This window comes from Onychomys torridus, chromosome 14, assembly GCF_903995425.1.
Source record: "Onychomys torridus chromosome 14, mOncTor1.1, whole genome shotgun sequence".
Taxonomy (NCBI): Eukaryota; Metazoa; Chordata; class Mammalia; order Rodentia; family Cricetidae; genus Onychomys; species Onychomys torridus.
In genome coordinates this window covers 39,710,384-39,854,562 of record NC_050456.1, presented here as the reverse complement: position 1 = coordinate 39,854,562, position 144,179 = coordinate 39,710,384, and the positions used below count along the sequence as shown (strand labels likewise).

General features: G+C 43.4%; 1 protein-coding gene across 1 annotated transcript; it reads right to left on the bottom strand.

Annotated features, from left to right (window-relative positions):
* Positions 1 to 53,250: 53,250 nt before the first annotated feature.
* Positions 53,251 to 140,498, bottom strand: Kiaa0586 (KIAA0586 ortholog). Its single transcript, XM_036205629.1, has 26 exons — positions 140,481 to 140,498; positions 139,478 to 139,628; positions 137,137 to 137,304; positions 135,889 to 136,012; positions 130,266 to 130,319; positions 129,374 to 129,506; positions 127,917 to 128,134; positions 127,255 to 127,327; positions 125,137 to 125,364; positions 123,568 to 123,742; positions 120,482 to 120,676; positions 116,970 to 117,157; positions 114,933 to 115,043; positions 113,370 to 113,450; positions 110,954 to 111,147; positions 109,545 to 109,663; positions 106,160 to 106,359; positions 102,348 to 102,501; positions 101,250 to 101,469; positions 100,292 to 100,524; positions 99,085 to 99,158; positions 96,358 to 96,480; positions 93,298 to 93,469; positions 76,235 to 76,389; positions 73,743 to 73,851; positions 53,251 to 53,566 (listed from the first exon to the last, which is right to left on the bottom strand). Exons 1-26 carry the CDS (start codon positions 140,496 to 140,498, stop codon positions 53,418 to 53,420), a joined length of 3,819 nt encoding a protein of 1,272 aa, XP_036061522.1. The 3' UTR covers positions 53,251 to 53,417.
* Positions 140,499 to 144,179: the final 3,681 nt, after the last annotated feature.

Here is a 144,179-nt window from a genome sequence, read left to right as displayed (position 1 = left end):
TGGTGGAGCACATTTTTAATCCCAATACTTGGGAAGCAGAGACAGTAGGATCTCTGTGAGTTTAAGGCCAGCCTGTTCCACATAGAGAGCTCCAGGACAGCCAGGGAATACACAGAGAGACCCTTGTTAAAAGGAGGAGGAGGAGGAAGAGGAGGAAGAGGAGGAGGAGGAGAGGAAGAGGAAGAGGAAGAAGAAGATGATGATGAAGAAGAAGAAGAAGAAGAAGAAGAATCACACCAGTCCCAGTGTTGCTCTCTCTGCCTCTAATTTGTGGACCAGGATGTAAGCACTGAATTACCACTTCAGTGACACACCTCTCTGTCTGCTGCCATGCCCCCAACCATAATGGTCTTGAACTCACCCTCTGAAGCTGTAAGCAATCCCCCAAATTAAATGCTTTCTTTTAGACATTGCCTTGGTCATGGTGTCTCTTCAGAGCAATAGAACAGTAACTAAGCCAACTGACTTTAAATTAATCTAAGAGAGATTATATTGGTTGTCTCGACCTAATCAGACCCTGTTGTAGAACATGATTTTAAGGTGTGTTACTTTTATGTTGCAATTGCTTAACTCTGTGAAGCTGTGTTACTGTGCCTGTCTGAAACACCTGATGGTTTAATAAAGAGCTGAACGGCCAATGGTAAGTCAGAAGAAAGGATAGGCAGGGCTGGCAGACAGAGAGAATATATAGGAGAAGCCTGTGAGAAAAAGAAGGAAGTAGCCAGAGAAAGAGGAGGACATCAGGGGTCAGCCACCTAGCTACACAGCAAGCCATGGAGTAAGAGTAAGATTTACAGAAGTAAGAGAATGGGAAAAACCCAGAGGCAAAAGGTAGATGGGATAATATAAGTTGGGATAATATAAGTTAAAAAAAAAAAAAAAAGATGGTTAGAAACAAGCCAAGCTAAGGCTGGGCATTTATAAATAAGAATAAGCCTCTGTGTGTAATTTATTTGGGAGCCAGGTGGCAGGCTCCCCAAAAGAGAAAAAACAAACATCAACAAGACCCTTTCAAAGGGGTCACTGAAGATCAGAAAAAATGGTTTGGAAACAGCAGACTACCATAAATTCTACAGCTACAAGACAATGAGTCTAGCCGACAGCTATATGACTATAAAGGAGGACTCTAAGCCTCCAAGGGGACCCTGTCTGCCAACAGGGATTTCAGCCTGAGTAGTGCCACTACCTTCTGGAACTGATTTTCAGGTCATTTGCTGTGCAGTTGCACACGGAAAACTTAATAGAGTCAAGCCAGATATGGTGGCACCTGCTTGCAATCCAGAACTCAGGAGGCTGGAGGAGATTGCCCATTGGTTTTGAAACCAGCATAAGCAACTGGAAAAGACCCTGGCTCAAAAACCAAACCAAAAAAAAAAAAAAAAAAAAAAAGACCAAAATTAAGAATACGGACTAAATAGGAAAACCCATCAATCTCTCAGTGATGCTACAGGCTAGATGGCCTTTTAGTTACAGCTGACTGGAAATGCGCAGGCGCTGGGGGCCACAGGTTGAGCTCGTCTCCCCACAGGAAAGTAGCAAGCAAGGCAATAAAGGATGCCTTTTCACGTGGGAAATAAAACCTACTCACATGTGATCATCACCTAATGCACACTCCGAGGCCTGGCTGCTTTACTACCTAAGTCAGACTTCTCATTGCAGAACAAAGAGAAAAGCAAACACAAATTTGGAAGCTATTATCTTCCAACACATCTGTGTACAAGGGTCAGCAGTTCTGGCTCTCCCGGAGCATCTTTGAAGGATAATCCTATGTACTGCACCTGTCCTGTCCAACACGCCAGCCAGTCAACACATATGAAGGTCTTTCAGAGAATTACAGACTGAAGCATGTGAATCCTGAGCTCACTGTAGAGCACTGCAGTTTGTATTCCATTTAGAGGAAATAATTAAGCTCCACTGAGGTCCAGAAGCTTTGAAAACTCCTCAGTCATTTTCAGTATCGAATCTCCTATGTTATAAGAGAGAGAGGCACGTAATCGAAAGAATTGCCTTAAAGCAAACTGCAGTGAATGCTTTAGTTCTTGAGAGGCGGAGTCAACTTCGTCATCAGATGAACCTCATTCTCCATGCACGGGGAGCTTAGCATCTGAAGGAATTCTGCGGGACAACAAATTAGTTTTGGGTGGGATGCTTAGTTAGCCAACTCAGGGTTTCTGTTTTCCTGATACAGATTTTTGTACACTCAGTTCATTTTCATGAAGTGACCCCAGAAACCTTGGCTGTCGGGAGGCAGGGGTCCCAGATGGGAAATGCTGGGAGGGAGCGATATGAACCCAGATGGACGCTGAAGAAGAAAAGACTGAAGGGGGCCATAGGGAAGGTGTGTCCACCAGGAAGCCTGTGCACCCCAAGGGCTTCTGGGTAGGATACGGACAGAGCTTTAAGCCAGTGTATGAAAGAAAGAAAGCTCAAAGATTCAGAAGTAGTATCTTACCTGTGATGGGGACTATGGCTGGGAATGAGATCCAGAACTCCACACATGCTAGATACACTATCACAGAGATATACCCCCAGGCCATGTGTCCTACCAGACTCCAACTGATATAAAGCCGTTGGTATATTAACTGTGCCACTCTGTGCCTATCTCCTACCTATAAACTGAGGAAAATCAGTGCTGAGAACATCAGTTCCCGTGAAGAGTAAACACAGAAACACAACACAATACCCAGTTCTTAGTCCTCATCCGCTGATGCTGCATAGCACGAAAACGCCGGAGAGGCTCCAGTAATTAAAAACCGAGCTGCACCTGGGAGAAACAAGTTATGACCGAAGACGACGAGCATGCATCTAGGAAGCCGTGTTTCTCCAGCAGCAGCAGGTTTCTGTCACTTCCAGTCCAATGGCCTCATACCACGTTTCATCTGTATGTCATTTGGGATGGCAGATAAGTCCCCCGACTTACAGCGCTTGGGCTGTCTCATGGTGCAAAAGCCATGAGCATCCAAGAGCAGCCATGCTGCCCATTTGGAGTTCTGCATCCTGCCCCGCCCACCCCAAGCTACCATGATTCGGTATGGTCCTTGCTTAGCAGCCATAGCGCTAGTGCACAGATGGAAACACAACTGTGAGAGATGACAGTATAATCGATGATCACTTAGGATTTTCTGCAGGTTACGAGTGGGTACTGTGTTTCAATTCAAGCAGTTTATCAGAGTAAAGCCCCACCACAAACCAGGGCACATCTGGAGAATGAAGAATGTTGGGAATAATTAACCCCTCTCTACAGCCCCCCCAGCCCATCACTACAGGTGGAGAGGTTGGATACCAGCTCCCTATGGAGCAAATACACAAAGCTTGGGTAAGTGCTGGGCACCCAGCACATTCTTCCCAGAGACAAGGTATCAGCCAGACTGTTTTCCCTGGAGCTTTAGCAAACTCCCCACCCAATACATACGGGATACCCTGCATTCATCTCTTGTCTTGATAACACATCAACTGCCACAGAATAGTGCCAGCTCCCAGAAACACCCAGCCCTTTGAAAAGCCCAGAGACTACAATAGCAAGGAAGGTGCGTCCCTTCAGAGTTTGACGTGGTAAATCCTCTCTTGCTGAGCTGCCAGCCTAAAAGCTGGCTCGCTCTTTTGTTAGGAATTCTGGTCACAAAAACCTGCAATAAAATGCTGCAGGCGCATCAATAAAGGATATAATGAATCAAATGAGTCTCGTTCCCTACATTTACATGCAAAGTATATCAAAGGAACATCCCGTGTGTTCCTGAGACCACACAATGGATTCTTTTGTGTGAGGGGGAAGAAGATATATAAAGCCAAATTAGGAAGCAATTCCAATTAAAAAGGGTTGTGTTTAAGGCTCCCAAGACAAAGCAGCCTTTGCTAGACAGTTAGCTATTAGTAGTGAGTGGCTGCTACTGTTCTACAGTGATTGAACTGGAGCCCAGTGGAAAGGAACACATCAATCCTACCCCTTGGTCCCAGGCTCTGGGTCACTCCCAACTTCCCCAGCAGGGTCTCAGGGATAATGATAACACCTACCTGAGAGGGTGGTTGTGGGAATGACAAGAAATAAGGCACATGGATGACTCTGGACAGGGCCAGGCACTCCCTAAGCGGTCAACTCAACTACAATTGTGACTTCCTCCCATTAACTCTCCCCCACCCCCCCCCCATCCCCCACCCCACCCCCCAATTGCTGGTACCTTGTCTGTGTGCATGGGCCAGAATCACCCAGATGACAAGTGAGTGGGCTCCAGAGTCTGTCTGGGTATGGATGCCACCTGGTATGTAGTGAAGGGAAAGCTGTCTTTTGTCACAGAGGCCTTTCAAACAAAGTCAAGTCCAGGGGGTAGGATGGTTCAGTGGGTGAAGGCGCTTGCTGCCAAGCCAGGTGATCTGAGTTTGTTTGCTCCTCAGGATCCACATGGTGGAAGGAGAGAACACAAACACACACACATACACACACACCACACACCCCACACACACACACACACACACTAAAATAAATAAATGTAATACTTTTCTTTTTTTTTTAAATTAGAAGTTAGGTGCATCTTTCTGACCTAGAGAAATGGACTCCTTTTTTCAAAGATCGGAAACCTAGGAGATGTGTCATTTCAATTAACTCCCTCCTCCAACCCTTTCATATTTTGTAGCTTTAGGATGAGAATTAATAGATTCCACCTCAAAGATAAGTCATTTCCTGCCATATATCATCTGTAGTTTTATTCCAGATTCTCCACTTAACTTCCTTCCTTCCTTCCTTTCTCTCTTTCTTCCTTTTTATTTTTTGAGGCAGGGTCTCACCATGTAGCCTTGGCTGTCCTGGAATCATGATATAGATCAAGCTGGCTTTGAACTCAAAGAGGCCCTCCTGCCTCTGCCTCCCCAGTGCTGGGATTAAAGGTCACCATGCCCGGCCATTTCCACTTACCTTAAATAGATTCTACCAAGGCTCTTACACAGTTTCACAAAGCTGGCAAGGAGGCAACTCTGCATCAGCTCAGCTCTACAGTTGGGGCACCACAGTGCCTTGGTATGTGTGGGGACTCATGCATCTAAAAACACAGGAAGACACACATTTGCCCTTTCCCCCATCACCTGGATCACCAAAGTGTGTAGCTGAAGGTTTTCCTGTGCTCACTCAGCACCAAGGACCCCACAGCCACTTATAAAATAATCACTCAGAAACTTATAATAATTAAAACGGCTTGACCATTACCTCAGACTTATTATTGACGAGCTCTTAAACTTAAACCCACAATTCTTATTTATGTTTAGCCACGTGGCTTGGTACCTTTTCTCATTTCTGCCTTCACATCTTGCTTCCTCTGTGTCTGGCTGGTGACTCCTAACTCAGTCTTCCTGTTCCCAGAATTCTCCTCTCTGCTTATCCCACCTATATTATACTTCCTGCCTGGCTACTGACCAATCAGAATTTTATTTATCAACCAAATCGGAGCAACACACATTCACAGCATACAGAGCGATATCCATACCAAAAGTGTGGCAGGAAGGTGGGTGTGTGAGGGAGTGGGGGGCATCAAGATTAACAGAAGAAAACAGCCCCTAGAAAGACTGGGAACTCCCGTCAACAAGGGCTACCAATTAAAGGACAGAGCATGCTCACAAACAGTGGGCACCATAGAACTATGAGGTGAGAGCAATGAAAGCAACTGTTCTCTGTGGTCCAGAAAATTATCTATGACGACCATAATTTTGGTTTATAATGAAGAAGTATATTAAGTATGCTGTAAACAAAAACAAAAGAAAAAATGGTAAGTAGCAGATAGAGAGAAGCAGTGATAGATCACTGGGGATGTCTTTCTGAATGCTGTGAGTGTTGCTCTGATTGATTGATAAATAAAATGCAGCCAGGCGGTGGTGGCGCACGCCTTTAATCCCAGCACTCGGGAGGCAGAGGCAGGCGGATCTCTGTGAGTTTGAGGCCAGCCTGGACTACCGAGTGAGTTCCAGGGAAGGCGCAAAGCTACACAGAGAAACCCTGTCTTGAAAAACCAAAAAAAAAAAAAAAAAAAAAAAAAAAAAAGAAGGCTGAGTCAGGAAGGAGACACTGCCAGCTACTGCCGCCATGAGATGCAAGATATAATGTACCGGTAAGCCACAAGCCATGTGGCAACTTATAGATTAATAGAAATGAGTTAATTTAAGATATAAGAATTAGGGGCTGGAGAGATGGCTCAGAGGTTAAGAGCACCATTTTCTCTTTAAGAGGTCCTGAGTTCAATTCCCAGCACCCACATGGTGGCTCACAACTATCTGTACTAAGATCTGGCAACCTCTTCTGTGTACATAATAAATAAATAAATCTTTAAAAAAAGAAAAAAGAAAAAAGACTAGATAGCAAGGAGCCTTCCACGGCCATACAGTTTGTAAGTCATATAAGTCTCTGTGTGTTTACTTGGGTCAGAGTGGCCGCAGGAGCCGGGTGGACACAGGAAATCTCCAGCTACAACAGATGGCAGAAATCATCAAATCAGGAGCGCGCAACATCCAGTGGAGAAAACTGGAGTAGCCTGACTGAGGGAGCGCACAAAGGCAGCATCAGATCCTGAGCTAACTCGGCCAAGCAGAATGCAGTGGGGAAAACAACCCTGCTGGAATCAGCCTCAGGCAGAGCAGAGCAATCCAGTCTCTCCATGGGATGAACACTAGTGTGGTGGTCTGAATAGGAATGTCCCCCATAGACTGATGAGTTTGAACGCTTGGCCCATAGGGAGTGGCACTATTAGGAGGTGTGACTTTGTTGGAATAAGTGTGGCCTTTTGGGAGGAAGTGTGTTACTATGGAGGCCAGCTTTGAGGTTTCAAATGTGCTCAAGTCAGGCCTAGTGTAGCACACAGTCTCCTCCGGCTGCCTGCAGATCAAGATGTAGAACTCTCAGCTCCTTATCCAGCGCCATGTCTGCCTGCACACTGCCATGCTTCCCATCATGATGACTGTTGTGGGAGATCTGTGCACTGTGTGAAGATGTATTTACTGTGATTGATGTAATAAAAAGCTGAATGGCCAATAGCTAGGCAGGAGGTATAGGTGGGATTTCCAGGGAGAGAAAGGAAGAGGAGGAGAATCTAGGTGCACAGGAGATGCCAGGAGACATGGAGGGGAAATGGGAGGTACAAGATGGAAGAGAGGTAATGCCACATGGTAGAATGCAGACTAATATAAATGGGTTAATTTAAGTTATAAGACCTAGGTAGGAGCAAGCCTAAGCTATAGGCTGAGCTTTCCTAATTACTAAGAAGTCTCTGTGTTATTGTTTGGGAGCTGGCTGGTGGGACAGATGATGATGGACTAAACCTCTGAAACTATAAGCCAGTCCCCATTCAATGTTTGCTTTTATAAGAGTTGCCGTGATCATGGAGTCTCTTCACAGCAATAGAAACCCTGACCAAGACAACCAGTAAGGTCTGTTGAAGATGGTTCACCTTCTAGATGTTCTCAAGGACTTGATAACTTAATTCTTGGCTTTTTCCTTGTTTCAGGGCTAGAGAGACATGCTGTAGATATCTTTCTGTATGCTGTGAATATGTGTTCTGATTGGTCAATAAATAAAGCTGTTTAGCCTATGGCAAAGCAGCTTAGAGGCAGGCAGGAAATCCAAACAGATAGACAGGAAGAGAAAGGAGAGGCAAGGTAGATGCTGCAAGCCACCGCCAGGAAAAGCAAGAGGTAAAGATACCAGTGTAAGCCACGAGCCAAGTGACAAAGTATAGATTTATAGAAATGGATTAATTTAAGATTTAAGATCTAGCTAGCAAGAAGCCTGAGCCAAGAGGCCATACAATTTGTAATTAATATAAGCCTCTGTGTGTTTACTTGAGTCTGAGAGGCTGCGGACCTGGTGGGACACAGGAAAACTTTCAGCTACAGGGACAGCCTGTCCCAGGTTTTTGATGACACTTGCAATAAATAAGCTTGGGTCTGAAGTTAGAGGCAGGGGGCAAACCCCACCTCTCTTCTCAGCATGTGGTAATTAAACAATACAATGTATACTATAATGACCTATAAAGGCCTGACACTGAGAGTCGGGGACCTTTGAGCCTCAGACCTGTCCTAGCTCTCTATCACACTTTCATTTTGGGGGAGTGCCTCTATGAATAAACTGTGTGTGTTTCCAGAACCATCTACTTGTTCCTAGTCTAATTCTTTGTTCTAAAACACAAGAACCAGAAATCTGGGGGGGAGGAGGGCACAACTCAGATCTGCACCTATAACAGAAGGGCCCCATTCTCCTTAGGAAGGAATACTGAAAGTTCCTGGGTTTAACATCCCTCTTAATTTCTCTTATCCAAAGTGTAGTTGAGGACATGGTCTGACGCAGTTTAGACTATAAACTGAGTGAAATGACGGAACAGGTGAGACTCTCAGAGCCAAAGGGACTCTTAAAGCACACTGGGAAAAGAAGAGAGGGGCACAGACCCACTGCCCACCACCATTGGTGGGGCCCCGGGGAGTGGGTGGGCTGCAGGTATCAGCCTGGGAGCACAGACTCTGCACCCAGATGTTCATTTAAAACGTAGCCTTCACTACTGTGACCATGTAAATGGGACTAGTTGGCACCTCTGGTGTGAGAGAACCTTTAGGAACAAAGCTATTACTCTTGCAGAAGCATTTTAAAGCTAGTTAAAGGAATGGGGAACAGGGAAAAGGAACCCACAAAGGGGGCTTGGTTTTTTTGTATGCCGTCTGAGGTTTCTTTAAGAAGTAAAGAACAAAAGAGAAAGATTTATTAAATCTGGGTGGTTGAGTCACTCAGCCCTATTGCTAGAAAGTATTTTACAGTATTTTAAAATAATCGTGCAGGTTTTGAAGAAAAAAATGAGAGATGTTGTAGCAATTACCAAACTTCCGTTAAGAGCAGGACTCTGGAAACAAACACGATGAAGAACATGCCGAGCTCTCTTTGAGGTGAGTTTCGGGCTGTCCTGGAAGGTGCATGCACTGTAAAAGAGAAACTCTTCCCACCCAGGAAGCAAAGCTGTTTTGTTTTTATTTGTTTCTTTAGCGATAGAGTCTCACTATGTATCCCTGGCTAGTCTGAAACTCACTAATAGCCCAGGCTGACCTTGAACTCACTGAGCTCCAACTTGCCTCTGCTTCCCAAGCAGGGATGGATTAAAGGTGTGTGCCACCACACCTGGCTAAAGCTGTTTTAATTTTTAAAAACAGAATGGTAGTATTAAACTGGCTCCTAATGACTTGTCACTATACCCATAGACTGATGTTTAAACCCTCATCAGAGAAGCTTATTTTTGCAGGAGATGGTGATTAACACAGAGACCCCACCTTCAGGTGGGTTCTAAGGACCAAACTTAGGCGACCGAGCTGTGTGTAGCAAGAGCCTTTATGTGCTGAGCCATCCAGCCCCTAGTTCACATTCTTTCTTTCTTTTTTTTAAAATGTGTGTGGAAGTTTTGCCTGTATGTATGTTTGTGCACCACGAGCATACCTGGTGCCCATGGAGGCCAGAAGAGGGCATTGGGTCTCCTGGCACTGGAGTTAGAGACAATTGTAAGCCACTATGCGGGTGCTAAGAATCGAACTTGGGTCTTCTGGGTGCTCTTAGCTGCTGAGCCATCTCTCCAGCACCTAGTTCATACTCTTTTTTTTTTTTTTTCTTAATTAATTGGATTTTTTTTAACGTGCATTTGTGTGTGCCTGTGTGAGTTTATGTGTACCACATTGTGCAGGAGCCTGCAGAAGCCAGAAGAGGGCATTAGATCCCCTAGAACTGGAGTCAAGGGAAGTTGTGAGCTGTCAAGTGGGTGCTGGGAACCTAACCCGGATTCTCTGCAAGAGCGGTAACCACTCTTGACTACTGAGCCAACTCTCTAGTCCTCTGGTTCACATTCCTAAAGTGCCAGCCACTCTCATTGCCGGCTTACACTCTCATATGCTGCCCCCTCAGAAACAGTAACTTGCTGGATTATTTTCATGCTGAGATGATGTCAGCCTATGTTACCCAGCTTGGTCTGGAAATCTGGGAGTCAGGAGATCCCCCTGCCTCAGCATCCTCAGTACACACACCGTTATTTTCTTGAGTTCTTTCCTTTGATTCCAAGTGACTAGTGGAGGGAAGGTCACTACTGTTCTGTGCCAGCAGAGCGGAGGCATCCGGCTGCTGGGGGTGAAGCAAGCCGTATCCAGGCAACAGGAAGTGGCAGACAGCGCGGGGTTCACTCCTCCTTCATTATGGAGAAGTACAGCTACCTTTGCTCACTGAACACTTCTGTGCCTGGCTTTCATCTGGGCTCTGAGAAAACAATGGGCTCAAAGCTTCTCCTGGGAAGTTTACACCCACCACGGGAACAAAACACTAAGCATCTGCGTACATGTGACGTCTCCGATATCTGAAGTACAGGGGCCGGGGTAGTGGTGTGTCAGTAGGTGTTTAACAACCAGTTTTCTGTGAGGCAGTTGACAATTTCCTTTGTGCAATTATTTCTCCCACGAACAGTTGAAAGCTACTGCCGTTGTGGACAGCAGACTGTGGGGAGCTGTGCATTCTGTACTGTTACAGTTTCAAAGCAGTGGGAAGGAGTCCCGCCACACAGCAGGGCTCACGTGGGGGGTTCATTGGAAGAGGAGAAAGGAGGCGCAGAGAAGGGGCAGAGACGGGTTCCTAGGAACAAGAGCAGCAGAGAAAGAGATGGGAGGTGGGCAAGGCCTGTCTTTTACAAGGGAACACAGTGGATGTGCACAGGGGGTGCTCTTAGTGACTGCAGCTGAGGACATACCCTGTCAGGATCCCAAGAGCAGGCCAGTACAGATGCCTGAATGCTTACATGCCTCCCTTTGGCTTCTTATAAAAAGGTGAGGAGTTAGAAAGGGCTGGCAGGTGAGGCAGGAATGAGGATGCCGTGTTCTGGAGACCTGGGTAGGGGGCGTTGGTCATCACTGAGGGACCTGATAAAGCTGGGGTGCTGGCCACGTCCTGGGGTAGCTGGCTTTTCACTTCACCGTCCAGGCTCTGTGGAACCATCAGGCGCCACTCAGACCTGGCAAAATGCTGTTTGAGGTGGACCCAAGTCGACTCCCTGGAGCTCACGAGAACTTTGAGTTTACAAAAAGAGATAAGTTTTAGACACATTAGAAAGGTTGGGGATTTAGCTCCGTAGTAGAGCGCTCAGCAAGCGCAAGGCCCTGGGTTCGATCCTCAGCTCAAAAAAAAAAAAAAAAAAAAGCTACCAAAGGGAACTTAAAATCCTGAGCTTGTGGCCACGATACTACAGTGGTAGAGTATACTGCCTAGTACTCTGCCAGAGCTAGATGAATAGCTTAGCAGAATTCCAACAATTCATGTCAAGGTTGTGGACAGTAACATATCGAGAGAGAAACCTGGAACATGTTCATTCTTTTATACATCTCAAATCACTTTCTCCTTACCAGCACTTAAGCTTTCCTATCTGCACATAAACAAACCTTGAGGCACCTGGTCCTTTCCCATCACCGCAGAACCACCCTGACACCCTCTTTCTATCCGATTCACCAGGAGACACGGGGTGGTTGATTACTGAGGGCAGTCCATAGTAAAAAGGTACACTGAAATCTGTTCTGTGAGGTTCTGTTTTCTGATCTGGTTAACAAGGTAAATTGCGTCTAGACCTAGTAGCTCCAGGAGAGGGAGACCCGTGGTTGAGGAGGCCGTGGAGGCCTTGGTTGCTGCTGTGAAACTGACAAAGCAGTCCTCAGCCTAGTCACACAACAGCATCAGAGCTCTGAGAAGGAAAGTTGACCTGCGTTAGCAATTACAAGTGACAGAAACTTACTTGCTGTCTCCTAGACAGCTACCTCAGGGTCCTCCGTGGTTGTTGGGGGCAGAAGTCGTAGGGCGGCATCAATCTTTGGCTGCCAGGTCCAGAAGCTCTGACTAACTTTCCTGTAGGGTAGGAACTTGTGGGAGGACCAGCCTACCTTGTCTAGGCAAAATGAGGCCATCAATTTCCCAGTGTCCTGTTGTCCACAGTCTGAACAGGGTCTGGGCAGCAGGCGAGGTGGAAGGCAGTTTCTTCACTCAGTGGCTGGTGTTGCCTCATTTAAAGCAAGCTTCCAAGTGGAGGGTCTTCTGTGCCCATCCGTCGTCTTTGGAGGAGATAGGGGTGCTGCCAGGAGCTGACGTTGTCTAACATTAGAAGCTTTTTTAATTAAACATTTAAATGCCGTATTCTGCAGATCTTTGAAACATTTGAGGACTGTCTATCTATTAGGAGTATCTTAATAGATAAACTTTGCTGGTTTGTAAGCAGGGACTGAGGGAGCACAGAGACCAGCATTGCCCTTGGAAAGTCATGGGGACTCTGTCTACATGCCAAACTCTGGGAAAGGACCCTCTCGGGAAACCAGAAACTCCATTATAGTATATATATCTTGTTTATCAAATACCTTATTTATCAAAGATACATCACCACTTATTTAAATTCTCTAGAAGCTTGGTGTTGAACACTTGGCAAAGATATAAGTACTTAGGTGTAAATCTTTAAGTCAGCTTTTGTTAATCTGAATAGACCTTTACAACCTTAAATTTTATCACCATATAGAATATATTCTTTTTTTAATATATTTTTTAAAGATTTACTTATTTGTTATATTTACAGTGCTCTGTTTGCATGTATTCCTTCAAGCCAGAAGAGGGCACCAGATCTCATTACAGATGGTTGTGAGCCACCATGTGGTTGCTGGGAATTGAACTCAGGACCTGTGGAAGAGCAGTCAGTGCTCTTAACTGCTGAGCCATCTCTCCAGCCCCTGTAGAATATATTCTAAACCAGAGTTGAAACACATATAACTTTACATTTCTATCATCATACAAAAGTTCATACCAAGTCAAAATATTTAAGGCATGTTGCTTTTTTAGGCTCAAAGGAGATACAACGAATAGAGAGCTCATTAGGGCTCAGAGGTATACTCCTTAACCTTAGTAAAAGATGGCTGCCAGCCACATAGCTGCTTACATCATGGTGAAGTCACCAGCCAAGATGGAGGAGAGCCATGTGGTTGCTGTTTAAAACATGTGTTTCTAAACAATAGTTACATGCACATATACACAGAGTTGAATCCAAGTTACACACACAAACATAGAGCTTTAAATCCAGCTTACATTTGCACATATAGGGTTAAATCCAAGTTACATGCATACACACACACACACACACACACACACACACACACACGTATATTAAACAGGAGTTGAGTAAATAAGAAAGAGAGAACCAGGGTGTGTAAGCAAGACGAAGCTGGTTTCTCCATCTCTGACTTGCACGTTGCAGCAAACACACAAACAGGATATTTAGGAAATATAGAGGAGAGCAAACAGAAACAAGAAGGTCTTGGAGCAAAGAAAAAGAGAGTGGAGAATTATTTTCCGGTTCTCTAACCGCCTGGTCTGGGGTATACTGAGACCAGATTTAATTTAGGCTGGATTTGATTTGAAAGGACTAGTCCTGGGGTCTCCAGAAGACATCCCAATGGGAGCAAAGGGATGTATGACACAGTTTCCAAAGATGAGGCAGAAAGAAGTCCAGAACCTGAGACCTCAGGCGTCCCTGGGACTCAGAGGAGGACCAAACAGCACAGGCATGGACTGTTCAGTGCACCGTCCACAAAGAGCAGGGGCCAAAGGCTAGGAGTCCGAGTGAGACACAGTCGCCTGGTATCAGGACCTCGAGAAAAGCCAGAAGGCGAGGACTGTCCTCGAGAAACAAAGCCTCGCATCCAAGGCAATGGGCAGAGGTAGCCCAGCCAGAGACCCAGCTGTTGGAAATGAATGGAAGGCAAAGCTGTCCGTGAACGAGAAAGCAGATTTGTTGTAGGTGGGAGAGAGCAGATCTGTTTTGGGTGGAGCAGGCAGGTAAAGTCCTAGTATGAAGTGGGTACCTTTGGCGGGCCCTGCCAAGGTATGCCACCAAGCAAACATGCCACACACAGCAGAGTCAGTGCAAGAGGTTTGTTGAGCGGGGAGAGCCAGGGAGTGAAAGGCCACGTCAGAGTGAGGACTTGAGAGAGGCTGGCGACAAAAGGAGGAGGAGAAGAAAGAGAGGAAGAAGGAAACAAGAGAGGAAATTAGAAACAGAGAGAGGAGTAAGAGGCAAGAGAAGAGACCAAGGGAGCGAGCTCTGCCGGGGGCACTTTTAAAGGGTGCACATGCCACATAGCTGGCAGTGAGAAGGGACCTGGCAACAGGTGACGTAGCTGCTTTGGCCACAGAGGCAGGCTGCTGCTGTGGCTGCAGAAACCATCATTGGAACTCTTGCATGAAAGAAGCAGAGGTAGACGTATATTACCCCAGTTTTGTTGTTGTTTTGCATTTGAGAGAGTTTACTTAATGAACAGTGGGAAGCATAGCTTAACAGGCTTCATCGCTAGCAGGAGATGAGTGGGGGACAGGAAGAAAGAACAGAGAGAGGGGCTTGGAACGAAGAAAAAAGGAAGCTTGAATGTAGGGAGAGGGGAGTCTCTTTCCATTTCCCTGATCGCTCATAGTAGTCATAAAGGTCCCGAAAAATATTGGGATCTAGGGTGCCCTTACGCAGCCATTTGGATTGGTGGCCTAAGGGTTATTGAGGCCAAATTTGATTGCAAAGGTGAGTAAGTTTAGGGCCCTTCAGGTCGGGTGCCAGGTTTAGAGGCTGGAGGTTTTCTAAGAGGCATTCCAAGGGGGAATGAGAGGGTATGGACGACATGTTCCCATGGATGAGAGAGGGGAAGGCAAGGGTCACAGCAACCTGTAGTTGTGGGTGTCCCCAGGACTCGGAAAGAACCAAAGAAGGATCAAGTTGTTCAGAGGGTTGTCACCACACTCAGTAGCGGTCAGGCTTACCTAACTAAGCCAGAGGAGACTTGGCACCTGGTACCAGGGTTTCATAGAGGCCAGGTGTAGATCAAAACCGAGCTCTAAGAGGGATCTCATCCACAGGAAAGGGTCAGGAATGGGGACACAAAAACCACAGAGCCTAGAGGAGCTGTGGGGTTATGGGCAGCTTGGGGGGGGGGACAGGAAAAAGGGGTCAGGAGAGAGCACAATAACCCAGTGGGACCTAATGAAGCTGCAGGATTGAGGTCCCAAGGGTGGTGGGATGGGGTCAGATGAAGAGAGCCAGCCATAGCCTTAAGGACTGTAGCTGGGGGTACCTCCGCCTCTTAGAGTACCAGATGGGTGCCAGACAACCAACGATCACTTCCTCAGACTCAGGGAAATGTTTGCACTGACTGAAGGGTGCTGAGCTATTGGTGAGCCAGCCGGAAGGTGAGTCTGCTGCAGGTGGACTGGAGATGAGGGACAGGGTCCCAGTGCCGCTCAGACCACAATGGGGAGCACAGGGACCAGGAGAGCCTATCCGAGTCTCGGCACCTAATGTTATAGTTTAAACAGCGGGAAGGAGTCCCGCCACACAGCAGGGCTCATGTCGGGGGTTTATTGGAAGAGGAGAAAGGAGGCGCAGAGAAGGGGCAGAGACAGGTCCCTAGGGAAAAGAGCAGCAGGAGAGAAAGAGATAGGAGGTGGGCAAGGCCTGCCTTTTGTTTTGTTTTTGCAGACAGGATTTCTCTGTGTAACAGCCCTGACTGTCCTGGACTAGCTCTATAGACCAGGCTGGCCTCGAACTCACAGAGATCCACTGGCCTCTGCCTCCCGAGTGCTGGGATTACAGGTGCGCACCACCACCGCCCGGCAAAACAAAAACAAAACAAAAGCCCTGCCTGTTAGTTATTTGGCGCTCTTACCCTTCGAGAAAACATCCCGAACACGACAAAACCACAGAAGAGATTTTATTGAGAGAGGACAGAAAAAGACATAACAGGCCTGTGGGAAACACACATAATTAAGAGAACAAGAGAGACTCATGCAAGATGGAGCCATTGTTATAAAGGTTGGGCCGCGCATGCGTACAGGAACTCGTGTGGCTACTCCATGCATGTGTGTAGATTACATGGCCGCGCACGCTTTAAGCAACCATGCAAAGCCACAGAGTCCTAGTCACGCGAGATGTTTTGACCTGGAAATGGCTATTTTGAACCAGAAATAACTAGGTGGTCCGCCGGGCAAGCCCAACCGCGTGGACATGTTGTGACTTCATATCATTCCTGACTTGTTTTTCTCTAAAAAAAGAAAAAAATGTGGATGAGTGGGTATGGGGCGCCGTTTCTCTCAAAGACTGCTTCAGGCTGAATGGTGGACGTTGATTGGTTCTTGGGGAAAATGGGGAAGCTGACTCCTGAAGATGAAGTCCTGCAGCTGTGTCCATCCTTCATGGTGTGGCTGGTCCTGGGATGAAGTTCTGTCATGCCTTGTCCTGCAGCTGTCTGTCCTTCATGGTGTGGCTGGGACCCTTCTGTCTGACAGGACACTGGTGACATAAAAAGCTTAGAGAAAAGACTCATTATTATTTTATTTTTGGAGTTGACACTTATCTGAGGTAGATCTGGCCTGTCCGGATGGAGACATGTTAAAAAGGTGGCTGTGATAAAATTAATGATTATTATGGTGTTTTAGTACTCTGTTTAATTTTTACCTGAGACAAGCCTTATTCGAGGTAGTTTAAGACACCTGTTTGTTTTATTAGTTTAGCATTTAGGAAACACAGGTGATCAGTTGCTGAGTATTGAACAGTGATAGAGTGTTAAATCCTTACCGCCTGGATATTTTGATGGTCCTTTTGCCTCGGGCCCTGTGTGGCCCTAGTTGGGAAAGGAAGGGGTGATACCTTATTCCTCTGGAATTGGTGACAAAGCAGTGGATCCTGATGTCCTCTGAACTTGAGAATGCATGAGAACTTATTTTTTTGAATTAGGTACAAGGCAAAGATCATGGCCCTGTCTATATGCACATGAGAAACACAGGCGGTAACTTTAAAGTGGGACAATGAGCTCTTATCTTAGTTGGAAATCTTTCTCATTAAGTAACTCTGAAAGTACAATTAAATCTGCTGAGGTAAGTAAGACTGTCCTCTGTTCCCGACAATAGAAAGGAGTGACATCCTAAAACTCCCAGGACTGAGTCAATGGCTCTGGTGTCCAGAAGGAAAGAAACGGATCGCTTCCCCTGCTGAGTTCTGGGTTCCCTGCTGTGTCTGTAGCCAAGTCTAGGTTTGCTGGAGGTCTTAGCTTGGTGTACCCATGTATCTTGGCGCCTGGGGGCAATCAGCTGACTGTCTTTCTAGGCGGCACCTTTAACAAGGCTGTTGATGGCCTGGCAGGGCATTCGCTAGCCCATGGCCTTTTTCACTTAAAACAGGGTCCCAACAGCTTTCAGGAGTCACTGAGTGCCAGCACTTGGCAATTTTGTTTTTGGGCTTTTATCTCTTCCCTGGCACACCTTAAACGCCATAGATGACTCTTTTGCCCATGGGGTCAGGAGCCTTGCTCTCCAGATACTTAACTTTTAGCCGGGAACAAGAGATGGATTTTACTCTGTGTCCTGAAATTTTTTTTCCTGATGATTGGTGGCTTAAGGACAGCTTTTGGAAGATCTGCCAGTAGGCAGACTATAAACCGATCCTTCTGGAAGACTTGCCTGAGGCTATAAGCTGATTTTTTTTTTTTTTTTTTTTTGGCTTAGGAGCCATCCTGATTATTGTAAACTTAATTATTTAGATCTCAGGTGCTTTTAGACCCGTCTATGCTTCTCAAGGCAGTTTGAGAATGAGTGGGTGGAGTTAAGGTGAGTTAGGGCGAGTCTTAGAAACTGCCCAAGCCGCTCATTTGAGTCAGACAGAAAAGGTTGCACATGGGCGACGAAGAAGTGGGGAAGGAAAGAAAGGGTTTAGAGCTTTAGCAGAAAGCTTGGAGATGAAGCAACTCTTATTTTCCCGTTTGCTGGCTGAAGCACCCGCCACACTGTTATGTGGTCAGGTTTACTGGTACAGGTTTTACTTTGACCCATGGCCGTAGCTGAGTGGAAAATAAAAAAATGAAAAAAAAAAAACAAAAAAACCGGGATCAGACTTCAACTCAGGCGTCCCGAGAATGAAGTAAGATCTAAGATCAGCTCAAGCCCCCCCCCCCCTTTGTCAAGGGATGGGAGGAGCTGCGACTGCGCTGCCGTTGGTCCACCAGGTAGACCCCAGACGCCATTTTTGCTCCTTCTTGTTGGGCGCAAAAATGTGCCTGCCGTTACCAGCACAGCCCGAGGACAACCCCCAGAGTGTCCATCACAAAAATATCAGACTACAGCCGTGAGAACAGCAGACTCACTGTGAAAAATCGTGGCGGTATCAGTAGTGGAAAGCTGCGCTTCTCGTGGCTGGCCACTGTCCCTTTCTAGAGCTTTATTGAGAGAGAGAGGGAGAGACAGAGAGACCACATGGAGGGAAGAGAGAAGGGGGAATGAAAGTTGGAGCCAGAGCAGGGCCTTTGGAAACGGCCGCTGCCAAGGAAGAATCTGGAAGAGGAGCTGAAGGAACAGACGCCCTAGGAGTAGGGGTGGGAGCTGGAGGTCGGATAGGTGGAGGTTCATTAGCAGCATCTAGAGTCAGAGAATCTTCTGGTTTAGGCATAGCTAGGAGCACATGAGCAGGAGAGAAGGAATCCAGAAGAGACAGTTTAGCACCGAGAAAGAAGAAAGCAATGATATAGAGCAACTCTTTCCATTTGCCTGTTCACTGGCCAAAATTAGATAACTCCCATAAAATATCAGGATTTTTTGTTATTTTCTAAAGCATACTTGGGCCATCTCTCAGTATAGAGACAGATAAGCTAAGGAATCTTTAAGTAAAGCTTCAAGAAGACAGCCTAAGGGAGAGGAAGCCTCATTTCCCATGTCTGCAGCGGAGAGTCAGAAAAATAAAAAAAACAAACGTGATCCAGAGCCTAGACCCACAGCATCCCCAAGGCCAAGGACGGATCCCAGGCACAAGCCGCTTTGTTGCTCGTCAGCTGAGAAGTAGAGGCCCCACTGTGTGAAGCAAGGATTCCCCGGGAATCCTTAACATCCAACCACCCTGTCCAGCTCAAAAAACGTGCCGGCTTCACACAGCCCCAGGACGCACCCGACGGTGGTGGTCCTATTACGAGAAATATCTCAAGCTGCAGACGTGGGAGATGGCTGGAAAGTTAGGCCTGTGATGGGGGCCAACCGTAGCCAGTAAAGACCGTGGCCGGGGGTTCCCCCAGTTTCTAGAATAACCAGTGAGGCACCGGATGCTCAACCGTCATTCTCACGGATTCAGGAAACCGTTCACGCTAGCCAAAACGGGGAAAACTCACCAATCAGAGGAGTGGTGTTGGGTGCAAGGTTGTGCAGCCTGGCGAATGGACAGTGGTCTGTTGTGTACGGAGCAGAGTCCCCAGTCTGTGCAGAGCAGAGTCCCCGGTTCCCGGGATTCCAGGCACAAGGTGCCCGGAAGTGCCTGTTCCCTCACAGCACCAGAATGTTAGTTATTTTGATGCTCTTACCCTGTGAGGAAACGTCCCAAACATGACAAAACCACAGAAGAGATTTTATTGAGAGAGGACAGAAAGAGACCTGACAGGCCTGTGGGAAACACACATGATTAAGAGAACAAGAGAGACTCATGCAAGATGGCGCCGGCTTTATAAAGGTTGGGACGCGCATGCGTGCAGGAACTCGTGTGGCTACTCCACGCATGCACGTAGATTACACGGCCGCACACTTTACGCAGCCATGCAAAGCCACGGAGTCCTAGTCACATGAGATGTTTTGACCTGGGAATGGCTATTTTGAATCGGAAATAACTAGGCGGTCCGCTGGGCAAGCCCACCCGAGTGGGCATGTTGTGACTTCATATCACTGCTTTTTATAAGAGAACGGAGAGAATGTGCACAGGGGGTGCTCTTAGTATCTGCAGCTGAGGACATATCCTGTCAGGACCCCAAGAGCAGGCCAGTACAGATGCCTGAATGCTCACATGTGCTATTGTAGAATCATCAGACGGGAGACATACCCCCAGGAACACAGAACAGCAAAGCAAAACAGAGTAAAGGAACAAACAAACAAAAAAACCTGGATAGTGTTAGGAACATAAGTGAATCCATTTTGTGTAACTTGAAAATGATTTTATGTGACTTGGAGTAAGGTAGTGCTTGTAAGAGAGAAGCCTGCCCCCAAGCAACATCAAGATGTTAATGAACCAGCCACAGGGCAGCTCTAGTACAAGCCAAACCCATGCCAGGCTTTGATATGCCAATGAACTAACTCCCAGGTGGCACTGATATGGTAGTGAACTACTCCCAAGCTGTGAGCTCCAGTCAGCACATACTAAAACTCTTGAAAAAGTACAAAAGGGGCTGGAGAGATGGCTCAGAGGTTAAGAGCATTGACTGCTCTTCCAGAGGTCCTGAGTTCAATTCCCAGCAACCACATGGTGGCTCACAACCATCTGTAATGAGATCTGGTGCCCTCTTCTGGCCTGTAGTCATACATGCTGTATACAAAATAAACAAATAAATCTTTAAGGAAAGAAGATTTAGGATTGCACTGCTGGACTCCTGATTCAGGCCATCAGGATAGGGCATCAAGTCTATTGAACAGGGTGCATGCAGTGTGTCAAGCGTCTACAACCACACCCATTATCGAGGGGACTTTGCAAATGGCCACTGTGTGACTCTGGCTTCAGTGACCATCAGATTTCCAGCACTATCGCTGAGTTCACACTTGCCTGCCTGTCAGTGCTAGCTGCTGGCCAGTGATCTCGAGAACCTTCTAGAACCTTCATCAGAGCCATTCTCCTGGCCTGCCACAGCTGAAGGACTTCACAGCCAAGCCTGCTCCTGCTAAATAGCGAGGCTTCCCCTGTGGGACCCTACTGCACCAGTTTCTGCTCACCCAAGATGTCTGTTCAACCTTTATATTAAGATGGTAAGGTGAGGAATGCTGTGTGAATAATCCGAGCATATTCCAAGGGCAAACTTTGATTTGGGGGGTTGGTTTGTTTGTTTGGTTAGTTGGTTTTGGTTTTTTTGAGACAGGGTTTCTCTGTGTAGCTTTGGAGCCTGTTCTGGAACTTGCTCTGTAGACCAGGCTGGCCTCGAACTCACAGAGATCCACCTGCCTCTGCCTCCCTAGTGCTGGGATTAAAGGCGTGCACCACCACTGCCCAACTCGAAAGGCAAATTTCATACAAACATCCCAACTGCCGAACACCTCACAGCCCACTGGCAGTGTTCTCCACAATTAGGAAGGATGTATTTGAGAACCTATGATCTTTATTTTTACATAATTAAATTATATGACATAATTTAAGTTTAATAATGGTTTTGTTTAATGACTCACGAAATTCCTGGAAATGTCCCACTCAATGCTCATGAGCCAGCGTGAGTCAAATCCAGACCCTCTCTGGTGGAAAGGAAAATGCAACAGGCTGAGGGTCTCGGTAGCTATGACTGTGTAACAACATATCACCCTACCTCAAGAAGCACCTGCTCAGAGCAACCACTGTACCTCCTGCGTGGACCAAACGCAGCTTGGTAGGACTCCTATCAGAACCTGTGGCCATTTTAATCCACTCCTGATAGAGAATGGCAGTGGGGCCCTGTTACTTTAAACACTGAGGTCGGAGACTGCCTTCCCACTACTTTCTTTAGACAATGTAGTAAAATCGGTGAGCAATGAGAGTGTAAGCAGAGCAAATGTGTGCACACGGTTTTGGGCTGAGCTTTGGCAGCCGGTTCAGAATAAGCCCTCTGTCTCCACTCTGTGTGGCTACAGGATATCATGATGGGAAAGTTTCCGAATCACCAGTTAAACCAACTTATTCCCTGGGAGTAAACTAAAGTCCAAAGGATTCAAGAGCTTGTGCCTAGGCTCCCAGGCACTCGAGAAGGCTGTGCTAAGTGGCAGTGGAATACAGCTTGAGCTCTGAAAATGAAACAAAACAACACACACACACACACACACACACACACACACACACACACACACGAAACAATAAAAACCACTCTTTTATGTTTTTTTGTGTTTGGGTGTTATCCCCATGTGTGTCTGTGCACCATATACATGCAGTGCTCACAGAGGCCAGAAGAGGGAGTGAGATCCCCTGGAACTGGAGTTACACATGGCTGTGAGCCAGCCTGTGGGTGTCAGAACTCAAACCCTGAGTCCTCTGCAAGAGCAGCCAGTGATTTAACTGAGCCATCCAGTGCCCCACCCTCCAGCCCACCCCCAGCTCCACTGATCTCCTACCGAAAAGTCCAGCCGTCTGTTCACGGCTCTGTGCTTTTTCTGATTTTTTAAGTCCCACTAATATTAGTGTTATCACATCAGCTTTGGATGTTTTTCTCTCTGGAACTTCACACATCATATCATCAGGATGAATGTAAACTTTGAGAGGACACAGACTTTGCTCTCACTGTGTGCAACTGATTTGTATTGGATGTGATACAAGCCAGGCTGGACATAGATTTGAGGGGAAGTCACTCTTGAAGGCTTCACAGCCAGGCTGTGCCGTGCTGTGATTGGGGCAGCCCATCCCCAAGAACAGGCAGCGTTTTCCAGTTCTGGGGGATGGAGGGTAACCTTATTCTCCTTATCAATATAATGTCATATAAGACAGTGCTGGGCACATAGAAAGGGCCCTGTGTTGTGGGTTCAGGGACAGGAGAAATGACATTCTGATTAAGAAATCCCGTCCATACTTCTCTAGAAGTCACTCTTACAAGCATGCTTGACTTGTTCACAGGCATGACAGACAAGCGCCACTCCATTGTGTTCACAGGTTCTGTGGTCAAACATTTGGACAATTCATGAGAGGGATTCTCTGTCTATGCTGCTGCTGTTGTTGTTTTAATGTTTTAAATTTATTCTTTGACAATTTCATGTTTGAAACATATCTTGATCATATCCACCCCCTCCCTTACACATCCCTACACCCTCCATGGCTCCTCCTCCTCCTCCTTCACACTGCACGTACACACACGCACACACCACTACACGACTTCCACTGACTCCAATTAATGATGCTTGTATGCAATGCATTGGAACGCAGGCAACCTACCAAGTGCCACATCTCTGCTGAAAAATGATTCCCTCCATCCTGCAGTCATATCGGCTCTGAATAGCTCCTCAGCTAGGGGACCGCTGTGAGTAGCTCAATGTTTGAGACTCAGCCGAAAACGTACTTGTTAGGGATCTTGAATCATCTGGAGATTTGCTTGTTTTTTGTTTTTTGTGTTTTTGTTTTTTTGTTTGTTTTTTGTTTGTTTGTTTTCTCCCCTCAAGTGCCTAGTATGAATGCTGAAATGGCCCAAAGGCCAAATTCCATGAGGTCTGTGGATAGGGACATGTATGTGTCTATGGCCTTCCCACATGCGTTAGGCTTCTCAGCTCAGGTTTCATGCTGGTTGTGGGAGATAGCTCTTCAGGAGAGAAAAATGTGTGGAAGAAAGCCTTCCAGGGAAGGCAGCTAGCCTAACCTTGGAGGTTACCCTACAGCAGTGGTTCCCAACCTTCCTAATGCTGCAACCCTTCAATGCAGTCCCTTAAGTTGTGGTGACCCCAACAATGAAATTATTTTCATTGCTAGTCTACATGTTATAAAGTTGTAATGAATTGTAATATACGTATTTTTGAATTGTATGTATTATAAATCATAATGAATTTTAATATAAATATTTTTGGAGCTAGAAGTCTGGTAAGGGGTAGAGACCCATAGGTTGAGAACCACTGCCCTACACATCTCATTAGCTGCAACTGAGTCACTGTGGCTAGCCTGGACTCAAGAGGATAGAAATGAGACTGGATGCGGAGGGTGGGGCCACAGTGCAGATGAACAGCTAAGATGAGAGATGTCCTTGTGGCCACAACGTTGGAGCATGAGACGGCCACAAGGCATGACTCTTTCATGGTGTCACTAAAGAAATGAAGAAGGAGTTTAGAGTCAGAGCCCTGTCGTCTTGAGATGCTCTGATGAGGAGTCACCTGTGGCAGAGCTCCGATGCACGGCGTTTCTGTACCAGCACCCGTGTCTCCAAAGCCTGTCTCTGAAGTCTGCAGTCAGGGAAGGACGTCTTCACCACAAGATGGTAGCTACTAAACTCCTGGTGCTCCCCACTCTTCCCTGGGGCCCTGGTGGTTATACCACCAGGAAACTCCACGGATGAGCATGACAACATGAGGCTCTGCCTCATTTTCAGTTTGTGGGCCACCAGCTAACTCCCAACGTTACCAGGGCTCAGACCAGAGCCAGATGTTCTCAACAGATGTGCAAAGCACGGCAGTTCCCTTATTACATCTTTTCATGCTGTCTGATGGTGTAAGATGCCTTTTTTTTTTTAGTCTAATGGGGAGGTTGAACACCCCTGGCAAGGCAATTGTAACCATTTCCTCTATTTTAGAACACACGAAATAACCAGCCCATGATGACACATGCCTTTTCTTCTTAACTAATTGGGTGGCCTTCCACAGCTGGGCAAGTTGCTTAGAAGACTAAATGTAATATATATATAATTTTTTCTTTTAAGTTCTAAAATTCATTTGCCATCCTACTGCTTCCTGAGCCTTACTGGCATAAGTTAGAAAGCACACTTCACAAAAGAAATCAGCATACATAGTATTATATGACTCTCTTTCTGCTCCCATCCATCAGCTTGACTTGAACTTCATGCCGAGTCCACTCGGCCCCCTCCTTTTTTCTGACCTAGTATTTCTCCCATTGTTACCAGGAAATGACCCATTGCAGACCCAGCAGAAGTGAGTGGGAGCTCCTGGTACAAATACAAGCCCTTCCCCCTACGGAGAGAGCTTCTCGGGTGCATATGAGCAAGCTATTTACACCAATCAACTTAGAGACATAATTCCCCAGTCTTAAGGATGCACTCAGCTTCAGTGCTAATATGAAAAAGAGACACATTCCTGTTTCTCCTTCTACCGCTACCCTCTAAGCAATAGCACATGTTTCAATTTTGTATGTGTTGGGTGCCTAGGCACTGGGTGCGTGTGTGGTTGTCAGAGGACACCGGTGGGAGTTGACTCTCTTTCCATCCCGCTCACTGGCCCAACAATGCACACTTAAGGCTTCAGAGAGCATAGACTGAACCAGACATTTTCAGAAGAAAAATTTAGGGAAGGTTGCAAGAGCTGTCACATGTTTCCAAAGAACTGGATCATCTCCACACAGCATTTTTTTAAGCTCCTGGCTTGTACTGTGTTGAAGGAATTCACCAAATCCACAGCCAGCTCTCTGTAGTAGGCCTGAACAAGTCTGGGGTACTCAAACCATGCATAGACCGGTCGTAAGAGTCAGAGTCTCCTTCCCTGGACCTTTGTCTTTAGCTTTGTTTCTCAGTCAACAGAACCCATCCTTAGGGGAGATGTCACACGTACTTTTCAGGTCCTCTCCGGGTCAGAGACTACACCAGATCTTGGGCCCTTAAGTTATAGACTCCATCTTCATGGTAGAGGTCACATGTACTTTGCAAAAGGGTTTCAACGTAGTCATGCCTTAAGCTTTATTATGTCCACGGGATTGGGATAATTGTCGCCAGGACACTTTTTCCCAAAATTGTACTAGACTTAAACACACCTGAAATAAGGTGGCCTGGTGTCAGACTCTAGAGGCGCTGAACCGGGTTTTCCTTTCCGTGCGGATTGTTTCCATGCCAACCAGGACACTTGCAGGGACACCCCCACAGATGCTGAGGCTCATGTAGGGGTCTTCACTGTGTCTCTTTGCTTAAGCCACACCAGTGGTAGAGCACTTGCCTAGCGTGTGTGAGGCCATGAGTTCAATCCCCTAACTGCACTCAAAGAAAAATGATTACACAAAGCGTAGACACCAGGAGGCAGAAGTCAGTATTCTCTTAGACTTGTCTGCTATGTGTACAAATCATAACTACCATAAACAGTGGCATTCCATCACCCCAAGGTGTGTTGAAAACTGTTACCTTACAACTGAACTGATCCTCCGCAACACACAATGCATCCTTAGACAATTCTTAGACATCTACTAATCTTTCCTTTCTTTCTTTCTTTCTTTCTTTCTTTCTTTCTTTCTTTCTTTCTTCCTTCCTTCCTTCCTTCCTTCCTTCCTTCCTTCCTTTCTTTCTTTCTTTTTTTTTTTTTTTTTGTTTTTTGGTTTTTCGAGACAGGATTTCTCTATGTATCCCTGGATGTCCTGGAACTTGCTCTATAGACCAGGCTGGCCTCGAACTCACAGAGATTACTAATGCACTTTTTAATCACTGTAAATCAGTTTGCATTCTCCAGAATCTTACATGCTTAAAGTCCTGTTCTCCAGTCTGGCTTCTGCCATTGAGCATGATTGTCCTGAGATTCAGATGTGTGGTTGCGTGTATCAATAGTTCATTCCTTCCCACCGCTGGGCGGCTTGCCACTGTGTGATCCATCACAGCTGTTTTGGCCCTTGTCTGGTGATGCTGCTGCTGACTTGTTTCCATGGTGATGGACGGTTGACTTGTTGCCAGTTTCTGAAGATGACAAATAAAGCTGTTGTGAACACTGATGTGCGAGTTTTCATATGGACACATGTTTTCACTTCTCTTGAGTAAATGCCAAGGAGTGGAATGGCTGGTATGCATTTCTAATTTTTTTTTTTTTAGAAACAAATGGCCGAAGTCGCTGCATTGTTTTTATTTCACGCATGTGTCATGGGACATGGGATCTGGTCTCTGCCAGCACTGGTACACTCAGCATTTGCCACTTGAACTAAGCAAACGGGTGTGAAGCAACATGCCCGTGTCTTCATTCACACTTCTGTTGTGACTAACGAAGTCGATGAGCTTGTTTTTGTCTCTCTGTTGACCCTTCATCCTGTCTTCTTTTATGAACTATCTGGTCCATTTTTTCTGGTGTTTAAAATGGACTTTATCTCAGTGAATTATAAGAATCCTTTACATGGATATTGGGTAATACCTGTGTTATGTTTTAGCTGCCAAAGCTGAGCCATACATGACGTTTTGTTTTGCATGTGTGTGTGTGTGTGTGTGATGTGTGTGTGTGTGATGTGGTATGTGTGTGTGTGTGTGTGATGTGTGTATGTGATGTGTGTGTGGTATGTGTATGTGTGATGTGTGTATGTGATGTGTGTGTGGTGTGTGTATGTGTGATGTGTGTATGTGATGTGTGTGTGGTGTGTGTGTGATATGTGTTTGTGATGTTTGTGATGAGTGGTGTGTGTGTGTGTGTGTGTGTGTATGTGTGATGTATGTATGTGATGTGGTATATGTAACTTGTATGTGTATGTGTGTGATACCTCAGCACATGTGTGAAGGTCACAGGGTAACTTTGTGGAACTGATCCTCTCCTTCCATCTTTACATGGGTTTGAGGATAAAAGTTGGATTTTCAGGCCTGCATGGCAAGGGCTTTTACCTACTGAGCCATTTTGCCTGCCCTGGCTTCTCTGTTTTTTGAGATACACAGTCCAGGCTGGCCTTGGTCTTGCTACATAACTGAGGATGGCCTTGAACTCCTGATCTTCTTGCCTCTTTCTCCTGAAAACTGAGATTACAGGCATCTGATACCATACCCAGCTCTAAGATGGCTTCTTCATTCACAAGTCTAATATCCAACCCAGAAAGGCTGGAGGAGCTGGGACTCAGCAGGCCTCTCTTTCTTCATGGCCTCTCCGTGTGGCTAATTAGCCTCCTCAGAGCATGGTAATTCCAGAATACCTGTTTTATACCTTTATCACAGGTTGGTTGAAATAATCACGTTCTGTTTGGTGAATTCAGCAAGCTTTCCAAGAGAGTATGGCAGATATTTTAAGGCTTCTTATGGCCTGGTTTTGGCAGAGAAAGAATATCATTTTTGTTGTATTCAATTTGACATTGTCTCTCAATGAGACAGAATTTGCCAAGAATTTGCAGCAAGTCAACCTCCCATACCTGGTGGGACTGAAGGTCTCAGCACTCGTGCAAGCAGCAAGGATCTTCCCACGGCACAAACTCCTCATTGACCTCATTGATGTCACTTTGGAACACTTTGTTTTCAACGTGTAGGCAAATATTTTGTATAATTCAGATAAGAACTTTTGATATTGACAGGAAAATATCAAAATCTTTGAAAAGTTGCTCACAAGGTCACTAGGTCCTTCCTTGAGGCTATAAATAGTCTGTTAGAGGTTGCTGGGGAAGGGAGAGAGATTTTCTTTAGTAGTGGAGCCACTTAGCCACTGACAAGTTGTCTATGCCTCCATAAAACAAACAAACAAACCAACAAACAAACAAACAAACTCTTCGCTCACATTTTTGTAAGTAACTAATTAAATTCACTGGGACACACACACTGAGATTATTGAATGGGCTGGGTTACATTCAACTGATACAGCACCTGCCTAGTATATCTGAGACTTGGAGTTCCATAATCAGCATGAAAAAAAAATTGTCAGTCTGAACATGGTGATGCACACTTTAATCCCAGCACTCTCAAGGCAGAGGCAGGCAGATCTCTGTGAGTTCAAGTTCCAGGACAGTTAAGAGCTACATAGTGAGACCCTCTCTCTCTCTAAAAAAAAGTTATTGAAAGGTTGAGGATTTAGCTCAGTGGTTGAGCGCTTGCCTAGCAAGCGCAAGGCCCTGGGTTTGATCCTCAGCTCCACATAATAAACAAACAAACAAACAAATAAATAAATAAATAAATAAATGAATGAATGAATGAATAAATAAATAAAATTTTTAAAAAAGTTATTGAAGCCTAGCCACATCAATGATGTGTCCAACAAACAGCATCTGGAAGTGGTGTAGAGCTTTCTTCATTCTGTGGTGCTGTTTTTACCTCATTGTATAAATTCCCCTAATTAAATGAGCCCAGCCTTTCCTAGAAATAATAGATACGCGGTGGCCTGTAACTGCTAATGAATTATTGATCAATGAATTTTCAGGCAGGAAGAGCTGTCCGTTTAAAGAATTAGACACTAGTCAGCAAAATCTTAGAAGAACCAGGCATTCTGTGGTTAGACAGAATGAAAATGAATGAGCTCACTTAAAAGTGTACTGATGTTTTATGCCATTAGAATGCAATTGGTCAATTATTTTTCCTACGGCTGTAGAAATGGCAACCTGATCTCAGTGAGAAAAGTCATGTGTGAACATGACTCACATACACTTTTAGGTTTGTAAGTATGTACCCACAAGGTCACCTGAGCATGTACAGAACTAATAATAGTGCTATGTGTTAAAGACCCTGTATTGTCTGGATTTGAGAATTATTCTTGAAATGATCATAAAAAGCTTTCAAAACTGCTCCATCCTTGTTGCCACAGCTTCTGCAGCCCTGGCAGAAGGGTAAGGACAGAGCAAAACTTCCAGTAATATCACCCCAAGGACAACAATTCCACACTGGTTGATTTACCCAGAACAGAAGTTCCCGTGAAACTGTCTTTTCAGTGATCAGCACTGGGAACCGTGTTTTTAAACAAAACAATGCCAAAACATTCTTTAAACCTAGGGTAGCAGGCTTCTAGGAACTCAATGGTTTAGTACTCAAAAGGCATAGGTAAGTCTTTCTAAACCCAGAAGTGGTTGTTTTTCACAATCAAGGGAAAAATGAACCAATTGGACAGATAAACGCATGCACATATATAAATGTCACTTATGATGAGAAGTTTTCCCGATGACCTTAAATTGTTTAGAACCCTGACTAAATGTGGTTTTACTATGTTGTCAGTCAGTTAAAGGGGGGATCTGGGCCGAACTATGAGGCTGAGACACAGTGAGAAACAAATGCTTTGGCCCATGTTTTCACTCTGGGAATAAAGCAGGGTCAGGTGGGGAGGGACTGAGCAGGGCCACCACCTGTGAGACAAGTGTTCCCACTAGGAGTGTCCTGGACTGGGACAGGAGGGTGCTCCCCAAACTGGTCAGAAAACAAACGGTATCCGTGGAGAACTGGACCCTTCGTGAGGAGGTTCCAAGGGTAAGTCCGGAAGGAAGGACAGAGGTCAACGGCAAACAGAACTCATGTTTCAGGAGACAAGCGCAGGGATGGATGGCACACCCAGAGCCACACTGTTAGAGGTGAGTGGGACCAGAATTCGAACCCAGGTCCACTTCACCACCAAAGAAGATTCCAAAGAAGAAATTCCTACAAGCCAGGAAGGGGAAATGTCTATGGATCCTATTTGAAAATAGAATGGCTCTTACCTAGACCCCCGAAAACAAACAAACAAACAAACAAAAAGCTTGGAAGGAACATTTCTCAAGAAAAGGCTCAGAGTGGTTTTTACGAAACCCAACTAAACATATAGGTACTCAAGGTTACAGTTCCGCACACTTGGTTTCAGGCCCAAAGCCAGGAAACACTATTTGCTAGCAAGGAAACATCAGCCTGTCTTCCCCACAGGAGTGTGCATTCAGCAATCCATGTAGACACCAGTGGACTCTTCTCTTTGGTTTCTTAGGTGTTAGAGTTTGGATCTGGAACGTTCTCAAAGACTCATGGTGAAAGCCTTGATGATTTGTCAGTGACAGAAACATCAGGAAATAGAGGCAAGTGAAAGAATATTACGTCATTGTGGAGCATCCCATTGAAGGAGATGTTGAGAGCTCATCCCTCTCTGTATCCTGGCTCCCATGAGGTAGACAGTCTTCCTCTATCTCATGCTTCAGGCATGATGTTCTGTCTTGTGCCACAAACCAAAATCCATAGGTCCAACCAACCAAGGAAATCTTCAATGGCCTGATAAAAATAACTCTCTCCTTTCGATTTTTTCCAGTATTCTGTCAGAAGAAAGCCAACCAACACACTATGGTTCCTGTGAATAAAAGGAGGCCACATTAAGTGTATGATGGGTCCTCCTTAGTATGCGAGCATTGTGCTGGACACAAGCTAAATCTCTTGAAGTTACTCCACAGCACAGCTTCCAGGGACAGGTTGTATTTCAAGAGCCACTGCTTTCACAGAAGTCCAAAGCCATGGCCACCTAGTGGGTATCTGGTTTTCTGGTCCGTGTGCAGAGGACCAGCAAGGAGTCCTACTGGACGTCATTTACCTGTTAGCACAGGTGACACACCCCCACTGTCGGGCCTCCAAGGGCAAGAGAACAAGTTAACCCAGGGAGAAACTCTCACGTAGAAAGAAATGGGTGTTGTAAAATCCTTCACCCACACTAGGCCTCAGTAGGCAGGACTCCAAGCTTCAGGCATCCCATGCCCAAGACATGGCCTATAAACAGCGACTCACAGAGGACGTCCTGCTAGTGATTAACTAACGTGATTCTTGCATTTCAGTTCCTTGGCATTCCATCGACTGCTAAGTCAACCTCCACAAAACAATCAAGTGAAAAAGTCTCTTTACCCTCTCTGTACCTCAGGTTCCAACTGCAGCAAAAGTGTGCTCACACCACTGGTGCGGGCGAGCCTCTTGCCATTTGCAGAGCAGGTGGAGGATGAAAAATTGTCAGCAGTGTAGTCCCGAGATGCGGGCTGCTCCTCCGGGCACTTGGCAATCACAAACTATTTGCCAAGTATTATCTGTCCATTCCCAGTGCAAACAACCCCGGCATTAATGGAGAGTCTCATCCCAGACTATCTTGTCATTTAAATTCTTTTCTTTTCAGGCATTGTATGGGTTCTTTTAAAAATTTGATGAGAATCCTATAGTTTGAGATAACTGAACTGAAGAATATTTCTGCATTACATAAAATATTTTTAGGAAACATGTTTTAGTTGTAGGAAATAGCATAATATAGACTCACTATTTAAAAATAAACAATATATTTGAGGGGGTTTTTAATTTTTTTTTTTTTTTTTAATTTTGAAACAGAGTCTGGCTCTGTAGCCACAGCTGGCCTGAAAGTCTCTGTGTGGCCAGGCTGGACTTGAACTCACAGAGATCCACTTGCCTCTGCCTCCCAAGTCCTGGAATTAAAGGCGTGGGCCATCATTATGCCTGGCTTAATTAATTACATAAGCAGGGGCTCTAACTATTTAGCTCAGGCTAGCCTTAAACTTACAAACCTCCTGTTTCAGTTTTACTTGGTTTCAAACAACGTTCCTGAAATACAAGTCATCCTGGCTCTTGTCTCATCTTTCTCCATCTTTGGAGATGATGAGGTAATAATTTTGGGTGCTTCCTTCTTTCTTGTCGAAGATAGAGAACTAATATTTTGAAGAACTTTATTCTTTCATAAGCTCATCGTACCGTAGATTCTGTGTCTTTGGAAGTCATTAGCTAACAGCAAGCCCTTCGGAAAGCTTATCACCAGAAAATGTTAATCATTTCCATATTACCCACAAGTCAGTGGGACCAAGAATGTGTCACTTTGCCCCTAAGAAACAGGAGATGTCTACAGCACGCACAAGGGACGCGATCCAGCTCCGGTAGCTTCACTCTGTGAACAGCCCTGGGATCCCTGAACAGCGCCAGCCACCCTAGAATCCTCTGTGACTAAGGGAAGGGGCTGGCAGTTCAACCTCCAGAATGCTAGGCAGACATCGCGGCCACAGCACAGCTTCCAGGGACAGGTTGTACCCCGTCCACCTCCCTGGAGCTTTGATCCTAGAAACAGGCTGGCCTCTAGTCCCATGGCAAAGGATGCGGTCTTCTGGCTGTCCTCTCTGTGCTCAGAAACAAAGGAACCAATTAACAGAAAACACTTGGTGCGGTGATGGTGACGGGTCATTGTTTTGTACCTGACTTGTGGGGTCTAACAAATAGCCTTTCAAACTGCCTGGTCTGCCAGATTCTTCTCTTCCCTTCCCCCCCTCAGAACCCAAAACCCTGGAATTCCCCCTAGAAACCACCCCATCTGGAATATTCTGCTGACAGAAAGTCCGTCCGTAATTGATGCCAGGTGGAGAGCACACCACAACCCCTCCAACTGCTTCCCTCCTAGAATCTTTAGTCCTCACAGCAGCGTTCACTGCAGCTGGGCCTCGCCTCCTATGGCTCTGAGGCCTCAGCCCCTCCACGCTGTCCACAGGACAGCCCCAGTTAATGTCTGTCAAGTTCACTGAAGGAAGTGACGTGGTCTTTGGAAGCCAATTGAAAATAGTGATAATCTTAGTATTTTCACGAAGCAGTAGGAAAGGTAGGGTGTTATTTGATCAATTATCTGGCTTCAAAGAAAAAAAACTTTTGGGTGCCTGTCCCCAAGGGGTAAGTGGGGTGCAATTTTCACAGGTAAGTGTCAGAGCGGCTCTAGAGCTTGTTTTGTGGGTACTGTTGAGCAGGATACTTCATCTCTTGTTTTTTGGTTCCTCATCAGTAAAATCAGGAGCATAATGTTTACTTTGGAGGGTTATGAACCTTAAGCAAGAAGCCATGAAGTTCACGGCACAAATGTTGCACATAGGAAGCATTCCATCCATGCTGCTTACTGCTATGATCAGGGTGTGTACAGGCAGGCACAGGACTGGAATGAAACAGATGCCTCCAGGAGTGTGTTTGATCACGTGTGGTACTATTTCTTATGTACTGGCCAGATGTCTGTAATCCAGGTTGAAACTTCCTGGGAGTCGTCCTGAAGCCTGGCTCATCCTTAGAACTCTCAGACTTACAGGATGTTCTTCTTCCTGTCTGACACCGAGGAGGAACTGGGAGGCTTGGTTGCCTGGTCTGTTGAATGGGAAGGACCCGCTTCCTTTTCATGAAACCGCTCCATGACTTTTCTATACCATGTCAAAACACCATGACCAAGGCAATTTATAAGAGAAAACATTTACTTTGGGGCTCATGGTACCAGAGGGTGGGTCCGTGACCCTTATGGTAGGGAGCATGGTAGCAGGCAGGCAGGAATGCTGAGAGCTTATATCTGATCCTAAGCTATAGGCACAGAGAGAGAGGGAGAGTGCTACCTGGGAGTGGCCTGGGCTTTTGAAACCTTAAAGCCCACCCCTAGTGACACACCTCTTCCAACAAAGCCACACCTCCTAATCCTTCCCAAACAGTTCCACCAACTGGTGACCAAGCACGTAAATATTTGAGCCTTGACCCTATGGGAACACGTCTCATCCAAACCCCCACACTCACCAATCAACTCAGGGGCCAGTCACCACCTAGGGCTCAATTCAACCACACTCATTCTTCCCATGTAATTACAAGAATATTTAGCAACACAAAGAAGGATTTTAAAATAGCAAGAGAAGCAAGACAAATTGACCATTTGCTCAAGACCAGCATGGAAAGTTCTCTGTAAGACACAGTAAGCAAATACAATGAAGTATGCATAACATTTTTGGTTAATATCATTCCTGGAAAAAAAAATTGAAACAACTAAAACTTATTTGGGTGAGGTGAGAATTTCACTTTTAGCTCCATAGACTTTTATTGCTTTAAAGTTTATAACACATATTATATTGCTTATTTATTGCATCTACATAAATCAGCATGGAGACCTGAGTTCAATCCCTGGCACCCACATCATGGAAAAAAAGAAACAACTCTTGCAAGTTGTCTTCTAAACACACACACACGCACACGCACACGCACACGCACGCACACGCGCACGCGCACGCGCACACGCACGCGCACACGCACACACACGCACACACACACGCACACACACGCGCACGCGCACGCACACGCACACACACACCACTCCCCAGATTACTGAAAACTGAAATGACTGACTTGTTCAGACCCCATAGCCCTTGAAATGAAAGATCTTGGATCCATGCATGTGACCCTGAAACCCATAGTTAGTCTCTGTTTAACATTTCTTCAAGGCATTTGCACTTCCGCAGAGTGTGGGTCCTTTGGGACAAAGGACTCATACAAAGCGGGGGGAGGATTTAATTTGTCTTGGGGGCAGAGCACGTTTACAGAGGCTTTGTGCTGCAAGCAGGCTCCTCTGCAGAAAGGAAACAGGCTCAAGTCAGCCCTGGTGTGCACAACACAGCCCTTAAACAGCTGGGTGTGTGCCCCCCACACCACCTGAGCAATATATCACCTGAGCCGCAGTAGCCTGTAATGTATGGCTTTAATATATTACCAACGGGAAACTGTCCTCATGATTTACTGGGGTCCACATCATTGGCATTAGGAGCAGCATTCATCAAAGCTATGGGTTTGGCTTCTGAAAACCATTAGGTAAATCCAAAGCTCTACAGTTAATGTATTCGCTTTGGACCACAGTCTAGAAGGAATGAAAAGGTCCCATTGCCTTTGCTTTAAAGCTGCGTCCCCATTAAGGGTGTGTGTGTGTGTGTGTGTGTGTGTGTGTGTGTGTGTAAGTTACGTGGACATTTTAAACTGCACTGGGCTGAAGGAAGGGCTGTGGAAAGGACTCTTCATCAGCTGTCTCTAGAGAGAGAAAGGTCAGTCCCCAAGTTAGACATTCCAGGGAGAAGGCCTGTCCTGGCTTCCTAGCTAGTCACCAACCATAAGGAGCAACACGTACCTTTCATAACCAGTTTCCCTGACTTGCTGAAGGGATAGCGGATGGAAATAAAGTTGTAGAAGAGCAAGCTTTGAGGAAAGAGCAGAATGGGGCCCATGGGCACCAGACCAGGAAACGAAAGCAGAAGGAGGGACTGTGGGAAAGAAGAAAGGGGGCCGTCCAGAGTGGGAACTGGCGTTCAGCAGAGGTCCATGCAGGGGAGGGACAAAGTCTATGAAAACACTTAAGAAAACCCACTGCTTCATATGCTAACTTTAAAAACAACAACAACAACAACAATAATAATAAAGGGCTGGGGAGATGGCTCAGATGATGAAATCCTTGTCCCACACACAGTTCGGAAGCCCAGGACCAATGAAAAAGAGAGTGGGCATGGTGGTCCATCGATAATCCCAGCTCACAGAAGGTGGGGCAGAGGGTCTCTGGCACAAGCTGGCTAGCTAGACCGGCTGAATTGACAAGCACTGGGTTCAGCAAGAGACCTTGCCTCAATGCATATGCAGAGAATGATGGAGACACGGGACATCGACCTCAGCCCTCCATACTTATGCATGTGCACCCCCGCTTACACACAAGTGAACATGCATATGCACATATGAAATAAAAGCAATTAATTTTTAAAAAAAGATCTAGAAGTGCTGCATTTTGTGATGTGTGCTTTGTGTATCAGTCTGGGGCTGGGGAGACGGCTCTGTAGGCAGAGTGACAGGGTGCAAGCATGAGGACCTGAGTTTGAATCCTCAAAACACAAGGAAAAAATCCAGGCTTGGCAGTTCACACCTGTAAGACCCCAGAGCCAGTGGGGCAGAGGCAGGTGGATTCTGGAAACTCACTGGCTAGCCAACCTAGCTGACTGATGGCAGGTTAAAAAAAAATAAAGGGTGGAGAGGCACCAAGGAAAGATATGCAACATTGACCTGGAGCTTCCAATGCACATATGTATCACACACACAACCGCATTCACCCGCACTAACAAGCAAATGCAGGTGCGTGCCTGTGTGCACAAGCGTGCACGTGTGCAAACACCCCAACACACAACCAGTCTGGGAATTTGCTTTAAACGGAGGGCAGCCTGGCAAAACTATGATGCTGACGAGGAGAAAGAGCCCATGATAAAGACCAAACACATGAGCTCATCTCTTTGTTCTGTTTTCTCAAAGGTTCCAGTCAGCCCTGCCATAGTGTAGGGATGCTAACATTTGTTTGCAATTTGGAGTATACTCTTACTAATAAAAACTGGTCACCCAACCGGGCGGTGGTGGTGCATGCCTTTGATCCCAGCACTAGGGAGGCAGAGACAGGTAGATCTCTGTGAGTTCGAAGCCAGCCTGGGCTACAGAGCAAGATCCAGGACAGGCACCAGAACAACACAGAGAAACCCTGACTCAAAAAAACAAAACAAAAGAAAACTGGTTGCCCAAAGTGAAAGAGCTATTCAGATCCCGCACTCTGGGTTTGCTCAGAGAGTTGGGGGTCCCCCATGCTGAAGAAGACACAATGCCTCCACAGTTAAGAGCAGCATTGCCTGGCCTAGCTCATGCTAAGACACAGCACAGAGAAGCTGGCAATGAGAAAGAAAAGCATCCCAGTGAATGCAGCTCTGCGCGGCATTTTCAATGGTAGGTAAAGGGTCCCTCTCTTGAAGCTGGATGTGTGAGCCAGCATTAGTCCAATAAAAACACAGGCGAATAGCAGTTGTCAACCATTCTGCAGGTCTGATGTTAACTGCCGCCTTCTTAAGAAGACATGCCAGGTAACACTAGGAAAGGACTCTTTGTCCTGCTGCGTGTCCTTCCTCCACACCCACAAGCAAACTCTGCAGATCCGTTTACCAGTTTGCATCTTTCTGGAACAGATGTTCCCACCTGACCTCAGATCGCTCTCCTCAACAGTGGAGAGTCACGGCTTTGAACTGGTTACTCTGTCATTTTCTGAGGAAATCTACTTCAGGAACAGGCTACTAACAGGGTATTTTAGAACTTAACACATCATTAAAGGAAAACCCAACCCAACCCTAGAGGTGACCTCATAAAGTGATGGGGAATATTTAAGAGGAGACGCTGCTAAGAAGCAGGATGTCTCCTGTCCACAGCCCCACACATAATGACTCTACTGCACAAAAATGGCCGTGTTAATTCTTGTTTCTAAGCCTCCCACTTGCCTTTAGGATCATTGGGAAACTTCTCTGTCCCACATAGAGCTACATGTAACACACGGTCTATAGCTCTTGAAGATGTCCACAGCAACCTTTTGTTTTCACATATTTTTTAAATTCTCTATGTTCTAGGCTGCTCTGGAAATCACTTATTTACTACCTACATGCATTTTAGGAGTAGAAAATATCTATGTCAGAAATGAGGAGAGATATTAAATGTGGTTTTAAAAACATATTTTAAAAGAATTACCTATTTTTATTCTCTGTGTGTTTCACCTGCATGTATACGCTTACCACGTGTGTGCCTGGTGCCCACAGAGGCCAAAAAGGGACATCATATCCTGTGGAACTGGAGTCACAACAAGTCGTGAGCCACCCTGTAGGGGCTGAGAACAGAACCCAGGTCCACTGCAAGAGCAGTGAGCTCTCTTAACCCCTGAACCATAGCTCCAGCCCCTAAATATGTTTAAAAAAGATTTTAACAAAGTAAGTTTTCAAATTTTGGTGAAATTAAAAAACAACTTCAAACTTATTTTCTCCACTGTCCATTCAAACCCACTGTGAAAGGCTAATTGTTCCTTGATTCTTGGATGAAATCCCAAGTCTCTCCTCAAGTTTCGATGCTAATATTGTAATCACATTGCCATATTATTAATTCTTTGATAACTAGAATCATAATACACATTCTAGGCCGGCCCCACAATTACTTGCTCATTCCTAGTTAACAAAACATCCTGCGGTCAATCAAAGTCACAAAAACCATCACAAAGTGAAGTCTCCCAGTTCAAAGTAAGATGTTCTCCCAATGAGAATGCGGGGCTCCCTAGGAAGGCCTAGATGGGGACAAGTCCTCTCTGTCACTTTGTCTGTGTCTCCTTTTCTGTCCTCCATAACTTACTAGATGCCCACAGCTCCAGGTTATAGAGTGGGGAAGGGTGGGAAAAGGGCCATGTCTCTCAAGTGAGCGAACCCTCTGGTTGGAGAGGTGAGTTCAGGTGAGGAGGCTCCCTCAACTGAATGAGTAGCTAAAACCCTCTGTTTTGGGAGTGCATCTTGGGTTCTTGAGACTACAAATCTTCTAATGTAAATAATGCATATCCCTTGGCTGGTTGTTTTTACTTTTTTTCTTTCCTCAGCTCTAGAGAATTTAGTGACCCAGCAAGGCCTGGGTCACATCAATCATCTAGGCAGCAATCCTTTGAGTAAACTGAAAATGTCTCAGGAGGGGCTCTTTCCCACATCGTTCACTTCTGATCCAAGAAAGAATGCTTGTGTGTGTGTGTGAGTGTGTGTGTGTGTGTGTGTGTGTGTGTGTGTGTGTGTGTGTGAGAGAGAGAGAGTGTGTGTGTGCTCCAGCGCATGCATGTGTTGCTCTGACTCTGCAGGCCAGAGAATCTCACCCATAGATTCCCAAGGCATCCTTCCAGAGAGGCCTGCAGCTGTCTCAGCAGCCTCCCAGAGCTCCTTGCACTGGGTACCACCACACTATCCACAACCTCAGAATAACACTTTCTGGAGAAGTTCTCTCTACTCCGTGACATCAACCTTTTCTGTCTTGGCCAGCACAGGTGAGCTTCCGGTCCTCACCGCCCTCTTGGTGAATCCCCTCCGTGGTCAAGCACTTCACCTTGGAGTGGAGACATTCTGAGCGTTCCCCAAGAAAAAGAGTTCCTGTAATCTGGATTCACTAAGCGCCTTGGCCTTCTGAGGTTGTCCTCAGTCACGCTGATAGCCTACACCTACAGCCCAGGTTGCTGCTGTAGGCTGTAACCAGTATGCTGGGAATTCACTTACACAAAGGAAACAAGAGATTCACTTTCTTGGGAACAAGATTCACCTTCTGCCTTTCTTAGACCTCCAAAGACACCCCTGGACTGCCTGAAGGGACTCACAAATCAACACACACACACAATCAGACTCCTAGTCACAGGGACTCTCCTGGAACGGACTCAGAGACGCACACGCCAACACACACCCAGCAGCTCCTCTCTTGGTGCCTCCAGTCGGTTCAGTTCATTTTATTTTGATAGACCTCCTCTGTACCAACTCAAAGTCTCTGCCAGCCTCCAAAACCAATCTTGGCCACAGAGTGCCAGCCGTAACAGTTTAGCTTTTATGGAAAGAAGCCTTTTGGGGCCAGGTGGGGTTCAATGGCTTCTCTTTTGTTAGTTCAGAGCCTCATGTTATGCCAAGAAAGCTTTACCCCAATACCATGTTTATACTGAAGAAAATGAATGGGGCAACATTGTGCCTTTCCCTCTGTTTCTAAGTCAGTAAAGCTAAATTCTTATAAAACTCTAACAATAAAACATCACGCCTGAAAGAAAGTCTCGGGCTCCTGGCACTGAGCCCTGCCAGTACCACACGGGCCCTGGTTTCAGCTCTGCCATTCCCCCCTTAAGCAGGAATGCTTTCCGGGTTTTATATTTAAAAAAAAAAAAAAAAAAAAAAAAAAAACGGGACAAGAGACGCAAAACAGCAGGGGTATTCATGTGGTCGAGTTACACGGCTTCTCTCTGCCACACTGCTCTATCCCTTCTTCCTCACAGAATACCGTTGTATATACACTGGGATTTCAGCACTCTCAAGTGAGCCTGCTCCTAAGAGAGAGGAGATTAAAGAACCGATGTCTCCAAAGAAAGAGAAATAACATGTCAGTCGTGTTTATTTGTTGGGTTACGTGATTTATGCTTTCTTATGTGAAGATGGACCAGAGAAAAGGGGACACATGACATTGTTTAGATAATCCCCAAAGGAAGTTTTAGTCCCGGCCTCGGGAGAAGGGTCGCCTTTCATATGAAATATAAATGGTCCTGGCAGCTTATGGAGGGAAGAAAGATTTCTTACGTCCTAAAAAATAAATTCAAGATGCACCTAATTGAGTCTCCAGAGAGGAAGAATATTTAGCATTCTGAGGCAGAAAGAAAGAGATGGGATTAAGGAAGAATATCATCAAAATGCAAGTGAGGGGTCCTTTCACAAAACACGTCCAGGAGATGTAAAAGAGACACACTTTTAGCTTAGCCTGGCCATTTTAAATTCTTTACCTCAGATGTCTTCCTCCCCAGCTACTACCTCTCCGTTCCTTAATTAACCATCCGCTCGAGGCAGTTGACTAAAGGAAGCAGAAAGTTGAGCAAAACTCTAGGACTGCTAATGTGAAAAAGTTAATAAAGTTCCCAAATAGATACTCTCGGACCTAGCGTCCACTCCCTCCCTCTCCCTTCCTCTTCCCCCCTCCCTCCCTCCCTTCCTCTCCCTTCCTCTACCCTCTCTTCCTTCTTTCCTTTCTTTGAGGTTAGCCTCTGGGTTGCACACGCCCATGCATTCAGCACGCATCTGTATGTATCCATGTACGTGTGCACCTGTCCACACATGAGCATATGCAAATACATTCTTCTTGCCTTCATACGCACAGGTTATGTGCACCCACACACACCAGCACCCCCCCACTGGCACCTCCCACCCACACACTGGCACCCCACACACACACACTGGCACCCCAAACACATATACTGGTACCCCTCCACACAGGCCCTTCCTTCACCCACACATCGGCACCCCCCCCCCCCACACACCCACACACACCGGCACCCCACCACCACCCATATACTTTTTCCTTCATCAAACTGACTGCAGTTAACCCCCAGTGAAGTAAAGATACAATAATTCATCTAGACATCTACTGAGGCACCACGTATCACCTTCAGCACATGGAGAATGGGAACCATATCCTGTCACCCTGGTGTAAAGGCCCACTGCGAAAAGTCTTCCTTGACCCTAAGGCCTTCGGCACAGAGGATGAAGCAAGTCTCTCTTCATAGTGGGCAGTTTAAGTCTCTGCAATTCAATGTTTATTTGTTCAGCTTACGTTCAAGAACCTTTTCTTTTTCTTTTTGAACATTTAATGTCTAATGTTAATGCTAAGGGTCAGATTACTTCCCCTTTAAAAAATATCCTCCTAAAGGAGAAGGATTCTTATTAAAAAGGGAGGATTTTGAAGTCATTTTAGACCCACTCCTGGGTGTTATTTTTCAGGCCCCATAAAGCATCTGAATTCAGCTGCTTTTGAACCCAAGCAAAACACTTCTAAAGATAAGTGAGGCTTGCTTCCTATGTTAAGGGTGTTTTTAAGTGACAGATAAAGGAAAATAAAAGGCCTTTTCAGGGGCACATAAACTGGAATACAAACAAATTTCAAGGCTGACGAGAGAATGAAAACCCAACAGGATATCCCACATTTAGCACATTCTCAGCGGACTTCAGACTTCCGGATTGGCCCTGAACTATTCCCCACGTAGCAAGGCATCATCTATCAGTGTCAAAACTCACTGGCTGATACTTTCCAAGGTACTTGGACAAGCCTTCAACAACTCAGTTTACAGGAAAGGCAGCCTGTGAAGGAGGGGGCAGTCTGGATTTGTGTGAATGGTCTCCCTTAGCCACTTTGACATATACACTCACTCATTAATTCAAGAAACACTCGAGGTCACTTGTCTTCTATTTATGGTTCCTAGAGAAGCATCAGAATCACCTGGGCTCAGCCAGCAGCTGCTGGCTGGTCCCCTGTTTGTTGTTTGTTTGTTTGTTTGTTTCGAGACAGGGTTTCTCTGTGCAGCTTTGGAGCCTGTCCTAGAACTCACTTTGTAGACCAGGCTGGCCTCGAACTCACAGAGATCCACCTGCCTCTGCCTCCCGAGTGCTGGGATTAAAGGCGTGCGCCGCCGACGCCCAGTGCTGGCTGGTCCCTTAAGGAGTGGGACTGCTGGTCTTAGCTTCCATAGCCTGATTTGGAACCACTCAGTCTTCAATTGGTTCTATGGAAGAGCATTTCTCTCTCAAATTGAGCTGCCTTTTCATGACCCTTTCCTCTCACTTGGTTCCGGCTTGTCTAGGCAGGTGCCTGTGTTGGGAAAGAGGACCAGAAAGAGGTTTAACAGCGACACGAACGCCCCCTCCCAGCATTCGATTGCTCCTTCTATGCTAGTGTCCGGCAATGGTGATACAAACGGTCCCCAACCTTCAGTGAGGAGTTCCCAACTTTCAATGGTGAGAAAGTGTATCCACACAGCCGTCCACTTTTCACTTTCAGTGTAGTGCCAAGAAACCACACGTTATCTTCAACATTTCATAAAATGGGCTTTGTGTTAGCTATCTCCCAACTGTACCCCATGTAAGTGTTCTGACCACACTTAGGGTAGGCTAAGCCAAGCTATGATAATCACTATGGAAGGTGTACTATGCATACCTTCTGCTTACAGTATTTTCAATTCCTAATGTGTTCATAAGGACGTAACCCCACTGTAAATCAAGCAACGTCTTGCAAGATAGATTGTCCCTCCAATTCAATGCTAACTTTTGGCCAGCGACATATAAAATCGTCTTTTGTAGACAGAAACGGGGTATTCAGACTTTAAAGGTAAGAAAACGACCTTGGTGAGATACACATTTATCTGGTCTTTTCCCAGTGCCCATGTGCACAGAGAACACACTCCTAATGAGAAAAGCCAAAAACTGAATAGGGTCACCCCACAAGTAACAGAGAAACACCATAAAGAAACCACAGGTGGGACTGGAGAGGTGGCTCTGAGGTTAAAAGCACCGACTGCTCTTCCAGAGGTCCTAAGTTCAATTCCCAGCAACCACATGGTGGTTCACGGCCATCTGTAATGAGATCTGGCGCCCTCTTCTGGCCAGTAGGCATACATGCAGGCAGAACACTGTGTATACATAATAAATACATCTTTTTTTTAAAAAGGAACCATAGGTATGGGTGTCCCCAATCTCCCTAACTGTAAAACTCCTCATTGACGACTGAGCCACACATGTACTGAGAAGAGATTCAGGGGTGGAAAGCCTTGGAGGCCGAACAGAGCTAAGCAGAAACTCACATCCTTCCATTCAGAGGGACCCATTCAGTAAACGGTCAGTATCCCACTGAAATCCTAGAAGGTCTGTGGCTTACAAATGAAAAATGGCGGGTCTCGAGTTAGAGGGTCACCCTCATACTTGTCTCAATATCTGTCCTGGTTAGTTTCTATGCGGTGCACAGCAGACACGCAGGCAAAACACTCTTAAACATAAAATACATTTTAAAAAAAAACTTTAAGAGACAAAGACAGCTACATCTAACTTTATTCTATGTAAGCAAATTTTATAACTACATAATAAAAAATGAGAAGCTACACAATTGTGTCACAGTCTTTTGGCAGGCACTACATAATCCTCCAAAATACAAATGTCCATCATGTCCAAGGACCTAAGTGTAAGGATAACTGAAAGTCCTTTCAGAATTGACTCCACAAAAGCAAAGGCAAAAATAGCCCATAATAGATAGTAACAGTCTGTAAGGTATTGAGATGTGGGGACTCCACACCCTGATGAAACGCTTTCTATGGCCAAGAAGGAAAACATTGCAGGACTTTGATTCCCACCACAGGCAGCTCCTACTGTCCTACACAGTGACTGTGGAGACCATTTCAACCCATCAACTATGTGGAAATGCTGCAGGACTTCACTCCTAAGAAAGAAAACTTCACTCTCCATTCGAGAAAGGTAGACAACAAATGGGAGGCTGGGGGTATAGCTCAGTGGTCATGCAATTAATTACCAAGCATGCATGAGGCACTGGGTTCAATTTCTAGCATTATAAGACATTCACAAACAGACACACACAGAGATACACAGACACACAGAAATGAGACACACCCCCACCAAGTGGTATTTATTGATAATGAAAACTAGTTAGTCAACCATACACTGGCAAACCATAGACCTGGGCCAAATATGGCTGTGGTCTGTTTTCAGATGCTTCACAAGCTAGAAAGTGTTTCTTAAATATTTGTAAAAAATGTAGAGAAAGGACTATGGAAGTAGAAATCATGTGTGCCCTGCAAAGCTGTGACTACCGACTATCTGGATCATTACCGAGAAAATTTGCCAACCTGAGGTCTCTTCTAGCCATGACCTTAATCTGTCTTAGTTCACTGTGTCACCCTGGTGTTAACGGCTACAGAATCACCTCGTCGTAGTTCACACAGATTTCCCACAGAACATCAGTTATAAAACTCTCTGTATTAGGAATAACTCCATTAACAACTGTATTTTGTCATATGCAGCTCTAGCTAATCCAGTGGGCTGTTTTATGCCCACTAGAAAACAGTGTGTTAAGCTGCAAAAATGACCACACATCTTTCCATTCCCTATGCGTGATCCCTTGCATATGACTCCATGAAGAGTGTTTATTGCCCTTTGAATGTAAACTTAAATACATAGGTGAGCCAGGCGGTGGTGTCGCACACCTTTAATCCCAGCACTAAGGAGGCAGAGGGAGGCGGATCTCTGTAAGTTCCGAGGCCAGCCTGGTCTACAGAGCGAGTTCCAGGACAGGCTCCAAAGCTACAGAGAAAAACCTGTCTAAAAAAAATTTAAAAAATAAAATAAAATAAATAAACAAACAAAAAACATAGGTGCTTTAGACAAAAGGGCATTAAGGGCATGACACAGGTTGAGGAGATAATAGAAACACATGCTACAAAGTACAGGAGATACTGGGAGTTAAAGGTCTAAGTTGTTATGAATTATTATGCGAGGGAAACATGCTGGGCAGATGCAGTGGTGGGCTGGGCAGATGCATGCCATGCGGGCATGGCGGCAGCAGTGGCGGCCAGTAATTCACAACCTAGACGCTGCATCCATGTGGAGAGTTTATTATAATAGAGAGATGAAGAGAAAGATAGGGGAGAGAGAGGGGGGGTGTCGGGGGTGTGCACCTCATGGGAGGAAAAGTGGAAGAGAGAGAGAGGAAGCAGGGAGCTTTTCCTTAGGAATGAGGCTCTTACGTCAGGATGCAGGGTGGCACCAAGGGGCGGGTCAGAACATTAACATTCCGGTATTTTGACTATCATAAAAAGAGGTGAGTTATGGGAGCAAGTAGAGGAACAAGGGCACTGAATTCTTGAGGCTACTTCAAGCTGACAAGGGGTGAAGTGGGGAGGAGGGAACCGGGAGTCATGCACAGCGGGAGGCGCCGGTGAAGAAGCATTGTTAGCTGTCATCCAACTCTCTGGTGTGGAGATCTCAGGCGTCTGCGCCTTGAGGTTGCGGCGGTGAATTGAAGGATGTGTTTTTTCAGGATTGTAGAAGCCATCATACCTGTCATTTCTCTGGAGGTGGGGGTGCAGCCATCCCAGGTGGAGTCCTAAATTGGAGGTTGGCATCCTTGGAGCTGGTACGAGCTGGTGCAGGGGCTGACATACTGGAGAGCCCCTTGGCCCAGGCAGGAGGAGAGAAACTGCAAAATATACTCAAAAATGGGTGAGGTCAAAAATGGGCTCTGGAGATCGCTAGGTTTCGTCAGACCAGATTTTTTGATGCAGTAGAAGAATTTTCCCAGGGACCTGTAGGTATCTGTAAGACAGCTGGAATAGATTTATATCATAGCAAAAGGGTTTTAAAAAATCCATTGAGCTGGGTGGTGGTGGCGCACGCCTTTAATCCCAGCACTCGGGAGGCAGAGGCAGGATCTCTGTGAGTTCGAGGTCAGCCTGGTCTACAAAGCAAGATCCAGGAAAGGTGCAAACCACACAGAGAAACCCTGTCTCAAAAACAAAAACAAACCAAAAAAAAAAATCTATCGAAATTTAAGGACTCTGAAGAACTGTTTGTAGTCAATGTTGTATCAGTTTATCAATATTAAAATTTGAATTCTGGAGTTATATCTGAAACCAATCTATCCTGTACTTCATATCCTGTATGAAGTCTGGGAATGAGGCATAGCTGTCTGTGATTTTAATAGGAAACTTATTAATGAATTGTCAGTAATCTTGGGACTGAGGCTGTCAAACTGATTGACACCCTAGTCATCAAACATCGTCAGATCTGAGAAGGATAAATTTAAGAAGTGAGACAGCTTCCCAGCTACCTAGGCAGCAGCCCCAGGTCTCTCCATGGTTGTTGGGTGGGGGACAGAAGCCCCAACGGCAGCACCTGTTCAGCTGATAAACCCAGAAGATCTGACAGATTTTTCTGTGGAGTAGAAATTTGGGGATATCAACCTACCTGTCTCAGCAAGGGGACAATTGATCCCCGTTGCTCCTCTTATTCACAGTCTGGACAGGACCTCAGCTTTTTGTTGACTGGCCAGCCTTGCCATGAGCTTCTGGGTGGACGTTCTTCTGCGGCCATCCGTCGTCTTGGAGAGGATACAGGATGCTGCCAAGAGCTGACAAGTCTCTTTATCATAAAAGCTTTTATAGTAAATGCCACATTCTCAGATCTCTACAGGTATTTGAGGACTTGGGGAACAAAAATCTGTTAGCTGTATTTATAACTTTGAGAGCATACATATACATATGTATATATATATGACTTAAATCTGAATATACAGGTTTCCCAGTTAGTTATAGCTTAATGAAGCTAGCAAGGACAGCGAGAGGCTGGTCTTTGAGTATAGCCAGATTATAATCCTGAATGACTTATATAGAAATAATTATTTCTTAAACTGTCTCCTGAGAAGGCAAAGAAGAGTGAGTTTCTTGGTGGACCAGAAACTCCATCCTGAATGATTTATATAGAAATAATAATTCCTTAAGGTCGTACAATATCTTCCTGGTTCTGCATAAAGGTCAAGTGTCTTATCTTATTGCAGAACCATTTTAATTAATAAATATCAATGAGCATTAGATAGCCAATCATCCCTCTATGCCAGGGGGTTTCATTTTGACCCAACATTTCAGCCTATTCTGGACAGGGAACATGGGACGATGCATCCCCTGGAACTGCTTCAAGCTGGTGTTGGGTTATTGTTGTCAGGGCCCCCAAAAAGGCTGAAAGGCCAGTCAAAGGCTAGGCAGTGGGGCATTTGTCAGAACCATGTGGTGTCTGCCCTGGTTGTAGAGACAGGAAACAATTACGTTTGGCTGGGCTGGTCCACATCACAGAGACAAGAATCTCTGCTGACATCTGTAGCAGGGAAGGTGTGGTTCACAACTGTTGCTTCTGTGTTTCTGCCAGCCTGCTGAAATATAGACTAGAGGCAAGAGTTACAATTCATGAATTTATTTGGAACCTCTTGGCCTATGGTCTTAGTAATTGGGAAAGGAAGACCAGGAGAGGGAGAAATACCATTCTTAGGAACAGACAGGTGAAGAAAAAAAGTTTTAGATAAATTAATATTATCAATCAGTACTGAAATCCAAATCCTGGAAAAGCAGTAATGACTAGCCAAGGAAAATTTAAAATCCTTTTAAAATCCTGAGCTTGTGACCCAAAGTGTATCAGAATTGTATTAATGTTAAAATCTGAAATTTAAAATCTTAAGCATTAGTGCTGCTACCCTATCCTGGCATAGGAGCGTGCTGTCCCTGCCCACATGATCAGCTGCAGAGGAACAAACATTAGGTTGTGACTGAACCTCTGCCCCATCCATGCTGCCCCTAGTAAAAATGGTTGATGAGGTCATATGACCTGTCTGTTTTGACCTTAGCCAAGATGGCGGCTTGACCATGTGGTTGCCCCTTATTTAAGATGGTGCCAGCTGATCATGTGATTGCCCTTATTTAAGATGGAGGATGGAACAGATAAGGAACAGGTAAAGTGAAGCATTTAAAAGTTAGTCAGAAACAAGTTAACGTGGCCAGATATCTCTCAAGCCCGGATAGTGGCAGCTGTAGAGGAAAGGTGGGCTGCCAGAGGGAGGAGGGGCGTGGCCCTGAGCAGCTGGTGGGGTGGGGTGGGACTCAGGGCTGTGAACCAAAGTCCTGCAGGTCCTGCAGGTGGAAGAGGAGGCTCTGGCCGCAGAGTTAAGTGACAGAGGGGAAAGATTTAAGAGATAGAATTGCAGACGAGGACAGGAGTTCGAGGACAGGGACAGGCAGAGAGAGCAAGCTTTGCCTGGTGGGCAATTTTACAGGTCGCATTAAGGAACCTGGTGACAGGTGATGATGTAATTGCTCAGCAGAGGCTGGAGGAGCATGGGGTGGGGGGTGACAGGGAGGGAGCTGGTAGGGGGTAGGCGCATTTTTCCACAACGAGGTATAACAGCGTTAGACGGCCAGTGGACCATCATCACAGAGGCTATGGGCTGTGGAATTCAGAGGGCACAAGCCACCTCCATACGCCACCACATAGGAGCGGAGGCCGGGAGCTAGAAGCCTGAAAGACATGTGGTCCAGCGAGCGGAAAGGAGACTCACCTCCAGCGCCCCGGAGAGTCAGCGAGAATCAATGGCGCCAGATAGCCAATGGACCGTGGTCACAGAGGCTATGGGCCATGGAGCACATAGGCCCGAGGGGCTTAGAGCCCGAAAAACACGTGCCAGCACCACGATCAATCGAGAGGGACGAGCAAATGCTCGGTTGTGGGAAAATGGCCAAAAGGGAGGCTTACCAAAGGGGAGGGGGCTTACTAATTACGCCGGTGTTGGGTGAGTGAGTGTTGAAGGTCCCAGGGCTCCTAGGGTGTCTCAGAGTGTCTCAGCATGCCGGCAGGAGAAATGTGCCAGGAGGACCCCTGCTGAGTCACTAGCACCAATGCTATGAATTGTTATGAGGGGACCCCGAGGGTATCTCGTGCATGCAGGAAAGCATGCCAGGTCAGAATATTAACATTGGTGTCCAAGGGGTGGGTCAGAATATTAACCGAAGCGGGGATGGGAAGTCAGAAGAGGGGTGGGTGGTGGGTTAATCAAAACTAAGAATGTGTTTTTTTCTTCCTTATGAAACCCAAAAATTGTAAATTAATTTAAAAAATACATTTTTTTATAAAAAAGGAAACTGAACACAGACACACTGCATGGGTGGAGAATGCTTCCCTCAAGAGGGCGCAAGGTATTAAATGAAATCTCGGTGCAAGGTATGGGGCACCTTCCTATGAAGTATCGCCCCCACCAAACAGCACGAGATATTGCCACTGACCTTGGCTGTCCACCAGCACTAGAGGGTAAGACTCTACCGCAGAAGACACAATGCACTTTGGTTTCAGAAACAAAGCTGAAATTGACCTTACAACTTCCTCCCTGGTGGCTGGCTTTCAATGTGCCCGGTGCCCTACAGGCAGACAAGCCATCAGTGGTATTACCCAGCAGTGACGTCTGAATGATGTAATAGCAACTTCAGGGAAGATGTGACTACTAGCGAAGATCCTGGGGTGAAGGTGATGGAGGTAACCAACTACTTTCTGATCGGACCCGAGGCCTGTTCCAGAAGAGTGAACTCACACTGGGTACTAAAAATCTGGCAAAAAGCCCCAGCTTGGGAGGTCATAGGCCCTGAGGGGGCAGGCAAAAGGGTAACTCCGCTTCTGTTGCTCTGGTAAATGTCAAACTGTCTTCTAAATGTGTGCATGACACGGACTAAGGCTGCCTTCACCTCAGCTGGAGGAGCGTCTGCAGTGGTCAGCAGTTAACCCCAAGACTCCTAACTGGTCAAAGTGTGGAGAAGTGACTGCCGAGTGCTCAGCCCTAAACAGGACAGCCCAGTTCACCCAAGGCTTGGGGACACCACAGAAGAGGAGGTGCAAAAAAAAAAAAAAAAGTAAGAAACTAGGGAGCAGTGTTGTGAAATGCTGTCTTTGGACACGCCATGGCCAGTGCACTCTGGAACTCACTGCAACTATGGTGACCGGCGTAAGATCAAGCCAACAGGAGGAGCTGACATTCCTGTTGTGGAGTATTAGTTAAAGATATGTGACATTCATTTATGCCGTGGAGCATTTGTTTCATGACCCAAAGATGCACTGCATTCTTTTACGTTGCATTTGTTTAACTCTGTGAAGCTGTGTAACTTTGTCTGCCTAAAACACCTGATTGGTCTAACAAAGAGCTGAATGGCCACTAGCTGGGCAAGGGAGGGATATGCAGGGCTGATATGCAGAAAGAATAAATAGGAGGAGAGATCTTGACTTGAGAGAAGAGGGAGGGGTGAGAAAAGGAGGAGAGAAGGATACCAGGGGCCAGCCACCCAGCCACACTGCCAGCCGTAGAGTAAGAAGGAAAGATAGATAGAATAAAGGTAAAAGCCCAGAGGCAAACCATAGTTAAAGAGAAATGGGGTAATTTAAGTTAGAAAAGCTGGCTGGAAACAAGCCAAGGTAAAGGCCAGGCATTCATAAATAAGAATAAGGTTTCATATATTTATTTGGGAGCTGGGTGGCGGGCCCCCAAAGAGTTTAAAAAAAAAAATGAACAAAAAAACCTAACAAAAAAAAAAAAAAAACCCAACTACACATTCCAGTTGGCAATACTATTTGAATTCAATGAGTTATGAGAGGGTGTTTCATAAAGGCCGGAGAGGTACCTGGGGTGCGTGGTGAATATGATCAAGATACAATGTATGCATGTAAACTGCCAAAGGACGAATTACACATGCAAGCGTGTGTGTGTGTGTGTGTGTGTGTGTGTGTGTGTGTGTGTGTGTGTGTGTCGGGAGGCTGTCATTTCCTGCTGCTGCAGGCCCCTTTGGACAGCATCATTGAACAAGTATTATTCCCGAAGGATTTGAGGTGGTTGGCAGAGAACTGTATGAGTTAGCATGGACAGCACCAGCAGTGCTGAGTAGACACTGTTTTTTAAAGAAATGCTCAAATACATCTCAAGATAAGCTAAAGACTGTTTTTACTCTAAAATTAGAAAATATAGGTTCTCTATGATTGGGGCTGGGGCAAACTACGTCTAAATAAAAACTGTTTGGGGCTATCCTGAGTTTTTGCTACAATCCTTTGTAGGCAGAGAAGGTTGGAACACCAGGCAGTGGAGAGGCGCGTGGGCAAACAGAACACACTCAGGTGCTTTTGTCAGCCCCTTTCCCTCTCCCCAGATTGGTCTGTGAGCACCCAAACCAAGCCAAGGTCCGCAGAGCAGCGTTTCTTCCCACCAGTTTAATCTATTTTAAGCAGAAACTCTATTTCGGTGCCCCAGCAAAGAAACGATGTCCTCACTGAAACCCAAACCGTTTCAGTAAAATACCTAAGAGAAGTCTGAGGAGCTGTGACTGGAGAGGCCATGCACGTGGCAGGCTCACAGGCTTTTCTGCACAGGTTTCCAACTTCAGCAAGAAGAAATCCCCAGACCCTGGGCCCCACTAGAGGTAAAAGGAATTCTAAATTGCTCTTCGGTAATTCTCAACCTTGAGCGTACACTGAAGTCATCTAAAAAGATCTTTTTTCACTTTTAATACCATTGCCTGGACCTCACCCAAGGTCAATTAAACCAGAATCCCTGGTATGTAGCCCAGGCATTAGTACTTTCCAGAGCTCCCTCAGGTTCTACTGTGCAGCAGAGCCAAGCCCTACTAAATAACATTTTTAAACACTCAGAAAGGTGAATGGTGACTATAATTACTGTGTGTGTGAACTTCAGTGGTGACAGAGAATAATATTTGGGGGAGGCAAATTTTAGTTTGAGAAATTAATAAATGCATTTGTAGTATGTTTTCAAAGTTCACCTCCATTTCATCTCCAATTCCCTCCCCAGCCGGCCAGTCACTCTCTCTCTCCAGCTCCTGTGTTTTCGTTTGTTTTAAACCCACTGTGTCCACTTAGTGTTGCTGTGTGTGCATGGGTGTAGGGCCCTCCACTGGAGTGCTAGCGACCTAGGAACTGCATCCTCAAAGAAAACTGATTCTCCCTCTCCCAGCAACCGTCACCACCTTCCAATAGCTCCACCGCTATGGCAGGACTCTGGGCCCACCTCTCCCCTCCACACACCCCACAGCTATGGCAGGACTTAGTGTTCACCACTCTCCTCCACACTGGGATTTTGTTGGGCTTGGTCTTGCAGACATCTTGTGCATGCAGTAGTCACAGCCACTGGGTTCACGTGTGCAACTGCCCGGCTGAGTCTGGAACATACCATTTCCCTTTAGTCATCCACTGCCTGACTCTTACCATCTTTCCACCTTCTGCTCTGTGATGACCCCTGAGCCTCTGGAGGAGGTATGATAGAGGTATAAGGGATATGAGAGGGGTACCATTTCCTACACACTCACCTGGTACCAAGCACTGTGCTGGGCAAGGCTTACTTCACCCAACCCCCAATGCTTAGCACCAATCTCTGTTATTCTTCAAAAATAATTATTAAATACATTAACTCAGGGCGACTGACAAGAAGAGGGTCATCACAGTACCAGCAGGTATGAGGACAAGAATCAAACCTCCTTACAAAGCTGTGCCTTCTCACCTTCCTTAAACCGTGTCCTGATGTTTTGAAAGCTAACACAGTGACATGCTGCACAAGTCTGAAAGGTATAAAGGTGTACAGAGCCTCTATAAGGCATAGACGGAATTAGCATCATTTATCATCACTTTTCCTATAATGAATGAAGTACACCTAACCATGGTCATCTTGACTCGTATTCCTTAGCCATGTATTCCTTAGCCATCAGTTCCCTGCCCTGGAGACAAAAATGAGGAGTTTTCTTATTCCAAAAGGATTTGAGGTGGTTGGCAGAGGAATGTGTATAAGCAAACCTGGACAGAACCAGTTCCAACACAGTAGTGGTGAGCAGGCACCATTTTAGAAATGCCTAAGGACATCATAAGGACCATATGAGGACTGTGTTTTTACTCTAAAATTAAAAAAAAAAAGGTTTCTCCTTTTCAGAGGAATTCTGTATCATGCGCACACATTTAAAATTCTTTTAGAACTACATTGTACAACATACAAATGTGCCATTACTTCATCTAGTCGCTTGTGGACAGCCATTAGATTACCCTGAATTATTTGTTATTATAAAAATGTAAGTTCACAATTACACCTCTAAGATAAATTCTCCGAGTCAAAAGCTATGCTTTTTCACTGTTCCAAGCTACCCCAGGCTTCTAAGAAACAACTCAGAGGCAGACTCAGTGAGTTACATTTATTTTATTCAAAAGCCTTACTAAATATTCAAAGAACACTTTTATTTTAATAAAACATTAGAAATGGTTTCCCAAAAAAAAATATGCTCAGAGGCAAAACAGTCCATGGGAATGGTCTGAAGCGAAGCGACCTGTCTCCATCAACGCTGTGCTGGTTCTTCCTGTTCAGAAGGTGTCTGTCCCCGACGACTCCCCGTCGCCCTGTGTGCTGGCGCTCAAGGACTGCGAGCAGGCCTCAGGGTCCGCAGAGGGCAGAGTCACAGACATCTTGGTGGGTGACATGCGTGCTGGGAAGAGTGGGACCGTCTCGGCACCTGCACGAAGGAGAAAGGCATTCAGCAACCCCAGCACTCCCTGACCACATGGCTGATGTTCTCTTCCCAGCTAGCTAGCGCGGAGACAGTGAAAAGAAGGATCACACACAAGCAATGTCCTCTCTCACAGTGCTCAGACTCTGTCAGAGACAAAACATGCTTCTCCTTTTACCGTGGATCTCTCGAAAAACCAACCAACCAACCAACTAACCAACCAAAAAACCAAAACCAAAACAAAACACTACATTTACAAATATTTATAGGCTATAGGACTTAGTAAAATACACTTATGTTTTACAAAGCTATGATCCAGAGTATACAAAATAACCCAGAGAAGCATCTAGTAACATGGCTCCCCGCCCCGCGACAGGGTTTCTGTGCAGTTTTGGTGCCTATCCTGGATCTCACTGTGTAGACCAGGCTGGCCTCGAACTCACAGAGATCCCCCTGGCTCTGCCTCCTGAGTGCTGGGATTAACAGCGGCCAGCTGGCAGCCCAGCCTTAATTTGTAATAAAGTTACATTAGCACAGTACTGACTGGAGACACAGTTACAGATGTTCCACTCAGCCTTACTACCCCAAGTAGCATAAAGAGGAACTTCATTCCTTGAATTACTTAGCTATCCCAGACTACACTATGCCAAATAGTGTACAAAACTGCTTTGTCATATGTACCTTGTCCTCATCTATATGCATAAACTCACTTACTAGTGTTCAATAACATGACTTTTTAAAATTCTGAATTGCCGCCAGGCGGTGGTGGCGCACGCCTTTAGTCCCAGCACTCGAGATGCAGAGGCAGGCAGATCTCTGTGAGTTCGAGGCCAGCCTGGTCTCCAAAGTGAGTTCCAGGAAAGGCACAAAGCTACACAGAGAAACCCTGTCTCAAAATACCAAAAAAAAAAAAAAAAAAAAAATCTGAATTGCCAAGTGACAAGAAAAGTCATGTTTCTTGTAGTTGCTGCTTTATGCTTAAATACTTACACAAAATTTCCCTCATCATCTTATCTGATTCTAACAAGATGAACAAAGGTATATGCTGTCTACACAGCTGTATGAACCTGCCATGTAGACAGAGCTAAGACGGCAAAGAGCGGATACAAGGATGAAAAGATAACGCCTGCTCTCAAGATGCTCCTAAGATCACGTAGAGAGGGGAATGTGTAGTTCAAATCAAGTGTAAGCCACGGGTGAGCTGGGACTTAGGAAGTGAGAAGGCAGCCAAGCGAAGGGGAAGAAAAGAGCAGATTTCAGTTGTGTCCCAGCAGCACTGTGTATTCTGATGTCAAACATAAACCGCGCTCAAAGGATGCTGCGTGCTGATGTGCTAAAGAAGGCGGGGCCAGCTCCTGTTCAAAAAAATTAAAAAAGGAGTTGGGCGATGGTGGCGCATGCTTTTAATCCCAGCACTTGGGAGGCAGAGGCAGGCGGATCTCTGTGAGTTCGAGGCCAGCCTGGTCTACAAAGTGAGTCCAGGACAGCCAGGGCTACACAGAGAAACCCTGTCTCAAAAAACCAAACCAGATTACGACAACAACAAAAAAGGAGAATTCACAAAAGATTTCAAAGCAAAGAATGATGGGAGCAAGCGCACTTTAGGAAAGGTAAGTATAAAAACAAGATGGGGTCTGTGGCGACGGTCAGAGTTAAGACACTTTGGAGGGAGCCTAATACTTGGGAAGGCATTGAATGAGGTCAAACGGCAGGTCTGGAGGACTGGGGAGACAGTACTGGGGCCTCTGGAGGGGAGCAGGGATCAAAGACAGCAGGGCCCGGCCCGTCATCCCTTGATCCACAGAGATGTCACCAGAGGTGTGCATGGACTTGCCAGCAGGCAACCAGAATCAAAGCCTTCGAAGGCTGTAGAGCAGTTTCAGCCACAGACACAATGATCAGTGTGATGGGAACACACTCACTTAGAGGGGTAAGACGGAGTGAGAACATGTGGAGATGGAGGAAGTGCTAAGAAAAGTGAACAAAGAGAAACTAACTGTGTGCAGGAAGAAACTGTCAGAACAAAAAAGGCTAGTGTAATTTGTCCAAGTCAAAACTGGTAGAGCCGATTTATAGCTCACTGTCTTTAATTACTTACAGTTAAAAACCCTGGCTTTCCAAGGCAACTGGAGGTAATTTCATGTTAGTAGTGTGTAGTGACAGGGACAGCTAAGGAGAGGAAAAGATGACATTTCAAGCACTAGTTCCTCTCTTTTTTAAAACTGCGATTGTAGGTGTGCGTGTGTGTATTGTGTGTGCTATTGTGTGTATCTGAGTATCATGTGGGGTGTGTGTGCATGCACATGTGTAAAGGTCAGAGGACAACTCTCTGGTGGGTTCTCTCCCTTCACTTTTATGTAGTTTGGGGGTCAAACTTGGGTCACCTTAAACATAGGTCATGGTTAAGGACCCAGTGAGGTCCGCTTAGGAATGAGCCAACACTGACTGTCCACGTGAGGCTTCCGTGCAGGGGAGTAAAGGGAGGGAAAGATCAGACCATGGGTTATGGAACAGAGAGGAGCTGGACCCACACTCACTACCTGCCTCCCTCCCTCCCTCCCTCCCACAAGCACCAAGTGAGCACCTTGTCTACACCAGGCTTGCTCTAGACTGCAGAACGCAATAGTGAAGAAACAAAAGCTCCAATCTCACTGATCTCACCAACATTTGGATGTATGGAAGGAATGGCAGCCACATTAGGAAGTAAGGATACAAGGTCAGCAAATTGAATACAGAAAAGCAGGAAAGGGTAGGAGAGACAAATGAGAGATCATGAGATAGTCACATCCATTTTCTGATCCCAGTTCTCATCGATGAGATGGCCTCAAAGGGTCTGCTGAGTATTAGCCAGGGTCATCCGAGGTGTTATATAAGCTACTGGAACACAGAATCGACACTCAACTAAGTCAGCTTGCTCCTAGGTAACTGAGCAGGGCCCAACAGACGCCAGCCCCGTGGGGAGGGCTACACAAAGGCACTCTGCTTTAGGAGAATGACAGCAATGTCACATGGAAACCAGTTAGAAAACAAAACACAGGGCTGGAGACGGCAGCTCAGTCTGGTAGAGAGCTTGTCCAGCATGCACAGATCCTTGGGTTTCAGCTCCAGCTCCACATAAACCAGATGTGCTGCTGAACTCTGTTACACCAGCACTCTGGAGATGGAGGTGGGGTCAGAGTTCAGCCGGTGCTGAGACCCTGTGTGAAAAGTACTTTGGAAGGCCTCCAAATAGGTACACCACCATTTTAAATAAAAATTATATCAATAAAATGTACAATTTTTATTTGCTAACATGTTCTGGGAAGATTTTTTTTAAGTTCATAAAAGTTTTTAAATAATCAAGGCTTTAGAACTTTAAAAGAAAATATTTCAGATGAGCCATTTAAAAAAGTACCACTTGATTTCTGTTAACAGACAAAAGGTTAACGCAATCACACCCAGTTACGGCTGTCACAGAGCAAAAGACAGAAAATGGAAGACCAGAACATCTTAAGTCCCATTAGCGCCAACACCAATTTTCTATCTACAGTACATGTGTCTGACCTTCAAGTGCAAAGTTTCCAGTTGTGCAATTACACTATGATGTCATTGTTTCAACAGCTGTTTCCAGGCCTGATCCCAGGCGTTTGCAGTGTGTCACTAGGCCTGGCATGCATTTAAGCTGGAGATGCCAAAGTCAGACCTTATATCTGACACATCCAGAGACATAATTTTTAATATACTTATGAAAATTCAGAATACTAAAGTTTTGCTTTAAAATACTGAAAATTCATAAATAGTTTCTACTCTCTGCTGCTGGATTTATAAGACTAAGGAATGCAAAATCACTATTTATTTGTTTGCTTGCTTGCTTGCTTATTTATTTCTTTTTTTCAAGACAGAGTTTCTTTGTAGCCCTGGCTATTCTGGAACTTGCTATGAAGACCAGCCTGGCCTCGAAATCCACCTGCCTCTGCCTCTCATGTACTGGGATTAAAGGCGCATGCCACCACACCAGGCTCAATACACAATTTTTAATGCTTCTTGTGTATAGAGTGCATGTACTTCTGGGTAGAGAACCCACTGCATGCACAGGTCATAGATGATGGGTCTAAATCTTAAGAGTCTTGGTGACCCCTTATTAGATCTCTTTTCTGCATGCTAAGAGGACCCAAAGCCCTGCCTTTAAAATAAGCCTTTTTCTCGGCAGTTCCAAAGAGGACCACAGCATCACAAATGTCTCACACTGGCATGTGTATTGGGCTCAAGACACATGTATGAATTATGGGGATCTACAAGATGACTATGCAGTGGTTAAGACTTCTGATTGTCTCCACTGGAGCTTTTTCTACATGTCAATGAAGACTAGTTTCTTATAAACTGTGGCATTGAAAATAAAGTTAAAAAAGAACCAACCGTAATAATCTTTAATCCAGGCCCACAGAGGATCCTACTTAGCCCAGGGGAATAAACACCATCAAACTGAAAATTATTTCACCTAGGCAGAGTTTGGGAAGAAGACAGGTAGTCACAGCTTTTAGTATCTTAAAAGGACCTGTGACTACCCAATTAAAAGGTCTTTTTTATTAATTCTTTGAACATTTCATATCATGTATCTTGGCCATATTCACCCCTAAATCCTCCGATCTCCCCCACCTCCCTATGCTCCCAACTTCGTATTTTTCTTTTTCTGTTTATTTTAATCCTTTCAGCCATTCATTTAAAGACTAGCCCTGACCGGGGCAGGTGAACCCCTCTGTGCTTTTCCCAGCAGCAGCGGTAAACCGTTAGGAGTGTCTCTCTGATCAATACCGGTGCAACCTGATTGTACCAGCCACCAAGCTGTCCTGTAACTAGTTCTTTATGTCTGTCATTTCCTCAAGAGCATGGATAGGGACTAAGAGTCTTTGTCCCCTGAATGATTAGCACAGTAGGTTCACAAGCTTGTTTTGTTTTTTGGTGTTTGAGACAGGGTCTCTCTACATAGCTCTGGCTGTCCTGGGACTCTCTATGTAGAACAGGCTGGCCTTGAACTCATAGAGATCCACCTGCTTCCACCTCGCCAGTGCTGGGATTAAAGGCGTGTGTCACTACACCCAGACTAGCTTTAGTCTGCTAACTTGTATGCTTCTCTGCACCAAAAACTGTCTCACTGGTGTCTGTTTTCTACAAAGCTGTAGCATGATGCTGGGCATACACTGGATCTTGAAATCAAGTAGACCAAACAGACCGTTTCTCCCTTGAGGACCTATGGGCTCTTCTAAAAGCATGCCTGCATTCCCACTCCAGATCTTGGTTTGAAAAGTAGCAACTACTCCCAGCAATGCAGTTGCTTCCCAGCTGCGTGCCAATGTTACAGCATGTCAGCAGTGTTTCATTAGGCTCTGGAAGCGTTCTTCCTGTCCACCCGGTCTCCTCTGCTCTTGATCCAGTCCCCTCTGGAAGCAGCCACTGAACTCCCCCGCTGCATTCAATTCTCCGCACATACTTAACCCAGCCTGCGGATTCTGCAACACCCTATCAGTGCTTGAGAGCAAAGGCTACATGTGCTGAAGAAGCTGACTGGTCACATGACACTTATTTGCCTTCACTTTCCATAATCACTCGTCACACTTTCTCTCTCCTGCTTCCAGGGTATTTTAAAGTTACAGTACCTTCGCTGTCCACTTGGCTGTGAGCCTCAGCCTCCAATGGCCGAGCTATCATCTCTAACCCTCAGGGTCTTATTCTAATGATGTTGCAGACATGTAAGCCACTATGCTTCCATTTACTACTGCTTCTGCTCTTCAAATGCTTATCTTAAATTTATAATTTCAAATGCAAACACATTTTCCTCACAAAGGAAAAATGAACGCACAGGCACCTGTGGAAACAGCTCCAATTCCTTTTCTCTAACAGCAATAGTTAATGTGAAAGGTTTGTTTCTTCTTACGCCAGTTTCCAGCTGCTCCACTTTGTTTAAAACTGACTTCAAAGTTTAAACACTATCCTGTCCCAACAAATAACCTGCCCCAGATGGAATTATCCCAAGCACTGCCCTCGCTGCTCTGAACACCACACCTGCAGCTTTTAATTCAGCATTTTACAAACTTTCTAAATGGATGGTTTCCTTCCCTGTCCCCTAATGTGCCTTTTAGAGAGCTGAGGCTCTTAATCCTGGGTGAGTCTGCACTCACCTTCAAAGAGTTAAGATGGGCACCAGCGTTTCTACTGTGCTCATTGTGAGAGAGAAGCCTTGGTAAGAGTGGAAAAAGCCTTACCAAGCTCCAAATTCCAGACCTTTAGAACAGCAATCTCACCTCACATACAGAGGCAGGCAAGACACAAACTGGGCTCATCCTGTGGCCTGTCCGCGGCGCCCAGGGAAGCTATGTTAAAACCAAGTTCTGTGCCTTTTTTCTCCAGGGAAAAACCAGTTGTGCACAGAAATAATCACAATTCCTATTCACAGAAAGAACTCAGGCCAAATGTATTTGTTCCCACAGTTCCTCTCATAAAACCAGGTCAATAGAAGCCTGCACACCGGTGACCTCTAAGTAAAGAAGGAAGTCAAACACAAGAAGGGAATGACTGTCACGGACGAGAGCTTGTCTCACAGATGCTTATCTTTATACAAAGATGACAAAGGAGGAAGCAAAGGACCAGGAATGAAAACTGCAGTTCCACACCAAATTAAACCGATTTTGAAAACGCGAAGGAAACTCATGAGCTGTCTCTTAGAAGGTTACAGTGCCCGTTCTCTTACCTAAGGACTTAGTCATTACGAAAAGAAGTTTAGAACCGCCCTTGGCCCTAGCCAGCTTAGGCCACACTGCTCCAAACAGCCCGTTCTCAGGTAGCACTACGTCAGGGAAGAGCATTTACTTGAACTACACGGCATCTCTTTTCATGTCAGGGAAGGAAGAGAAGCAGAGAAACACGAAACAATTGGTGACTCACACACAGCCTGAAGTTTTCTAATCTAAAACTCTGAAATCCAAAATGCTCCAAAAATCAGCAAAATCTGAGAGCCAACTCACATGTGGACAATTCCACAGCTGACCTCACGTTGTGACCATAGCCATAATAATATATGTAACTAAAAATATTGGATAAAATAATCTCCAACCTCTAAGGTAAAGTACATGTGAAACATAAGTAAATTTCATGTTTCATCACGAGTACCATCCCTAGATAGCATTATATATATACAAATATTCTGAAATTTTAACATCATAACCAGACCACTTCTGGTCCCACACATTTTAGATAAGAACCTACAGTTCTCACGCCAACAAAATGCTGAGAACACCGAGAACTGGACCACACTGATGGCATGGTGTTAACCTGCACTCCAAAATACAGCCAATCAACAACCAACAACTATTGTTTCAAACAAGCCCTTGGAGCTGAGCAGTAATGAAAGACAACGTGTCATAATCAGTATTATTACAATTAGTACAATCAGTATTTCCTTTATCATTTCTTCTATGATTCAAAACAAACTGTCTCAAGTGTCTTTTGAAACTCGGACATGTCTTTATTTTTGTGTTGGGAGGCACATGTGTGGGGGTCAGAGGACAGCTTTTGGTAGTCACTCCTCTCCTTCCTCCATACAGGTCTCAGGAATCGAACTCAGGTCTCCAGTGGTAAGTAGCTCCAGTCACTGAGCCCTCAAGCTTTCATTCGACAAGACTTTCAAGCAGACTTTATAAGAAGTAAGATGTAAGTGAGCATCACAAAAAGAATTAGGCCAGCCTTGATGGCTCACACCCATAGCAACATTCAAAGACTGGATAGTGAGAAACTGGTTTTAAAAAAGAAATTACAGGGCTAGAGAGATGGCTCAGAGGTTAAGAGTACTGGCTGCTCTTCCTGAGGTCATGAGTTCAGTTCCCAGCAACCACATGGTGGTTCACAGCCATCTGTAATGAGATCTGGTGCACTCTTCTGTATACATAATAAATAAATAAATATTTATAAAAAATCATTCAGGGGCTGGAGAGATGGCTCAGCCATTAAAGGCTAGGCTTATAACCAAAATTATAAATAATCATTCAGTCTTATAGCCTTGCAATATTGATTAAAAGTAAGGTAAGGTAGGATTCAGTAGTATAGGGCTTGCCTACCACACATTCCCAGTATCACATGACTCACTCCCCAACCAAAACACACACACACACACACACACACACACACACACACACACACACACACTAAAATAAAAATATAGGAGCTGGAGAGGTGGCTCAGTGGTTAAAAGCACTTGTTGCTCTTGTAGAGAAGCCAGGTTTGATTCCCAGCACCCACAAGGTGGTTTACAACTGTCCACAACTCCAATTCCAGGGGACCTAATGTCTCCTGGGCACCCAGCAGGCACATGGTGCACACACAGACATACACACAAAACAACCACACATAAATTTCTTTTTAAAAATCTAAAAGAATTTATCATACAATATATTATTAAACAAAACAAGGTACAGAGCTCTTAACTATGTAATGGGGATATATGGATGATCCCTCTCAAAACAAACATTTTCATTCATAAATCCAAACATGACTTTGGAAATGAATGTCCAGAATTTAAAACAAATAAGGAGACAAATAGAAACACTCAGGACAGATTCATTTTTAATACAAATTTGAGTTCAGACACACACACACACACACACACACACACACACACACACACACACACACATAAAACCTAAGACTATTATTAGGGTATTTAAAAATACATTAAAAAGATGTTAGTGTTTTTAAACAAGCAATCTTTTAAATTAAGTTGCTTGATTGTTGGCTGTGTCTAAGTAGGTACATCAACACAAATGATAGCACTTTCAGAAACAGCATCTGGTAGCACAAAAGCTTCTTCCAACTGCCAAGAAGTTACTGGTTAATTCAGGAAATTGACGACTCACCATCTATACTGAATACAGACCAGACCATGATTTACTTTAATAATGTATGTTTAATTACTAAAACTCATTAAAAAGCAGTGAGGTACGTGAATGCATTACTGTATTGTTAGGACATGCTCTGCGTGCCTTTCAGGGGCAGGGATGTCAGAGGGACATTCCGTCATTCAAAGCTGGTTGAGAACTGAGAGACCATGTTTTAGTAGACAGCTTTATCTAGAGTGTACTTCCTGTTGGTTCAAGAGCCTGTGAGACAGCTACTAAAACAAATTCCTTCCAGACAACTCTTTATAAAAGCATGCCATAATGGTTTAAAATGAAGAGGGTCTTTAGAAGTTTATAACACATTTGCCTGTGAAAGAAGCCATGCACACTGTATGATTTCACTTACATAAAGTACACAAAACCAGTACTAGAAGTCAGAACAGTGGTTGCACCCTTGTGGGTGGAGGACATGATGGAGAGGGAACTAAGGCCCTGGGGCTGCAGGCGGATCTCTCCAGCTGGACACTGGCTGTGCAAGTATGGTCTGCTTGGGTGGGTTCTCCAAGCAGGAGTATGTTCACTTGCTATGTGTACTTTTCTCTGTGCATATATGTCTTATTCATACATAAAAGAACTAAAATTGGGAAAAACTATTAGGTTAGTTTCAGCAATTAAGAGGGAGTATAGCTGAGTTTTTAACTGTTTCTTAATGATTACGTAACACTGTTACTGCTAAACGAATACAAACAGCTCCTGCTGGGGCAGTGGTGGTGCACGCTTTTAGTCCTAGCACTCAGGAGGCAGACGAAGGTGAATCTCTCAGTTCGAGGCCAGCCTGGTCTACACAGCGAGTTCGGGATAGTCAGTGCTACCCAGAGAAACCCTGTTTACCAACAACAGCAAGCACAAGAGCTCCCTTCACGCTGACACACTCTTGAGAAGCAAAGGCGAGTTCTGGCTTTTGCTATATTGATCTCACACAGCTTACTATCCATGAAACTTTGACAATTAGCTACTTGAGTTAATCAAAAACAAACTATAAGTGAAAAAGACAAAAAAGGAAATAAAAGCAAACTAATTTAATTTTAACTAATCTTGAAAATCTTTCTGAAATCTTAGTACCTTCTGTACACATGCTCTTTACGTTTTCTGCAGAGCAGTCCCATAGGGAATGGGACTGTACCTACATTTGTGCATAACTAACTCCTGGGATTTCATCTGACAATACTATACCAGGTCACAGAGGGCTGGGGAAAGCCGCTCTTGCAATGTTCTTACAAGTGACATCTGGCAGCTACAGAGGCTGAAGGCAAAATGACTAACCTTCGCAAAGTGAGTTGGAGCTAAAAACTTACATAATCTATAGATAGAAAATCTACTTTCTGAGATTGAACCCCTTCCTAAATATGAACATTTCTCATAAATCATGGCTTGAGATTATCACTAAAAATCCAAGGCATCGTCTGTGTTGGTTGTCTTAATGGTGATTTCTGCCACACTAGCCACTTCTAACTAAATTTGAGGACAAAAATGAAATCTGACACTGTGATCAGTTCCTCCCCCTGCCGCCCGCCCCCCCTCCCCAGGTTGGACCTGGTAACCTTAGAAGAGTCAAGGAATGGAAAATGAGCTTCCACACACAGGAAGCCACTAGAAAATAAGCACAACAACATTCCATGTCCTAAAGCAGGAGCTTGAAAGCTCTGCCAATGTGGTAAGTTTCAGGCACGGGGAAGGAGGCTGGGTTTCTGCTCACTGCACAGACACACACCAGTGGGGATAGGGCCTGTCCAGGTTCTAGTCACCATTACTCCGATAACAGCTCCAAGCTGTGGGGCCCTGCTGCACACACACAGCCCCGAGTGTCAGCATACAGGGAAGGCAGCATTTGGCTGTGAAAACAGCCTGATGCAAACCAGATGGGAACTCAGGAGAGGGCAACACAAGAGCAAACAATTGGCTCATTCAACAAAGGCAGGCCCTGCCCTGGAGAATTCACAGAAGACAGTAACAGTCACCCGCAGTTGATACAAACAAGAAGCCATGCGGATATAGTTGAAAGAACTGTTTTTCCTCACACTAAACAAAGTTTTGATTTCTAAATTCCTACATTCATTAATTGCAGTTTGGTGTGGTGCTGACTTTTTTTTTTTTTTGCCCAAAATAAATATTTCACTTGCAGAATATACATATTTTGTGACACCACACAAGTAATACAGACATAGAAACTAATTTTGTGCTACTTCCTTTAATGTGCCATGAGTACACACTAGACAATTTCAGGAGAGGGCCACAGTTAGGTGACTTGGCACACCAAGATGGTAATTAGAAAGTCCCCAGCACAGATCTCCAGGACTGCCTAAGTTTTGATTGGCATCAACAGAACTATACTGCTATTTAATAGTTTCCCCACTCATAGCTAATAAAGTATTACTACAATTACAGTAGCAGGGCAAAAGTGCACACGTCCCCACTGTCGAGTCTGAGCTGACCATCGGATTTTAAGGTCACTTTGGGTGGTGGCCTTCCATCCTTCTGCTAGTGTGACCCCACATATCACTTGTGTGTGTACATATACACGAATTAGTAGTTTTACTGCTCTATTACATGTTTTACAGAGCAAATGGAACTCCAGCTTCAAGTAATGGAAGAGTAATTATGGTTCCACACCAGCATCTTTTAAGAAAGTACTTATTTCCTTATTATTCTTAAAGATGTTTCCTGTGTTGCCTTTTGTCACAGAATTTTGAGGTAGTTTTTCTGGGAAATGCAGTAGTTTTTCAATCTTTTCGTATGTATTCACATTTAGTCTGAACCAGACTGTCATGATCTATACACGTGCTTGCTGAGCCTCAAACGATCAGCTTCTCTTTTGGATGTAAAACTGAGTGTTGAGACTAGAGAGACGGCCCAGCACTCACTGCACAAGCTGAGTCCCCAGCACCTACATAAAAGCTCGATGTGGCCAGTGACAACAGAGATGGGGTGGAGACAGGCAGATCCTGAGAGCTTTCTGTCCAGCTAGCCTAGCCGAACTAAGGACATCTGAGGTCACTTCCTAGTTTCCACACGGACACCTACCACTTGCACTCAAATGTACAACACACACACACACACACACACACACACACACACACACACACACACAAAGAACTGCTGACAGAATACAGTTTACTAAAAACACTACCTGCCAACAGATACAATTACAGCATGAAAGGCACCCTTGCTAATAAACTCGGTTAGATTTAACTACACAGTGTACAAGTCAAAGGGGGCTGTGCTGATGAACCCAGTATGTACATACAGCACGTATAAATTTAAACAGACTGTCCCTGACCCTAGTCACTCATGAAGAACAAATGTGCTGTGGGAAGTCACTGTGTCTGCCTGAGTCACACAGAACACACACTCTGCCAGCACTGTCGCACCGATGTCATTAAAGCTCAGGACCAGCTCAGGTTCAGTTCCTACCTGTGAAAGGAGCAGCTGCCTCCTCAGTAAGTGGGGACAAGGGAGCCCTTTCCCCCATTGCAGCCATCTTGGGGGAAATTATGGCTACTACTTCCACAGCTCCTAATCCGCCGTCTTATACTAAGGGCATTTTTCTTTAATGACTGTATCAACCTAACGAAGCATGCATGATACTAGAGGTCAGAAAAGCACAAAGAGGTTAAGCATCGCGTACAAACTCCCCGGCTGAGCTATGGTTTGGACCTAGGCAGCCTGACTCCAGACTGCATGCTCCAGACTGCCCTGCCTCTATGTCTACAGCGGAAGCACAAAGTCCCCAAACCAAGGAGTTGACACTCAGCGGTGCTGCTCCAGTTTGCTTCCGGGTCAGACCTGTGAGCACCAGCTAAACTTCTACACCCTGGACTCCACGGCAGCTAGTGTCAAGGTGGAGCCTGGAATCTGCTTCAAAGAGTTAGAAAAGTTCCTATCTGTCCAAGTTTAGATGTACTGTCTTCAGACACCAAAGAGCAACACACAGGAGTGCCGAGCTTTGCAAGCACGGTACATGTCCATCGCTTCTTTGTTCTGATGTTGAACTGAAATCAGCAATCCTCTTGGTCTCCAGTATGGAAACAGGTAGACATGGACTAGGGCAAAACTTGACTGCTATCCTGGCTGGAATGCTCTGTTTCATTTTATTTTATTTATATAAAACTTAAGTTACTAAAGCATTTAATAAATAATTATGCTGTTTAGAAAAGCACTAGTACCCAGGCATGGTGGTGCACACCTTTGATCCCAGCACTCGGGAGGCAGAGGCAGGCGGATCTCTGTGAGTTCAATGCCAGCCTGGTCTAAAAAGCAAGTCCCAGAACAGCCAGAGCTGTTACACAAAGAAAACCTGTCTCAAAAAAACCAGGAGAAGAAAAAGGAAAGCATTGGTAACACATTAACTTGTAGCTGTAGTTGATTTCTGTTGGAGTACGCTGTGCTCTATAGGAGACCCTTGCACACTGGAAGAGTAAATGCTACCAATAGTGGCAATTTGGATCCTTGGTTCAGACACCCTGCAGACGGCTTTCCTACTCCCAGGACTGCTTACTTCAGTAATAAAAAACCAGGAAGATGCTGTCAATCTACACACAGCTACTTCAGTGATTCTGGAGGGCTTGCAAGATGGCTCAACAGGTAAAGGGTCTTGCTTCCAAGTCTGCCAACCTGAGTCTAACCCGGGACCACACGGAGGAGGAGAAAACTGAGTCCTGAAAACTGTCCTCTGTCCACCTGTATGGCTTTTTTTTTTTGAGCTGAGGATCGACCCCAAGGCCAAGGCAAGCAGTCTACCACTGAGCTAAATCCCCAACCCATGCATGGCTTATTTATACTCTAATGTAATCCTTTATGCATTCTGTCCATTCTAAAGGACATAATTATGAACTTCTCTCCTAGATAACATACATGTTCTCCATCCCCTCCCTAAATCTTTTTTATTATACATTTATTTTACTTGTGTGTGTACAGACAATACACACGTGTTGAGGGCAAAGGACAAATTTCGTGATTTGTTTCTCTCCTTCCACCACACAGGTCCTGAGGATTGAACTCAGGTGGCCAGGCTTAGTGACAGCTTGACTGTCTCTCTGGCCCTCTGTTTAGTTCATTCTTAAAGAACTGTCTTGCCGGGTGGTGGTGGCACATGCCTTTAATCTCAGCACTCGGGAGGCAGAGTCATGCGGATCTCTGTGAGTTCGAGGCCAGCCTGGTCTACAGAGTGAGATCCAGAACAGTCACCAAAACTACACAGAGAAACCCTGACTCGAAAACCCAAAAAAATGAAACAAAACAAACAAAAAAACAACTGTCTTAGCTGTGCATTCTTTCCCCAAGATAATCTGTATTTCCCCCTCTTTTAAATCAAAACATACATTTTCATATAGAAACTGAAGTTAAAATAATCATCTGTTTTAAAACCCATTAATGATCCAGAGAAGTGTCTTTCCTCATGAGGATTACACTCCGGCTTGTATGCAAACACCCTCACATAAACTGAAACACAAAAACAACGTGGTGGTTTGAATAAGCTCATAGATTTGAATGCTTAGTCATGAGGGAGTGACACTATTAGAAGGTGTGTCCTTGTTAGGGTAAGTGTGGCCTTGTTGGAGGAAGTATGTCATGGGGGATGGGCTTTGAGATTTCAAAGGCGTAAGCCAGGCCCAGTGCCTCTCTCTTCCTGCTGCCTGCCGATCCAGATGTAAACTCTCAGCTACTTCTCCAGTATCATGTCTGTCTACATGCCACCATGATTCCTGCCATGATAACCATGGACTAAACCTCTCAACCTGTAAACAAGCCCCAGTTAAATGCATTCCTTTATAAGAGTTGTCATGGTCATGGAGTCTCTTCACGGCAATAGAACACTGACTATGGCAGAAGTTGGTACCAGGAGTGGGGTACTGCTGTGACAGTCTGACCATGCTTTTGTCTGGAGGAATGTGGATTTTGGGACTTTAGATTAGGAAAGTATAGATTTGTAGAAGATACATATACTCAGACAGTGCTTCTTACCAGTTTGAATATATGGATTTCTGATGCTTTTTAGTCTGTGCCCCATCATCTCCCTCTCTGAGACCTACATCTCTGTCTTGTACTTTGCTTCTGATACTGGGAATGTAATCCTGGGCCTGTGCACCAGGCTGACAGCATAATACTGAGCTATACTTCCCACACATGTGGTCTGAAGTGGCCACCATTAAGACCAGAAAAGTCTACTTAAAAAAGTTCAGCTATGGTGTTAAAGTTACTAAGATAATGATAATTCTGGTAGGGATTGTACTTTAGCTATATTTCATTTGCAAAGGCAAAATTAATAATTTTATTAAATAAAAATGATTTTACTTATACAGAGACATCTTCTAGACAGACAGAAACTTTGTGTTTGCTAATTCTCCTACACTCTGAGTTAGAATCATAGTCTGTGACAGAACCAGTGTGAGGTGGCCAGGCAGTGAACTGGGCTCAATGCCGGGAAAGCACAGGGTTCTCCAAGTGTGCTGCCACAAAATGGATCCTGACAAAGAATTTTTGAATTCTTTATATATATATATTTGAGCAACACAGATAATCTACAAGAAAACAGAAGAATTCTGTGATTCTGACGTAACTTGACAACCTACACTGTCCTAGCCTTTAATCGAACAGCAGCTTAAATCTCTGCCCGATTACAGCACAGTATGACTGCTCTTCTACTTGCTACATCTCACTTAGAATCTTAAAATATTCTGAGAAACCCAAAGAAAGAAAATACTTTTAGTGAGGACTTTATCACACTACTTTATACAACTTAATTTTTCCCTGATTCACCATAAATAAATGCATTTAGAATTAGTTTTTCATTTATATTGGTTAACCTAAACAGGAAAAAAATGTCAAAGTTAACTTACAGTGTGTGGTAGTTTGAATAAGAGTGGTTCCTATAGGCTCATACATTTGAATGCTTAGTCACCAAGGAGTGGCACTATTTGAGAAGGATTAGGAAGTGTGGCCTTGTTAGAGGAGCTATGTCACTGGAGGTGGGCTTGGAGGTTTCAAAAGTTCACACCTAGTCTCTCTGCCTGATGCCTATGGGTCAGGATGTAGCTCTCAGCTACTTCTCTAGCACCAGGCCTTCCTGCTCTGCCATTAACAATAATGGACTAACCTTCTGAACTGAACCTATAATCAAGCCCCCAAGTAAGTTTTCTTCTCTTTCCCCTCTCTCTCTCCTCTCTTCTTCTCTTCCTTTCCTCCCTCCCTGTCTCTCTCCCTGAGACAGTGCTTCTCTATGTGTAGCCCTGGCTGTACTAGAATTCACTCTGTAGACCAGGCTGGCCTCAAACTCAGAGATCCACCTGCCTCTGCCTCTTGAGTGCTGGGATTAAAGGCATGCGCCACCACTGCCCGGCTAAATGCTTTCTTTTATAAGAGTAACCTTGGTCATGGTGTCCCTTCACAGCAATAGAACACTGACTAAAACAGAGCAAAAGTGGAAAAACCAGAAACAAAAATACACTTTTTGCAGAAGCTGCTTTCATGAAAAAGTGCTGAACACGTGACTAGTACACTGATTAAAGAGTGGTAGCTTCGATCCTGGGGTCAAAGAACATACCCAATAAATTCAGCAGCAAATGAAAGAATTTCATCATAATTATTGATTTGCTTATTCCTATATTATTGAGACTAGCTCAAATTAACCTCTTGCCTCCATCTACTAAATGTTAGGACTGTAGGCATTTGCCACCACATTTGGCCTGAAAGGACCTTATTCTTATTATACTCCAAAGATATCACCTGTCAAAATAACAAATTTATTTTATGTTTAGATCTGGAAATAAAACAAGATCTTGGTAATTCTTCAGCCATGCAGGGCACATGTCCCACCATGATTTGCATCAATTGACAGTGGGAGCCAGCTCACTGAAGGAGACGTTATTTCCAGTAGTCTGCTTGACTTCTTTATATATACACACTAAGCTACTATTCATTTCAAAGTAAAATACATGGTAACTCCACTGTAAAATAGCCATAATTAGGATTTGAGTAATCTTAGAACCATTTACTGCCAGAAAAGATGTGGTTTTGATTCCCTTGTGATGGGGCAAATTCCTTGTCTTCAAGACTTCTGTGCACTAGAGATAGGACTGGATTCCTTAAAGGTCACAAGGTCATAAGGGCCCCAGGGATTATTTCAGCACCCTGACTCTCCTATTCTCTGAAATGTTTGGAAATGTTTCAGAATTTCAGAGAAGGGAAAAATAAATCAAGTGCACACATTTTATGGGAAAAGGTTCTGACTATATGCCAGGGCAATGATGTTCATTCAAGAATACTCTGTACAGAGCTAGATATCAATTGTGGAGTGACACTTTATATCTATGTAAATGGCTTATTTATAGATCACTGGTTTTTTATTTGTTTTAGTCAAAGCTCAAATAGGCCTACTCACCTAAGCTTTTCTTTTCTTTTTCCCCCTTTTTGGTTTTTTTTTTTTTTTTCAAGACAGAGTCCTACTATGTAGCTCTGAATGTCCTGGAACTCATTATATAGACTAAACTCACAGAGATCTACCTGTCTCTACTTCTCAAATACTGGGATTAAGGGTGTACACCACTACATGTGGCTATCTTTTCTTTTTTTTGTTTTTGTTTTTGTTTTTTCAAGACAGGGTTTCTCTGTGTAGCTTTGCGCCTTTCCTGGAACTCACTTGGTAGCCCAGGCTGGCCTCGAACTCACAGAAATCCACTTGGCTCTGCCTCCTGAGTGCTGGGATTAAAGGCGTGCGCCACCACAGCCCGGCTAGAAGAGTTTTATAGGGAACATTTTTGTTGTTGTGTTTTGAGACAGGGTCTTGCTATTTGACTTAGACTAACCTAAATTTCTTCATGTAATCCAGGTTGGCTTTGAACTTAAAATCTTCCAAAATAGGCCACTTTTCATTAGATTCTAAAATACAATTTAACACTAGTGCGTTACATTAAAAAATATTCGATGGGATTAGAGAGATGGTTCAGCAGTTAAGAGACTTGCTGTTCTTCCAGTGGACCCAGGTTTGATTCCTAGCACTAATAGTGCAACTCACAATGACTCATGGCTCCAGTTCCAGGGGATTCACACTTCAACACCCTCTTCTGGCCTCAGGGGGCCACGAGGCACAAACATGATGCACAGACTTACGTGTAGGTAAAACCTTTACAACATTTTTTTAAAGTCAAGACATACATTATATACACACTGTGTTGGTCTGAATGAGAATGGCCCCCACAGGCTCACATGTTTAAGATGTTTGAACCCCATTAATGGAACTATCTGAAAAGGATTAGGAGGTGTAGCATTACTGGAGGAGGTGTGGCCTTGTTAAAGGAGGTAGTCACTAGGGTGGGCTTTGAAGTTTCAAAAGCCCCTGCCAGACCCAGTGTCTTCCTCTGTGCCTGTGGATCAGGAGCTCAGTTCCTCCCCAGCACCACGCTTGCCTGTCTGCTGCCCCGCTCCCCGCCATGATGAAAAAGGACCAACTCTCCGAACTGTAAGCCAGCCTCCAATTAAACGCTTCCTACTCTAAGTTGCCTTTGTCATGGTGTCTTTTCTGTAACACAACAGTAACTGAGACATGTCCATACATCAAAATCATAATCTAGGACCTGCATATGGGAGAAACGATGTAGTACAGTCTGAGTCTGGGTTACTTCACTTCCTAAGTTCCAGTTCTGGCCACTTTCCTGCAAATGTCATGATTTCTGTTTTCTCTTTAGTGTTGTGGGGATGGCGAGGGAGTGTGCTGGTGTGCACTTGTACAGAAGGCCAGAAATGGACAATGTTGGAGTGTCTTCCTTAACCTCTCCTATGCCTTAATCTCCGAGGCTGGTCTGTGGAGGCTGACTTGCTGATGAGTCCCCAGACCCTCCTGTCCCTGCCACTCAGTGCTAGACTTGCCAGTACCACTGACCGCCTGGCTGCGTGTGCAGTGGGGGTCAAACCAAGTCCTAACACTCACGCAGCGAGCATTTTACCCACTGACTCATCTCCCCAGCCTCCACATTTTTCACTCCAGCTGCATGGGACTCCATAGTGTATTAGTAGCATTTTAAAATCATTTATCTGTTAATGAACATACAGGCCGATTCCCTTTCCTAGCTACAGTGGACACTGCAGTAGTAAACATGGATATGTAAGCATCTCCATGATGTGCTGACTTCAGAGTCCTTCGCGTATCAGCACAAGAATGGGATGGCTGAGCCACACAGTCCACTGTCCATTTGGTTTTGTGAGACGCCTCACGCTGATTTCCACTGTAGTAGATAAGGGTTGCTCTTTCTTCACACGCTTTCAAGAGTCCACTGTTACTCATCTCGGTAACTGTTCTGACTGGTGAGACAGACCCTCAAGTAGTTTTAATTGGCACTGTCTTGATGGCTAAGGATGTTGAACACTAAGTCTCACAGGAGGGGAGGTAGAAAACTGGAGACAAAGAAGATAAAAGAACGCAATTGCCATGAAAGCATAGAAGGAGTTGTTGGAAGGAGACACGAGAGCAACAAGAATGCGCACACAGAGAAAAGGGGAGTGGGAAGGGGTTCAAAGGTCAAGCTAACAACCAAAGTAGCATGTGTGAAAAGCCCTAATGAAATCTACTGCTTTGTACACTGATTTAACAAATTTAAGAAGGTGACTGTGGCGAAGCCCTGAAAGGCTGGAGCAAGAGAAGAACGGAAGGGAGATGGAGTGTGAGGGCCCCAGCTTCCTGTGGGATGTCTTAGCCACATCTCATTTAGGTGCAGAATGACCTGCACTTCAGACCTAGGTTCCTCAAAATGCAAACAACTAACAAGCAGGCAGGTACATGAAACAGGAGGACAACAGCCCTACAAAACAGGAAGAAAACACAAAATGCCTTCACGCCGGTAAGAGTCCAGAAAACTTGGCACAGCAGCATGCCATATGAGCACCATTTGTTTGTAAGCTCCAGTGCTGGTCAACGTCACTGTGTAACACTAACTGGCCTTAACGGAACATATTAATGGCAGTGACCTTAGAGGGAAATACAGTGCCTAAGAGTTTAAGCCCAGTTAGAAATAGACTTTACTGGTTAAACAAAAGCACTACCAATCCTATTGTCATGTATAAGGGTCTCCATCTAAATATACTGAACGAGAGAAACAAGTGAAATAACTCCTAGAGGCAAGGGTGAGAGGCATATAAAAACAGGTTCATTATTACATTTATATAGTCATTATCAGAACATCAAGTCTGATCTGATAAACATAATCAAATATTTAATAGATATGATTAGTTAAATAAGACATCACTATTTGTTACAAAAAATGGCTTACCTTTCTGTCGTGAAAGGAAGCTGTCAGGTTTGTTTCTTACAGAGGTTAGCTGTCTTTGTACCAGCTTCTCTTCAGCGTGTTGACTGTCTCTGTCTTGCTTTTGCTCGTACTAAAGAAGTTAAGAATAAATGAAGCTATAATATTATTTTTACATTAAAATGTGTTGAGTTAATTGATTATACAAACATTTAAGCATCCCCCCTCCTCAGAATGCAGATGCTGGGGCTCATGACACGTGTGGTTCCAGAGTGGCCAAAGCAGCCAGTTCAACAAAGGTGTCCACTCCATCCTCTACCTCTACTCAAAGCCAACACCTGAACTGTTTTCTCTTACAGAGTAGACTGCATGTCTAGCTTTCTTTTCTTTTTTTCTTTCTTTTTTTTTTTTCAATTTGCTGTGGATATCGCTCTGTGTAAATAAAGTTCTGATTGGCCAGTGGCCAGGCAGGAAGTATAGGCGGGACAAGAGAGAAGAGAATTCTGGGAAGTAGAAGGCTGGAGGGAGACACCGCCAGCCGCCGCCAGGAGAAGCAACATGTAAAGACACTGGTAAGCCACACGCCATGTGGCAAAGTATAGATTAACAGAAATGGGTTAATTTAAGATAGAAAAGGTAGATAACAAGCAGCCTGCCACGGCCATACAGTTTATAAGCAATATAAGTTTCTGTGTGCTTTCTTGGTTGGGTCTGAGCGACTGTGGGACTGGCGGGTAAGAGAGATTTGTCCTGACTGGGCCAGGCAGAAAAACTCTAACTACATCAATTGCCCTCTTATTTTGGAGGCATGATCTCAATGTGTGGACCACACAGGCCTCAAACCTGTGACCCTCTGACTCAGCCTCCTTAGTGCTAGGATTACAAGTGTTCGTCCCTGTATTTGGCTAGAATTTTATTAAATGAAATCACTGAGGATATATTTTTGTGGGGGAAAACATCTAGTTTTTACAAAACATAATTTTTGTTAAAAAAAAAAGAAAGCCAATTATTATTGTACTTCTTCAGAGTTCCTACACTCATAGTGCATGGGAGTGGTGGTACTCTAGAGTACAGAACCTAACACACTTTGGCCAGTCATCATTTGATGAACACTGTGTTGTTTCCAATTTGGGGTTCCTACAAATACAAAGTTCCTATAGACACTCCTCTGTTCTCTATCCTCTTGGGAAGTAAAATGCACAGGTCATGTGTAGGTCCCAGCCAGCAATGACTAGATCTTAGATGCTCCACATCCTTCAACTGCAGACAGCTTCTGGGACTTTTGACTTTTAATGAACACACAGAGGTAGCTTGTGTTTTAATTTGCATTTCCTAATGTTTAATACCATGCTATTCTACTGTTCAAATATCTTTTTTAGATGAAGTACATGTCCAAATCTTTGTTCCTTTTCAATTCAGCTATTTACTATTTAGTTCTCTGGTTCATTTTCTGCTCTACATTTGTCTGTCTTCCCACTCTACTATCTTTTTGGTCTCTTAATATTGTGTTTGGAGGAGTAGAGGCTCTTATTTTGGAGGAAAGAGAAGTCCCTATGTTTGGTAAACTAATTTTTCATTCTCTCGTTTCATGAACAGTGCTTTCTGTATCACATGCAGGAAGTTCATGCCTCTTAGTCAAAAAAGATTTTCTTTGATATAGACACTATTAGCATATTTATTAGTTTTTCCTGATCTTTACTTGAACACAGATTAGCAATAACAAACCCTACATAATGTTGTATTCCATAAGCAATCTTTATTACATATTTTTAATTTTCTTCCTTGATACCATGCAATGTTGTAAAATACCATGCAATGAATACTGATTGAATAAATTAATTCACAATGAGGAATGAATTGCTAATCATGAATACGAAGTTATATTTATTACCATGAGCATTTATTTAGATTAAGATCTTCAAGAACAATCATCATAATTTTTTAACATACAAGGTTTCATGGGCCATTGGCTTCACTAATTATGACATTGTTATGCTTTCACGGAACATAGTTTATGTATTTTAAAGCAATAAACACCAAATAGTTAATAGGTACAAGTTACTGAGCTGGGTTTTATACAGTCACAGAGACATTAAGGATATTTTTTATATGTGGGCAGGGGACTGTGTCTGCTACAGTGTTCATGTGCAGGTCAAAGGACTACTTGTGGAGTTGGTTCTCTCCTTCCTTCTTTAAGAATGTTCTAGAAGATACTAACTGTGTTGAGGCACACCTTTAATCCTTTAATCCCATCAATTGGTGGGCAGAGGCAGGATGGTCTCCATAGGGAGCTTCAGGCCAGCCAAGACTCCAAAGCAAGACCCCGTCTCTCTCTGCCGTCCCTAGTCCCTACAAATGTTCTAGGGATTGGACTCAGTTTGTTTTTGTTTGTTTTGAGACAGGGGCTGTCTACATAGCTCTGGCTATCCTTGAACCTGCTATGTAGACCAGGCCGGCCTTGAACTCACAGAGTTGATTCTCATTTTAAGTAAAGCATAAAGTTCTTGCTTTGGTACCTGAGAAGAGTCTTCAGCTGCTCCTGGCAACTCAGCATCATTGCCTTTTGTTGTTTTGTGTGTCATGGGAAGAACAAGGCTAGAACAAGGCTGCAACTCCAATTCCCTTAAACTCATTGGACCATGACTGGCACATGAACCTTCACAAATGTTCCCTGTATTAAACATGTAAATGAAAGTTAAATTGTCAGAGTTAGCTTAGAAAAACAACAAGCAACAAACTACAATTACCAGTATTCCTGAGTAGTTACTCCGAAACAGCAGTGAACCTCACCCCAATACCTGGTATTAAGCTTGTATTTATATTAAAGCCAAAGCTCACAGAGAATGCAAAACTTAGCTATGTTCAAACAAATCTATGGAATATTCCAAGTAAGGTCTGTTAGCATTTAGGCATCTATACCGGCCTGCCCTTAGGGTCCTGACAGGATATCCCTCAGCTGCAGCCATTAAGAGTACCTCCAGTGTGCATTCACTATGTTTCCTTATAAAAGGCGGGCCTTGTACACCTCCTGTCTCTCTCTTCTTTCTCTTCCTCGTCCCCAGGGACCAGTTTCTGCCCCCTTCCCTGTCCCTTCTCTCTCCCCTTCCCCTCGATGATAAACCTAAGTTGGCCCTGTTGTATGGTGTGACTCCTTCCCGCCATTTTTAAAACACAACAAGGTCCAATCAGCATCACCCATGCAGTCCACCCCTTCCCCACACAACTCACACTACTCCCTCTCGCCTATCCTAACACTAAGTGGTCACACGCAATAAGACACTTCCTATTGACAATGCAACCTTGCACAGGAGGGAGGAGACAAAGGGGAGGGAGAAAGGGTTGACTTGGTCACAGTCAGCCCCTGTGGGTTGGTCAAGGTGGCAGGCAAGTGAAGCATTAGTCACACAGTCCAGAGAAGGACCAATGAACTAATGCATGCAGCTGCTGCTCAGCTTGCCTTCTCCATTCTTACACAATCCAGGAGGCTCTGTCCAGTGATCCAGATCATCTCCCACAGCTATACCCCTAGGCCAAACTAATCTAGATAATCCCTCACTGAGACCCCCCCACCCCCTGATAATTCTAGACTGTGTCCCACTGACAAAACTACCACAAGGGGTAGGAGAGGACATGGCCAAAGTACATTATCCAGTGTTATAAAAATATTCTTATGAAGCCGGGTGGTGGTGGTGCACACCTGTAATCCCAGCTCTTAGGAGGCAGAGGCAGGCAGATCTCTGTGAGTTTGAGGCCAGCCTGGTCTACAGAGGGAGTTCCAGGTCAGCCAGATGTGTTACACAGAGAAACTTTGTCTTGAAAAAACAACCAAACTAACAAACAAACAAAAACGTTCTTATGAAACCTAGTATTGTGTACAATGAATACATGTCAACAGGAAAACAGTAATACTAAAGGGCAATTCCTGATTAGAAAATGCTGGTATCAATCAGCTCTGTTTTGTATTTTTCTTCACATGACCACATTTCCTTTTTCTAATCTAAATGTCACCTCAATCAAACCAGTAAAAAGAACAGAAATCTCTATGTAAATGGCATCACTGTATGCTTGTGTTGTTCTTTATACTCCAAATCCCTTCACATATATTACTTGTTCAATAAGTTCTCTGAAAGCTAAGCAGCAGCAAAAACTTAAAGTTGGCAACTTCTCTCGGCTTCGTATTTCATGTTCTTCCTAAAATATTTTTAATACATGTGTGTGCTCATTCATGCTTACACAGGTGTGTATGTATATATGGATGCACATATTCATGTGTGCTTGACTGTATAGAAGCCAGAGGACCACTTCAGGTCTCCATCCTTGGGAATGCTGTCAATCTCCTTTAAGATTCTTTGGGCCTGAAGTTCAAGAATTACGCTACTTTGGCTGACCAGCAAGTCAGAAGGGATCCTGCTGTGGCCCCAACACTGAGATTACAAGTGCATACCACCATGCTTGGTATTACACCCTCCTCACCCCCAAATATAAAAATTTTTAAATTCATGTGTATGCACAGTTGCCTGCACACATGTATGTGCTCTGTGTGTGCCTATCAGAAGCAAGCTGCCCACAGAGGCAAGAAGACAGTATCAGATCCTATGGAGCGGATGCATGTGAGCTACCATATGGATGCTGGGAACCAAACCCAGGTCTTCTGCAAGAGCAGCAAGTGGTTTAAATGCTAAGCTAAATGCTTTCAAGGCAAGAGCTTCCTTCACTCACTAAGCCAGCCAGCTCCTTCCACAAATATTTCTATGGAAATCTTGTTTTTCTTATTAATGCTTATCTTTTTTGTTTGTTTGTTTGTTTTTTGGTTGTTGTTGTTGTGGGTTTGTTTTTGTTTTTGTTTTTGTTTTTTGAGACAGGGTTTCCCTGTGTAGCTTTGCACCTTTCCTGGAACTCACTTGGTAGCCCAGGCTGGCCTCAAACTCAGAGATCCGCCTGGCTCTGCCTCCTGAGTGCTGGGACTAAAGGCATGCGCCACCACCGCCGGCTTAATGCTTATCTTTTAAATATACCATAATTTCATGTAATCAATATGAAAGGCTTTAAGAGTTATTCATGAACTAAATTGTTTAAAATGAAATATTTTAATGACACCATAGACCTTTTCATTTTAAAGGTAATCACTTTCACTGGTATTGAACAGCTGACAATTTCCTAGATATAGCAACTAATCAGTCTCTGATTGATAGTTTATGTTAATTCAAGTTTTTATGTTAAATCAAGTTTTTAATGGGCTTTGAACAAAGCAAATATATCCACTGAGCTTTAATTTTTCCCTGTGTAGTAATAGTTCATATGTACACAGCAATTATGAAAATGGCTGCCTGGCTAACTCTCCAGTGCAACAGAAGTTCATTAAAATACTGGCAATAATGCACAAAATGCAGAGTAACTAATGCTCCTGGTGTTGTATCTGCTCTTTAAAGAGCAGTATTGCTGTTTCTAGTCCTATGTCATTTGCCCAACATTTTTCTGTCTGTCAAATAAACTGAGAATTAGCATATTTAATGCTGAAAGAAAAATATTCTAAACATTTTTTGCTGATGATATGGTAAACACCAAAGATCCCAGTCTAATAGAAATAAATAGACTAAAATAATTATGAGAATTAATAAGAGTCTTTGGTGCCATGACTGGATGCTACATTATTCAAAACTATTAGCTTATTTCTTCATTATAGCAATAAAACAAAGAATAGAAAAACTTTTTTAGTATCATGATCAAAACTATAAAATATGAATAAAATTAGTAGAATCCATATGAAGACAATTATGAAATCTTACTGAAAGTAAAAAATTCCACAAGGCCATATGTGGAATTTTCCACTTGTGGTAAATCTATGGTATTCAGAAAGAGGATCCAAATGAGCAGACTCAACCCAACACCTAGAAAGGAAGTCAGCAACACAGAGCAAAAGGTCAGCAAATCAGATGAGAAAATTAGCAAAATAAAACGTTAGCAAGGAAACTGAGATAAAACAAACAAACAAACAAACAAACAAAAAATCCCAGAAATGTTAAAAATGAACACTGCCCCTTGCCCCCCCACAACACCCAATAGTTAAGAACACTGGTTGTTCTTCCAAAATACTAAGTTCAAGTCCCAGCAACCACAAGGTGGCTAGCAACTACCTATAATAGGATCCGATGCCCTCTACAGGCATTCAAGTGTACATGCAGACAGAGCATTCATATAAATAAAAAAATCTTGGGGGGGAACCCCAATGAATCTAATAAAACCACAGTAGAAAGCCTTACTGATAGACTGAACCAGGTACAGGAGCACTATCAGGATGGGGGTCAAGGACAAGGAAATAGCCTGTTCAAATAGCAACAAGGGGGAACCCAACAGGACCACTGCATCTAAGAACTCTGGGAACAGGGCAAGAGACCAAACCCACAAATTCAGAGAACAGAAGGAGCTAAGATTAAACACTAGAGAATCCAGTCAGTGAAATTATAACAGAAGATTCTTCAAATCTGAAGAAATGTAAATCCAAACCCCAAAGGCATTTAGAATCCTAAAAAGACATGACCACAAAAGAACTTCTCTATAATTTATTATATTCAAAATGTCAAAAACACAAAGCAATCGAGGGAGGGAGGGAGGGAAGGAGGGGGAGAGAGAGAGAGAGAGAGAGAGAGAGAGAGAGAGAGAGAGAGATTGATTAAAAGCTGTAAGAGAAAAACACCAATTCACCACAAAGGCAGAAACATCAGAACATCAGATCTTTTCATTAGCAACCCTAACACCAGAAGCTCTTCTTTCTTTTGAAAACATACATTTACTTATTTAGTGTGTGTTGGGGGAAGGGGAATCCATGTCATGGTGCCTGTGTGGAGCCAGAGGACAGCCTGAGGGAACCGGCTCCCTCCCTCCACCAAGTGAGTTTGGGGGCCTGAGCTCAGATCATGGGGCCAAGCAGTCTCAGCAGACCTAATCTGATGGCTTTATGTCCTGAGATGGAGTAACTGCCAACCGTAACTGCTATACCCAGCAGGTCTACTTTTTAAAACTGAGAGAGGAAGGGGGGCGGTGTATTTCAAGACAAGCACAAACTAAGGTAGTTAGTTCATAACTACCAAGCCAGTACTACAAGATTCTCAAAGGAATGCTATACACGGAAAAGGAAGACGGCTATCTTAATCACGGCACACGGGAAAGAATAAATTATGAGAGGAATAGCTAGCTGGTTGTACCTTCTTGATTTAATTTTGATGTCTTAGTTACCTAGGAATCTATCCATTTCTTTTTGTTTTCAGTTTGGGGACGGTCTCCCTCCCCAAGACAGGGTCTCACTATGTAGCTCTAACTGTCCTGGAGGGTCATTATATAGACCAGGTGGACTCAAAAAGTCAGAGATCCACCCGCCTCTGTGTCCTGCATGCTGGTATCAAAAGTGTGCACCACCACACCCAGCTGGGGGCTATGTTTTTAAAGTTATTCCCCAATGAGGCAGGGCAGTGGTGGTGCACACCTCTAATCCCAGCACTTGGAGGCAGAGGCAGGCGGATCTCTGTGAGTTTGAGGCCAGCCTGGTCTACAGAGTGAGATCCAGGACAGCCAGGGGTGTGACATAGAGAAACCCTGTCTCAAAAAAAACAAAAAACAAAAACAAAAACAGACAAACTTATCCCCTAATGAGTCACAGGACTTAGCTGAAATTGGCCCTACAGCCTCTTTGCACCTCCAACATTTATTAGCGTGGAGGCCCCCCCCATGCACTTTTTCACAAGAGTCTGTCATGAGAATGCAAGTGTTACAAAAGCCCATCGAACTGAAGATGAAATGGGAAGACAAGAACATCCCCATCCCTGGACAAACACTGAGCAGGGTCACACTACTGGCCATTCGATCTACAAACTCGATATGAGACAAAAGAACCACTAAAATTTGAGAGGTGCTTCTGAGACAGGAAAGAGTCCCTCCAGGTCTACCTGGGTGCTGGACAAACGTAAACTAAGAACGGAATCACTAGTAACATCTCCCTGGGACTTAGACCGGCAAGGATCACATCCACGCCCTAGGACACAGCCGTTACAGGCCTATCTTTGGCAGTTGACTGCTGTGCGTATTGCTGAATTTGAAGCTGGCTTTCCAAAAATGGCAAAATCATGAGCATGGCCTTTGGTTTAAAAACTGGACATAAAAGAGTTAATTATTGCTAACAAAAAATGGATTCCATTGAGCCACTCTACAGTCAGGAGAGATATGAAGACATTGTTAAAGAAGTCAGTACCTGCATTAAGAAAATTGGCTATGATGGACTGGCTGGAGAGGTGGCTCAGTGGTTAGGAGCACTGGCTGCTCTTGCAGTGGACCCAGGTTCAGTTTCTAGCACCCACCTGACAGCTCACAACCATCCGTAACACTGACATACATGTAGCCAAAACACCTATACACATAAATAATGCAAAGAGCTTTTAAAGGGAACTGGCTATGAACCTGGCATGGTAGCCTCTCTCTTTAGAATGCTGACAACATGTTGGTACCAAGTGTTAACGTGCCGCCTTGGGTCAAGGATGCAAAGTCACTCATAAAGATAGCAATGACTGGGGCTGGAGAGATGGCTCAGAGGTTAAGAGCACTGGCTGCTCTTCCAGAGGTCCTGAGTTCAATTCCCAGCACCCACATGGCAGCTCACAACTGTCTGTAACTCCAGATCCATGGTACCAAACACCCTCATACAGACATATGTGCAGGCAAAACACCAATGCACATTAAAAAAATTAATAAAGCTAGCAATGACAATGCAACCACACTTCAGGTGGCTTTGGGATGTACCTCACCATCAGTCCAATGACAAGCCTTTACACCTCTCTCCCAGACGTCTATACAATTGGTAGTATTGGTACTGTTGCTGTGGGCCAAGTGGAGACTGCTGTTATCATTCCTGCTTGGTAGTTAACCTTGCTCCAGGCAATGTCATAACAAGTATAAAGTCTACTGAAATGTCTGAGGCTCTTCCTGGTGGCTCTGCAGTTGTCAATATCAAGAATATGTCTGTCTGAGATGTCCCCTGTGGCAGCAGCAAAAATGTCCCATGATGGAAGCAGCTGGCTTCACTGCTCAGGTGATCACCCTGAATCACTCAGGCCAAATCAAAGCTGGCAATGCCCAAGCTAGACTGTCCCACAGCTTACACAGCATTCAAAGGTGCTAAGCTGGAGGGAAAGACTGATCACCTTTCCGCTAGGAAGCTGGAAGACAGCCCTCCACTGTCCCGCTTGATGAAGCTGCCACCATTGGTATGGTTCCAGGTAAGCCTTTGTGTGTTGAGGGTTTCTCTGACTTCTTCTGGATCATTTTGCTATTCATATGAATCAGACTGTTGTGTTTATCATCAAGGCCACAGACAAGAGGGAGGCTGAAGGTGGCAAGGTCACCACGCTCAAAGAACGGAATGAGTGTGTCATCGTTACACCTGCATGGATCATCTCAGGACTACTTGTCTCGATGGGCCATTTAAGTTCAATACTAGGTTAATAACAAGGCACAGAAAATCCCCCACTCAAGGAGGGAGAATATTTTGTTTTGTGGACCTTTAAGTCATTAATTTTTAAAATCAGTACATTTTAATAGAAGTAACTTGACCAAACACTTGTCTCAGTATTTTAAGACCCATTAAAATAAAGTTTAATGAGGAGGGAATATTGAATGTGATGGTTAATACTGTCAATTAGATAAGGTCTAGACTCAGCTAGTGGACAGCCTTTGGGCATGCTGGTGAGGAGTTAAGATTAGCTGAGGAGGGCTGGAGAGATAGCTCAGAGGTTAAGAGCACTGATTGCTCTTCCAGAGGTTCTGAGTTCAATTCCCAGCACTCACATTTGTGAGATCTGACGCCCTCTTCGGGCCTGCAGGCACACATACTCTATACATAACAAATTAAATCTTAAAAAAAAGAAAAAGAAAGATTAGCTGAGGAGGGAAGTGCCAGGAGCATCCATGGCTGCAGTTCTGGACTGACTAAAAAGGGCAAGGCAAGCTGAGCAGCAGCAGCAGCACTCTGCTTCCTGACTATGGAGTCCAGGGGTCAGCAGCTTCACTCGGCAACTGTCCTGCCCTTGAGGTGTCTCCCTTTTGTCGCAGCAACAGCTGGGATGCTGAGAAGTGGGCTGGAGCTGTAATAAACCTGACCACATGTTCTGGAGGTTTGGCGCTGGTCTCAGGAAGACTGTGGAAGGACCGTCAGTGGTGGGCCGTCTAAGCCTAGAATCCTGTAGGCAGAGGTTAACAGGCCGTTCTGGTAGGGGCCAGAAGACAAGCTAAACAAGAGACACACAAACAGCGGAGTTTATGAGGCTTCAGAGAGCAATGAGGACTCTGGTTGGAAACTGGATTAATGGCACTCCTGTGATGTTCTGGCAAAGAATTTGGCTGCATCTATATCCTGAGGACTTGAGTGGGGTTGAATTTAAATGTAAAGACCAATTTGTTTGACTTAGGAAATTCCAAGACAGGAGCACATTCAGGCTGTGGTGTGGCAACTCATCCAGGTCTACGTGAGCAATCCAAGAACTAAGCAGAAAGATGTTAAAATGTGTGTTTGAACCCTACAGACAAGGCAGGTCTGGAAGCAGCTATACTGCTCAAGTGATTGGCACCAATAAGAAAGCCTGCTACTTTGTTCTAACACAACAGAAAACAGTGTCCTGAGGGCAAGACTCCAGTCACTGAAAGCTCCATTTTGTGAACAGTGCTAATTCGTTTGAAAGGGGAGCACCTGACCTGAGGCAGACTGCTGCTGGAGCAGCTCCCTTCCTCCTTGAAAGCCTAGCCGTGTTTCCCCAGGGCTGACATACGGAAGTTGATGAGTCTGAGTGGCTCAGGCTACACCCCAAGCTGGCAGCAGAACGTGGTAGCAGCATCACTGGCTTTGCAGACATGAAAAAATAGAGTAAGGGGATCATGGAGGCCTGACTACAGTGTCAGGAAGCCCTGAGGCAAAGCAGTATGTGACAAAATTGGAGGTCCTGAGAGGCCATGAAACTGCAAAGTAAATAACCTAATTTACAATGGAGAACCCAGGATGTTGGAAATACCAGGACCCAAACCCACCAGGACCAAGGGACATCTGCCAAGGAAAACTCCAGATACTGAGTAAAGCTGACCCAAGAAAAGGCCATGTATGAAGCCGAGCGGTGGTGGCGCACACCTTTAATCCCAGCACTGAGGCAGAGGCATACAGGTCTCTGTAAGTTCGAGGCCAGCCTGGTCTACAGAGCGAGATCCAGGATAGGCACCAAAACTACACGGAGAAACCCTGTCTCAAGGGAAAAAAAAGCAGGTAAGAGTTGGGGGAGGGGGGGCTACCAAGTCCTCTGGAGCCCCAAAGACTGCATCATAGGTCCCTGAAGCTGGACATGGAGGTGCAGATTTGAGACTTTCCCTGCTAGACTCTGGTCTGATCACTCCTTACTCCTTACTACTGTCCTAATTATTCTCTTTTGGATTTTTAAACAACGCTGTACTTATTAAACGTAGTGGAGACTTTCTGTACTAAGTTAACTTTTCTATTATCAAATGGTCATGAGTCTGGTCATTGCTTAAGGTAACTGACAAGCTGACACGGTGTAGAACTGTGACGGTCAACAGCGTCACCCGGCAGGATCTAAAACTGCCTAGAAAACAAGCCTCTGAGTGTGCCTGTCAGGAATGGTCTAGCCTAGGTTAACAGAGGTGGGAAGACCGGCCTGGAGCATTCCATGGGCAGATAGAGGTCCTAGACTGAATTAACAGAAGAGTGCAAGGTGCCCATCAGCATGCTGTTCTCTGTAGACTGTGGAGTCAACATCAGCAGCCTCCCACTCCGCCCACCATGCTTCCCTTCCAAAGATGGACCCCTGAACTGTCAATCAAAATCGACTCACCCTTCCTTAGCTTGTCTTGGTAAGATATTTTATCAAAGTGACAAGACACACAAATAAGACGCTGATCAATGAAGAAAAGAGGAATCAGAAATGAAGGCACACAACTACAGCCACCTAATCTCTGACAAAGGCAATCATTAGAAAGAAGACAGTCTCTTTAACGGTGTCGGAAAACCTGGATATCTACATGTGAAAGATAAAACTGTATCCGTATTTCTTACTCTGCACAAAAATCAATTACAAATGGATTAAAACTCTCAAACTGCTAGAGGAAACCATGTCTTTAAGATAATAACCACAGGCACGGACTCTGTGGAAAGAATTCCTATGGTAACATGGAAATCATTCTAAGAATAAACAAATGAGATCACATGAAATCACACAGCTTCTACACAATGAAGAAACTACCAACAGAGTGAGGAGGCAGCTTACAGAATGGGAAAAATATCTATCCACATATCAAACAGAAGATTAATATCTACACTATAAAAAAAAACTGGAAAATAAAACACGAAAAAAGCAGTGATCCCAGCAATAATGGAGTAACGGACTGAGCAGACAGCTCTTAGAGAAGAGGACAAGGATGGGATGCCTCAGCAGGACATGCCTGCTATGCCAGCAGGAGGACCTGTGTTCAGAGCTGCAGCACACATGTAAAATCCAGGCATGCCAGTGTCTGTGTCCCCAGTGCTGGGAAGACAGAGGTGGATCCTAAGGACTCACTGGACAGTCAAGCCAAGTAGTTAGCGCCAAGTTCAGTAAGAGGCACTATCTCAAAAACTAAGGCAGAGTGGTAAAGGAAGACGACATCAGCATTGACCTCAGGTCTCCACATGGGCGCACAGACTTCCATCGGGTGAGTGCATCTGCATACACACAAACACATCTTCCCATACACACTGATGACAATTTCTAAACAAAACTACAGTATCAGTAAATATTCGGAAAAAGTGCTTAATATTCCTACCCATTAGGGAAATGCAAATGACAACTGCTTGAGATTTCACCCCAATCAGCAAGGCTGCCATCAGAAAGACAGCAGCAAATGCTAAAAAATGTGAAGAAAGGAAAATCCGTACTCAGTCAGTAAACTGGTACTGCCATATGGAAGTCAGTGTGGAGGCTTCTCAAAAGCTAAAGACTAAATTCCCATTGGACCTGCTGGAACCACAAAGGACTCGTAAGTGTCATTACCACAGGACACATGCACATCCCTGTTTACTGATGTACCATTTATAAGCTAAGAGATGGAACGAGCCTAAACATCTATAAGAGATGAGTAGAAATGCACACAGACATGACAGAATTGTATTCAGCTGTGAAGAAAAAATAATGGCACTTGAAGGAAAATGGAACTGGAGATCACGGTGCTAAGCAAAGTAAGACTCAGAAAGGCAAACATCACATTTCCGCTGTGCCTCTGGGATTCGGACGGACGGGGAATGTGAGACAGGAGAGTAGGGATGAGTGGAAGACAGGGTGACAGAGGGTGGGAACCAACAGGAAGTGAGAGGGAGGGTGACAGAAGGTGGGTGGGGAGGAACGAATGAGAACACTATGTAATTAACTATAAATAATAAATGTTTTCTAGAATAATTTTCATATTTAATTGGACGATAGCAAGGATAAAGTATATACATTATTTTAGCTTCTGTGTATTTCAGAATACTGTATATTCAGAACCGTCTGTTAAATCATACTAAAAGGCCACTGAGATAGATGATTTAGTGGGTAAAGGCACCGGCTGGCAATCCTAATGATCTAAGTTCAATTCCTGAGACCCACATGGTTGGAGAAAATCAAGCCTGGAAGTCGTTATCCAAGGGTGCGAGGTGTGTGTGCACATGTGCACGCACACAAATAGATAAACAATAAAAAATTTTAATCGTACTAAAAGGTATTCAAGTTATACACAATCCATCTTATTCTTAAATAAGATTATCTTTTAAAAATAACTACCTCTGTCTCAAAAAGAGATAATTTAATCATTGCAAATGACTAGGATTTTTCTAAAAATATGTTTTCATTAACAAAAATTATTTACTATACCACAGGTGACCCTTTGGTTACTACTAGAGATAAGGAAGTGCTAGGCTAAACAGGCTGTAAACTCAGATTTTACTCTACAGGAGCTCGCCTCCTAGAGTCTCTCAGGTGATCTATGCGCGCCCTCTAGTGTCTACTCTGTTACTGCACTCTGCACAGTGAACTACGTGTCCCGTTATATGCCATGTAAAAACTAATCAGAAAGTGTGTAACACTCTCACCATATGCACAAAATGATAACTTACAGCAACTTTATGTACATTCTGCTGGAAATTCCAGTTTTGAATCTCTTTCAGTTCTGAACAATATAAGGCTCTTCCTCAATATTAATACTCTAGAAATGCTCTAATTTCAGGCATAACCAGTCTACACTCCTATTCATTTTACACTTTATTTCATTTGGTGTAAAAAGTAAAAATGTTTGCACTATTGAAATCTGTCTTTTGATACTGGAATACATTCTTAAATATGGTTATGTTATACATCATTTTAATGCTTATACTTCTGAGTCATAATTTTTTTTGCTAGTGACATTACCTGCTGACTGTATTTACTTTATAATGTAGAAACGGTTTGGACAAGAGCCAGCCCAGACACTGCTAATGAACACACAAGGCCGAGGGTGTCAAGAAGCTCTGCAAAGGAGATGGGGCCTTCAAGATGAGGAGCACAGTGGCCAGGCCATCAGAACTTGACAGTGACTAACTCCTGAAGCGGATGTTCTCACAACCACACTACAAGTTGCCAGCTCTCAATGTGGCCCACTGAATGGCCACTGGACATTCGAACGAGGCTGGGAAGAGAAAACACCCAGTGGAGACCCCATCCGATGACTGAAGCCTTAACGCCCACACTGAACTCCCACCCGTTATTCCATGTGCGCTCACTCAGCATTGCAAATGGACTGAGACGCGCAACAGAAAGTGGGCTGTGCATGACCGAGAGCGAGCTCCAAAGCGCTCCCCAAAGCTAACGTGTGCATGTGAAAAAGGTCTGCTGCTGACTACCCACTACAGCTTTCTGACTCCCAGGAACCGATGACATCTGAGAAGTATGCTCAGCAGGCTGACATGCATAGAAACTGCGACGCCTGAAACAGCACTGGCCAGGGAGGGCCCAATTCTTCCGTCACGTCTTCTCCACGACCTTAGCCAGGCGCCAATCCCAGCCAGAGCTTCAGAAGGTGACAACTGGGTGTGATGAGATTAGCTAGCTATGAAGTTTCGCCTCCTGACCAAATTCACCTATCTCTCACCAACTGACTGCTGCCAACTCCCACGGCAGCGGAGTGCAGAAAACACTTTCCAAGACTTTGGTCAAACTGTGAAGCATACAGTTTTATTATAGAAATAAGCAAGTCTATTTTTTGTTGACAAAAAAAAATTGCATTGACTATGATTTCTACTGACAAGTTTGAGTCTAGTTACAGTGACTTAAAATTCAATCTGATGCTGGGCGGTGGTGGTGCACACTTTTAATCCCAGCACTCGGGAGGCAGAGGCAGGCGGATCTCTGTGAGTTCAAGGCCAGCTTGGTCTACAGATTGAGTGCCAGGACAGGCACCAAAACTGCAGAGAAACCCTGTCTTGAAAAACAAAAACAAAAAAAATAAAATCTGAAACCTCAGTTCATTTTACATCAACCTAATACAGAATGCGGTAAGGAGCCTGAGAAAGTCAGTAACTAGAAAGAACACACAGAGCTCAATTAAATGGCCAATTTCCATCTGCAAAGTTACCCAGTCACAGAAACCTATTTCTACTGAAAGACTACTATGTCCAGAAACTTTCTGGTCATTTTGTGGATCTATACAAAGTGGTGAAAAACTGACCCAGCCAACACACAACTCCTACTGTGCCTTTGTACTTCAGCCTGACACTGCAAAAGGTGAGCTGTGCACGGGAAGTTTGATGCCAGCTTCACGTTTGTCTTCATTCGCTCCTCTTCCTCACGCCTCCACCTCTCCATCTCTCCTCTCCTCCCTCCGCACTCGTGTGTGTGTGTGTGTGTGTGTGTGTGTGTGTGTGTGTGTCTAACACACACACACACACACACACACACACACACACCTACTTAGAATGGTGCCCAAACGATTTTAAAAGATAATTACTGTTCAGTGTTCCTGAGCAGATTATGTGTGTTAGATATACTTCCTTCAGGCATGAGTTACAGCGCTGTTGGCTGTGACTTCAATGTTAATAATCAACAACAGAAATTAAATACAATGTCTTTAAACAGAAATACATGGGCTGGAGAGATGTCTTAGAGGTTAAGAGCACTGATTGTTCTTCCAGAGGACCTGAGTTCAATTCCCAGCAACTACATGGTGGCTCACAACCATCTGTAATGAGATCTGGCACCCTCTTCTGTATAAATAAATATTAAAAAAAAAAAAAAAGAAATACACAGAAAACCAGGTTATATACTGATCAACTGACAATACACAAGAGGCTTGCTGGACCCAATCCTATTAGCAAGGTTCAGTGTTATATATTAAAGTATATATATATATGCTTTCTTTTTTTTTTAATTTTGGTTTTTTGAGACAGGGTTTCTCTGTGTTGTTTTGGTGCCTGTCTTGGATCTCGCTCTATAGACCAGGCTGGCCTCAAACTCACAGAGATCCTCCCGAGTGCTGGGATTAAAGGTGTGCACCACCACCACCTGGCTATATGCTTTCTTTATAGGCTACAGCTACCACAGACAATGAAAATTAACTAATGCTAGTAATTTCCAAAATGCTAAAAACAGGTATTTCATTTACTCTCTAACACAGCCCAAATGTACTAGACACTGCGTCTAGAAAATCAGACACTTATAGAGTAGATTTCTACAGTGGTATGATCTCGTTCAACTTTGTCCTACACAGGACTAGTGGTTCTGAGGGGCTACTTACACTTTCTAGTATATAATAAAATAGTGGTACATCTGCATTAAAATTTGCAAGCATTTGTATGTGTATTACAAAAACTATCTAATATCCTTCCCAATGGTGCACATACTAACAAAAACACATAAATCATGTCCAGGAGAAAGCGTTGTGTATTACAGAAAAGCTATTACCTGTAATGGGTAGCCATCCCAGCATTGGCCTGGAAGTTCCAACCCCCATTGAGGCTTCGGTAATGGTCACGCCCACAAGGCGCAGCTGAGGGAGGAAGCTGAAGACCCAGGATCGAGAGGAGAAGTCTCTTTTGGTTCTGGGACCCTGGACGCTGGAGGTAGACCAAGCAGAGTTCTCCAGAGAACACTGCCAGACTGCGCCATACCCTTGCCAGAACCTACAACCTATTCCTTCATTTGTAAGTTACTCCACAAAATAAACCTCCCTTTTAACTACTCGGAGTGGCCTTAATAATTTCACCAATATCTGGCGCCCAACATGGGGCATGAAGCCACGACCCTGAGATTAAGAGTCTCATGTTCTACCAACTGAGCTAGCCGAGCTGGTTGCCAGAAGGAAGATGGGGCCCCAACAACAAGTCTACCCAATCCAGAATGATGCCATGGTAATCATCATCATACTATACTTCTTGCCAGAATTTCAGACAATCTTACCCATTACTCTGAGAGTTGCTGCAGAATCTACAGTTAGTCTAACTGGGATTTAACTATCTGAGCTTTCTCACAATACCCGACAGAGATACCATCACCCTCTAAACAGCAGAAAGCAATTCTAAGAAAACGACGCCCCTTATCCCTAAGGTTTCATATTTCTCAGGGTTATGGATGATGGTTCTAGGGTTGGGGGGTAGAAGAAACTGTTAAACTCAATACTGTCCTTAAGGAAAGAAAATATGTCTCAAAAAAAAAGGGAAAAGAAGAAATGGAATGGATAGGTATAAGTTATTATGGTAGACTATCATATACATTAGTAAACAAATTTAGTAATATAGCAGCCTTAGATAATTTGCACTGTTATGAATTCTTATATGTTGATACAAATATAAACTTTTTATGTTCCTATTTAAGATAATTTGTATATTGATACAAATACAGAACTATGTTTGTTATATTGTACACATATTTTTACTCTTATTTGAAATATTTGTATATTGATATAAATGTAAATTTATATCTGTCATACTGTATGTATGTTCTACTTCTGTTTAAGATATTCTGTATACTGATATATATTTAGGATTGATATCATATTACATATTGCACTATACATTCTTACCTCTGTTAAAGATATTTTGTGTATTGTCACAATTTAAAGTCATTGTCCTTTTACTGTACATTTGCTTACAGACTGTTTGCCTTATTTATAGGAAGCCTTAGTCCTTAGGTTGTTTAGGTAGATAAGACTTATAGATTTATTGTCACCTATGCTTGTAATCGCTATAATTATGTTAGTTAGGTTATCCAGATTTATAAATACATAGGTCAGATGGACAGGTAATCTTCAAACACTTCATGGACCTAGAGAATATGGCATTTAAATAACTTAGAATTCTGTTGACATGAGACACAATTGCTCCTGGCAGCACCAATTTGATCCCGAGAGAATGTTGGGCTTCTAAGACATTTCCATTTGGAAGTTTGTCTTCTTGGCATAAAATGGCCTACTGGGCAAAGAATTGCCCTTGCCTCAACTGCTAACAGTACAAATGCTGTCTTTTCTGGACAAGCAAGACACAAGGAAAGCGACCACTATACTTTGCCAAGACAGGGTAAGATGGTCTTTCAGAATTCCTGCTTCTGAAAATGGTCTGTCAGATACTCTAGGCCTGTAGCCAATTTGTATGCACCAACGATGCTGAGAAACATTAGGTGACTGTCCAGGCTGCCAGCTGTCTCTGTCTACTCTTGCAAGACTCCCGAAAGTTGCTTGCATCCTTCTCCCATTTCTCAGGTATTATTATATTCCTTCTCAGGTCTTTGATGAGGTTGAAGACTAGCAGTTATAGTTACAACTTAGTATATATACACACTCAGGTTCTTTAGGATAGGACACCTTTTGGAATGATCTTTGTAACATGCCACCTACCCACACTCTAGACTTCCCTGGATTTTAGTATGTGTTTTTTGCTTGATATTGTTTGCATTTATTATAATTCCAACTTATCTAGGTCATTATCCCTCATTACTCCTGGACAATATTTGATAATTATTTCTTTGTGTATAGTCTTGTATTAGGTTAGAACCTTCTTATTTAGACAAAAGGCAGAGATATAGTGGGTAGCCATCCCAGCCTTGGCCTGGAAGTTCCAACCCCCATTGAGGCTTCGGTAATGGTCACGCCCACAAGGCGGGGCTGAGGGAGGAAGCTGAAGACCCAGGATCAAGAGGAGAGGTCTCTCTTGGTTCTGGGACCCTGGACGCTGGAGGTAGACCAAGCAGAGTTCCAGAGAACACCGCCAGACTGCGCCATACCTTTCCCAGACCCTGCAACCTACCCCTTGCATTTGTAAGTTACCCCACAAAATAAACCCCCCTTTTAACTACGTGGAGTGGCCTTAATAATCTCACCAATAATGACCTTTAATAAGGAAATCTCCCAGCCTCCCTCGAACAAAGTTGTACTTCTCGATTCAGATAAAGAACAGGACTAGAGACTATAACGTGAACCCACTCCAGCCATCAGCATGAGAAGGACGCAAGGACCCACAACAGCATAAGTACCGCCTACAAAACAAGAACAACAGTCCGTGTACCTGAGGCCACAGCAGACTGCTGCAGGAACATCCCAGCTGCTCGCTCATCGGAAGGCTCTGCAGTTGCAGTGGGCTGCGTCAGGCAGACGGACGGTCCTGCCAAGATGTCCTCTGCTGCCGCCAGTACAAGCCTTTGTCCTTCACTAAGCTCACCCACACTGTTATCCATGTCCTTTAAAAACGAGAAAAATGGCTAAGGTCATCGTATTAAAACCAGTCAAAACAGGAAACAGTTTTTAAATATCATGATACATAACACGTAAGTGCTTCTAATGTCACATTTAAGGTACAGGAAAGGTAGGTCTAAGAAGAAGTTAGTTTAGGAACCAGCAAGATGGCTCAGCAAGTCTGATAACCCGAATTCAATCCTTGGAGCCCACTGGGTAGGAAACAACCTACTCCTGCAACTTGCTCACATATACAATAAATAAATGTAACCTTTCTTTCAAAAAGAAGTTTAATGAGGCATACAGTGATATGTGTGTGTTGGGGGGGGGGGGGCTGGTGCTGCACATGCTCATTTAATCTCTCACTGAACCTACAGTTCACCCCACTGTCTAGAGTGGCTGGCCAGTGAGCCCTAGGGAACCTCCTGTCTCTGCATTCCCAGAGCTGGTATTGCAGGTCTATGTCACCATTCCCAGATTTTTCCTGGCTATGGAGGATCTAAGCTCAGGTCCGCATGCTTGTGAGGTGAGCACTGACTACATGCATCCACATGGCAGCTCACAATTGTCTGTAACTCCAGTTCCAGGGGACCCTCACACAGACATATATGCAAGACAAAACACCAATGCACATAAAATAAAAATAAATAAATTTAAAAACAAACAAACAAATAAACGATTTTTTTTTTTTTTTTAAGGAGGGAGGGAATGAGGGATTCATTGGATTGTAGGATGTAGCTCAATCAATAGAGTATTTGCCCTGGGGCCCAGGATTTGAACCTCAGTACCGAATAAAAAAATCGTATGTGAGCTGGGTGGTGATGACACACACCTTTAATCCCAGCACTCAGGAGGCAGATGGAGGTGGGTATCTGTGAGTTTAAGGCCAGCGTGGTCTACATAGTGAGTTCCAGGACAGCTAGGGCTACACAGAAAAACCTTGACTCAAACCACCCCTGCAAAGAAAAGAAAGAAAAAGAAAGAAAGAAAGAAAGAGAGAAAGAAAGAGAGAGAGAGAGGAGAGAGAGAGAGAGAGAGAGAGAGAGAGAAAGAAAGAGAGAGAGAAAGAAAAAGTAAAAACATTGCTTTGAAATTAGTATCACTCTTAAATATTCTTGGGCAGTGTTTAGAGTAATACCAGACACATTTTCCCAAGTAATTATTATAACCCTTCACAGTGCTTGTGTTAGTGTTAAAGGTGGAGACGTGTCTTAATATCTTCACCTTCCAAAGGTGGTGGTATGTAACAGACAATCAAAGACTGACAATGAATGACTATGTGGATGTTCCCGTAAATAGTTTCCCTTTGTTTGTTTTCCGAGACAGGGTTTCTCTGTGTAGCTTTGCGCCTTTCCTGGATCTCACTCTGTAGCCCAGGCTGGCCTCGAACTCACAGAGATCCGCCTGCCTCTGCCTCCCGATTGCTGGGATTAAAGGCGTGCGCCACCTCCGCCCGGCGAACCCCTTTGTTTTTTTTTAACGGCATCAGTAACAGTTTCACTCTGGCATATTTAAACTGTGACCTGTCTGTGATCCTCTTCCCCCACTTCCCCTAACCCACTGCCTCCTACCCTTTCCATCCCAGGAGGCTCCACTGCCCTCTCCTCCTCCTTCAAATCCTCCTTCCTCTCTCCTGGTCCCTTTCATACCTACACTAACAGTTGCATACATACATACATACATACATACATACATATAACAAAATTAAAAGCTAGGATCCACATGAGAAAAGGCATGTGATATTTGTCTTTATGCATCTGGATCACCTCACTTAATGATTTCCAGATCTACACATTTTCCTGAAATTTTCATTTCCATTTTCTTTATAAATGAATAAAATTCCACTGGGTGTATGCATCACCTTTTAAAATTCTTCATTGAGCTGCTGCTGCACTAGACTGATTGCCTTTCCTTGCTACTGGGACTAAAGAGGCAATAAACATGACCTACAGTAGCTCTGGAGTAGGCTTTAGAGACCTGGGTATACACCCAGGAGTAGACTAGCTGGGTCAGATGGTACTTCTAGTCTGAGAAATGTCCATACTGATTTCCACAGTGATTACATCAGTTTATACTCTCAACCCAGTGAGAAAGGGTACAGATCCTTTTCAATGGCTTCATTTTGGGCTCAACAGGTAAAGGTGCTTGGCATCAAGCCTGAGTTTGAGCCCATTACCAAGACAATGGAAATAGAAAATTCTTGCAAGTTTTCCTCTAATGTCCACAGATGTGGTGTAGTATATGAGCATACACATTCATGTGCAAGCACACACGTGTTACACACACACAAAACAAATGTAATTTTAAAAATATCTTTAAAGCTGCATTTTTGTTGTTGTTTTTAAATTGTAGCATAAAAGATTGGAAAAGATTGTCTAAATTTTTCTCAGTTACAAAATTTAGTTCAGAACCAGGCGGAGGTGGTGCACACCGTTAATCCCAGCACTCAGGAGGCAGAGCCAGGAGGATCTTTGTGAGTTTGAGGCCAGCCTGGGCTACCAAGTGAGTTCCGGGAAAGGCGCAAAGCTACACAGAGAAACCGTCTTGAAAAACAAAAACTAAAACAAACAAACAAAAAAACTTAGTTCAGGCCAAGTTTAAGGGGCCATAACGCTTATTATAGAGTAACTTAAACACTGTCTTACCTAAATTAAAAGTTGGATATTTAAACCGGTGTGGTGGCACAGGCCTTTAATCCCAGCACTCAGGAGGCAGAGGCAGGTGGATCTCTATGAGTTCAGGCCAGCCTGGTCTAAAAAGCAAGTTCCAGGACAGCCAGGGCTGTTACCAGAGAAACCCTGTCTCCAAAGTTTTTTCAAGTTGGATTTTCCCCCGTATGTCTATCTAGACAGACAGACAGACAAAGGAACAAACGCTTTAGTTTGAGAAGTACCTCTGCTTGCTGTGAAACTAGTAGCTCCTGTTCTTGCTTAGTAAAAAGAGAAAGAATCGCATTTGCATGAAGCTTTTTATGGGGCCTCCTAATCACCTCTCCTTCACTGGGAGGGTCATCTTCCTAGAGCAAACACACAAGACATCAGAAAAGGTTATTCAACAATTACACTTTTCTCAAGTATGAGTAATAAAACTTTAGGATGACATGATACCAGTATCTTTCAAAAGATGAACTTATTTTCATGTAGCTCATTTCCATTTGATTATAAACACTTCTCATCTGCCTCGAATGTGTACAACAGTACAAAGCAATTTAAGAGTAGACTTACACAACAGTGGGTCTTCTATCTCAAGCAACGAAGCTAATGATTCCTAAGTGTTTCTGTGAAGCTGTGCTGTGGATATCGCTCTGTGTAAATAAAGTTCTGATTGGCCAGTGGCCAGGCAGGAAGTATAGGCAGGACAAGAGAGAAGAGGATTCTGGGAAGTAGAAGGCTGGAGAGAGACACCGCCAGCCGCTGCCATGAAAAGCAACATGTAAAGACACCGGTAAGCCACAAGCCATGTGGCAAAGTATAGACTAACAGAAATGGGTTAATTTAAGATAAAAGAAGCAGACAGCAAGAAGCCTGCCACGGCCATACAGTTTCTAAACAATGTAAGTTTCTGTGTGCTTTCTTGGTTGGGTCTGAGCTACTGTGGGACTGGCAGGTAAGAGAGATTTGTCCTGACTGGGCCAGGCAGGAAAACTCTAACTACAAAGCTGAAACCGAGCTTCTGTCTAGGGCTCACATGGCCTCCTGCTTCACATTATGTGGTGCAAATCACGCCAGGGTGAGGCAAAGGCAGCCGAGCACTGGGGTAATGCTGCAACCTGGACCACAGACAACATAAAAGCTGCAGGAACAGGAGAGCATCTCCAGACCCTCAGTATTCCTGCTCCTGCTCCTCCTCCATCTCCAGACCCTCAGTGTTCCTGTTCCTCCTCCTCCTCCTCCTCCTCCTCCTCCTCCTCCTCCTTCTCCAGACCCTCAGTGTTCCTCCTCCTCCTCCTCCATCTCCTCCTCCTCCTTCTCCAGACCCTCAGTGTTCCTCCTCCTCCATCTCCTCCTCCTCCTTCTCCAGACCCTCAGTGTTCCTGTTCCTTTCTCCCTCCCCCCCCTCCTCCTGACATCTGGCTGTCTACACTAGGGGGAGGCATCTACTAACACTATCTACGCTTCACTGTGCCTCAAAACTTGACTGAGAAACCAGGGACGCTGCATCAGATGAAATCGATTTCCTTGTGCAAGTATGAATATGATTTAAAATTCATTAAAACAATCATTTCTTACCTCTTGGCTGTAAGATAAAGTATAATAAATGCATTTAAATTAATTTTGGTTATTCTGTTTTATAAAACACCATTTATTAACACTGAATACATCTCCTAGTTGTTTAGGGATAGAATGTCTAATGGCCCATGGCTTCAGTAACTCTGGGTCTTCCTAGATCATACTTTACATTTACACTTACTATAAATGTGCATGCAGTGACAATGTTACAATGAGAAATATTTACAAATGGTCATTGTTGGGGTTCAACTGATCCACTTACTTTAATACCAGATAAAGTTCTAAGAGTGAATAACAATGTCATAATGGTGTGTTAAACAGGCCAAACGGACACGTAATTCCCCTCTCAAAGTAAGATTAGCACAATCATGTCTTCTCTCCATATTATTTCACAACAGTGACTGTAACTCTCTTCATGGGAAACCCAACTAATTACTTAAGTCATTGTTAAAAAAAAAAAAGTAACTGTTGAAACAAAATCTTCTCAAAAAATTTCTTAAGTATTTTCCTACTCTTTGTAAAAGAAATAACACTAACAACAATGCTCAGCAACAGATTTGGTGTGAGTGACAGCTGAGTACAATTATCTCTCTTTGTTCAAGTTCCTTGAACACATAAAGAGTGAAGAATTCTATTCCTTAACAGCTGTAAAGGAAATAAAATATGCAACAGGACATTATCAACATCAATTTTTTTCTTCTATGGCACTTGATAACAACCAGGAAAGATTACCTTCCCTGGATCTTGTTTTTATTTATTTTTTTTTAAAGGATTTATTTTTATTGCTTTTAATTGCATGTCCGTGTGTAATGATGTCCACATAAGTGCAGAAGGCGTCAGAGCTGGAGTTATAGGTGTTTGTAAACCACCCAAGGTGGGTGCTGGAAACCAAACTTAGGTCCTCTGCAACAGCGGTACCTCCTCTTAAGTGCTGGGCCCTCCCTGAAGTCACCTAACCATGACTAGAGAAAAGTAACAATGTACTCTAGGGACAGCACCACTGAAGCAATTCCAGGTTTTATTTCCTGACTGAGTTAACAAGTGCCTTTTGACCATCAGAACCTTAGAGGTTAAGAACAACTTCCTTCTCCTTCTCCATTATACAGGACTACACGACAGAATGTGGCATATGGCAACCCTGAATCTCCTCACTACTAGCATCTCTATCTCTCCCTCTTTCCCTCCCTCCTGCCACCTTTCCTTCCCCTGAAGCAAGGTGGTGTGACACAGCTCTCTGCCTCCTAACTAAGCCTCTGGAGGTCTGTGGCCATGGGCAGCGACTCATGGGTAACACTGAGCTGTGTCTATCCCTCACACAATCGAGGGTCCCCTGCTCGATGGCAGCAAGACGTCTCTCCAGTGAGAACATGCTGAAGGCGGCTCCTCCTTACCATTTCAAGGGCATCCTGCAGAGTGCTGGACAAGCTGTCGTTTATGTTCAGACACAAGTCCCCGTTCCCTAAAACTACAAGTAGAGCGATTTAGAAAAACAGAAGACATTCACTGAGTAATCTGGTCAGAAAGCATGGACCGTCACATTTCAACTTATCGGGGTAGAAACACTGATAGAGCCCCGCTTTAGGTCATATTGGGTGAACTCCTCACCAGACAGAACCAGCCGTGAGTTTACTTCACCTCTCTGTCACAACCGCTTTTGCTGTTGTTGGATTTTGTTTTTCTTGTTATTTTTCACGACAAGTTTCTCTGGCTGTCCTGGGAACTCACTCTGAACCAGGTTGGCCTTGAACTCAGCGATCCACCCACCTCAGTCTCCATGCCTGGCTCAGAAGTGCTTTTTAATTTAATTTTGTTAGCATTTTATGTGTCATGTGCATGCAGTACCCAAGGAGGCCAGAAGAGTGGCCCCCTGGAACTGGAGTTACAGACGGGTGAGCGGCCATGTGGGTGCTGTCAGAGTTTTAAAGTACCTCCCAGCAGCACAGCAGCTGTGAAAAAGAAATGGGCTCTCCTACAAGTTGTTAAAGGCACTGAAGAACTGAATAAGAAGAAAAGTTGGTCTCTCCAGGAAGCACGCTGACAGTGTACTGCTAATTTAAAGATGGCAACCCTGCCTCAGCAATTCCACATGTAAACATGGGTTACGGAAGCTGTCAGCTAAGTGCACAAAGCTATGTTCAAGAATGGTCATTACAGCCTGGTCTGTAATCCAGAACATGGAAAGCAATCTAAACGAACGTCCCTCACTTAGGCATTACTTGAATAGGTCATACACCACTGGAAAAAGACATGTCTTGTGTGTTGATGTTGAAATATGTTTACAACACATTACCTGGTAAAAATTTAGGTTTTACAATAATATACACAGCATGATCCTATATAAAGGTACATATATACACATAAGTATATATTGGGGTATCTATGAATGCAAAGAAAAAAATAGACTGACAATATATCTCAAGCTATTTTAAAATTAATTCTAAACAAAGAATTTTGAGGGAGATATTATTCTTCAAAATCAGAGCCCAGAAAAGTTAACCAACCTGCACAGAACATCATTTCTTCCTACTAAGCCATGTTAAAAGACATTATCGCTAATGAAACTACTACAATGTAACTAACATTACTATGTTAACTTACTCTTGGGAGCCAAGTTCTGAGCACAGCTAAGTAAGATCTCCCCTTCAGAGATGTGCCTGTCTAAAGTCTCTGTCTCAGTGAGAGTGATGCTCAACGTGTTCTCCAGTGTTGATGAGCCAGAGCTTGGGGTCTGCTGAGGAGCCTTGGTGCCCTCAGGAAGCGGTGTTAACGGGGCAGGATGGGCAGGGAAGTCGACACTCCCAGGTTCTTCATCTTCAGCCACAGACATTACACTAAGAAGGATAAAGACACATTTTCCATGATGAGGTCACTGAAGGGCTACATCCACTCATATGTACAAAAGCAGACTTAGCAGTCTCAAAGTATTTATATGATCTACACTATCAGAACTAACCAACAAGAGTCATTTTTCTGAGGGTGCTGTGCTTTATTCAGAGGCCACTTTAAATGCTGCTCTAGCCAAAAAGGACATTGATATGGGATATTTAGTAATATAAACATCAATTGAGCACAGTAAATGATGATCTACACTAGAGAAATAATTTTATATTTCATTAATAAGCTGATGGTTTATTCTTATTTACTTAAACCTTTTGCAAAGATGAGAAACTATGAATAAGTTTAATTTTAAGATATTTACAATGCATACAATTTTCCCCCCAAAGAATAGATTAAAATCATGAATGGTAGCAACATGCCTGTCATCCCAGCACTAAGGAGGCCAAGGCAGGAGATTACCAATTTAAGAACAACCTCGGGGTTGGGGATTTAGCTCAGTGGTAGAGTGCTTGCCTAGCAAGCGCAAGGCCCTGGGTTCGATCCTCAGCTCCAAAAAAAAAAAAAAAGAACCACCTCAGTTGTTCCAGAAAATTGCAGACCAGCCTGGGTTCGAGCAAGCCACACCCCCAGCCCTTTCTGTGCCATTCTGCATGCAGGAATAGCGTGTGGAGAGTGGATTGGCAGAGCTGCAGAATAACCAGCAAATGCTCCCACTTACACAGCTCTTGGGTGAAGATGTTCTTGAACAGAGTTAGGATTCTCTTCATCCAGGGGCAGGTCTCCACTGTCCCATGGCTTGGGAAGCTCAGGGCTTGATACCTTCAACTTGTCAATGGAAATGTCTGACATAGTTGGGGTAAGCGCTGCCGCCGGAGGGGGTGTAGTAACAGGGGTAACTGTCGGGGTACTAACAGGTGTGATGGCAGGTATAACACTTCCTGAAGATTAAAACAGGAAAAGATGATTTAATGTTTCAGATAACCTTTGACATTTAAATAATGGCAATCGTAATGATGATAACAATAGTAGTTTTTAATAAGAAAATTTCTAAACTTATTAAGGTATAAAAATTAAAACCTTGAAAAGATGGCATTTTAAAACTACCATACATTTAAAGCAGTCTAAGCAGTTATTAGATTACATATTTTCAGTTAATACAGTGGCACAAATGCCTCCCCTAAAGTTCATGTTAGGAACTAAATCCCCAATCCATACGTTGCAATGTGGAGGGAGGCCCCTTACGGGATTAGCAGCTCCGTGAGAAGTCAGACTCAGCTTGCAGGCTCTCTGGCTGCTAGAGAATGCTTTGTGTCATCATGATGTAGCAAAAGAGCTCTCATCAGAGGCAGCCCCTGGGTCTGACCTTGCAGACTCCAAAATTTTAAGAAAAAACAAATCTCTGTAACTTATGAATTACCTAGTGTATGGTACTCTGTTACAGCTACATAAGTCGTCAAGTGACGACCATTCCTTAGTCTCCTTACAAGACACAGCATTTACTAAGCAAAACTAGGCCTACTAAGCAAAGATCATAGCTGCCACAAGTAAAAATGAATTATAGAAACAACATTTTCAGGTGCAGGCAAGAGGCCTCAGCAAGTGAAGGAGAACTTGCCTGACACCCTTGACCGAGTTCAATCATGGTTTCCACATAAAGGTGCAAAGAGAAAAGCAACTTCACAAAGTTCGCCCTGACCTCCACATGTGTCATGATGCGCACACACACACACGCGCGCACACACACACACACACACACACACACACACACAAAACAAACAAAAACCAAAAACCACTTTTAAACAAACACGGTTTCTACCTTTTTCGGCACTTATTTCTTTACTAGGGGAAGCCACATCCTGATCTGAATCCCAGGAAGAAGAATCAGGAGTTCTTACTAACACGTACTCCTGAGGAGAAGGTGAGCATGGAGGAGTAGGCTGCGGTGTAGCTACTGGAGCACAAACTCTTTCCTAAGAAAAATAGTGAAACAAGACACACTGTATTTATAATCACCCAAACAAAATACTATGAAACAGAAATATGAACTCAATCATGGACTATACAGAATTTCAATGGACAGTCAAAGTAACAATAAAATAGGAGCTGAAGTTCTCTGGTTCTTAAATATTTAGCTGCAATTGAGTATCTCTGCCTCTGAAAGACAACTTTGCTATCCTCTTCTAACACAGAGAGGATTAACCAGATGAAGATGAAGGTCAACCCCAACCACAAACTTGATGCGTACACAGACCATGCAACAAAAAGCAGCGCTTTGACTGACGAGACACCAAACGTCCCCTCTGAGAACCAAGGACCAGCGTGTAAAAAGTAACGGAGGTAAGGAGGAGGAGAGGCTGGGGGATGAACATAAGAGCCAGATGCAAAGAAGGAAAAAGGAAGCATTTTTATATTCATTTGTCAAGTGGTTCTATTCAGAAGATTCCCAAACTCAAAGACTGAAGGACAACAGTGAAAACGGTGTCCTGTCCCCTTTCTCTGGACTCTTCCCTCAGTTATCAACTGCTCCTGACCTAAGTCAAGTGCACGTACAGAGCTTAATCTATGGAATAAGTTCCCGTCCTAACTATGGAAAGAACTGTTTTAATTCTGAGCAGATACTGGGAAATTTCCCCTCTAGCACTGCACTATCTCCCACTATCAGCAGAGGGCATGAGGATGCCTATTGCTCCAGGGTTTGTTGAGTAAATTTTCTCACGTGGAGAGTCCTAGAGAACTGACCACTTTCTATAGGTATATGGGTATATATATTTGTAGTTCTTTCCTTTGCTCATTTAAAAAGCATATTTCCCTTTTAATCTTCTCTAAAAGGCCTTTATTTATTCCACACCATGTTGCAAACTACTACCTAACTTAAACTGATAGAGGTGTCTACAGCCATAATACCCTGAACACACTCAGTATCCAAAATGATGGAAGATTTATTAGAAATTCTATAGCACTGCTCAACAGTTAGCAAATTCTTTCATTTGAAAAAGAAATAATATCCTATATCTTACCTTTTCTACTTCTTGACCACATATGCCTACAGAGTAAAAATCTGTTTATATGTATATTATTTTACAAATAAAATGCCCCTTGCTGGGTGATGGTGGTGTACATCTTTAATCCCAGCACTCAGGTGACAGAGGCAGGCAGATCAAGGCCAGCCGGATCTACATAGTGAGTTCCAGGACTGTCAGGACTGTTACACAGAGAAACCCTGTCTTGAAAAACAAAACAAAACAACAACAAAAAACAAACAAACAAAAAGACTAAAAATAAATAAATATTAATAAAATGCCCCATCTAGTTATTCCCCAAAGAGGATGTGGAGGTACTCTTCTAGCACTGGTAATGGACAAGGACAACTGGTAATGGACTAGGAACTGAGTATTACAAAGTTCTAGACCCTAGACTATTTATCAGTTATTTGATCTTCCATGAAACTTTATATAACGATGAGGAAGATATAGTATCATGAAGATGTCTATCTCAGATACACAAATCAAAGTTAGACTCATTTCTACAAACCTTAGACTTTCTTCCAAGAGTCCTGTGATAACCAAGGCTCTTGTAGTGTTTTATGCTGTTGTATCAGCAACCTAAGAAACAAGTCCTTCATTTCATTGAGAGAAAAACAAGTTTACTGAAACCCAGTAAGCAATAAGATTTTTAATAGAACTTTAAAACAAATTTAAAAAGCATGCACCTGTAATCCTTGTTCCTTGGGAAGCTGAGGCAAGAGATGGAATTCAAGAGTTGGAAACCAGTCTGGGCAATATAATAAAACCTCAACTCTAAAAAAAATAAAAATTAAAAAAATTAAAATTAAAAATAAAAACCTCCCAAAAGTAAATTTTAAAATTCATAAAAATTAAAAAACATATATATGTCAAAAGGCTCAGAAAAGGATGACAGACATGAAGAAAAGGAACACTCAGAGGGCATAGGCTCTCCTACTAGACATTCAGCAAGCGGATTTTAAACTCTATGTTATCTCTAGTTGTATAGTTCAAGTTCTCCCAAAAGCCTATGTTCTCGACAATTATAAAGTTCCTGCTTATACTTGCTTTTCCAAATTCTTATTTAATCACCCCATGAAAACATGTGCAGCACAGGGAGTGGCCACAGAACAAATGGAAGGAATGAGTACAGAGACTGGGTTAGAAAGTCCTCACTCTGGGCGTTACTTGCAGTTACTAATGCACAGAAGTCCACATATGCAGCACATCACCAAACCACACTCTGTAATGGGGAGGACAAAGAGGGGAAGGAGGTGGAGGATCTGAGCAAAATGAACAATATGTGTGTGTGAAATGTTATAACCTATTATTTTTGTATGCTTACTGAAAACGATTAATAAAATACAAAGAAAATTTCTTCTTAGGGAATACTGCCAGTGGTTTTGAGAGTCATATATCCCCAACTTTTGAATGTTTTAAATATAACAGAGAGACGGCTCAGCAGTTGAGAGCACTGACTGGCTGCTCTTCCAGAGAACCTGGGTTCAGTTCCCAGCACCCACATGGAGGCTCACATTTTTTCTGTTCCAGACAATCTGATGCCTTCTGCTGGCTTCTGTGGGAACTGCATTTAAGTGGCAGACATACATGCAGAAAAAACACTTGTGCATTTGAAATAAAATAATTTTTTAGTATATAGCAGATATAGAGACAGATTTTAGAGATGTGTTCAACTGCCATCAATTGTGAAATGTAAGTAAATACAGGGGGAAAAATTGTCACTGTATCACACATGTAACTTTTCTGTAGATTCTAAAATTTCTAATCTGAACCCAGTTCAAGGCCAGCTTCAGCTGCATAGTGACTTCAAGGCCAGCCCAGGCTACAAGAAACCCAATCTCAAAAATAAAATAATAAAATGCTAGGGGAACTGTTAATTACAGGAAAAAGGAATAAAATTCTATCACAATCTAAGGTCTTTTTTTTTTTTTTTTTTTTTTTTGAGACCGAGTTTCTCTGTGAAACAGTCCTGGCTGTCCTGGATCTCGATCTATAGACTAGGCTGGCCTCAAACTCACAGAGATCTGCCTGTCTGCCTCCCAAGTTTTGGGACTAAGGGTGTGCACTACCACCACCTGGCTACAATCTATGGTCTTATAACATGAAGTTTAAACTGTATCTTTTTCTGTAGGTGTGATGGCTCCCATTTATAACACTAGCACTTAGGAGGCTGAAGTAGGATTATCATGAGCTTGAGACCACCCTGGACTACAGAGAGCTCCATGCCAGCTTGGACTACAGGGTAAGACCCTGCCTCAAGCAAACACAAACTTTTAATAATGTCTAAAAGCTTCCATATCAGGTTGGACTATAGCATAAGACCATGCCTCAAACAAACACACACTTATTTTTTTTTTTTTAAAGATTTATTTATTTATTATGTATACAGAAAAGGGCACCAGATCTCATTACAGACGGTTGTGAGCCACCATGTGGTAGCTGGGAATTGAACTCAGGACCTCTGGAAGAGCAGCCAGTGCCCTTAACCTCTGAGCCATCTCTCCAACTCCCACCCCCAACACATACACACATACACACACTTTAATAATGTCTAAAAGATTCTCCACAGTTCTTAAGTCACAAATAGAGGGAAAGCCATTCCTACCGGTAAGTTAGTTTCATTTGTTGAACGATCACCAGAAACACTTGTGGCAACAGGCCCCGGCTTCTTTGCCTCTCTGTCCCCTAACATCACGGCAATGGTCTCAGCAAGAGCTTCATTCACAAAGCGGCTGATCATGTCTGAACTCACAGGAACCCCGGCATCAACAAAAAGCTGGAGTGCTCCACTGCTTGTTCCTGGGACTAAAACACAAGAACTTGAGATACATGGTTTGCAAGCCAAACCTCACTTCTTCAAGTTTAGAGACGCTGCTGTATACGCCTAGGAGGATAGGAGAAGTGAACGGCAAGAACAGAAGCAAATCCGCTGGCCACCACGAAGAAAAGAGGACAGCTTAACTCAACAACCTCTTTCAACAAACTGAGAGGGAGGAAAACACACAAGTAAGTTTACTTAACATGACCTCTTCCCCACCACGGCAGAGATTAATGAACATCACATCCATGCTAATTTCCTCAGCTGAAAACAATGCCATGTCCACTTCTGACCAAACACAGGATGTAGTAAGCAGGAGCCAAGCTCCCTCCCTCTATCTAGTTCAGGTGCATGCGTGAGTGGCACTGCCCACTAAGCCTCCTCAAGCTCCTACAGCAGGATTTGGGGAGTTAAAGGTCAGGCTGTAAAAGAAGAACAGGCTAGTCTAAGACTGCAAAGACAGGAAGAAAAAATGTTTTAAGAACACCACGTGGTTCACATAAACTAATGCAAATTTAAAAAGTTAACATAAAAATGTCATGCAAGTCGGCCAACAAAAAAGTATGCTATCTAACACTCAAGTATGAAAGTCTTCAAAAGATGACAATATGGTGACAGAAAGTCAAATGCAGTTGTTGGGCCACTGCACATGGGTGGAGGAGGAACTGTCTGCCAAGCAGCATGAGGATATGGTGTTGACAGGAATGTTTTCTGGCACCATGATTAAATGCATAACTACTTAAAATTTGTCAAACTGTATACTTAGAACTGGTGAGTTCTAAGGCAACTAAATTACAATTTAAAAAAGACTGATGTCTTTCATAATATGTATGTGTAGATAGATAGAAGATTGATAGATAGATGATGGATAGATGGATAGATAGAATTATTTGAAGACGCTTCTAAAGCAGCACATTTCCATACGCACCCTGGTTGCACGAATCCTGACTGGTCTTAATAAACACCCAGAGCCACACACCAGGGTGAAAGCTGAGAGATCAGAGAAGCAGAGCAGCCACTAGTCCTTACCTCACCAGCTCCTCAGCATGAAAGAGAGCGAGTTCCGTCTCCTCCCGCCTTATACTCCTTTCTCCGCCCAGCCATATCACTTCCTGTCTCAACCTTCCTAATGCTGGGATTAAAGGTGTGTGATTCCAAGTGCTGGAATTAAAGGTGTGAGCCACCACTGCCTGACCTCTACAGCTAACACTGGCTGGCTCTGCCCTCTGATCTTCAGGCAAGCTTTATTACAAGCACTGTATCACCACAACTCCTCAAATGGCCCTTAGTGTTAGCTGTCTCTCCCCATATTCCTTCCCTACGACCCCTTCTTCCCTCCCCATTTCCTGCTTCAGTCCCCCGCTGCCTCCCCATACTCTATATTCTATTTCCCCTTCCTCAGGAGACCCTCCCCAGCCTCTGTGATTTCGAGGATTATAGCATGCCCATCAAAGGCTTTACAGCTAACATCTCCTAACACAGAGACTCACACTGGACAATGCGCAGGGAGTGAGACTCTGGAACACTCAGTCCTAACTGGGATCTGTTTATCAAGCCTCTCAAGGCTTGGAGAACTATGAGGAAGAGCACTGGGAAGGTTGTGAGAGCCAGAGAGGATGGAGGATACCAGGGAAACAGAGTCTTCCAGACACAAAGGACTGGTGTACACATGAACCCACAGAAACCTTGACAGTATGCACAGGGCCTGCACAGGTTCAAGCCACACCAGACCCCAAAGGAGAAAGGAAAGTGGACATGAGTTCCCATCCCTAACAAGAAGCTATCTCCAAGCCTGAAATAAAAACCTGTTTTCTCTAGTGGAGTCTCATATAAAAACCACACTGAAAGGTAGGCCCTACCCCCAGCAGTAGACGGCCAAGACAAAAAGAACTCAATGGTACTTATACAGATTTTTGTGTTATGCTGCTTTGTTTGAGCATTTTTATTTATTCATTCATTTATTTATTTAGGTCTTTTGCTTGTATATCATGGTTTCTGACTTTGTGTTTTATGGGTTTTGTTTTGGTGTGTGTGTGTGTGTGTGTGTGTGTGTGTGTGTGTGTGTGTGTGTTTTCTTCCCCCACGTCCCCATTCTGGTTTGTCTGTTTGCTTGTCTGTGTTCTGAAGAGAGAAAGGAAGGGTAAAAAGTTGTGGGGGGGGGGCAAAAATAAACGACAAACTGTGGGGTAGAGGAAGGAAAGTAAGAAAGAAGAATCAGAAAGAGTCAAGGGGGGCAAGCGGGGGAAGCAGAGGACAGCGTGGGCTTCTTACAGAAAGGCTCATTTAGCCGTGCAGTGATTACTTAAACCCTCTCTGGGTTATCAGTGAAGGCCAGGCACTAAAGAAGCAGCATCTCTAATACTGAACGATCCCTAATCCAGTGAGTGAGGAAGATAAGTAAGGCAACCATCATACACCCTGCTACCTATTATAAATGTATTCTGATTGTCGACTTGAGGGACTTTGAAATCACCTAGGAGACACACCTCTGGACATGTCTGTGAGGATATTTCTAGAGGGGCTTACCTAGAAGGAAGTAATCCACCCTCACTCAAGGTGGGCAGCACCATCCCATGGCCTAGGGTTCTGGGCTGCATTTAAAAGAGTTGAGTGTGAAGCATTTATGTCTCCTGGTTCCCTGAGTGAGGATGTGGTGTGACCAGCCACGGGATGCTCCCATTGTGGGTCTTTCCCACCACAGTGGACTTCTACCCTCTCAAATCATCAGCCAAAATAAACCTTTCCTCTCTAAGTTTCCCTCTGTCAGGTACTTGGCTGCAGCAATGAGAAAAACAAAAGCAGGAACCAGAAAGAAAGGAGTTTCCCCAACGCTGATGACCTGAGTAAGCCCTAGAACTCACTGTGCAAAAGAACTGATTTCCAAAGGTCGCCTCTGACTGGGCACACATGCAGTCACACACACATAGTGTTCTACAACTTATAAGAAGTTATATAATATATATATATATATATATTACTGGAGAATGGTCCAGCAACCTGAAAGCTGCAATATGTACTAAGAGGGGAGAAGGAATTCTAATCTCCTCTACAAAGAAGCAGAGAGTGAGATAGCCAAGGATCTATTTGACTTCCGGGATACAGAAACCCACAATAACTACAGAAAGGCTTTATCTTTTAATACCAACAAGGACAACAGGTCCATTTCACATACCAATGTCAGAAGCTGATGGTTCGCTTGCCTCACTAACTGAAACGCTGTCATCAAGTCTGGCTTGTTGCTGCAGCGGAAGGAGTCCAGAGATAATTCTGGACATTATTTCTTGTTCTACCCTAGAAGTGTAAAGTTAAATATACCTAAATTGGTTAAAAGTATAAAACATTAGCTACTATCCCCCTTAAGAATGAGCTGTGCTCATGGCACAGACATGCAAAAGCGGCCATCTGACACCCCAAAGGAAAAGAACTTGTCTCTTCTGCCAGGACAGGCCCGGGAGGCCCTCCTAGGCACAGACTATGAAATTGACTTAGAACTTTTCATATTCTGACAGAGAGCTTCCTGCAACCCACCCATCCCCAAATTAAACATAAAATTTGGGTCGATGATCATGTGGGGTATCATGTACTTGAAAGGTGTGTTTCTCACTCAGAGCACACACATGCAGTCATATCCGATCAAAGCTCCATCAAGTTCACTGAGCAGAGTTGGGGACTGGGCAAGCACTTAACAGCATCCTTACACTAGCCATGTGATGTTTCTACTTGTGAGTTAATAAGAATTTTTAAAAAATGCTAGAAAAAGTCCTGTTCTCAACAAAAACATAAACACAGAGACTGCAAGGCAGGATAGAACCCTTCCCAAGGGTTCTTTTCCTTGAAAAAGAAAGAAAAATGCTATTTCCAAGGTCCTTGTTAGGAAGATGAAAGGAAAAGGAAAGAGGACAGAGGAAGAGACATCTTTCAATATAGTTCTTTAGCGCAGCTAATAGGCATATGAAAAATTACTGTTAAGGAATGATAGATGTTCACTGTGGAAAATTCAGAAAATTAAATTGTTCTTAAAAATTGGTAAAGTTTTTACATTGTTTTTAAATATCGGTTCACTCACAGCCAGGAGGTGGTGGCACACGCCTTTAATCCCAGCACTCAGGAGACAGAGGCAGGTGGATCTCTGAGTTCGAGGCCAGCCAGGTCTACAAAGTGAGTTCCAGGACAGCCAGAGCTGTAATACAGAGAAACTCAGTCTTGAAAAACAAAAAATAAACAAAAACATTGGTTCACTCATAATCCTAGATTCAGAGATAAGTACACTTAATAACCTGATCCATATTCCAAACACTTGCTCAGGGCAGGCTTACTTTAAGGTCTCATACGCTAGGCTTATACTGTGTCTCTTGCTTTACTTATACACAGTACACTGTCTTTTAATCTTATGGAATCTGGGTTGGGGATTTAGCTCAGTGGTAGAGCCCTCGCCTAGCAAGCACAAGGCCCTGGGTTCGATCCTCAGCTCAAAAAAAAAAAAGAATATATGGTCTTAATCTTATGGAATCTTCCTCTAAGTCATTTCCATTTATATCTGCTATTCTAAGTCTATGTGTGCCAACAGGATTATAAACTTACCACTGAATTAAACTATTTTCCAATGTTTCTTTTCTCTCAATTACTTTATCCAAAATATCAGTAGTGGGATGAAACGTAGGAACTACTGGAGGAAAAGAAGGACCATTATATTCTGTAGGAATGACCTTAACAGTTCTGTTAAATTCCAACACTGGTGCAGAGCATTCAGGGATTTCATCACGCTGTTCCTGTTCCTGGTAACATCATAAAAACCAAACTATTACATTCATGTATCTGTTCAACACGTACTCAGTGCCAAGCATAGGCAAAGAACTCAGCTATCTGAATTAACCAACATTTACAAACTAACCAATACCCTTTCTACTTAGGTGATAGACATTAAATATAGCACATACACTACACTTATCACAACACAGACATCAATCATACATGACACTGGAGAAAATGCATTTACACAGTTTGTCTTTTTTAAATTCCATGTTCAGGCTCTGGGTGTAGTTCAGTGGTAGAACAGTCGCCACCATGTATGAGGCTCTGGGCTTGATTCCATATCACCACACACACAACATAAAAAAATAAAATTCAGCAGGGTGGTGGTGGTGGTGCATGTCTTTAATCCCAGCACTCGGGAGGCAGAGCCAGGCAAATCTCTGTGAGTTCGAGGCCAGCCTGGGCTACAGAGTGAGTTCCAGGAAAGGCTCCAAAGCTACACAGAGAAACGCTGTCTCAAAAAACCAAATAAATAATTAAATAAAATTCAATATTCATTCTATACAGTCATACAGCTAGAAAACTTGGGAATTCTAGCATTAAACATTATGAAATATTTAGAAATTTCTAAAATTGATTATCACAAAAAACCCTGATTATCCCAAATATTTCTTCATTCTATCAGAACATGAAATTTACATTTAAATACAGCTAATCTTACACATTTCTTTCATTATCATATCACATCTCAAAGTTATTTCTGTGACTTTTTTTAACTTTTCCTTTGATAAACGCCACATCTTTAAGAATTAGCAAAATAACAACTAGTTAGTACATGTTATATATAAATAATATGAATTACATGTATCTAGTGCCCAACTTCAACAACTATCAACTCAAGGTCAACCTTGCCACCTAAACTGTCCACCTCAACCACTTTCTCTTTCATGTACCACTTTGACCCAAATCACACATATAATTCCATCTATAATTAAAGAAGCATCTCAGAAACACCCAGTCTCTTTAAATGTCACAGCTCATCAATATCCTGCCGAGGAATAAAGCCCTCAGGTAGTGAGGGAAGAGCTAGACTAGGAGAGACTCTTGTCACTCAACCTAGATCCACTGTTAACTCTGTAACTGAGTCTTCCCTTGTACACGGAAAACAAGTCAATTAGACAACAGCAACATGCTAGACATCAGGAAGATAAAGACAAATTCAGTTTCTAGCTTCCACACACTTGTGTAGCATTCACATGAGAAAACACATCTTGGGCACATAAATACAATGTATACCCACACATAGGCTAAAGTAAGATTTTATTTTAAAATATGTTTATTGTATGTGTATGTGTATGTGCCTGAGTTTAAGTATGTGTGGCACGTGTGTACAGGAGCCAGCAGAGGTCAGGAGGAGGTGGCCCCTCCGCTCCTGGAGTCAGAGGCAGTTGTGAGTCGCCATGGGGGTGCTGAGGACTGAACTCAGGTCCTCTGCACGAGCAACAGTGCTCTCCAGCCCCTCCGCCGGCCCTCCTTACTTCACTCACGACCAGTCTACGTTAGTCAAGGAGACGCCAGGATGGCTAATGCCAAGTGACCTAGTAATACTAAAATATCCTTGATCTTGTGTCTCCTTTTTCACGGATTTTACTTTGTCCGTCTTTCTCTCCCATTTTATTATTTCCATCATTTTTGTAACTGACATCCTTGGATTTTTTTCAGTGTTTTTATTTTATGTGCATTGGTGTATGCCTGTGTGAGGGTGTCAAATCATTGGAGTTGGACTACAGACAGCTGTGAGCTGTCATGTGGTGCTGGGAATTGAACCTGGGTTCCCTGGAAGAACAGCCAGTGCTCTTAACCACTGAGCCATCTCTCCAGCCCCTTCCTTGGATTTTAGACTATAACTTTTTTCTCAGAGTAAACCGAACTTTGCCTCCAGAAATCAGGAGTTAAGTGTCCTAGAACGGAGGAAGGATAGAGAGAAAAATGAAGCAGCAGGCTGCTCTACGTGGAAAATGGTGGGCTATCAGAGTTTCTGAAGACAGAACTATACTACAGAAAACACTTCCTAACTTCTAAAAGAAATTGAAATAAGCATATTTAAAAGTTAAAGTCTATTTAAATCAAAGTAAAGACACATTTATCAAAGGCCTGAAACACAGTTGTGATAGTCAAAAGACATTTGACCAACTGGAAAACTATCTGTGGGAAAATGACTTCCTGTGTGTGTAAGCTTTGTTACCTGAACAACATCAATGACTTCATCAAAGTTAGTTCCTGGAAGCTCCACCTCTTCTTCATCCATCTTCAGAAACTTTGGAGTCTAAGGAAATATTTAGAAAGTTTTATAGCCTTCAATTTTAAAATACTTACATATAATTTATCAGATTTTTCACATATACTATAACTTCATATCCCTATTATTTTAATATTCTATTCAGAACTGATTTAATTAGTAAACAAAATCCAGGTCAGTCCTCTCTCAATCCATTATCTCATCATTTCAAGAACTATAGAAAATTACTTTCAATAACAAATATTTAAAAAAAAAAAACAAAAAAAAAAACCTTATCAGGCGGCCATGGCAGAAGGATTACTAGCCCAATAGTTCCAAGTTGGGCTATTTAATGAATTCTAAGATAGATAGTCTGGGCTACAGTGAGACTCTGTCTCAAAAGACAAACAAAAATGCTAGTTTGACATTTAAACAGCACCAATAAACACAAATTTTTAAAACTTTACATTTGTTTTATTTTGTGTGTGTCCATGATGACACCAAAGCTGGTGTGGACCATGTGGAGGGTTGAAGGATAATTACAGGTATCAGTTTTGAGTTTTGTTTTTCCCCCTTCATACAGGGTCTTGGCCCTGGCTAAGCAGATCAGGGTGGCCTCGAACTCACAGAGATCTTCCTGTCTCTGTGTCCTGCATCTGCTGGAATTGAAGGTGTGCACCACTGTGCCTAGCTGATTCCTGACTTTTGTTCTGGTGGGAATTTGTTTGTTTTCTCTGTGTGAGACAGGGTCTTACCACGTAGCCCTTGTGTAGCTGACCTCGAACTCACAGAGATCTGCCTGGTTCGGCCATCATGCCCAATAATTTTTGATATATTTAAAAACTCTAAACTCAATGATCAATTTGCTATAGTAGATAAGGCCAGGGATAAGTTACAGTGCCATTTTGTTGTAATAAAAGTTATATCATTATTCAGAAGCAAATTATATCAGATAAAGGCGCTTGTAGCCAAGTATGATGACCAGAGTTTTATCCCCAAAACCCACACATGGTGGAAGGAGAAAACACTCTCTACTAGCTGACTTCCACATGTGCACTGTGGCATGCACACACAGGCACATGCATGTGCATACAGACACATACACAATAAGTAAATGTATAAAAAAATTTCACATTCTAATTTACAGTTTTCATATAAATCAAATATTATCAAAGTCATAGAAATTCTTCACCTGTAAGTCTCACAATTAGTACATTATACTAAGAATGACCATATTCTGATAATTTATGAAGATCTCAAACCAACTTTCTTTAGAAATCTGTAAATAATTTGGCATTCATTTCAATTTGTCATAAACCTAAATTATTGTTAGATATTATAAATTATGTGGCTCTGGCTGGAATTCATTATGCAAACCAGGCTGGCCTCAAACTCACAGAGATCTGCCTGCCTCTGCTTTCCAAGTGTTGGGATTAAAAGTGTGAGCCACCATACCCACCATAATATGTTATATGATAAGAGCTCCACATGGAGGACCAGTTAACAAGATAGAAGAACTCTGAAACCTACCTGGATCCAGGTGTGCAATGGAGGAAGAGAGGCTTCTTTGGGACTTGGCGGAGGGGAAACCCCATCAATACTGCTGTATGAAATGCTATCAATATCCACACTAGGTAACATCTACAACAGAAACAGAACATCAGGCTTTCTGTTTATCACTATGACTTAAGTAACCATCAAAAACAGACAGCAAAACATGCCCTTAAAATTGTTATTGTGGCTAACTGACATTTTGAATAATGAAAGTAATTATACAAAATATTAAAGAGAGAAACACAAAATTGTCTTATTAAGACAGCTTCATTTCTATGACCTATCCGCTTCTGTTTACTAACCATTTAAGCAAGATAAGCGTCTGCGGTCCAGTTTTCATTGTTATTGGGTCATAAATACCTATCCTGCTTCTTTGCAGACTTCATATTTTAAATAACTGCCCAACATTTCAAGGATCATACATCCCTTAATTATTTAATCATATTCCTTATTGCCAGTTCCCCCCACTGTTGCACATAGATCACGACAACAACAAAATAAGCCCCAATGTCTTCATACGTGCAGTGTTTTCTTCCCAACCCTTGAATTAGTGCATCATGCGAGTAGATTTTGATGAACTTTTTGGGCCACAGTGCACGGACATTCAATATTCTTTGTAATTATTGGCAAAGTACTATCCAATCTCTGTTTACATCGTTAAAACATAATTCTAAGTTTTATCCATCCCCTCAACTAAAATTGGCAGTTTTGCAATAGCAAACATTATCATTATTTTAATTTTCATTATCTTAGCTACAGGCAAAACTTATGTTTAATTTCCTTGTTAAAAAACTGTAGATTTTCATTCATGGGTTGGATTACACCTGGATTTAGATCTATGTTTTCTTAGAACTGTGCATTTAAACAGATTCTTCCCCAGGATCTCTCTTCCACATGTTCTCACTATACACTATTTCCCTTTCTAGTTAAATTCATTTGACACATATAACCTTTATATTTAAGTTCAAATCTTGGTTCCCAATTATATCTAAAGTATTGCTTTATCCAAGTCCAAGATCCAGAATTTGCTTCAGTTTAAATAAAAGTCCAATGAAATCACCTTCAAAGTTTTGTATTTTATATTTTATAATTTAGACTGGCCAATTTGGAGCTTATTTGCTATACAGTAAGAACTTGGAGTCTAAAATTAGTCTTTTATGTCATTAAGCCAAATGTAACATACATTATTTCACTTATATGAATTCCACTCTCATTAACTAACAAGTCTCTATCATGTTCTACATTCTTTCTAAATAATAAAGCTAATTTTAAAATCTCACTACCCTGGTCTAGTAACCGAGCTGCTTGGCCTTGAACTTTCTATGTAGCTGAGGATGACCTTGAACTCCTGACCTTTCAGCCTCTACCTCTCAAATGGTGGCTCAAATAAGCCACCATGCCCAGCTCATAACAAAATTATTTTTTTAAACCCTTTATTCCTTCAGATAGCAAAAATTATCCTAAAGTTTAAGAAAACAAAATCTCATATTTTAAAAATTAGCATTTCATTAAAATTTCACATTAAATTGAGAACAGGTAACTTGAATAGTTTGTGTATACAAATGAGTTCTTTTTACTTTCATGATTGGACAAAATTTGAAGTAGTGATTATAATAGTCACATCCTTCGTTAACTCTATTGTTTCTTTTATTGTTTGTTTTGGCTTATTTAGTTATTTACTTGTAGCTAGAAACCTGCTAGGTAGATCAGGCTGGCCTTGAACCTGTGCCACTCCTCCTGTGGTTGCCTGCTAGGCTTGGACTACATGTACCACAATGCTCAGCACAGCAATGCTTTCTAAAAGTACATTACAGTACTCTGTTCAACTGCCCCTTTAGAATACTGTCCAGCCACTTTGATATGGAACAAGGATAATAGCATCACAGTTTTACAGTAATAAAGGAACCTTAATGAAAGCAAGTCTTCATAAAATTATGTCATCAGTTTCCAGTACTAAAGGCTTACGTTGGTTACTTCGGCTGTAACAGGGTCTGCTTGTGCATCCTCGCATACCTGTACAGAGAGCTGAGGGGGGTCCTTCTTCTCTGATTTCATTTCTACAACTGCTACATTAGGTTTCTTGACTCCAGCTTCTACTTTCCGAGAGGACGGAGGAATGGACGTAGTCACAGTTACAGGGTGTGGCTTGTTGACCATTACTCCAGCAGGTGGTATGGAATCACTATTACTTTGGGTTTGTCCTATGAATTTAGGGTAGAGAATGAGAACTATTTCTAAGATACAAAGACAAGCAAATTAAATGCCTGATCTTTGTGACTGCTCTCCCACACAACAGGAAAGTCTCATCTCACAAGTGCCTCTCTCTTCACCATGTGCTCACCACGTAAGCCTGTTAGCTGTTGCCAGCAATTAGTTATTTGTATGTAATTCCCATTTCATACACTATCTGAATTCTTAAAATAAACAGTAGTATCTACACATTAGCAGATACTCCATCCTGTCGGCTTTCATCTCAAAAAAACTACTTGTTTTTTACATTTCAAAGCCAAGTTTAAGGAGTTGGGCCTAGTGGCCCAGACGAAGCCCTGAGTGAATGTGTGCTGCTGGCATGGGCACAATCATTTCAAGGATCTCAAAGCCTCAGCCCCAATGGGAAAATGGCAAAGCCTTGTCCTGGCTACGCTCAGGGAAGACCACCCTCCTTATCCAGGTGCAAATGTAGATAGTGTGTAGAGAAAATATCCGCCATAGCTCTCTCCTCCCAAAGCCACGGGTGTTTCCTCCCCTGGAGACTGAACCAAGTCAAGACTAACTAAATCGACTTTTTCTTTGTTTATCTGCAAGCATGAACCCTGCTCCATGTTCAGCTAGCTATATTCAATACCCCAGCCTCTCGGTTCAACTGTATGAAATAAACAGAGAGCTTCCCAAGTGGAAAGAAGAGAGAGCCCAGTCCACTGGATCCCAGCTTTTCTGCACGTCATCTGGGTTTATCTTGTGCTCATTCTCTTGCTGACCCAGTCAGGGCCAAGACCCTGAGACTGTGCAAAGACACAGCACAAGCCCATAATCCCAGGACTCAGACGGCTAAGGCAGGATTGCTCTAAGTCTGAGGCCAGCCTAGACTACATGATAAATTCAAAGTCTGCACGGGCTAGTGTGAGACCCCGCCTCAACAAGTAAATAAACAAAATGTGGGGCTGGAGAGATGGCTCAGAGGCTAAGAGCAGTGGCTGTTCTTCCAGAGGTCCTGAGTTCAATTCCCAGCAACCACATGGTGGCTCACAACCATCTGTAATGAGATCTGGTGCCCTCTTCTGGCCTGCAGCCATATATGCAGGCAGAACATTGTATACATAATAAATAAATAAATTTTAAAAAAATTTTCACTCAAAATAACTCCAAAACTTTATGTTTAGAAATATATTTAAGCAAAGAAGTGAAAGACGTCTACAAGCAAAGCTTTCAGAGATGAAGAAAGGAAATTATAGAAGATGTTAGATGACAGAAAGACAACCTGTGCTCCTGGATTGGCAGAATTAATATTGTGAAAATGACTATACTACCAAGATTCATTTTCAGATTTAATGCAACACCTATCCAAATTCTAATGTCATATTTCACAAGTTTAGAAAAAGCAATACAAGAACTCATTTGTAACTACAAAAGACCATGAATAGATAAAGCAATCCTATAAAGTAGGAACACTGTGGAGATATTACAGTACCCAATCTCAAATTATACTACAAAGCCACAGTGACACAGACATTCTGATCCTGGCATAAAAATAGACAGACCAGTGGAATAAAAGAGAGGACCCAGAAATAAAACGACCAAGCTCACTTAATTTTTTAACAAAGGAAGCAAAACTGTACACTGCGAAAAAGCCTGTTCAACAATGGTGCTGGTAAAGCTGGGTTTCTACCTGCAGAAGAAAGAAATCAGATTCATATTTTTCACCTTTACAAAAATAAATACCAAAATGGATCAAAGACTTCATTTAAAACCTAAAATACTGCAACTTTTAGAAGACACAGAGGGTTCCCTTGAAGATACTGTGGTAGGTAGAACCTTTTCGTTTGTTTTTCCAGACAAGGTTTCTCTGTGTAACAGACTTGGCTGTCTTGGAATACCAGGCTGGCCTCGAACTCACAGAGATCTGACTGCCTCTGTATGTATATGTAAACAAACGCACACATGGGTACAGGGTAGCATTTAGAGAACAAAAAAAGCGCTAGGGCATGAGAAAGAAGTGGACGCGGGTTAGAACACAAGCTATGAAAGAGGACGGGAACAATTGTTTTCCAGTTCTATCCCTGCCATGGGCTTTTCTGTTTTCAGTGGTAGACAAATGCATAAAAACATACTTGATATTCAAAGCATATAACTGAACATGAAGCACCACAGCTTTTGAACAGCTATTCTAACTGAGATATACAGACTTTGGGTCTGATAAACTTAATTTTATTTTTAAAAATGGCTGACAGTACAACGTACCTACTAAAAAACACTCCAAAGCCAGACTGCCTGGATTTGAATTGTTCCACTCCAGCCGTGTGGCTTTGGACAGACTCCTGATAGCTCATTTTTATCTATAAAAATGATCTGTTACCAAGTGTTTTATACAAGGATTAAAATGGAGTGAACAGACACAGATGCTTAGGCTCCAAAAGTTTTACTTTCTATGATTTAAAGGTCTGAGAAGGGGTTAGTCAGCAAGGTGACATATTAACTCATAAAAGTATCTCTGATGTTCAAATATATGCATGTGTGTTCTGCAGCATATACAGGCAGATGGGCTGGAGAGATGCCTCAGAAGTTCAGAGCACATGCTGCTCTTTCAGAGGAGCATGTCCATTCCTGGCACCCATTCCAGGTATAGAACTTCAGTTCCAGGGGACAGAATGCCCTCTGGCCTTCACTGGTATCTGCACATGCATGATGCACACAAATTCATACAGGAACACACACAAACACACAAATAAAAATATACATCTTTTTTTAAAAAATGTATTCAGGGTTGAAGAGATGGCTCAGTGGTTAAGAGATGGCTTGCTGTTTACAGAGGATCTGGGGGTTCTAGTCCCAGCACCCAGAGACATGTTTTCATGCCTTTTGTTCTTGAGTAAAGGATGTGATGTCACACCAGCAGATATGCCCAATTTTTAATAGGATAACTCATAAAGACCTCATATAAGGAAATGACCAACTCTTCACCTAGAACATATGACCACCTAGCTTCTACTTACCATAACCTGGCTCAAAAGTACAGAAAAGTGCTTTAAAGTATCTTTCCTGACACTTCCAATATTAAAACAAACTTGACTTCTTGAATTATTGCTCACGCCAATGACATGTCAATCGTGTTCTCTACAGCAAAACCCCAAGAGACTATTTCCTGGGAGTAAGCTTATGGTGAGAACTCATGGTTTAAGAGATCACTGTCATTGCCTAAGTTACATTCTGAGGATCTCCCCAGACATAAGAAAGTAGGTGACTCTGCTACTGATTATCAGCAATGAACCCTTCCCCTTCTCTGCTGCCGTATATTCACCGTGTCTTACCTAAAAGAATGGCCATTGGAGTCAGATGGCCTTCCAGGGTACCTGAAACAGTAGGCATTTCTCTGCTTGGGCTGAACAAACACTGCTGATCACCATGAGGCAGTGTGGTGACGGGGCGTTGCATTTTAGAATCCACTTTCACAGGTTTTGCTGTATAAAAGTCAGTTTGTGTTCTCGCTGACTTGACTTTAGTGCCTGTAATGACCATCAGAAGCAGACATTTAATATGACAAGTATCTTTTAACCAGCCACCTAGAAATACAACAATCCTTTTTTTCAGCAAGATTTCATTCAATCAGTTTATAGGGTCTCAAGTAGATACACTACATAGGCCAGAGGTTGGCAAACTTATTAAATAGCCAGACAGGAATTACTTTGGTCTAACTGGCCATATAATCTCAAACACGAAAGTAGCCATGGATTATAAATGAGCATGGCTATGTTCAAATAAAAATCTACTTCAAACAAAAACCAAGCAGCTCACCTGCAGACCTCAGCTGCCTGTCCCTGATACACTTGTATAGAGAGCTACTAAATATAATACAGTAATTTTTAAAAAGTTGAATAAAGATTCTGAAGAATTTTCCTTCAGAATACAAGAAAGTTAATGATCATTTTTTAGAATAGGATTTTCCTCATTCTCTCATTACACCTTTTTACTCATTACATAATTCTGAATAACCAGCCTTTATCCTTTAAAATTATGTATAGTTAATCTAATTCTGTACTTATTTAAACCTTATAGAAGCTGATGTTATTGTATATTTTTCGATCTCTATTATGTAGATCTATATAGATGTTACATTCTCAATTATCAAAATCTTTCAAGTTTGTCGGACTAGTAGCCCAGGACCAGGAGGCTGAGGCAGGAAGACTGCCATTCGTTTGAGGACAGCCAGGGCTACAATATCAAGAGTCCTACCTTCAAAAATCACAAAAAACTGAGCTGGCAGTAGTGGCACATGCCTTTAATCCAGCACTTGGGAGGCAGAGGCAGGCAAACTTTAAGAGTTTGAGGCCAGCTTGGTCTAGAGAGCAAGTTCCAGGACAGCCAGGGCTACATCAAGAAACTCTCTCTCTCAAAAATACAAAAATAAGCCGGGCAGTGGTGGCACACACTTTTAATCCCGGCACACACTTTTAATCCCAGCACAAGGGAGGCAGAGGCAGGCGGATCTCTGTGAGTTCAAGATTCCCTGTCTTAAAAAACCAAAAATAGATAGATAGATAGATAGATAGATGATAGGTAGGTAGGTAGGTAGGTAGGTAGGTAGGTAGGTGGTAGGTAGGTAGTAGGTAGGTAGGTAGGTGGTAGGTAGGTAGGTAGGTGGTAGGTAGGTAGGTAGGTAGGTAGGTGGTAGGTAGGTAGGTAGGTGGTAGGTAGGTAGGTAGGTGGTAGGTAGGTAGGTAGGTGGTAGGTAGGTAGGTAGGTGGTAGGTAGGTAGGTAGGTAGGTGGTAGGTAGGTAGTAGGTAGGTAGGTAGGTGGTAGGTAGGTAGTAGGTAGGTAGGTAGGTAGGTGGTAGGTAGGTGGTAGGTAGGTAGGTAGGTGGTAGGTAGGTAGTAGGTAGGTAGGTAGGTGGTAGGTAGGTAGTAGGTAGGTAGGTGGTAGGTAGGTAGGTAGGTAGGTAGGTAGGTGGTAGGTAGGTAGGTAGGTAGGTAGGTGGTAGGTAGGTAGGTAGGTGGTAGGTAGGTAGGTAGGTGGTAGGTAGGTAGGTAGGTAGGTGGTAGGTAGGTAGGTAGGTGGTAGGTAGGTAGGTAGTAGGTAGGTAGGTAGGTAGGTAGGTAGGTAGACTGAAGGGTAGAGAGATGGCTCAGGGGTTGAGAGTGATTGCTGCCCTTCCTGAGGACCTGAGTTCGATGGACACAGCTCACAACCCAACCACCTGTAGTTCCAGTTCCAGGGGATCTGGCGCCCTCTTCTGGCTATCATGGTCACACCACAAACATACATAAATAAAAAAAACAAATCTTTAAAAAAAAATAAATAAATAAAATAAAAAGCCAGATCTGGGAGAACACATCTTTAATGCCAGCACTTGAGAGGCAGAGGCAGACAGATCTCTATGAGTTTGAAGCTCAGTGGTCTACATAGTGAGATTTAGGACAGCTATGGCTACATAATAGAGATCTGGTTTCAAAAATCAAAAAAAGTTTTTATGATCTGTCTCTCTTGAGAAGATGAATTTCTTTTTCCCCCACAGAGGGGAAAAAACAGCAGGTAACAAGCCCAAGGATGAACACTATGTCCACAGGCTCTCACTCACTTTTACCTTAAAAGGCTTATTGAAAAAATGCTATTTGAGGGATTGGGGATTTAGCTCTGTGGTAGAGTGCTTGCCTAGCTAGTGCAAGGCCCTGGGTTCGATCCTCAGCTCCAAAAAAACCCCCAAAAAACAAAAAAACCTACCATTTGATGATCTGAAGTATTTTAAAACCTTAAGCTATTGTTTTAGAAAGGCTTTCAAAACACCAAGTATAATTTTAACAATAAATCTCCAATATTTAAGAGAAATATTAGGGTAAATATCATAAGTTGCATGCCTTTAAAAATAGTATGAGGAGTAGGATTTATAGGTAAGTGGATGGCCAATTTGATCAGCAAGCATTTACAAAGGTAAGAGAACTGAGCAACTGCCACAGGGAAAGGACGTGGGCTAGCACCCACTAATTATACTGTTGGTGAAGCTTATTAATGTCTAAGATGTAAGATGAGACACATGAAAATATAAACAAAATGAACAGAGTCAGTATTTAACTAAGTCATATTCAAATGTACCAATAAATTGACTGACATGAGTCAGAACACACAGTAATAAATGAAAATGTTCTTATTTAATTAAAAGCCAGGAAAAAAAATCAATCATCTTTGTTGGCTAAGACTTTTTTGGTAATAAAAGCACAAAAATGCCCACAAACACACTTCACTAGCAATCATCAGATGTTGATATTGGAGCTCTGCTGTTTCTTCCCCTGCCCTGGACATGAGATGTTGAGCTGTGTGCAGAGCTAACAAATAAAAAGCACGGTTATGTATTAAGTTTATTCTGTAATAACACAGTAAAACACAGCCAATGAGCTTCCTCACCTTTGACTCGCTCTATTACTTTTGGTCTCTGTGGTCTGGCCTTGGGAGATGGAGAACTGAATCTGAGATACGGTCCCTTCTTAAGAGTGCTGCGATGGCCCTGATAAACCGGCTTCCCATATATTTGTAACAGAGGATCCTCGTCTTGTAAAACGGTGGTTGACTTCAAGAGTCCCTACGAATGTAAAAAATGTTAACATTACTACAAAACAGTAAAATCGTCCACTTAGGAAACATAAAAGTTTTTACATTACTATGTATATTTTTAGTTTCTAATGTTTAAACACATTTTACACAGTTATGCTTAAATACAATAAACAGTCTTTAAATGACTTTATACACTCCCAGCTCCATTTTCAACCACAATCAAAATGCCACAGAAATGGACTGGAGAGATGGCTCAGTGGGTAAGAGCACAGGCTCCTCTTCCTGGTACCTCACAACCATCTATGGCTGTTGTCCTAGGGAGTCTGAAGTTCTCTTCTGGTGTGCAGACACACATCCAGACAAAACACCCCATCCGTATACATACAATACATAAATAAATCTCAGAATGCTATAGAAATGCAGCATTTGTTAAGTACTAGACCCAAGCATTAAATTAGACCCTTCTCTGCTCAATAACCCATCTTAGCACAAAAAGCATTAATGCCCAGTTAGAGCAGTAAAGAGAAGCTCTCCAAGCACCTAGTACCTAGCCCCACTGCACTCATGGGCATTACAAGTAATTTTTTTTTTTTTTTTGGTTTTTCGAGACAGGGTTCCTCTGTGTAGCTTTGTGCCTTTCCTGGAACTCACTTGGTAGCCCAGGCTGGCCTCGAACTCACAGAGATCTGCCTGGCTCTGCCTCCCGAGTGCTGGGATTAAAGGCGTGGGACACCACCACCCAGCAAGTAATTTTTTAAGTTTAAATAGAGCACACGCAAAAAGATGGAACATGCTTCTTAGTAACATGGATCTGACTAGTAACAGGCAGCTGAATAATCTGTAGTCAGACATACTATATATACTGTGATTCTAAGTCTGAGTTCCACAGCTGGGCATGGCGCTGTGTGTCTGTCTGCCCAGCCTCTTGGAGGCTAAGGTGGAAGACTGCTTGAGCTTGAGGATAGCCTGGGCAACACAGAAGACCCTGTCTCTTCAGAAACAGAAAGCAGAAAACAGTGGGAAAGATGGCTTCACAGTTCAGAGCGCTGGATGTTCTTCCAGAGGACCCGGGTTCAATTCCCAGCACCCACATGGCAGCTGACAACTGTCTGTAACTCCAGTTCCAGAGGATCTGACACCTTCACATAGGCATACATGTAAGCAAAACACTAATCAATGCTTATAAAATAAAAATAAATTATTTTTTTAAAAAACCAACATAAAAAACCTAAGAAGGAGAAAAGTAGAGATTTTAAATGGGTTTCCACATTATAGGTAGAAAGTCTTTTGGTACAAATCTAGTCTAGGTTTGTACAGCTCTTCATAGTTTAAAGTGTTTTCATATCCATGTCCTTATTTCCATCTTTAAGGAAGACCAGGTACAGTGTGGCATCTACACACAAAGCCAGAGTAGGAGCTCACTTCTTTTCTCTCTTTCTGTGAACCTGAGGTAGGCATGCTCTTCACGGGTACACTTCTAGACTGCTCCTGCACTGGCTTTTGACAGTGTCTTCTTGGAATTACAGATTTGTTCGCTGCTCTGTCTTGTGTGTTGACTTTAATATCTCTACTCATACTCAGAGCTTGCTTGTTCCGAGGATTCCGAGGATCAAATCGCTTTTGTTCATAGTCTTTTCTCGAAAGTTCATCCTAAACCAAAGAAAATTAAAATTACTTAAGCCAAAGTCAACAGTAATACTTTTACACAATAAAATACTAAAATTTATTTTTATATAAACATTGTTTAGTACTTCTAAATGCTTTAAAAATGAAGAATATTAACTTACACATAAAAAATAACTTTCAGAAAAAATGAACAAAAAACTAAAAAGACACGAGGCATAGCAGTACATGCCTGCAGCTCCTACATACAGGAGACAGGAAGAGCTCCAGCTGGAGGCCAGCCTGGGCTACACAGAGAGATCCTGTCTCATTAACAGTGATGGGGACATATTCTGCTCATTGGAATACAGCCAGAGGTCACTTCATCTTTTTATCTGGTGAGTTATACAATTAAATATTTGTATATACATATATGCACATATGCATGTATGTATGTGTATTTATATGTGTATGTATATATGCATGTATATATGTATATATCATATATGTATGTGTATGTATTTGCTTCTAAGTAACAAAGATGTTTTGTTCATGCTGTGGAAGCAGAGCTGATATCCCCTCCACCACTGTGAGTAGCACACAAGCGCACTGGAGGAGAACAGTCGCCTTGCATTCCAAGATAAAAGTAATGGTTACCTTGTCTGGTCTACACTTCAAATACACAACACTTAGAGACTTTTTGATGTCTGAAGACACGCTGTGCCATTCATGGGTGTGAGAAAGATTCCCCTTGGAACTGACGTGTCTACGCTTTAGTGACTCTGGTGAGTTTACCTAAGAGAACTAGTCAATCTAAGCGTCACTGCAAGTAGGAGCTTGTTTTCTGTTTTTGCCAGATTTTCCTTCATATTTCTCACGTTTCATTGACTGCCTAACAACTTTGCACAAAGGAGCCGATGAAATTTGTAAGAATAAAGAGTTTACTACATAAAACTATGCACACTGATAAGTAAATGTAATCATAAACCAGGTCAGGTATGGTGGCACTGCCTTTAGTCCCAGCACTCAGGAGGCAGAAGTAGGTGGACTTTATGAGGCTGACTTAGTCTACATAGTGAGTACCAGGACAGCCAGAGCTGATCAGTTCTCAAAAAAACCAAATAACAAGCTAAAAAACACCACCAACAAAAGAATCCTGTGCTGGGCGGTGGTGGCGCACACCTTTAATCCCAGTACCCGAGAGGCAGAGGCAGGTGGATCTCTGTGAGTTAGAGGCCAGCCTGGGCTACAGAGTGAGTTCCAGGCTCCAAAAGCTACACAGAGAAACCCTGTCTTGAAAAACTAAAAAGGAAAAAAAAAAAAAAAAAGACTCATGAGCCAGACCTGGAGGCACATGTCTATCATCTCCACAGATCTCAAGCACAAGGCTTTCCTAGGCTACTGTGAGTTCAAGCCTGGGAAAGTCAGTCACCAATTCAGAGAGTCCACAGTGGAGGCTAGAGAGACGGTACAGTGGTAAGAGCCCTGACGGGCATCTAAAGAACCTGAGTTCAGTTCCCAGCACCCAAACTGGGCAGCTCAAAATCACCTGTTAGTCCACCTCCAGGGCACCCAATACCCTCTTCTGACCTCTGTGGGCCCCTGCACACATTTGGCATATAACCACATAGACACAAACACATACACACATTAATAAACATAAATCTTTATTTATTTATTTTTTTTAAAGTAAAAACCAAGTAAGGGAAGTAGTTCAATGGAATAGCACATGGCTTAGCATGAGACAGGCCCTAGGTTCAGGCCTCACTACTGCAAAAAGGAAAAAAAAAAAAATCATAAGTGGACTTATGTATGATAACTATTCTAAGAAAAGGCATATTAATAACCTGGAATTTATGCTGTATTCAGAGCAAATAACTTGATTTTCCAAGTCAGAGCAAATGACTTGATTTCATTTTTTTTTTTTTAATGACATACCTGGATTTCTGCTGAAATGATTTTAATCCAGTCATCTACTTTCTTTCTGATCCTAATTTTCTCTGACATCTCCCTACAAAAGAGAAAAAGAAATGTTCTTAAATCACCTAAATATACTGCGAAGAGGACCAGGATCAAATGAGTCTAGTCTAGTTTTAACGCTAGTGTGTAACCCAATACCCTTCCTGAGAAAACAAAAAGTCATAGTATCAGCCTTCATGAATGTCAGAAGGAAAATGTTTGTGAAGAACTGAAGGAGAGAAGTATCAGGAGGAGGGGAAATTAAATGCAAAATCACAGTCAGTAAAACCCAGCACCTCCGTGTCTATCCACATCAGGTCCCACATCTTCAGAGGCAATAAGGGCCTTTCCCAGCCATGAAAACACAGTAAGCACAGTGAGTACTTAGGGAAGAAATGAGAAAGTAGACCGTGGGGCTGGAGAGAGCACTTGGGTTCGGTTCCCAGCACTCACAACCATCCCTCAGTCCAGCTCCAGCAGATCCCTCTTCTGAACTCTATGGGCTCCGGGCACATACATAGTGTACACACATACATGCGGGCAAAACACTCCTATGCATAAGTGAATCTTTAAAACAGAAAGTTAGTACGCAGGTCTGGCAGCTTCATCAATAGCTCTGTGATGCCCGCGTCCTGTCTCACCTATTGGTAGACAAAGCATTAATAAATGAATACACAGCAGCTCCATCCTTTGCACGGATAATAGCTTCCAGGTTTTCTTCTAGCACTTTTTTATTGTTCTGTACTCCTCTCAAAATCTTCTCGGCATCTTTCAAGACAGATCGTGTATTGGTTGTCTGAAGCTTAACAGGATTCTGTGGAAGATCTGAAAACTTCAAGATAACTGGGGATTGTTTTACCTTAAAAGAAAGCAGAAGGCAGAAAACTGACTATGTTAAATTCCCATTGATCGTACTCTAAAGAAGGAAGGCTGGAAAACCAGCAGAGCAGTTAGGAGTGCACACTGCTCTTCCAGGACCAGAGCTCATTTGCCGGTACTCCATCGGGGTTCACCAGCACCTGTGACCCCAGTGCCAGGACCTCACACACTCTTTTGGCTTCCTTGGGTACTCACACACATCTGGCATATGTGCCCCCCACACACATACATACACATACACAAAGAAAAAAAAAGTATTTAATGCGAAGAAGAGCTAGCTAGTACATTGTTGCGACCACACACTAGAATCAACATAGTCTATCTAGGGTTCAGTTTGTCCAGATGAAAAGTTACTGTATAACTGGCATTCTCTGGTTTTCCACATAAAGAACCTATTACAAATATTATATGCAATACAGAGAGGAAATCCAGAGCAGTGCCAGGTCACCTGACCATCAATAAAAGCTCTACTGTGAAGACAGCAGAACAAAATGAAGAGCGAGTTGCTCTAGACACAGTGGACTGGACAGACGAGCTGTCCACGGCCTTCACTCTTCCTTATGCTCCTTTACTAGCCAGAAAGACAGGCACGTGTGGCGGCACACTGCTACCACAGATCCCTGCGCTCAGCAAAGGAAGGAGGATCAAGAAGTTTGAAGCCAATCTGGTTTAAAGGCAACTCGTAGGTCATCAAGGGTTATATACTAAAATGACCTCAAAAGAAAAAGAGAGAAGAAATGGTTGGAAAGTGGGAAATGGTCAATGGCACAGGTCTGGCCAGAGTGCTAGGAAGAAATCATTTAGTAGAGACTTCTGAAAATTATTTTGTAAAGGGAACAGATGTGACTGTCATGTTTTCAATACTTTATTTTCATCCTTCTTTCTGACTTCTGTTTTAATGACTTTTTTATTGTTTGCTTGCATTATTATTACATTTTACTAGATGTATATTCACACACACTACAGTAGACATTATCTGTTTGTTTTTGAGGCAGAACCTGCAGGTCAGGATGACCTTGAACTTCTGATCCTCCTCCATCTACCCCCACAGTGCTAGGATTGCAAGTGTGTGCCAACATGCCCAACTGCATCCAGTGCTGGGGACCGAGCCCAAAGCTTCAGGCATGCCAGGCAACCACTCTGCCTAATTGATCTACATCCCTAGCTCTTCCTAATCTTTACCTTATAACCAGGGATTTGAACACTATTCCTACTTTACCTGAAGCAGGTCATTTGTTTGTTTCTTCTTCTGGCCAAGATCATGAACATCATCATTATACTTTTGCATAACTACTTCAGCTGTTCCTAGCTCTTCAGAGGAAGGAAACTTCTGTGAACGTAGAGTTTCAATGCTACAAAAAATAAGAAAAAAAGTCTTAAGTTGTCATAAACTCAGTAAGCATTTTATACATGTGGGCTTTCTGCCTGCATGTATACCTGTGTACCATGGTGTGCCTGGTGCCTCGGAGGTCCGGAGAGTATTTGATCCCCTGGACTTGGAGCTACAGGCAGCTGTGAGCAGCCATGTGGGTGCTTGAAACTGAACTCAGATCCTCTGTGAGAGTAGACAGTGCTCTTAACCACTGAGCCAGCCTTCTAATGCAGAAAACATTTGATGACACGAATCTCTGACACATTCTGAGGTGTGCATTACTAAGTAGTATTGTATTAAAATAATACCACAGATTAATCAGTTATATTATAAACATAGTAAAGAAAATTTTGATCAGAAATACATATGTGCATCAAGGAAAAAAGCAGAAAATGGTCTGCTTAAAAGAAGCTAAGATCCAGATGCACTTATAGAACAGTGGAGAAGGAACATTTGAAGTACTTTTTTTTTCCTTTCACAACTCTAGAAATGAAAGGTCTGCAACAACCCGAGGAGAATTTATCAAAGCAAAACAGGCGATTCTGAGTCAGAGGAGCAAGCTGTGTACACTTTGGTTTTTTAAGGCAGGGTCTAACTATCTAGCTCTGGCTATCCTGGAACTCTCACTATGGAAATCAGGCTAGCCTTGAACTCCCAGAAATCCACCAGCCTCTGCCTGGGTGCTGGGATTAATTGTGTGTACCTCCATATCCAGCTTACACATTTGTTTTAAACTCACCCATTTAAATTCACCAATCCGTTATGATCCTGTAGAGGTGGGTGTGTTGTGTCTCTGTGGAACCAAAAAAAAGGAGGAGGAGGGAGAGGAGGAGGAGGAGGAAGACTTGGAATAATGGCAGATATTTATAGGTCTTTCCAGTTTATAACTGGAAAGAGTCCTTTCCCAACTTTGTAGCCATGAAAACGATTAATTCCACCCATGGAAAAGAGAAGAACAGGTCTGGAGTTCCTGTGGGTACCGGCCATCCAGTTTACAGAGCTTACCATTGTTTAGTCAGCCACACTGAGCCGAAAGTTGTGCAACTTTCCTCGGGGTGTTCTGAACAAGAGAGACAACTGTGTGATACCCCAGCCTCCCCACATAGCTCAGCGACAAGATTGTGGCCAGTAAATGCTTTTAATCTAGGTAATGAGACACCTAGTGAAGCACTGATAAGTTCACCAGATTTCTGGGGCTCTGGAAGACCACATGCTCACAGAGGCCATGCTTGCCCAGGAAAGACCAGAGGAGATCTGACTGAGATGCTCTGCATACGCAGGAAGTGAACACACACTTAACAAAGTAGGAAAATCTGTTTCACAGCATTAACAGTCTAAACTAACAAAGTAAACACTTGAGTGTGTTCACAAGACAAAGAATTCAGATTCCAGACTTGGTCCAGCAAAGTCACTAAACCACCAGCAACAAGAATAACCTGCAAACAATAATTCCTGGAAGACTCCGAATCACCATACTATTTCTTTTTGTTGTTGGTTGGTTGGTTGGTTGGTTGGTTGGTTGGTTGGTTGGTTTGAGACAGGGTTTCCCTGTGTAGCCCTGGCTGTCCTAGAACAAACTCTGTAGACCAGGTTGGCCCCAAACTCAGAGATCCGCCTGCCTCTGCCTCCTGAGTACTGGGATTAAAGGTGTGCACCACCACTGCCTGGCCACTGTACTATTTCAATTACTCAGTCTTCATTTTAGAAAATCAATAAATTAAAAAAAAATTGTGAGATATATATATCACATAAAGCAATAGAAAATTAGAGCCCAGACATAGGGAAATACAGTTTGTTGTTGAGAAGGCCCATACACTGGACTTATCAAAAAGAGTCTACTAAAATAAACCTTTCCTTTCTTTTTCAGGCAGGCTGAGCATAGGGTACCATGAATCCTAGGCAAGGTATTCTATAACTGAGCTATTTGCTGCTTACTTTATGTTTTTTATTTTGAGACATGGTTCCACTAATTTGCCCAGGCTGGCCTTGAATTCATTCTAGCCTAGGCAAACCCTGAATTTGTGACTCGGGTTCCTAACAGCTAGGATAATAGGCCTGTACTATTTAATGCCCAGAATATTAAGGATGAACTCTAAAGCCAGGCAGTGGTAGCACATGATTTTAATCTTAGCACTTGGGAGGCAGAGTCAGGTAGCTCTTGTGAGTTCGAGGCCAGCCTGGGCTACAGAGTGAGTTCCAGGACAGCCAGGACTACACAGAGAAACCCTGTCTCAAAAAGGCATACAAACAAACAAAAAAACCTCTAGACAAATATGAAGTTTTTAAAAAAAAAAAAAAAACAGAAGAAAATAGAAATTCTTCAGGTGAAAGTCCAGTAACTAAAATGCCTTTGAACATGTCACAAAGTAGCCCAATCTGGCCTTGAACTAAAGATCTTCAGCTTCTTATTGCTAGGATTACAGGTGTCCACCACTATGCCCAGCTTCAAATGTAAAATTAGTGACTAGAGGGCCTTGTGGTGGTTTGGATGAAAATGGCTCATAGGAGTAGCACTATTAGGATGTGGGCTTGTTGGAGTGGGTGTGGCCTAACTGGAGGAAGTGTGTCACTGGGGCTTCAAGGTTTCAGATGCTCAAGCCAGGCCCAGTGTTGCTCTCTCTCCCTGCTGCCTGCTGCTCCAGATGTAGAACTCTCAGCTACTTCTCCAGCACCATGTCTGCCTGCACGCCACCAAGCTTCCTGCCATGATGATGATGGACTGAACCTGTGAACTGTAAGCCAGCCCCGATTAAATGTTTTCCTTTACAAGAGTTGGTGTGGCCATGTGTCTCTTCACAGCAATAAAACCCTAACTAAGACAGGCTGCAGTATGCCATCTGAGATCAGAAGAATCAACAGTTCTAAAGATGGGCTAGCTGAAATGCTCTGAAGGGCACAGACAGTGTAACTGAGGTTTCTGGATGGCAGCACCTACTATCAGGAAACTGGCTGTCACAGTAAGATCAAGCTGTCTGAAGATGTGCCTAAGCTAGCCAAGAACATCAGACAACTCTGCCCTGGAGAATTCATGACAGTCCCCTCGGCTCCAGGATGTTATAAACTGGAAAGACCTATAAATATCTGCCATTATTCCAAGTCTTCCTCATCCTCCTCCTCTCCCTCTCCCTCCTCTTCTTCCTCCTCCTTTTTTGGTTCCACTGAGACACAACACACCTCTATAGGATCATAACAGATTTCTTGATTTAGCATGGAAATTCTGTTTATGCAGATGGTACTAGAGACATCAGAGGCGATCTGCAGATAAAGAAAATCTCAGACACAGTTGCAGGCCTGCTTCCCATGGCAAACAGGGTCCCAATACAAAAGACTGTCAGCTCTCTGTCACCTGTTCTAGGTGTGAACGGATGGATGGTACCTAGAGAGATCATCGGTGGACTTCCAGTGATGAGGACCCAAGCTGCCTCTAACTGACTGGAGGGAGACGCAGTCCAGAATGAGATGAGTCTGGTACCCCTGCTTGGGTGACATTCTTTTGTCAGGTAAGCTGGACTGCCCTTTTGCTTGCTTCCCTATCTGATATGTCTACACTTGACCAAAAGACTCTAAACATGGCCAGGTGTGGTGGTGCAGGCCTTTAATCCCAGAACTTGTGAGGCAGAGACACAAGATCACCTCAGCTCAAGGCCAGCCTGTCCTACAGAGCAAGTTCCAGGACAGTCAGGACTATACGGAAACTGTCTCAGAAAACACACACACACACACACACACACACACACACACACACACACACAGAGAGAGAGAGAGAGAGAGAGAGAGAGAGAGAGAGAGAGACACAGAGCACGCAACAGAGACCCCAGAAGTACTATATTAAAAAACAAGATGGTATTCTTAAGTGTAAATAGTTTTGTTTTTTGTTTTTTGTTTTTAATGCTAAAAATGAGAAAGAAAATGGAACAGAGCCTCAGAGACATGGACACCATCAAGCATGTCAATGAATCCTACAGCAGAGTCCTAGAAGGGCAGGAGAGATCACCAATACCATTTAACTATATAAAGAAATGACATCCCTAAACTCTCCAGGTTTAGTGGGAGTTAATCTAGTCACTTAAGAAGCTCAGCAAACCACAAGCAGGACAGACTCACAGATAGCCATCCCTAACTAATTCCTAACTAGAGAGCGCCATGTTAGGTTGAATAGGCCAGACTCAGAGGGACAATGGACATATTTTCTCCCATATAAAAATCTTTAGATTTCAAGTGCGAGTGTGCGTGCACGTGTGTGTGCACGCTGAAACAGAACGGGAGCCATTGGAGGAAGGGGAAGAAGTGAAGCGCAGACAAAGGAAGAGACAGCAGTGGACTGATGCAAACAGAAGGGAGGGCTATTTAGAGGAAAGCAGTCAGCCAGGCGAAGGGAGGCTGGGCTGGGGAGGAAGTGGGGACAGCTGAGAGCCAACTACACTGACCTCTACCTATGACAATGCTACAACACACAGATTGCTTCGTAACTTACAAAGGAAAAGGAACCATAAAACCACACTACAGTCAATGCCTCAAAAGTACATCAGAGAGCCTTCAAAGTGACAGAAGAAGAGTGCCTGGCGCAGGCAGGGGTCCCCCACAAGACTGAGCCAGGCAGGGGTCCCCCACAAGACTGAGCCAGGCAAGATGGCTCCTGGATTCTCATCAGGGCGCCATATTCAAAATGGCAACTGCCAGGTGGCAGCGGCGGTGGTGGCGTACGCCTTTAATCCCAGCACTCAGGAGGCAGAGGCAGGCGGATCTCTGTGAGTTCAAGGCCAGCCTGGTCTACAAAGTGAGTTCCAGGAAAGGCGCAAAGCTACACAGAGAAACCCTGTCTCGAAAAAAAAAAAAAAAAAAAAAAAAGGCAACAAATGCCAACACTCGGGTTGAGGGGGGGGGGGGCAGCCAAAAATTCTAGAAAAATTAAATACCCTTTAAAGGTGAGAGAAAGGACACCAGATAGAGGCATGCAAAGGAGGGTAGACCTCCACAAACCAAGGAAGGATGACTCAGAAGTTAGACCTGTTTCCACCTTCATTTGGGATTTACAGCTCTATTCTAGAGCAATAGTAATAATATTAGTAGTAAAAATAAAGAAGCTAAAGATGATCCCAGATAAACAAAAATAGAGCAAACTCCTTACTAGCAGAGATAACTACAAAGAAATAAGAGGCTCTTTCATGGTGGAACAAAAAGACACTAGACTCTAATTTGACCTATTTGAAGAAATAACGAGAACCAGAAAAGGAAAACTATAAAGGCAAGTGTTGAAATATCTGCATCAGCAAGGTCTTGTGACCCATGCCCTTCACTACAGCAGTGGAAAGCAGAGACAGACAGACTTCTGTAAGTTTGAGGCCAGCCTGGTCTACACAGAGTTCTAGGCTAGCCAGGGCTGCACAGTGAGACCCAAAAACCAAGCAAACAAATCTGTATTTCTGTAACTTTTCTTCTGTTTTAAAAGTCAGCTGTATGGGGACGAGAGAACTAGCTCAGCAGTTTAGAGAACTTGCTGCTTTTGCAGAGGACCCAGGCTTGGTCCCAAAAACCCACATCAGGTGGCCCAAATCTGCCTTTAACTTAAGTTCCAGGGAATCTGCCACCCTCTTCTGGCAAAAAAAAAGACAGATGCACGGAGTAGTTACCAAGCTGCACAATTGGTCTCATAAAAATAAACTTTTTTCTGATTATACAGTGGGAGGAAAGGGAAGAAATTTTCACTATGAAGAAAGTAAATGGGTATAATCTGGATGAGGTCATTTTAAATTAGTACGTCAATTACCATCTCTAGGGCAATCACTAAGAAAGCAAACAGATGTAGCAAAGGCAAGGACAGATAATGAAAATGGTCTACTAGGAGGTGCCTAACACAAAAGCAGGCACTCACAGAGGGCGGTGCAGAAGACCGAGACACGTGGAAGGCACCCAGAAACATGGCACACAAAAGTCATTAGACAAGTTATAATCGTGCAGTATTTCCAAATAAGATCACTCAGATTGTGGCTTTTTAAGGTTTTTCCTTACTACAGTTTTTATCACATTAAAGTTAATATTATTATGGCTTGGTTTTACTTGATCTTAACCTTTTTAAACTATTTTTCAGGGCAGGAGATTGACTCACGGCCTCATGCATACTGAACAAGTCTTCACCTGTCACTAAGTTGGACCTCCAGCCGCAAAGCAAGCTGTACACAAAATTACAAACATACTTAAGGAGAGAAAAAGAGTACAATGAACTCTTTATGAAGCACTGTTCTCAAAGTTACCGTCATTAAAATTAGCAACCTATATTTCTAAGTCAAATACTTTAAAAAGCAAATGCAGAATTCTGAACAAAGCTCTCCCTAGTCCAACCAGTTCCAATCTTTTGTTTTTACCTGTCTCTTTTCTCAGAATTCCATCCTGTTTTTGACCTGGCTAGCGAGGTTATGTTTGATGATTCACATTTTCTTGTCAAAGAATCATTACTACTCAATATTTGTTCCAACAGTCTTACGTTTCCTAAAGCAGAAAAAAATATGAATCATTTTCCAAATCAGTTCATGTCTCCTTTACATTTCATCTCGTGTGCATAAGCACTCCAGCCTAAACTAGGTTCTTACGAGGATCAACTACTCAACTCGCTCTGTAACCACCTTGGTTCTTTTGCACGTATTCCCGAAATTCTGAGCTGGAAACCTAATTCTCAAAGTTACATATTAATGGTATTTGAAGTGTGGGGTCTTCCTGCTGTGACAGGCTCACAGGGGTTCTGTTCTCATGAGCGGACTGGTGGGTTATCAAGGAGGAACTGTGTTATAAACAGCTTTCTCTGGCTAGCTTGCTTCCTTGCCATGTGATGCCTCTCACCATACCACTACCCAGCAGAGGTCAGCGCAAGAAGGTGCCACCCACTGTCGTACTTTTAAACTTCTAGGATACTGAACAAAATAAACCTCTTTTCTTTATAATTACCTAACCTGTGGGGTTCAGCTATGGCACCTGAAAATAAACCAAGACAACAATATAGGTGTGAGTATACTCATCAGGTAAGACACAATATTTTCATCTTATTAAAAACTAGAGTTGTAAAAATTGGACTAATATAAGTAAAATGACTAAATGTATCTCTATCAGAGAGTAAGGTTTTTTGTTTTTGTTTTTGTTTTTTTTTTTCTCTCTCTCTCTTTTTTTTCCTCGAGATAAGGCTTCTCTGTATAGGCCTGGCTATCCTGGATCTCACTCTGTAGACCAGGCTGGTCTTGAACGCAGAGATCCCCCTGCCTCTACCTCCCAAGTGCTGTGATTAAGGGCATGCACCACCACTGCCTGGCTAAGTTATAGAACTTTTAAGAGACAAAACCTAGCTGGAGTCACTGGGGACAGGCTTAAGGGTTGCACAGCCTGGACTCTCCCTGTCCACTGTCAGCTTTCTGACTGTAGGCTCAACATGACAAAATCTAAGTGACCACTTGCCCTCCTCCTGCTGTGCTTTCCCACAATGCAATGTGCCCCTTCTCACACAGTGGGCTGAAATAAACACTGCTTCCTGAAGCTGCTTCCTGTCGGCATGTGGTCACAGCATCAGGACAATACAAATACAATAACTAATACAAAGGTGGACACTCATCCAATTGGTTTCCTACCTTTAGGACTTGACATTGCCATATTTTCTTTTTCTTCAGCAGGGTTTTCCCTCTTCGATATTCTGCCATCCCTTGAGACAGGGACAGGAGCAAACCTGCGGGGTGCCGGTGTCTCTAAAGGAGATTTCTGCCCATCAGAATCTCTATCTTCAACTTCTCTTAAAGGCACTGTAACAGAAAGGAAGGAAATAATTAACAGACTTGTGATGTCTCTAGTGATAAAGTGCTTGCCTAGCATTCATGAAGCCCTGGGTTCAACACCTAAGCACCACACATACATATATACAAAAGTAATAATCACAATAATGAAGAGAAATTTAACTTCAAAAACCCTTTTTATCTGATGGCAGAGTTTAAGGACAGTCTGTTCTATGTAGAGAGTTCAGGATAGCCAGATACACAGTATGACACTGTTTCAAAAATTAATTTTAATTAATTAAAAAATAACTTTTTTGAGCACAACTGGTAAGACATTTGCCTTGCACGGTGCCCTGAGTTCAATCTCTAGAACCTTCATTTAAAAAAAAAAAAAAAAAAAAAAAGTGTGGGGCTGGAGAGATGGCTCAGAGGTTAAGAGCACTGACTGCTCTACCAGAGGTCCTGAGTTCAATTCCCACCAACCACAAGGTGGCTCACAACCATGAGTAATGAGATCTGGCGCCCTCTTCTGTATACTAAATAAATAAATCTTAAAAAAAAAAAAAGTGTGGTAGCATGTGCTCAGGAAGAGAGATAATGGATCCCTGGAGCTCTCAAAAGAGCAACCTTTCTTTTTTGTCAAGTTGCAGGTCAGTGAGAAACCCTGGAGCTGGGCATGGCAGTGCATTATGCATCGTGGTGCCTGCCTTTAATGCCAGCACTCTGAAGCGGTGGACCTCTCTGAGCCCAAGGCCAGCCTTGTGTACACAGCGAACTCCAGAACAGCCAGGAATACCGCATTGAGAGACCCTGTCTCAAAGAAAAAAACTTCATCCTCACTAGAAATGAAAAGAAATAAAAACTAAATGTTTTATAGATAAAGCTAGTAAGTTAAGAATCAGTGTGATAATATTTGAGTATTGTCCAAGCTGCAGTGAAAATGGCATCACTAGACATTTTCCAAACAAATACCTATTTTGTTGATGAATGAGTGTTTAGCCTGTACTTACAGGCATTGGGTGTGGTCTGGTGCCTGTGTGCCAGAAAGAGCACTGGGTCTTTTAGAACTGAAGTTATGAATGGATGTGAGCCACCATGTCCGTGCTGGGAGTTGAACTTGGGTGCTCTGCAAGAGCAGGAGGTGCACGCTCTCTCTCTCTCCTCTCCTCTCCTCTCTCCCCCCTCTCTCTCTCTCTGTGTATGGTGTGTGTGTGTGTGTGTGTGTGTGTGTGTGTGTGTGTGTGTGTGTGTTTTATTCTTAATGTGCACTGATGTTTTGGCTGCATGTGCGTCTGTGGAGGCCAGATGAGGGCACTGGATTCCCTGATATTGGGGCGGTTATAATGGGACAGACACATCATTGCTCTGAAACAAACCTGGGTCTTCTCTAAGAACAGCCAGGGCTCTTAATCACTGAGCCATCACTCTGGCCCCACTAGCCACTTTCAATGGCAATGAAGACTGATAAAGTACCTGGCAATATCTTCTGACCTAAGAATCTCACTCCTAGGAATTTACCCCAAAGAAGTAAGATTAAGAAAGAAAACGTTAACCTGGCACTTGTGAAGCGAGGCGGGAAAAGCACCGCCAGCTCCAGCCAGTCTCGCTAAGGTACAAAACCTCTCCTGAGACCACCCGAGTGCCCAGCGCCACTGAGGGTAAGGGTCTGCGGTGTTCATTTGCACTCGCCGAGGTTTCTTCTGACAATCAAGGAAATCAGTGACCACACAGCTTCTCAGACAACGAGTCACTACAAGCCTTCCAATTCTAGATCAGCCAATTTTTTTCTTTTCTTTTTTTCGAGTCAGGGTTTCTCTGTGTAGCCCTGGCTGTCCTGCAACTTGCTCTGTAGTCCAGGCTAACCTCAAACTCACAGAGATCCTCCTGCCTCTGCCTCACAAATGCTGGGATTAAAGATGTGCGCCACCACCACCCAGCAATAAGTAGGTTTTTTTTCCCCTAAATTTCTAAATTTCTGATAATTTTTCAAGTTATCAATTAGAATCATAAATTAGGAATTATTATGATTCATAACTTAAATAACCTTCAAAATAACCTAAAATTTATTTGATCCAAAAAAAGATACAAAACCAAGACTTCAGAAACAAAGTGTCCTACCACTTGACAAGCAAATTTTCACCTCTTACACATGAAGAACATTCACAGCTAGCACATTTTATTCACAAGAAACTAAGTATTTTACCTTGTTTAGAAACAAACATGTTATGTGAAGAAACACTGCTACCAAGATCAGGGTGTCCTGACTTTCCAGAATGCCTCTCCACTGCTCTGGAAGGGGACATGCCAACAAGTTGAAGACTGTTAGCCTTGAGTGCAGCACCAATAAAATGGGTCTGGAAGAAACACAGTTTTTAATTAATCTCTATTTTACGTATAATTTCATGATATCAAGTGACGAGATATATTGAGATTTATTAGCAGAACTGAAAATGGCTTCTTACAGTTAACATACAATGAAAATGTGGTACACTTACACATATGTGCAAGCAAAACACTCATACACATAAAAAATAAAAATATACTTTAAGACAAATATATATAATGTATATTTTAACAAATAAAGCTGATTTCAGAAGAAAGTTTTATGGCATATCAAAAAATACTAAATTATGCTGGGCAGCAGTGGCTCACGTCTTTAATCCTAGCACTTGGGAGGCAGAGCCAGGCAGATCTCTGTGAGTTCGAGGCCAGCCTGGTCTACAGAGTGAGTTCCAGGACAGGCACCAAAACTACACAGAGAAAACCTGTCTTGAAGAAAAAAAAAAAAAAATACTACAGTATTCAGTTTTACAGAACTCATAGAAGTGCATTGATATCCTCTAAATAAAGCAGATGAGGATAGACTCGACTACTTAATTTCATTAGGCATTTATTAAACAATGCACCTCTTAGGTCATCAAGACTTCAACTTTATAATTGCAAGTTATATAGACAGACATAGGGAGTTCTAGGTCAGACAGGGCTATACAGTAATACTGTCTTTAAAAAACAGAAATAACAAAAATCATGTATGCCTTATTCCATTTTGATGAAAGAAACTGTTTTTAAGTAAAGAGGTCAAGGTCCAGAGAAGTAAAGCTATTCACAGGAGAGGGCCAAGCAGTCTGACTAAGGCACCCCAGCTTCCAAGTAGGTAATGTACCACACTCAATCCACACGTGGAGGATGACTTCCTAGAACTTTACTTGCACGCCTATGATCATGTCAGTAAAATATTTTTAATCTCATGAAAACCTTAAGATAAGCCCCACTAACAAGTTTTGAGAAGGGGGCTGGAGAGATGGCTCAGTGGTTAAAAGCACAGACTACTATTCCAGAGAACCCAGGTTCAATTCCCAGCAACCCAGGTGGCTCACACCTGTCAATAACTCCAGGTCTAGGGCTTCTGGCAAAACACCAATAACATAAAATAAAAATAAGTTAAAAAAAAAAAAAAGTAGTCTTGAAAAATGGGAATATAGAAACAAAAATCTTGAAAGGAAAGCTTATTTAAGTATGTACTTAGTGATAATATACTAATAGAATAAACTTATTTTTATACATTCTTCTGAATGCCACATTTTGATATAATTTTTAAAACGTCAAAAGTGTGCAATTAAAAAAAATGTAGGGGTTGCAGAGATGGTTCAGTGATTATCACTTTCCTTCAAGCACGAGGGCAAAAGTTTGGATCCCCAGAACCCAAGTAAAGACTGAATTCCAGAGCAAGCTGGCTAAAAGGCTCGCTGTATCAATGAGCTCTGAGTTTGATTTGAGAGACCACGCTTAAAGGATCAGACGGAAGACTGAGGGTGAGTCTCAATATCAACCCCAGCACATGAAAAAAATCGAGAAAATGGAGCTGGAGAGATGGCGCAGTGGTTAAGAATGCCTGCTGCGTTTGTAGAAGACTGAGTTTGGTTCATAGCACCCACATCAGACAACTCACAGTCTTCCCCAGTGCAAGTTCCCGGGGGGTTCGATGCTTCAGGCTTTCAAAGGCACCTGACTCACATGTACACACACTGCACATAACTACAAGTAAGATAAACATTTAAAAGGAAGTCAAGAAAACCACTTTTAGGAGATGACCAGGTTATGGCATGTAGGCATTTCTTCAAATGACTCAATGTAGATTACTGAAAACCTTTTATACCTTTTATTTAAAGAGCTCAAAGCATGCCTGTTTTTAAGGAGGTGAAAGTACATCTTTTAGAAGACACAAGTACGGAAAAGCATGCTGCTGCTCAGGAGACTGCAACGTCCCCCAATAGAATTGATCCCGCTACAACCGTGGCTGCAGCGACCGCCGCTGCCATCGCAACGGCAGCTCCTTTGATAAAGGTACTTCTTCCTCCCGGCCCCTGGAGCCTGAGCTGTAAGGTGGGCTGTTCAGAACTGACTCGGAAATGGTGTGTCTGACTGCAGACTTAGGGACGTTCGAGTTGTTCCCACTTTGAAAGGCTGTTCCTGTTTGTGGTGGTGAATTATTTCCAAGGCTGTGAAAATCTCCTTGTGAATGTGTTGGCTGGCGAAGCCAGGGCTTTTTCTCTGTAGCAGTGAAGTCCACGTTCTGGATGCTCATTCTCTGAGAATCAAGCCCTACGTCCTTAATTGGTTCTCACGCTGAGCTGTACTGCTAGACCTGTCCTGAGTGAACCAGAGGATTGTATGTGACCTTACCATATATGCCAGTCAGTTTGTAAGGGGAAATGAAATAGGTCAGGCTGGGCATAGGCTGTAGAGTTAGTGGACAGCAGAGTCAAGACGCAGATTCAAAGCTGGTGGCCTACAGCCTTATGTTAGAGAAGTATCGAAAGCTATCTTGGTATGTGTGTGTTAGTTCTGAGACAGTTTTGTGTACCCCAGGCTCATCTGTACTTTGTTGTGTAGCCATGGGTGAGCTTTAATTTCAGATCCTCCTCCACCCTTCAAGTTCTGCATTACAGACGTGCACCATCATGCCTGGCTTATGCAGTGCTAGTGATCGAACCCAAGGCTTCATGCATATTAGGCAAGCACACTAACTGAGCTGCACCCCTACATTGTTCTTTTCTTGAGACGGGATCCTCCTATCTGGACTTGAACTGGAGATCCTTCTATGATTGCAGGACTGTGCATCTCACAGCCTGGGTCTGGAACCCTGAATAGGGTTGGAAAAGAGTGAAGAAAGGACAGACACACAGACACATACAAAAACTGGGGGTCAGGAATGTGTGTGTTCTGATGGAGCCGCAGGTACCTCCACCACAACCTGCAACCTCAGCATGTTAATGATACACAGCACAGGAGGAGGGCTTAGCTCGTCTCTCTAGGGAGTATTTGTAGGACTGCAGTCTCAGGCTGTGAACATCCAGGAGGAAGCCACAGTTGCTAGTCTTTTTTTGTGTTTGTTTTCCAAGACAGGGTTTCTCTGTGTAGCCCTGGCTGTCCTGGAGCTCACTTTGTAGACCAGGCTGGCCTTGAACTCAGAGGTCCCCCGCCTTTGACATCTGAGTACTAGAATTAAAGGCATAGGCCACCACACCCAGCTAGTTCCTAGTTGGTTTTTTTTGTTGTTGTTTGTTTGTTTTTTTTGTTTTTTTTTTTTTATTTTTTTTTATTTTTTTGAGACAAAGTTTCTCTGTGTAATAGCCCTGGCTGTCCTGGAACTCTCTCTGTAGACCAGGCTGGCCTCGAACTCACAGAGATCCACCTTCCTCTGCCTCCTGAATGCTGGTATTAAAGGTGTGTGCCATGTTGTCCAGCCTAGTTCCTAGTCTTAATACACACTGATTAGTCCTCTGTAAACACTCACATTTGGGTTAGAGGATGAAGGCTTTGCCAGTTCTGAGCCTGATCCTTATGGGAAAAGGCTTTACCAATTTCTCACGGGCCCAAGGCCTTGGTCCTTGTCCCAGCTGAGCCCATGTCTACACTACTCACGGCTTTGCCTACTCCTCCACGTCATCAAAAGTTTTGCTATTTCCTTCTCTTTAACTTTCATTTAAGAATTGGTTTTTCTGGCATCATAAAATCCGGCAGATTTGGTGTGTGTATATGTGTGTGTCACATACAGATGTATGTGTAGTGAATGTATAGTGTATGTGTAGTGTATGTGTAGTTTATGTGTAATTCATGAAACGAAACACCCCTCAGGATTGCTCCATTTTGCCTTCTAATTTTGTGACTAAAAACAAAGGCATTAAATCATGAGAAATGTTGTGAGCAGAGGCTCAAGTTTAATACCTTCTCAGTACCAGTTGCTGTAAATGACCTTTCTAGGACTTGAACACATCTTTATGTCTTTCTATATGAAATACTATTTTGATCTCTATTTTAGGTACAGAGTGATTTGGAAGCAAAGGTTAATTCTGTTGCAGAATTACTTAGTAAGTTACAGGAGACTGATAAACAGTTACAGCGTGTGGCAGAGCACCAAACAAGCATTCAGAGTAAGCAAGAGAAATCACAGTGTCATGATCACGAGAAGCAAATGAATGTGTTTATGGAGCAGCACATCAGACACCTTGAAAAACTGCAGCAACAACAGATGGATATCCAGGTGTGTGCGATAAACCAGTGCACGGGCCACGATCCTTTTGAACTTCCATCTCTAAGTTAGTAGTAACTGACAGTTGTAATAGCTGACTGGGTCGTGACAGTGATTTCTGACGTCAAAATTGGCTTGCTCATCATTGTGTACTCCATGTGGATACTTGGCATGTTCTAGGTTACATGTCATTGGTGCTGCGTGTGTGTATGTGTGTGTGTGTGTGTGTGTGTGTGTGTGTGTGCGCGCGTGTGTGTGTGTGTGTGTGTGTGTGTGTGTGTGTTCCTGTGGAGGCCAGAGGTTAGTGTAGACGTCTTTCTCAGTCACCCTCAGCCTTCTTTTTTGAGAAAAGTCTCAAATGCCGAGCTCACCA

Coding starts and splice junctions, on each gene's coding strand:
- Kiaa0586 (XM_036205629.1), bottom strand. Junction 130,320..135,888: donor AATTCTGAGAAAAGAGACAG/GTAAAAACAAAA, acceptor TTGGTTCCACAG/AGACACAACACACCCACCTC. Junction 76,390..93,297: donor GCAGTCTGCTGTGGCCTCAG/GTACACGGACTG, acceptor TGTTTAATACAG/GGAACATTTGTGAAGGTTCA.